The sequence below is a fragment of the Leptosomus discolor genome, chromosome 25 (assembly GCF_034619465.1).
Source record: "Leptosomus discolor isolate bLepDis1 chromosome 25, bLepDis1.hap2, whole genome shotgun sequence".
Classification (NCBI taxonomy): domain Eukaryota; kingdom Metazoa; phylum Chordata; class Aves; order Leptosomiformes; family Leptosomidae; genus Leptosomus; species Leptosomus discolor.
The window spans coordinates 4947726-5062970 of record NC_141415.1 but is presented as its reverse complement, the minus strand read 5'-3'; the positions used below and the strand labels follow the sequence as shown (position 1 = coordinate 5062970).

At 47.7% G+C, this 115245-nt stretch overlaps 6 protein-coding genes across 15 annotated transcripts; 3 read left to right on the top strand and 3 right to left on the bottom strand.

Annotated features, from left to right (window-relative positions):
* Positions 1 to 2352: 2352 nt before the first annotated feature.
* DDX42 (DEAD-box helicase 42) lies at positions 2353 to 21453 on the bottom strand. Its single transcript, XM_086477942.1, has 18 exons — positions 21427 to 21453; positions 19295 to 19531; positions 18304 to 18454; positions 17628 to 17689; positions 16581 to 16617; positions 14974 to 15123; positions 14600 to 14704; positions 13874 to 13993; positions 12605 to 12781; positions 11987 to 12115; positions 11017 to 11116; positions 10300 to 10347; positions 9646 to 9743; positions 8056 to 8332; positions 7188 to 7414; positions 5783 to 5893; positions 4879 to 4980; positions 2353 to 4232 (listed from the first exon to the last, which is right to left on the bottom strand). Exons 2-18 carry the CDS (start codon positions 19513 to 19515, stop codon positions 3483 to 3485), a joined length of 2865 nt encoding a protein of 954 aa, XP_086334068.1. The 5' UTR covers positions 19516 to 19531; positions 21427 to 21453; the 3' UTR covers positions 2353 to 3482.
* Positions 21454 to 21806: 353 nt separating this feature from the next.
* On the top strand, positions 21807 to 33040 carry CCDC47 (coiled-coil domain containing 47). Of its 3 annotated transcripts, none has more exons than XM_086477947.1 (13): positions 21807 to 21838; positions 24114 to 24379; positions 24507 to 24614; positions 26004 to 26178; positions 26491 to 26612; positions 27223 to 27288; positions 28180 to 28281; positions 29154 to 29264; positions 29844 to 29929; positions 31185 to 31243; positions 31929 to 32038; positions 32213 to 32380; positions 32656 to 33040. In XM_086477947.1, exons 2-13 carry the CDS (start codon positions 24119 to 24121, stop codon positions 32734 to 32736), a joined length of 1449 nt encoding a protein of 482 aa, XP_086334073.1. In that variant the 5' UTR covers positions 21807 to 21838; positions 24114 to 24118; the 3' UTR covers positions 32737 to 33040. The 3 variants fall into 3 exon arrangements, with proteins under 3 accessions (XP_086334073.1, XP_086334074.1, XP_086334072.1); XM_086477948.1 differs by having other exon boundaries at positions 21829 to 21880; positions 27223 to 27285; XM_086477946.1 differs by having other exon boundaries at positions 21829 to 21880.
* A 1944-nt stretch (positions 33041 to 34984) lies between these two features.
* On the top strand, positions 34985 to 45878 carry STRADA (STE20 related adaptor alpha). Of its 5 annotated transcripts, none has more exons than XM_009951119.2 (12): positions 34985 to 35092; positions 36362 to 36419; positions 37267 to 37295; positions 40846 to 40948; positions 41467 to 41588; positions 41718 to 41826; positions 41952 to 42075; positions 42841 to 43012; positions 43657 to 43761; positions 44034 to 44275; positions 44950 to 44992; positions 45681 to 45878. In XM_009951119.2, the coding sequence occupies exons 1-12, from the start codon at positions 35057 to 35059 to the stop codon at positions 45831 to 45833; spliced, it is 1296 nt and encodes a 431-aa protein (XP_009949421.2). In that variant the 5' UTR covers positions 34985 to 35056; the 3' UTR covers positions 45834 to 45878. The 5 variants fall into 5 exon arrangements, with proteins under 5 accessions (XP_009949421.2, XP_086334024.1, XP_086334027.1 ...); XM_086477898.1 differs by having other exon boundaries at positions 35024 to 35068; XM_086477901.1 differs by having other exon boundaries at positions 35024 to 35092; positions 45213 to 45723.
* A 1972-nt stretch (positions 45879 to 47850) lies between these two features.
* Positions 47851 to 54397, bottom strand: LOC104346388 (E3 ubiquitin-protein ligase RNF113A). The gene is made up of 10 exons (XM_086477949.1): positions 54298 to 54397; positions 53889 to 53965; positions 53661 to 53765; positions 52098 to 52205; positions 51705 to 51814; positions 51394 to 51500; positions 50743 to 50832; positions 49782 to 49875; positions 49026 to 49132; positions 47851 to 48516 (listed from the first exon to the last, which is right to left on the bottom strand). Exons 1-10 carry the CDS (start codon positions 54395 to 54397, stop codon positions 48431 to 48433), a joined length of 984 nt encoding a protein of 327 aa, XP_086334075.1. The 3' UTR covers positions 47851 to 48430.
* A 9323-nt stretch (positions 54398 to 63720) lies between these two features.
* LIMD2 (LIM domain containing 2) lies at positions 63721 to 72842 on the top strand. 3 transcript variants are annotated; one of them, XM_086477973.1, is made up of 6 exons: positions 63721 to 63814; positions 65896 to 66035; positions 68676 to 68720; positions 68980 to 69119; positions 70099 to 70263; positions 72812 to 72842. In XM_086477973.1, the coding sequence occupies exons 2-5, from the start codon at positions 65994 to 65996 to the stop codon at positions 70256 to 70258; spliced, it is 387 nt and encodes a 128-aa protein (XP_086334099.1). In that variant the 5' UTR covers positions 63721 to 63814; positions 65896 to 65993; the 3' UTR covers positions 70259 to 70263; positions 72812 to 72842. The 3 variants fall into 3 exon arrangements, with proteins under 3 accessions (XP_086334099.1, XP_086334098.1, XP_009946803.1); XM_086477972.1 differs by lacking the exon at positions 72812 to 72842 and adding an exon at positions 70490 to 70879; XM_009948501.2 differs by lacking the exon at positions 72812 to 72842 and having other exon boundaries at positions 70099 to 70879.
* Positions 72843 to 80488: 7646 nt separating this feature from the next.
* Positions 80489 to 110239, bottom strand: MAP3K3 (mitogen-activated protein kinase kinase kinase 3). 2 transcript variants are annotated; one of them, XM_009948500.2, is made up of 15 exons: positions 110123 to 110239; positions 106605 to 106645; positions 102463 to 102562; positions 101063 to 101176; positions 97550 to 97670; positions 93610 to 93743; positions 92845 to 92918; positions 91194 to 91261; positions 90869 to 90961; positions 89903 to 90094; positions 88109 to 88257; positions 86171 to 86302; positions 85336 to 85465; positions 83640 to 83817; positions 80489 to 81249 (listed from the first exon to the last, which is right to left on the bottom strand). In XM_009948500.2, the coding sequence occupies exons 1-15, from the start codon at positions 110216 to 110218 to the stop codon at positions 81021 to 81023; spliced, it is 1851 nt and encodes a 616-aa protein (XP_009946802.1). In that variant the 5' UTR covers positions 110219 to 110239; the 3' UTR covers positions 80489 to 81020. The 2 variants fall into 2 exon arrangements, with proteins under 2 accessions (XP_009946802.1, XP_086333968.1); XM_086477842.1 differs by having other exon boundaries at positions 92857 to 92918.
* Between the last annotated feature and the right edge of the window lie 5006 nt (positions 110240 to 115245).

Sequence of the window (115245 nt, the reverse complement as noted above, 5' to 3'; positions counted from 1 at the left end):
TCTTACCTCGACAGCCTGGAAGGTGACTTCAGCTCCAGCATGTACAAAGCCGATCCCATGATTCCGCGGTCCCAAAATCCGACTCCCCAGTTTAGCACCAATTCCTGCGTCGCACAGCCCGCGGCTGGCGGAGCGCGGTGCCCGCAGCGCTGTTCTGCGGCTCGCCCTGCCCTCGCCTGTACCCTTGTGCAGCTCCAGGTACTGTGAAGCCCGACACACACCACTCGGCCACAAACGGGGAGCAGGAGCCTCTAGGACAGGTCAGGCTCAGGGAGACAGGCTGAGCGTTACAGCCTGGGAAGGGCGCAGCGAAACGCCTGGGTCCCCCAGGCTTTACAGCGTGGGTGTCCGTAAACACGCAGGCCACTGCATGTGAGAGTCCTGTAATCTTTTTGCAGGCTAAAAAGTGAATAAAGAGACAGTCCGTACGGCTTGTTTCCATCCTTGCACTCCATTACGGACCCACTGGTGTTACGCGCAGCCCCCAGTGGCCGGAGGGCAGCAGAGAGTGCGGAGGGCGGGAAAGGCAGCTCCGTTCGCAGCCAGCCACGTCTGCTCTCGCTGTCAGGGACAAGGCAGCCCCAACTTCCCCCTGCCCGCTCTGCTGCCCGGGAAAGCTCATCACCTTGGTGGGAAAAGACATTGCTGAGGAGCTTGCAATGCCCAGCCCAGCCAGCCCAAGGGGAGGGGAGAATTACTGCATCGTTGGGAGAGGGGGTGTATGGGCCTGTTAAAATTAAACAGCGTGTGGGTGGTAGCGTGGGGAGTTTTCTTTCCTACTGGGTCTGCTGAGACACAGTCCCTCAAGGCAGCAATTCCATGGTAAGGACAGCGCCAGCGAATGTGTAAATAATTCCGGGCATTCACAGATCTTCCAGGGAAAAGCTCAAATGCAAAGGGAGTCACAAGGATTAGAGAGCAGGGGAGGGACGGCCAGCCAGGCGGCCAGGGAGGGGAAGGGCTCCAGCCTTCCTCCTCTTGAAACGGTCCAAAGATGGTGCTGAGCCAGGCGCATCCGAACCACCTCCCGCCCGAGAGAGCGGGCGCTGCACGCCGTGGAAGAGGCACAGCTGGGGGACGAGGGGCAGAGGGAGCGACTGACCCGCGGGCCCAGAGGCAGGAGCAGAGCCTGAGGATCGCGCTTTACCGGCGACCCCGAGCTCCCCACGATCGATTCGCTCAGCTGCGAGTCGGGCCCCGGCGTCTCTCGCAGGCGGCAGCGCAGCCGGCCCCGGCCAGCAGAGAGATTCTCTTGGGGGGCGGCCGGCGCGTTGCGCACACTGCGGCCTTGTTCCCCGGAGATGGAATCAACCCCTCACGCATCTAACGCGGACCTGCGAGCTGCCGTTTATAGCTCGCTGCCCGTGATCAGTATTTACTCATTCAAGTCTCAGGAGGCCCCTGGGAGCTGAGAGAGGGGTGAGGAATTTCAATAATCCCAGCGAATAGCAGAGGGATGCGTTAAAAAGAAGGGGAGAAACCCGAGCAGATGCCACGTAGGGGGCCGGTTCCCAGTGGCAGCGAGATCCAGGAAGGGAGGGAGCAGATGGCAGCTTGTGACTACAGAGCTTTTGGGTTGTCTGTTTGAAACTCAAATCTTTAACCGTGCAGAGCGATAAACCTTCAGTGGGATCAGGGGAATGCAACAGCTTCTGAACCCCTGCCCCATCTGCCCTGGGAGCATCCTTGTCTTAATACTAAATACGCAGAGCTCAAAGCAATGAGGCTTCTGCCTCGACCGCGCCGAGAGAATTCAGTTGGATGCTATTTTTAGGGAAAACCCAACAGATTAGAGGCAGTTAGCGAGGGGGCCCAAATAATCAAGTCGGTGTCTTAACTGCAACCAGCCCACACACAAGTCAGATCCCAAGACTGGCCGAGTTCCTTCTCCAATGACGGCTGGGATGAGCGACATGTCCCAGGCTGCGCCCTTCCCACCTGTAAAATGGAGAAAAATCTATTCCCCAGGAGGCTTTGAAGCTAAAAGAGGGTTTGCAAAACACTTTGGGGGGAAAGATACTGAGAAAAACCACAGGAAGGCTTTTAGCAACTACAATCCACAACTTCTGGGGAAAGAAAGGGACGCGGTGACATCTCCCGTCAGTCAAATCACCATCCACAACAGCCAATGGAAGAAGTGGAGAATAAAAAGCACGTGCCAGGTGGTTTTGTCCCAGTAATAAAACATTTACTAGAGCAAGCAGAAAGTAAATGCACAGCTGATAAAGAAAACATCACAACGTCACAAAAACCTGACAGTTTCTGATACTTCTTTCAGTAGAAACAAGACAGAGGTGGGTGCTGACATGTTTCAACAAAACGAGTTCTTCCTTACCTTTATGGCGCAAAAAAAAAAAAAAAAGTTAAAAAACGGATAATACACACGACGAGTTAAAAACGGTCAAGCAAGATTTTACTTGTTTTTAACTACACGTGTCCAATCCGGGGCGAAATCTGAGCTGTTCCACTTCAGCCATTGCTTTTCAGGTTCTCCCTTAAGGCTTCTGAGCAGCAAGTCCCTGAATTTCCGAATGAAGCCTCTTCATTTAGCTACACTTCAGGGGGGCACCAGCCTCTGATTGTTGTGGCGCATCTACATTTTTTTTTCCCTTTTTTGCTTTTAATTTGAAGAAAGCACAGCCCTCTCATAACAGAGGGCACGTAGGCACAGCAGAGAGACAAGTTTGCTATGCAGGCTTCCACCAGAACGGAGGTTATTAGGAAAGAAGAGGCTCTTTAAAAAGAAAAAAAAAATATACCTGGGCAACGGGATTGGGATTGAGGTACTGACCACAAACAAGCCAGGGAGTCCGTCCTACGCTAGGTGTGAACGTGTGGTTAGCTGGGCTGCAGAAGGATCCCTTGAACAGCTCCGTAAAAAAATAAGGGAAGAAAAACCAACTTGCTCCGTCCCACCTTCAGCAACGCAGACTGAGACACTCTCAGTTGATGGGTAAGGGGTGACGCGGAGGCCAAATTATTGGGGGACGAGGGGGTATGTGAAAAGAAGAGATTGGGGAAGAACTCACCATACTGAACAAACCGCTGAAAGGTTAATGTTTAAAGGTGGGTCCTGAGCATCTCTAGATGGACTGGCTTTTGTAAGTGTGAACGCTGGTTAAGAAAAACTACTGTATACTTCTATGGACAACAGTTTCTCAACGTTCCAAGGACATGAAACAGCTTCTTTCTTCTCAAGAAGATCTGTTTAAATCCAGCAGAGAGTCACTTGAGCACTGAATGCTTCAAAGCAGGACCCAGGGAGCTTTATCAAAATGATTTCGCTTTGACTAAGCATTGTGTGGACACGTCTTTAGAGTGAATCTGTCCGCAGATGTACCGGCCCAGACTTGCACGGGGAGTTGTCATGGTTGCCTTCTCCTCCCCCAGCTGCTCAACAACCAGTTACCAAAAACCCCAAGAAATCCTCTGGTAAAAGACAACGTTACCTGCAGAGATTCCGGGCTGCGAAACACCAGCTTTTAACTGTCCCACCGGCTCTTCTTACGTTTTGGGGGCTCTGGGACAGCAAACCCATCTGTCTTGTTGTCTCGGCTGCTGGAATCCTTCCTGTTCTCCCCATTCCTATTCTCGTTGCTCCTACCTTCGTTGCTGTTCCTGCTGTCACTGTTAGTGCGATTGCCACTGCCCACCTCAGCGAAGTGCCGGCTTTCGCCGTGGCGATGGTTGTCGCCGTGTCGGCCCTCCCCGTGGCGGTAAGCGTCACTGTGGCGACCGCCTCCTTCTCCGTGGCGTTGCACATCGTTGTAGCGACCGCCGCCCTCTCCGCGACCGCCGCCCTCTCCGCGACCGCCGCCCTCTCCGCGACCGCCGCCCTCTCCGCGGCGCGGGACCTCGTTGTGGCGACTGTTCCGGTTGTCGTATCGTTCCCTGACAACGCCGCCACCGCTGCCACCGCCGCCGGCAGCAGCGCCGCCGCCGCCGCCTTCTCGGTTGTTGGTGCTGGCATTCGTGCTGTTGAAGCCCTGTACTCCGACACTCGGGAAGGTGGGAACGCTACTCAGATTCCCCGTGCTGGTGAAGCCCGGAACACCCTTCGCCGCTGCGGTGGCTGCAATGGGGCTGTCAGGATTTGCGGCGTTTTGCTGCGCTGAACTTGTCGGGACCGAGTTCAAGCTCCCCGCGCTGGTCCAGCCGCTAGCGCCAGCAGCGGAGCTACCAGTCTTTTGGTTATTTAAGCTTGCAGCAACAAAGTGGCTCTTATACTGGGACTGCCGGAAAGAGAGAGGAAGAAAAAAAAGAGCACGTTTGCCTCTACGCTGCGCCACAAAACACGCGGTCATCACGCACGCGCAAGCCTGTCTTGAATCCTGGGGAGCCCCCAGGAAAAAGAGTTCTTCTAAAAAGTCACTTTTGGAGTGATTCCACTCCTGCTGTGCTTAGGGACGCAGAATTAGTAACGCACATCTGCTACCAGACCACAGAAACAAGGGAACTCCTGTGCTGGGGGGTTCATTTTTACAGTGAAGAGAAAGGGTTTCTCTGTTCCCCGTTTCTTTTGATTGCAACTGCGCGATTGCTGCTAAGCAACCTAAACAGGATCAAGCCTAGGAGCAGAATCCAGAAGGGAAAGAGAGAAAAGAGGCAGCAGAAAACAAAGTAAGTTTGGCAAATTAACTTTGTGCAAGCCCATTCAGTCCAGCCTGCATGCTAATTCTGCCCCGTTGGACTGCAACGCTGACTGCGTCCTCCAAGCGGCCACAACCACCAAATTCAACTTCCCTGAAATCAACAGTTTCTGCATTTTCAGGGGAGAGAAAAAAAAAAAAATTGTCTTGAATCATTAGTAGTAAAATTTTTCCATGTTATGCCCTTTCCTCTTGAGTCAGAACTTGGAGTATAAGCGATCGAACCAACCTGAAAAGCTGCTTTCATCGCCGTAAGTCGGTCTCCCATCGCCCCCGTGGACGGCTTGTAGGCCTCATAGTTGCTCATCACACTGTTGTTGTTGCCACGATCCTACGCAAAAAGACACAGGACAACCGGAGAGATTTACACAACGTGACACTTTCAATTCAACCATTCCCCAAATCTATCTTGACCCGGCACCCAGGAAACACATCTACTAAGGACAACCCACTTCGGGAGCGCCCTGAGCAGCGGAGCAGTTTGCCCCATGACCTTGAGGATGACAGAAAAGTGAAGATGAATCAAGTCTCAGTGACTCACTAGGCAACAGCATAAGAGCCTTTCCCAGCTCCTCACGGTACGAGCTGAAGCGAAACGCGGTCAAATGGGGGCTTTTCACAGAGGTCACAGCCAAGACAAAGCGCGAACAAGGCTTCAGCTGTGACTTCTGGAGAGATGCTGCGTGTGATGTGTTTCCAACACATCTGCAGTTCAACTCTGTCCCCAGGCACGCTGGCAACGGGCTGTTTCCCTAGCGTGGACACAGCTTAGGAAGTGTTCCCAACGCGGCAAAATTTCTTTGCTGCCAAGAATCAGCCTGGAAATGGCTTTTCAAGTAATTTATTAGCATTTATCTGGCACTGCCAGTCTATTTTGGGAAGAATCTTCAAACCTTCTGGATCACTCTGGTCCTAAAGAAGGCAGCTCTTGACAAGAGGATAACAGCACAGGACAGTTGCATGTGAGGTATTTCTGATACTAACTCCCAAAGATTCTGAGCTATGAAAACCTTTGAAAGCAGAGGCTATAATCCAGGCCTAAGAAGATTTTTTTTTTCAAATTAAAGAGTAGTCAGTAGTAAGTTAAAATGTCCTAAGAATCTGTAAACAACCTCCTCAGCATCTCTACTTACAGAGTTTTCTGATCCCAGACCAGGACGTTCACGGTATCCTAAGCCGCCACCACCAATATTCAGCTTCTTGCCTTTTCCTCCTTTGAAACGTGATTTCCGGAACCAGGGATTCTGTACAAAAGAAGGACAAACGCTTCTCAACACAGGGAATAAGAAGCTGCACAAATGCACGTAATGAGGCTCAGAAAAGAAGGATTTTGAGCATTTAAAAAGAAAAATATAAAGACACTGTTGGCCCTTCCACAACACAGCTGTTGCAATGGTATGGGCTGTGACAGACCACAGCACTTGGAAACTAAGCTGTAGACAGCTCAGTCATGGGGGTCTGAAGCTTTTTGCTACAAATGCTTTTTATGAAAACTGATTTTATGTCCTGAACTTTCATCCGTGCGAGCTTTGGGAGTTTGCATTCGAATAAACCCAGGGATAAATGCAATTTCTAAGGCCACCCGGGAGCTCTGCACTTGCCCATACTTGGGTGTTACTGATTTAGCCCAGTGCCCAGCTGAGGAGAAACAAGGTTCTGTCAGCAAAACTCCCTGCAACAAGCAGTGGCCAGGAGAGGGCAGCCCAACCAGACCTCCCGAAACCAGGTTTTTAGATAGTGGTTGGCTGCACCTCTTTTTATGCCCTATAGTTTCTTCAGATCTGAAGAAGCCAGTAAGCCAAGCCGTTCAGCTTCTACACGCTCCTCCCAAAGGCAGCCTGTGGAGCTCTGCCTCACAAATTCTGTCCCTTCGGAAAACGCTGCCTCCGTACCTCACAAAAACATTGACTTCTAGCAGCCAGCGTCCAAGCTGCCGGGCAATGGAGCCACAGGCAGGCTAATCCACCTCTGAATTCAGGAATTACCAAAAAGCCTTTGCTCTGTTGCAGCTACATGGGCAGCAAAAGACAAGAACTTAAAAAGCTGCTGAGCACAGTGGCGCAGGCACAACTGCTTCAGCTATCCATCATACCCGCACAGAGCAAGCTGCCAGACAGCACTGCCAAGCAGGTGTAACGATCCAGCAGCAACCCTTTCTCACAGGGAATGTCCCTGTAACTACTCTCTAATTTAGCTTTCCCCTAAGCTGCGTTTCCCAGGTGGCGGCCATAAAATCAGACTGTACTGAGACACCGGAGCTGGAGTGCGCTGCTGGCAGCAGCCAGATTACAGCCCCTCATTTCCTAGGCAGTGCCTGACCCCAAAATAGATCACATATGGTGTTCTAAAACCTTCACATCTTCAGAGATTCTTTCAAAGGCCACTAAAAACACCAGAAAGCCTACTTAAACCCAGCAGAGATTGCTGAAAGGTCACTATCAACACGTGACGGAGCCAGAAACAAGACCCTGACCTCCTGATTTTATGCTAATCCCGGAAGGAACCCTCCTCTACTTAAGGAGTTTTGCTCGTTTGTACCTGCATTGCTAGATCCAACAGCTCTTTGGAAACATGTTGATTAGCGCCTTCCAGATTCCTGACGAGATCACCAGCGAAGTTACTGTCTTTGGGGGTCAGCAGAGTGTAGGCAACTCCCTTCTCGCCCGCTCTGCCAGTACGACCGATTCTATGGGTGTGCGTGTCGATGTCCCGAGCCACATCATAATTGATGACGGTCTTAATGGAAGGAATATCTAACCCACGCGCTGTAAGAAAGGGCGACACAGCGCTAAGTGTGATGATCCTCAATTAACTCAGAGCAATCCCATTCACACCAGCGTATCGATTCAATCTGCTCCAACACATGAAAGGAGTCCCCACAAGAACACACCCCAGTTAAGCCACCCTTCGTAGGCAACTCTTAAGTGTAGCAATATCTTCTCTAACAGAAGTGTAAGTTACACCGAGCCCCAAGTTCACAGGGTTGGAGACGGAAGAGATCTCTTGCAATGACTGTTTTTCCAAGGAAGAGAGAGGGCTTTATTAAAGGACACCAAAATTCACCCTTTGTTCAGCTAAAGCTGTTCTAGAGAGGGCTTTGAGTGTGTCCATCTCCTCTTCATTTAAGCACGCATAATGTGTCAGCTCATTAATGAATAGCAACTACTTCCTGAAGAAACAGCTTAGTTTTCTTCTGTATGTTAAAAACCACCTGCCAGACTGTAATTTAAACATCATTAGAAGACTTTAAAAACAAACCCCCTTGCTAACACTGTGTACTTCTGAAAAACATCTAGAACACAGTGCCCAGCAGCTGTAGAAGCCAGCCTTGTTGCCTTCCACGTGCAGGCCCTTCTGCTGACACCCACAACTTGTATGAGCTGCTGTTTCGTAGACCGTCACGTACCTGCCACATCAGTAGCTACCAGTATCGGGATCCCCTTCTTCTTAAATTCTGAAATGACTTTATTCCTCTCACTCTGGTCCATGTCTCCATGAAGCAGCCCCAGATTATGATCCTCCTGCTTGAGGTTATTGGCCAGCTCCTCCGCATTTGCCTTCTTGGTGACAAACAGGAGAACACTCCCAGAAGACGTGAACTCCACCAGGCGTCGAGTCAGCCAGTTCCATTTGCTAGGGCCAGAGGGGAAAATCTCCACAATTTGAGTAACATCTTCATTTGCCTAAGGCGAGAAATGAGACAAGCAATAACGCAGGACAGAAAGGACAGAATGCCAAACAGATGGCAGAACAAACCAAGGAATTTAAACTAGGTGTGAGAATAAAAAGAGGAGAAGCAGAGGACCAAAACGCTCCTTTAAAAGCGGTTTCAGCTCTTGTCTAACTGCTGACCACTTCACTTTCACCGTGCAGAAAAGGCAGGGGTTAAATAAGCCACTCTCTGCCAAGCCTGAGAGAGGCAAAGCGCAGTCCTTGACACGATGCCTTCAGCGCCCTGCTGAGCTAAAGGTGGGCTCTCGCCACTTAGACGCTCCTGCAACAGACGCTGTTAACCTCTAAACCAGAGTATGCGAGAGCAGGGTCTGAGACGGAGCGGATGGAAAGGTTACTCCTACAGCGATCAGAGGAAGCACTCCTGTGAGTTGCCCTCGGAGTTGGGAAGAGGGGAGGTATGACAGGCTCCCTACACGCTCTGTATTGCAAGTAGATAAAGTGCAGTGGAGCTCACAGCACTATCTGGAAGTTTCTCTGAAAGATTTAAGTTTTACACACTTAAATATTAATTATTTCAAAGATGATGCTCTCATAATAGAGTAATGATTTAGATCAAAGCAAAGAAACCATGTGACTGAGCTAGGAAAGCTGCTTCTTTTCTTAAGTGATGTTTAGGAAAACCATTTTCCCCACAAAGAAGGGGCTTCAGGGAGCCGTTAATTTGTTGTTATAAAGGGACACCTCACATTCCTGAAGGAAAAAAAAATAAAAAAGGGCACAGAACTGGTTAAAAGAGGAATGTTCTGCAGGCATCTTGTGAAATTTCTCAACAGTTTTCACATATTACAAGCAAAGTTTCTTCACAGCGACTGTAACCTGCCCACTTCATTGACTTAGTACCAAATCCCCACTCCAATAGTTCAGCTGCTACTGTCAAGCAAGTATAGAACCAACATTCCCATGTAAACCAGCTGAAAGACAGTACAGTCCAAGTTTCCAACCCTTCATTGCAAAAGCTGTACTCTATTTATAGTTCTGAGACAAAACAAAAGCATATACCCATTGATTCAGCCTAACAAATAAAAAAAAGCAATCACTGCATTGATGTTGTTTCACTCCTCGAGGAAACCTCCCATCATGCTGAGAACATTTGTTGGCAGAGAAAAACCTCAATAAAAAAAACCAAACAACAAAACCTCACTGTTTTTTCTTAAGCACAAACTATTTACTCTTAAATATAAACGATGACTACAGCAGTCTAACTTAAATTTCAGAGAACAGCAACATTCCTCTGGGTGTCTCAGAAGGGATGTGGAATTACCTCTCCAATGTCTCCCTGCACAACTCGAATTGGGTCGATCAGAATGTCTCGGGCCAACTTCTCAATCTTCTTACGGAAAGTGGCACTGAACAACAGGGCTAAAAGAAAACCAGCGTGTGAACCCCTTGGAAAACAAACTGTCTTTCAGAACCGTGAAGACACTGCACAGATCTTGTGAACGAGACCTGTACAGCTGTACCACGTGTCACTGATCGGAAGCCACGGTCTGTTTTCCTGGTTCTAACTGAAATTATCCATCACACTATCAGATACCTCAAAGTGGAAACACATCCCACGGCACCTGAAATAAGACGTCGATAGTATGTGGCGCCGCTGTGAACTTTCTTTCACGGCAGGTTAGAACACAGGATCCCAAAGCAAACTAACATTAATTCAGCTAATCATCTTTTCTCTGAGGAAGGTCTGTGGACGGATCACGGACCAGCGCGGTTAAATGCCCACGCTTCCCGAGTGCTCCCTCCCAGCAGCCCACGCCGAGAATAACACCAGAGGGCTTCTGCACAAGTGTCACTGCGTGGCTGTGACAGGAACAGGAGACCCAAGCTCTGTTCCAGATTCCTAACAGTAGCCCCCCCGCCCCCGCCAGCCTCCTTCGACCCTCAGGAGCTGATCTGGAAACATGCTGATACTTACTCTGTCTGTCAGGACGTACGTGGCTTGCGATTGATCTGACCTGATATTCTGGAAAGGAGATGGAAAACGTTCCCATCAACATTGTACGCTCGTTATTTAGTAGAATAACTCAAAATGCAACTTCATTGCTTTACTTAACAAATAACCATAGAGTGAACGCGTGCCTCTCACTCAGTGTTTAATTCTGCTGTGACTTCCAGGTGCTCTTTGCTGCACAATGAAAGCTCCTTCACTGTACAGAGAAACTTTTGGAAGTTCCTTCAGCAAAAAACTCCATGAGCAAAGATCTGATCTGAATCCATGCATAAGCTGACAAGTGTCTCCCCACCCCTGCGCTATCACAGCACTGCCAAACCTTTGCCGTGTCCCGTAATTCCCGAACACAAATTCAAAATCATCCAGATCTGAATGACCAAACCTCTCCCAATAAAGCAGAAAGTTCTTTTAACGCCACCAGTCTGGACGCACAGAATCAAAGCACAGAAGTGACTTGCCCAAAAGTTATCCAGCAACTCTAAGATAAAAATCAGGGGTTTGGGGCTTCAACATCAACAGGACTTCACTGATCTCTTTATAGCAACAGACATTAGACCTTTAAATATAAGTTTTATCTAAAAAGTATTTGCTTAATGTATTTCCAAGTATATGAAACTGCCAGGGTTAAGCTGGGAACTGGACACCACTGCTTTCCAACAGTGAACTTTGTTCATTACATACCAAAACCCATATCGAACATTCTGTCAGCTTCATCAAACACAAGGTAAGTGACTCTTTGAAGGTTCGTAGCTTTCTTTTTCACATGATCAATCAAGCGCCCCTATTAAAAAGAAAAAAAAGCCAAGTTTTTAAAGCATATTTAAAAAGCCCCTAATATTCAACCTTTATGCACTTAACTGCTTTTTATCCTCACTTACCAAAGACTTAGAACAAAAACCATCTCAAGGCTTCAGTCTAGAAGTGTCAATATTCAAGTCATAGAAACGGATTCCTAAAACTCTCATCAACTACGCTTGACAAGCTGAATTTTAGGACTGTTTTTTAAAGCTTAACAGTGCCAAGATTCTAAAATTCCCTATTCTTCATTACAATCGAATTTTAAACGTGAACGGGCTCCTTAATCCCACAATTTTTGGCCACGGAGTTCTTCATACTTTCTTTTCTTGCCTAGTACCCCAATAAATAGCCACAATAAAACTCCCTCCAACCATCAGTTGCGCAGTTTTGCCCAAGTTCGTAACTAGTTATTGCAATGAGCAAAGCCAGTGGATGCTGGTGCTCATTTAAATCCCTCATTCAGCATCAGTACCCATTCTGGTTCAACATTTAAACCCTTCCATATTACTGCCACAGGCTCTACACTGATTCAGGAAGAGGGCACTCAAGTCCATGACATTCTGGGATTTTTCTTCATGAATTTAAGGCTCAGCAAGCAGAAGGTGGTATCACACACTACTGACACTGATTCAAGCAGATCTGGCTGGCTACTCTGTCTTCTATTGGAGGTCATACCTAATCTCTTTCAATTTCTTTCAGGAAAAGAATAATCGCAGCATGATTCCTCTCAACATCTGACGAACCCACATTTCAGCGACCAAAGATCAAATTCTGCATCACTCATGGTATTAACAGTCTGTCTCAGCTTCAGTTAAACCACAAAAAAACCTGTACTGTGCATACAGGTACTTACTGGTGTGCAGACAACTATCTCTGCTCCCTCCTGGAGGGCTTTGGCTTGCTCCCACATGCTTCCTCCTCCATACACAGCTACAGAGCGCAGATTATACGCCTTACCAAAGCGCTTACATTCAGAATGGATCTGGGAATTTCAAACAAAGCACATCACAGTTCACGTTAGATCTGAGAAAATGTGCCTACCTTGGAAATATAGTCCAGCTCCTGAAATCCACTTTTCAGCTAATAACTTAATGAAATTATTCAGAAATCCTCAGGGCTCAACACTTCAATAGTTGTGGATAATTTCCAATAATTTGAGAAACCTACTTAAGCATCCAGCCGTAATTTCACCTGCGGGCTCTGTCCTTTTACACACACAAGTTGTGGCAACACATCCACAGTATTCTTAATGCTTAGAAATAACATGGGAGCACTGTGCAAAAACTTAGTTTCACGATCTTTCAACAAGAAGAGGTGTAGGAGAGAACCGTGAGCTTGCATTGGATGCACACTGCTACCGCAGAGTAGCTTTTTCAAACAGTTACTGAGGTTCTCTGATAATTTCTACCCCGAATTTTGTCATCTTCTACAAGAACACCGTACGGCACAGGTACACTTACTACACACCCACCTGCTGGCAAAGCTCTCTGGTTGGGCAGACGATCACTGCAATGGGACCATCCCCCGGTTCAAGCTCCTTCTGATCCATGATGTGGATCAACATCGGCCAGATGAAGGCTGCTGTTTTTCCACTTCCAGTCTTCGCTATCCCAATCATATCTCTGCCACTTAGTGCAACTGGAACGCCCTAAAAATAAGGAGATTCTAAACCCATATTACGCCTACCTTAGCGTATTCTTGTCCCAGGTATTACAGGAAAACTCAGATAATTAGAGGAAAGCACGTTACAGAGGACTCACAGCAACATACACCGATGCTTACACAGTTTTACTGCCACATTCAGATCTGAATTAGTTTGTTTTAAGGGCTGGAAGCAATTACCATGTTATCACTCTTGGTGTCCTCTATGAAATCAATGTTTGGGCACAGTACAACATCCCAAGGATATATACACAGGTACACAAATGCATCTTGTCCAGCTGTAAAAACACTAAAACCCAATTCTCTGAGCCTCTTCCTTCTGTAACCATTCTGAGAGCTGAAGTCCTCAGCTCATCCCTCCTGTTGCTGTAAGGACCTCTCCACCACAGTTTTTTACAAAATAGTGTGGACTAAGGGCCAAACACATCCCTCGGACACAGCACCACACCATTTTTTTATACTTCAAGAAAAGCATCTGAAGTGGTGTGGTTATAATCACATCGCTGACAGCCCTAATTACTGATGCTAATCAGTCTACACATGCAGGAGAATCCCTCTTGCTTGCACGGCTCTGCAAGGAACGGCCAGTTAAATAGTCCAGCTCACAGGGCATTTGTTGTAACTGCTGAAAGAAATGAAGGACAAAATGCCTCGTGGCATACCTCTTCTAGTTACAAGCCACCCCAATATAAGCTGTTTAAAGGAATAAAGCTGTCAATGTACGGCTCTTTACTCAGCTACTGCTATGGTTACTTTTAATACGATTTAAAAAAAACCCAACAACACAAAAAGCCTTTCATACATTTCTGTAAGCAAGAGATGTCACTTGAATGTTCTTCAGTCTTCACCATGAGACAAATGAAGAAAAGAATATACATATATTTACAGTGGTCATTTAACAAGAAAAAAAGTGGGTAAACTTTATTTAAAAACCATCAAACCTATTTTCCTAGAAAAATACAAATTATTCTTCTCCATGACAGCTCTATACAGGAAACTAGAACTGCAGACATCCTCAGAGGGACTTGGGCCCTTTGCATGTGTTCCATGTTAGAGAAGTAACGACGCTGACACTCACCTGACACTGTATAGGGGTGGGCTGGGTGTACTCGGATTTCCTAATCTGATGCATAAGTTGCTCGTCAAACCCAAAATGAGCAAAACTACTGCCTGGCCTTGGAGGAGCAGCACCGGAGACCTTAAGAGACAGAAACATATCTTTGTTCATGACCAGTAAGAGAAAATCAGAGAGCAATCTGTACAGAAATGAAAAAAAAGGGTGTTTCTGCCTCTGAAAACAGCTTGCTTCTTTTTGAATAGAACCAAGTTTAACCAGGTTCAAATTCCAGGTGTGTTGCGTAAATAGGACTTTCAGGTATATAAAAATCTAGATAAATTATCAATCAACATAAGCTACTAAACTTCATATCTACCTCCCTGTATAACTGGTCTTCTTCCTCAAATAATTCCCTCCACAGAAAGTCACCACACTACGTGTCACAGATGGCAAAGAACTAATTCTTGCATATCATTATTTCCAATTTCAGTTCCTAGCTCTGGAGCTCTTTAGTCCCAGTGCAACCATGCAACTGGCGATTTTCGGTGCCCTCTCTGACAAATCCAGAGAAGACTTTCAAGAACTGCTAAGGAAAATCAAGCTCCCTTAAATCAAAGTCACTGAAGGCATCTGGGAGGCTTAGTATTCAAAAGCTGGCGTTTCCTGTAAAAAATCTTCATTAAAACTACTAAGTCAAAAAAAAGGGAGTAAAAAGGTCCCAGGAGGACAGTTTTGTGACCAGCTTACCCGGAGATTTAGCTTATGACGTAACTCCACCACTTGCTGCGGGGTGAGACTGGTGATCTCCTCATGCTCATCATAGAAATTCTTCTCAAACGGTGGATACTCAATCTGCAAGGGTAATTACTCAGTTAGCCCCGGACTCAAGATTCTCTCCCCACACACTTAGTTTTGGAAGGAAACGGTGCTTTTCCTCAAAAGTTCTTCAGGGTCTGCAAGAACATTCATTTAACATGAAGCCGTTCCAAGGATCTTTAGTACGACTTACGCAGCACAGCACCGAAGTGTCACAGGGACAGCAGCATCTCTCCATCTGCTGCTTAGCTCCTGCCTTCCAGAAAGCCTCAGGCAGAACAGAACGGAACAAACTTCCTTCCTACCTCTGAATGGTCAATGGGTGGAAGAGGATCAATGATTTTTTTGGACGGTGCAATTGGATTCCCATCGCTGTCATACTCCAGGTTATCCTCTTCCTCTTCTTGGACCACACCGGCAGTGGGGTTTTCGGCCATGTAGCGAAAATAAGCTTCCTGCAGCAAAACATATCAGTAAAATCACATACAATAGGATGCAAAAATATGACCATGTTTGTTTAAATGACGTGTGTGCTAGAGGCTGTTTGCTTTCACACCCACCATTGAGGAAAAAAAAAACCACATTCACTAGAACTGATTCTTCTAATAAATGCCAACAGTTATGTCCAGAAGAAGGACAACAAGTACAAACGAAGAAAACAACTATAGCGTCAGACCACAAAATGCTTTCAAGAAACAAACTTCTCTCACATGTCTGCTTCACAACTCCTTCTAACAAGACTTGCTATGCTTTAGCAATAGAAAAATCTACTCTCATTTCGACACAAACAAAGCACAAACACTGCAGGTTTTTAAACAGAGAACACAACATTACTAAGCATATGATGTTTACGGTTTTTTAACACACTATGCCAAAGATAGTTTCTCCACTTCCCTTAACTAGATTCTAAGAAATTAAAATATATCTGGTTTTCACTGAGTCAACAGCAAACGGGAAAGAACTGCTTCAGAACAGTCCTTCCACACAAGCCCAGGTTAGATGTCACTGCCACCACTGTCACATGCCACCCTTGCAGCTCACAAGGATGTATGTGTCTCACGGAATCTCACTGGCACACCAAGACATTCTCATGGAGGAAACATCAGTCTCACTTGATTTTCCAGCAAGTATTTAAGATTGGATTTTTAAAGCAAGGTTCAATTACAAACAGAGGTATGTACGCATCTGGCTGTTCCATTTGCACAGCCAGTCGCATGGACACGCAGACGCTGCACTGGAACAACAGCTGACTCCCAGTAAGTCACCTTTGCTCACACTGCAGCACAGCTACACTCACCAAACTGGAAGCAAAGGCCTAGAGGCCAGACAACCCTTCCTGCTCTGCATTACTGTGTGTAACACAATAGTTATTAATGACAAATTAGTAGTAAGGAACATTCTCAAATGAAGTCTTTCCTCTTTGTTTATTATTTCTGTTACAGTGACGCTTATAATCCTCAATCAGAACTGGAGCTCCTCTGAAAATAACGCGCAAAAAGCCTATTTTTGCACTTAACAGATATGAAATTTCACTGCAAACAGCCTCCACAGTTTAACAGCCTCTCACTGGTGCTCCGTGTCAGATGGTTCTGCTAGTTTCAAATTTGATGAGACCCTCAGATACTGAAAAATCTGTACAGGAAGTTGAAGTTCAAATTGACTGAAAAAAAGTCTTCTTAAATGGAGTAAAAAAGAACGAAATTGTCTCCTAATATTCTTCTTTTTTTTTTAAGCGCAACACCTAGAAGGGTAGAGACAGCAGGGTAACCACTAGAGCTTCCTGCTGAATTGTCCGGATACTGCGCGTGAAACTGGAGTTCTGTTTGTACCTAGTAGTCACGTATTTGGGGAGGGAAGGTAAAAAACCAAATCAAAACAAAAAAGAAGATAGAAAGACTGCATAGGAACTCACTTGGTCATCTTCCTCTTCAATGTCATCTCGAATACCCCTGGAAAAACAAGCGGAGAAAAAAAACTTCCCTGCAAGTGTTCCACATACTCAGCTCCATACTTTCATTTGATTAGTGCTGAGCTCCATATTCCGTGGAAGGCACAACACTAACAACTCAGTAACATTCATAATCCCAACCCATGGAGTTTCCGTATTTGGTGCCAACCACAACAGTGGCCCTGCAAAGACTTCTTTTTACTTCTATTAACGAGACCGAAAGATTGGGACTCCGTCTTCCCAGTAGAAGCCTCAAAGATCATCCTGGTCTAAGCTCTCGATGCTACAGAAGTCCCACAACTGAAGAGGAATATGAGCCAGGAAGTGCAACTCCAGTTCAGAACTTCCCCAGGTGGTGGTTTGGATCCGGTGTTCTGTTTCGGGACCGTGTATAATCTGATCAACCCCATGCAATGCAAGTTCTACCAATGTATCTGACATTTATCTCAAGAACTGACAGCATAATTATTGTCTTTAGGCAAAAGATAGATAAGCCACAAAAAGGTAAACTGGTTTTAAACTCCAAATTTAGCATCCCAATTGCCACATGCTACCTAACAGATCAGCTTTACAGGGAATGTCTTAAAACGTAGTTCAAGTCTGGAAGAATCTCCAGATCTACAGCACTGAATTCTTTTGCTCACACAAATGCAATTTTAAACCCATCCTCCCCACTGCAAGGATGTGGAAAGAAGAAAAACTATTCAGGCTGATCTGGAAGGTGGTGGTAGCACAACGTGCTGCCCCAGTTTCCACCACCTAGAAAGGCGTGAGGCAGCTCTCAGTGCTGTTAAGTTTTACCGTAGGATGCCACCACGGATTCCTCCCTCCTACTATTCCATTTTTATTGCGCAGAACTTTACCCATGGGGGATACCACGCACTGATAACGCTGTTTACTGGGTATGGACTGGCTTGTCTACAGAACCGTCATCATCAACAAAACACACTGGAATTCTCTCAGCACCATACAAGACACAGGCAGGCATGGGAATTATAAAAGAGAACTTACTTAACATTCTTTTTTTCTTTGTCTTTATCTTCAAGTCTCTTCATGTCTCGAGCAGCTTGATCCTAACAGGTCATAAAATTATGACACGTTAAAAAACCCAAGGTGACAAAACAGGGAAGGGAAAAATCTTCCTACATAACTAGACCATCGTGCCACAGAGACAACACTTTTTGGACTAAACTTTCTTTTGTTCCATATCCTGTGACGCTAAATAACTTCTCCTACTAATACCTTTGAAATTTATATACCGTAACTTTGCGGCAATGCTGTTAAAAAATATATTCTCTGCATTCCTCCTGAAAACGCTGTGATAGAATCGAGCTAATAACAGAACTGTAGCTAAGGAACAGCTCATGACAAATATAAGTCATTTCAATTCAGGTAGTGTAAAATGCACAAAACCTTAATTGCATATTCAGAGACACACAAAGCTCTTTGTTGTACTGCCTTGACGTGCTCAAAACAGCTAAACAGTTAAGTCACTGTAAATCATATCTGCCCTCTCCCCACCTAATCCACCTCTGAGTTCTAATTAACACAGCATCTGACATAAAAACCAAAAGCTAAGTGACATTCTGAATACAGCTGTCAAAGTCATGAGTGGCATTTGCTGCTCGCGACTGGAGGGAAGTACAGCCACATAAATGGCTAAAACATTTCACAAGCCGGGTCTTGCCTCCACTTCAGCCATGAATGCCTCCAGAGGATCATCATCGCTGTCAGAGTCTGCTGATTTGGAATGAAACTGCTGGCGAGTGGGGGAATTCTCTGCGGGAATGTACGGCAATTCGACATTGCTGGAATCTTCCTCTTCATCCTCAAAGTACCTGAAAAGAAAGAAACAACGCCCAGTCAGCACACAGTCTACAGCACCACGCTGTCTTTCATGGTTTCTGAGTCAGGTCAAGTTTCCCACACAGAGACAGGTAACAAAAGGCTGTAGGTACACAGGAAAAGATGTCGAGATTTCTTTCTTTCTTTCCAATCACTCGCGCTGTAAGCTGAAAGCGGCGGTAGGGCAAATCGATGTTACAAAACTGATGTTCTTGAGTGGCTCTCCCAGGCTGGTGAGCACAGGACACTTTTCTGCTCTCCCTTCTAGTCAACGCATTTACACAGCTAATAGAAAAGTTAGTAACGAAACGCGGAGTTGAATGCTTCCCTGTGCAAAAGACACCCAAATTTATCCTGCTTGGCTCCGATTCTGAAGCACCTCAGGCAAAGTCTTGTTCAGACCACAGCATGAACAAGACTGAGCTGACTGAGGCTCAGCTGAGAGCTGTTCTCAGGGAGGGGAAAGCTAGAGGAGGAGAGCTCTCCATGGGCTGCCGGTGCATCTCACGCTCCTTTATAAAGGCAAGGATGTATTGCCACTCTCATTTCACAGACAACGGGCTGACACACAGAGAAAGGGTAAATAATTGCTCCAGGGTGACATCAAGCAAGGACGGGAGTACCTGCAGGTGAGCAGCTCAGTTCTTCTTGATGCTACTGCTGTAAGGCCCGGGGGGTTGTTACACCAGAACGCAGCATTAGGGTATTTACACTTGAGCAGGCTTTTCTAAATACCTAAACCTCATCAATGTCACAGATACTTTCCCTGACCTTGGAAACTGTAAACCATGAAAATCTAGAGCCAGATAAACACAAGAAATAACCCTACTTACGCATTCTCTTCATCAAAATTTGCTCGCTTTGACCCAATTTTGTAGAAAGAAGGCAGCTGAGGAGGTCCGGATTTCGCAAATGCAGCAGAAGAACCGGCTGTTCCAAAAGCACTATGAGACTGTTGAGAGAGCTTAGGCTCCTCTTTTTTCCCAGGTGTTATGGCAAATCCACCAAAACCAAAGCCTCTCTTAGTACCAGGTCCACCTTTATTCCAATTCATGATGTCCTCAATATATCTGTTAAAATCACAAAGGACAAATTAATGCTATTTCTGCTTTAGGTAGTTATATGTAATTGTCACAATTTTTCTTCTAAGTGGATTACTTCAGTCACGATAAAGAGACTCGTGCAAATGTGACTGACAAGAGCTTGACCTGTTTCCCAAAAAGGATTTGGGCTTTGTTCTTTTCTTGTAAGAACTACAACAATGAACATACCCACAATTCGAAAAAAGAATAAAACAAAGAGTTTGCCTTCCAAAACAGATCGTGACCGCCACCAACGACTTAAGCGCATTCAAGATGCCGCCTGTCTTGTCTGTTTTGCAATCGAAGACAAACAAACCCAAAGCCAGAACTTTGAACATCAGGAGGAACAAAAGATGAAAAGCCAACTCAGTACATATTTTGCATGTCCATACAGTCGATGGTGGCTCTGTAAATACCACACTGCTGCGATCCAGGCGTCTCTAGAAAAGCAGGCCCAAAGCAGCACACCGCTCTGTTGTGAGACAAGGCACACTTCTGCCAAAAGTCAACTCCTCCTTCTCAGGAAAGCATCTTTAGTCACGTATATGCTCTCCAACTTACATCTTTCAAACCGCATTTTAAATGCTCCACACAGCATGCCTGCCCAGAACTTGGTTTTCTAAGTCGGACGAAGAGAAGGCTGAACTGATACACTAAGACTTACACTTCCCATTCCAAGTAATTTTAGTGTTTCATCTGCATGGTCAAGTAAATCATACCCTTAAGGCAGCCAAACACAGTACGACACGCACTGCTTTCAAGTGCATTATAATTAGACGGCCCAAAGTGTTATTAAACAAATCCTCACGTTCTGTGAGAATCCTCCAATAAGATCAGAATTCACTGGCAAGAGAAACAACTTCAAAATAATCTGAGAGTGAATTCTACTACTGCTCCCCATGCAAAATATTTACCAGCTTGGAACTTGCTCAGTAAATCCCAAGTCTACACCAGAGCTCACTAGGAGACTTTGGGGAAACCTCTGCTGCTCAGGTCACCATGGCTGACTCCAGTGTCCTGTTCTCCCACCTCCACTGACACACCTTGCAGCTTCACACCGGCAGATGAGATCAAAATGTACAACAAATGGATGTGAAAGGTGGAACTTTGTTCTTCTGCTGCTGACAGCCCAGTGGGCCACCTTTTAAGTTATAGCATCTAATTTTAAGGATTCTTTCTCGCTGTACTTACCTACTTTTTTTCCCCTCCCGTCACCACAGAAAATAAAAATAATTATTCTTTTACTCTGTCATACAGCTGCAAAGGTACGAAACTTGGTCTGTTTGCCCACGGAGCCCACTAATAGAGGAAGAGGGTTCCTACAGGACAGCGAGGAACCGCAGAGTGGGACCGCAGGCGAACTGCCGAGGCTGCGCTTCCCTGCAAGCGCCGTTCCGAGGGAGGAAACGCGAAGGCACGGACCCGTTCTAGGATTCCCCGGACCCGAGGGAAACGCAGCGGTATGCTTCAACTACTCCCGCTTCTGACGGTTGCCGAAGAGAGGAAGGACCCCCCCTCCCCCGCCCGCCGAGATCGCCCTTCCCCGGGCGCAGCAGGGAAAGGAGACAGGGGGCCCGGTGCCGCGGAGAGCCCCCCGCCCCAGGGCAGGCGGAGCGGAGGCAGCCGCAGCTCGCCCTCAGGCGCCGCGCTCTGCCGGCACACCGGGCCCTGCGCGGGGGCGGTGGCGGGGCCCCCTCACAGCCCTTCCCGCCCGCGGGGCCCCGGCACGGGGGCGGGCCCTTTGTGCGGGCCAGGCCGAGGCTGCCCCAGCCCGCACTAGGCCGCGGTCCCGCCAGCTCCCGCCCGCGGGGGGCGCCGCTGGCCACCGGGGGAGGAGCCGCTGCGCCGTCCCGCCCCGCCTGGCCCCGCGGCCCCTCACTCACCCCTCGGGCACCGCAGCCGCCGGCCGCCGCTTCCCCGGTTACCGGGGCGGGGGGGGGGGGTGTGTGTGTCTGTGGAGACGCGACGTAACTACGCACCAATGTGCGTACGTACGTGACGTGCTGAGGTCAGCGCGACACGCGGAGCATGCGCGCTGGCAGCGGGTGAAGCCGCGGGAGGAGGGCCGGTGGAAACGGGCAAGGCGTGGACGCCCCGGGACGCCCCCGCCAGCAGCCCCGGGGCCGCGCAGGGGGTGCCGGGGCCCGGCCGCTCCCTCAGCGGCGAGGCTGGGCGTTCTCCCGCCCGCCCGTGTACGCATACACACTCCCCTAGCGCGCAGTGCGCATGCCCCCCGCTACGCAAAGCACGCAGGCTGCGCCGCTTGCGGCCGCGGTGGCGGGCGCTGAACGGAAGGTGAGGGCTGGGCCTAAGCGGCGGCGTCGCCGCGTGACTCAGGTAACGCGGCCCCGGGCCGGGTCCCGCAGCCCCGCTCCCGCCTCCCTGGGGGCGGCCGGCCCTGCCTCCCCCCCTCCCCGTTTCCGCTGCTCGTTACCGGCCGCCTTCGGCCCCGCAGTGCCCCCGAGGGCACCGGGCGTGCGGGGCCTGTGCTGTGCCCCGCGTGGGCAAGAGGCGCTGGCAGCGGGGCCGGAGGCCCTCAGCACCCCTCGGGGGGTGAGAGCGGGTCGGGGGTGCGGGGCAGGGCTGTGGTGGGTCGGGGGTGCAGGGCAGGAGAGGGGGTTCCCGCGCCCCGAGGCGGCGGGGAGCTAATTTTAGCCTCGTAACCTTGACTGGTGTCCCTGGAAGGAGCTGGGAGCGGAGGCGTGTGCCTGCAGCCGGGGGCGGGGGTGGTCCGCGGCACGGCGGGACGCCGAGCAGCACCTGCGGTGGGTGTCACGGCGGGCGCCGGGCGCCTCTCCCTTCCCTCTCGCTTCTGCGGAGGTCGGGGCGTGAAACCGGCTCCGCTTGCGAGGCAAAGTCGGTGGCGTGTGGCTGGTGGAGGCCGGCCAAAGGACAGGCTGCTGCGCGGAGCTGTTCGTGCTTGGAACCCGCTCCAGCGTGCGAGAGGGGCGGCTGAGCCGGGAGCGTGTACCAGTGCTCGCCCGTCCCTCGTTCAGCTCTCTGGAATCGGCTGCAGAAGTTGATTTTTGCCTAAAGCTTCAGGGAGTTGTAGGGTCTTTCGAAACTGGCTATGCTCAAATAGTCCCGGAATTCTTACTGCTGGGGTTTGGTTGAGCAGGTGGCTCCTTTGTCCTGGTGTTTGTAACCCCTGAGTGCAAATGCTGTCGTGCGTAAGTAGAGTTTTGGTTTTCTGTGTAAAGTCACATAAAGCTGTGACGTACCCAAACACTGTGCTCCATTCCTGGGCTCTGCCTTGTTGTATTTCCCATGTGGATTAACGTTCTCATGAACATGTTCTGTTCAGGGTTTTGCCAGAATGAGAAGCCTTTTGTCAAAGGCGTTTATTTGAGCCACCCTTGTCGTTCGTGGCAGTGGGTTCCCTGCATGTGGTGCTCAGAGGACTGCTGGCCTAATTTAGAAACAAATCGTTTCTAGTTCAAGTTTTTAAGAGAACGATCTCATTAACATGCAAGTTCCCACTCAGATCTTGTTGCGAGAGGGAGTAGAATGAGTCTGGCTGCCAAGCCTGATGCAGCTGATCCTCCGTGGCTGCGTATGAAGTGCGGGAGTGGGGTCACTGCTGCCTGTTCGGGCTCAGTGTTTGGACCTTGGCGATGGTCCCCACAGGCTGAGGGGAGACTGAGACTGTTTTGAGGTCAAGCAGAAAAGGCGTAGGAAGCTGAGGGCAAAAAAAAGGTGACTGACAAACTCTCTGCAGGTTTCTGGCAGATCTGGGGAGAGAGCTCTGGTTTCATAAGCCCCAGTTTACTCTTGTTTTGGGGACCTCGGCAATATTCGTCCTCATCCTGCCTTCTTTTGGTGTAAGCTCTGCCAAAAAAAAAAAAGAAAGTCTCTGTCTCTAAACAGCAATAGTGCTGGGATGCTGTGGGACCTGACTCTGAGCAGGCAGCCAGGAAATCAAAGATGAGCAGCTCGAGGCTAGCAGAGGCGATCGGAGCGTTGCTGTTGAAAGTAAATGACTGAAGCGCATCTTAAGCTTTAGTGCTGTTGTTACAGGTTCGTTGATCCGGCTGTGCCTATCTGCTAATTAATAACAACGGTAGGCAGAGCGGGTGGTCTTGGAAATGAGGTGGTCTTGGAAATGAGGTGGTCTTGGAAATGAGGTGGTCTTGGAAATGAGGTGGTCTTGGAAATGAGGTGGTCTTGGAAATGAGGTGGTCTTGGAAATGAGGTGGTCTTGGAAATGAGGTGGTCTTGGAAATGAGGTGGCCACGCTGAGTGGCTGGGAGACTCAGTTTGGTAGCGGAGCGTCTCTGGTTCCAGAACTTGCTCGTCTGAACAGCTTGGCCAGATGTGAACTTGCTGCTGCCTCAGCTGCTCCTGCTGCAAGCGAGAGTCTAGAACTTCACCTTCAAAGTTATTTTTGCTTGTAAGGGTATTCACTTTCTCGATACAGAAGATGGCAACATCAGGCAGGGGTTTATTTCCCTCTCTGCTCTGACCCTGATCGTGTTTTTAAATTGTTCGTGGAAGCTGGAGGCGTTGCTGAGGTGTGGTGTAATGGAACTGATGAGGACTTTTTGCAATGTTTGATTATTTTTTTTTCCAGTGGAAATGAAGAATTTATGTATTTTTATTGCTGTCCTGTTCATCCCATGGAGTTTTTCTTTGGCAAAGTACGATGAATTTGAGGATGGAGATGACATTATGGAATATGATGATAATGACTTTGCTGAATTCGAAGATGTTAATGAAGATGCAGTCACAGAGTCTCCTCAGAGGATCATCACTACAGAAGATGATGAAGAAGAAGCCACTGTAGAGCTTGAAGGTCAGGATGAGAATCAGGAAGACTTTGATGATGCAGATGCGCAGGTAGTGCCTCATCTCCTTCCTCTGTGTTTCTAATAGTATCTCTAACACCTTCTTTCTCACCTTATCTTTTTTGGATTTTGCTTACCGGGCTTTGGATTTTCATGCTATTTGTGATTTTGTCCTTTAGGAAGGTGATACCGAGAGTGAACCGTATGATGACGAGGAGTTTGAAGGCTACGAAGAGAAACCAGATGCATCTCATAGCAAAAATAAAGACCCCATAACAATAGTTAATGTAGGTATAAATGTTGATCTGCTTTCTATTTGGTGTTTCATCACTCACTTTTAAGGCAGTCTGTCCATAATGGCACTGCTGTACAAATGTACATGAAAGAACCTGTCCTAAAGACTTTGCTATCTGAATTAACAAGAGACAGTGCAGAAATGGAAAGTGTGGAGCCCAGAAATACCTGGAATAATGCAGCAGGATAGCAGCAGAATATGATCCAGGTGTGCCAGCTCCCAATTCCGTGCTCTTCTGCCTTGGTTTATGCAACTTTAAATAGCAGCTCTTGAAGTAAAACTTCCAGGGCAGGTGCCTTTGGTCTGTTGATCTCTGTTTTAAGCTGCTAGAACTCCCATCCTTGGATCAGTGCTGTATTCTGTATTCAAACTGAGAACTGTAATTGGAATCTAGATCAGGAAATTCTTCATTAAAACAGACCTTTTGAATCATAGCTTTGGCCGAAGCATTTTGTGACTTGGCTGCTTTTGGCCGTGTGACTGTGGAGAAGTGGTGGAGCTAGAGTGATGACCTCTGTTTAACCCAGAGAAAACTGTAGGTCCCAGAACATCTGGGTGCTTTGTCGGCACCTGAAGAAGAGGTTGTGATGAGGATATGTTTACAATAAACCGTGTGGTTTTAGCTTGCCTGTGGCTAGAGTTTCAGATTAGAAATTGATTCCTCTGATGGTTTTTGAAGGCAGTGTCTGTGCACCCTGCATCACCTTCTTGTTGCCTTCAAAGAGAGTCTTTTACAGAATGATCAGGTGCTTGAGGCCTATGTTTTTATCACCTCTAAGATCTCTCTTTAAGTATTATCAGCTGACCTTGGTAGTGGAAATAAAGGTTTGGGTATCTTTATGACTGAAGAGGGATACAGTGATAGCAGAACAGCTAATTAATCTCTGAAGATGGCAAGGTCAGGCAGGCTTCCCTGCTCCCCACCCCGCCCCCGCATCTGTGGCTCTTGGTGGCATCCTGAAAATGCTTCTGGACGTGGGGCGTTACCTTAGATTTCAGCAGAAGTTACGTGACGATCAGATAATGCTGCGACGGGCAGGGCATCAAGCTGAAATAATCAGCGGGTTGAAATGCTGGGCTGTTGACTGCTCTGAGGGATACAGAGTGAGCACAGGCTCACTTGGAAGAGAGCAGTACTTTGTTTGTATTAGCCGGGTTTTTTGGGAATGCCGTTATCAGTTGTTTCCTGTATGGTTCCCGTGTCCCAGTAGAGCCAAACGCATTATGTAGGCTTAGCTCTGTCCCTCGCCTTTGTGAAGCTCATTGCTGCATTTGGGATGAAGCTTCTCCACCGCTCCGCGTTTCCCAGATTGTTTGTGTATATGGAATCTGCTCCATCAATATGTAAAAAAAAAACCCAGTCTCCATTCGCTTCCCACAGGTCCCTGCTCACCTTCAAAACAGCTGGGAGAGTTATTACATGGAGATCCTGATGGTAACAGGTCTTCTTGCTTACATCATGAATTACATCATTGGGAAGAACAAAAACAACCGGCTGGCTCATGCATGGTTCAATACTCACAGGGAGCTGCTAGAAAGTAACTTTGCTCTTGTTGGTGAGTTTCATAATGACTAGGATCTGGTTTTACTTTGAATAAAGCTGGGTTTAGACCAGCATGTAGGCTATAACCAATGTTTCCCGTGCGGATACATGCCAGCCCTGCTGACAGCTGTGTGTGTAGGCAAAGTGTGCGCCAGTCTTCCAGTGCTGAAATGAGATTATGGTGGTGGTGTATAAATTATTCAGAAATATCACGGTGATACTGAAGTCATCCAGCAACAACTGAGCTCTAAGCCCACTGATGAACTTTGGTGTTTCAGTGGTGGAGTTTCAGGTGGCAGTTCTCTTTCACTGTTGTTCTCTTCAGGGGATGATGGCACTAATAAAGAAGCTACAAGCACTGGGAAGCTAAATCAAGAAAATGAACACATATATAACTTGTGGTGCTCTGGAAGGGTGTGCTGTGAAGGAATGCTCATCCAGCTAAAGGTAAGGATGAGGGAGTTTGTAGTACTGTTTAGCTATCACCAGTTTTCAGGTTCCAGAGGCTTTTCTGCTCCAGTGTGAGCAACAAGTTGTCCCAGCTTGATGCTTTTGCTCACATTTGGATACAGGGTTCTGAATATGCACCCTGTGAAGGGAAAAGAGGGCTGGTTAGATTAAAAGATCCGGACCGGCCTCTATACTGCCCACCAAAGTAGGTAGGAGTGAGCGCTCACAGAAGGGGTATAGAAAGCAGAAGGAGGTAACTGTAAGCTGAAAAGCTCAGCTGCCATTTAGAGGGACTTAAGCGTGCTGGAGGGATGGACCGACAGGAATTCCAAGGAAGTACAACAAAGACAGATACTAAGGCCTGTACCTGGGATGGAACAGCCCCACACGTTGGTTCAGCTCCTAACTTGAGGGAACAAGGCCCTGAGAAACTCATCTAATGCAGGAAGTAGGCCTGCTTTTGGGCAGTATCGGGGACTTCCAAAGGGCCCTTCAAAGCTAAATTATTCTATGAAAAACATCTACTTATAACTGTCCTGTGTTTCCTTGAGCCCCTCTGCTGCACCCTAGGCGTTCAGCTGTCGTCTTTACAAACTTGTGTTTTCAGTTTCTCAAGAGACAAGACCTACTGAACGTTCTTGCGCGCATGATGAGGCCAGCTTCTGACCAAGTGGTATGTATCGGTCCTTTCGGTCAGCTGTGACAAACGGTCGTGTTCCTTCGGTTCTGCTCTGCTGCTTTTGATTGGTCTTGGGGCACACAAGTGAACTGCTGGTGTCTTTCTGTAGTATCCCGTATCTCCCAGTTCGGTAGCTGTCGAAACAATTGGAAAGAATCATTCATATTTCTTTTCTGCCAGTGAAGTGCAAACTGCTGATGACTGGAAATTGTTTTATCTATGGGTTTTATTGTTTGAGTGGTTTTGTGAACAGTCTGTCGTGCTTCAAGACCTCATCTTGATAAAAAGTGGTTTTACAATCTGAAATACTTCATGATTGTTCTTTTGTCTGTTCAGTCTGCCTGGACAGAGCCGCTTAATGCGTAGGCTGGCCTGGCTGTTATATACTGTGACGTTACTTTTTGCCTTGCCCCTTGTTCTTGGAGATGAGGGTAAACTCTAGCTGCGTAAATGCCAAGAGAGGTTACATTTGGAAGAAGAGTGGCTGTGTGCACTGTGAATACTCCTTCCATGTATCTGTAATATCTATTAAAAATATTTAATTTATATGTGGGCAGTTGCTCATAAGCAACGGATATCTGCACTGCAAATGAGTGACAACCGCTGTTCTAGTCACTGTCATCACACTGTAGCATTATACCTGAATACTGAGTTGAGTCCTCAATACAATTGAAAAGCTACCTTCCCTTAAGGCACACCGAGAAGCTTTAAATCAACAACCGTTATCTCAGCTGTGTGTGGCCTTGCTTGGTCTTTGTTCTGAGGAGTCACAGTGTCAGACAAACACTGAAGCCACAGAAGACAGAGGTCTCTATTTGGCCTGTAGTCTGAAGGCAGAGTACGTCGTATAAATCTGGTCGGAGCTAATAACGTTCTGTCCCACAGCAAATAAAAGTAACAATGAATGATGAGGACATGGACACCTATGTGTTTGCCGTTGGAACGAGAAAAGCGCTGGTGCGACTTCAGAAGGAGATGCAGGACCTGGTATGTATGTTCACCTTGGGAATACTAACGTGATCAGTTACAGGGTGTAAGAACCTCTGATCTGTAGATTGCTGCTTTTCTTGGGAACAGGTGAAAACTTTTGATGGACCTGTTGGAATTAAGTGTGGGGAAAAGATGTTTTCATCTAATAGGTGAAAGTCTAATGCCATCAAACACTGGAGTTGTAGCCAGCTGCCGCTGTCAGAACTGTGGGAAAAGAGGCAGCTTACATCTCCCTTTTGGTGTACAGTTCATCTAGGAGGAGGCTGAAGTATATTGTCAGGATAGACATGAGTGTCACTTCACCTTATTTAAGTTGCATGAATTACTTTTTCAAGGATCGAAAAGTACACTTAATTAACGATATGTGATGTGGCAAGTTTGGGTCCAAGTCATCTGCTTTTACGTGATCTGAAATTAAAACGTTCTGTATGTTCAAGCCCTGAAGCTTGCGGAGAATCCAGTGATAACAAGCTGTGGTTTGCAAATCTTTTCTCTCATGACTTGCCTTGAGTAACAGCACTGAAGTGTGGTTGATAGGATGCCCGTTGGTTTTGTTGTTACCAAACAGTGTAAGCAAAATGCCTTCATCTGCTTTGAGCATTCCAGCATGGATGTATGAGAATTGTTTTATCTTTTTTCTTAAAGTACCGACTATTGAAGGGAAATACTAACTTAAAGACCATTGATACCACATGCTTACTTTATGCTTGAAATGTCCCCAGCCAGACTGAGTGACTGAGGTAGTGTGATTTTTATTCTTTCTTTTCAGGTACTTTTAGGGGTCCCACTATGCTGGAACAGTTCAGTCTGGTAAGATATTTAAAGGCTTGTGGTTTTTGATTTCTTTCCTCTTGTTCTCTTTGAAACAGAGTGAGTTCTGCAGTGATAAACCTAAGTCTGGTGCAAAATACGGGCTTCCAGATTCGCTGGCTATCTTGTCGGAGATGGGGGAGGTCACAGAGGGAATGATGGACGCTAAGGTAATCTAGAATGACTTAGTAGAAATCTTCCTGGGTAACCCTGGCACTTAGAGCCTATGCAAAAAAGTTCTAATCTTTATCTCCTGTAAACATCGGAACAGGAGAGCCAAATAGCCCTAGTGAGATCTAGAGAAATCAAGACCCTGGGGAAGCTTAAGGGCTGGAAGAAGCCTGGAATTCACACATTTTTATTCCTTTTACATAGCAACAGTTAGTCTAACGTGAACTGCAGACTTAAAACTGCCTTCCAAAGCCTGGAAGTTAGCTTCAACCGCCAGGTTGAAGGAGGGTGTTGATGGCGGGTCTGCAGGTCCTCAAAGTTCACATGTTACCAAATGAGTTGCAAAATCCCAAATGAGAGTTACGTATCTAATTATCTGAGTTGCTCATGTTAATTCCATGCGTTGAGGCCCCTTCTAGCAAAAGCTAAAAAAAAATTGTCAGTTTGAATTTCAGTGTTGTGGCAAGCTGAGCACAGCGATTTTGAGTGATACCCGGACACTTTGGCAACCGCAGACGGAGTGGGTAGGCTGCAGAGGGATTGGTGCTGGGAAAAACTAACCCCAGTTTCTCTTTTAGATGATACATTTCCTCACGCACTATGCTGACAAGATTGAGTCCGTCCAATTCTCGGACCAGTTCTCCGGTCCAAAACTTATGCAAGAGTACGTATAAAGCCAGATCTCTCCTCCCAGTAGCTATTGTAAGACTAAGCAAAATAGAGGCTGACAAACTTGTTTGCAGTGTGAAGCCTGCTGGAATGCACACAAAGAGAAATTGGGAGCAAAGGTGAAACAGGTGAATAAATACACTCCCAATGCTTCCAAATGCTGCATTAGTTTAGAAGATCAAGGTGCTGTATTGCCTTAATATTTATTTTTGTGTGCTGGTTACGTTGTAGTTTGGGCAGCTACAAATTTCAGGTAATGCCTGGCAGCTCCAGTGCCCACAGAAAACAGCTGAGTAATCCCAGTAAGGGTACGTGGCATGTCAGAGTTTAAGGGCCAAGAAGTAACGCTGCGGGAGAGCTACTCAACACATTAACTCAGCTGCTAATTGCATGCATTGAGAACTAGTGCAGTGTAAAAATAAAACCCCATCAAGGCTGCGTGCCCTCCCCTGGCTGACATGGCGAAACATTCTGCTGGTGGATCCATCGTGTGCGTCCTCTTGTGCAGGTTGATTCTCAGCTGTGCTTCAGAAATACACAGATGCAGCATCTCTTGTTTCTCGAAGCCTCCTAGTCTTGAGGTGCTCTTAGCTGCTGCTTCAGGATTGCCGAGGGGTGGGTGATCCATCTTACCTGAATTACCACCTAGGTTGTGGCAAGGGTGTGCTACGCTCGCAGGCATAGATGTAAATGATCCATATCAGAACTTGAAACTGTCCTCCAAAAATAGGAACGTGCTTTGATTTAACTGTAAGACAGCAGAACTGAAATTGCTAGGCTTTGGAGGATCTGTGAAACGTAGGTCTGACTTTCTTATGTTAGAATACTGTGGGTGAGTGAAGAATACTTGTGCAGTGAAGACTTGAATTCTTTAGAAAAAAGCTGTTTGTGTTTTTTTTTTTCCTAACATACTTACAGAAGATCTGTAGTAGTGTAAACAACAGTACTATAAACAAACTGAATGCCATTAAAAATACCCAGGCTGCCTTAGGGCTCAGATGACCTCTGACGATCAGATTGGATGGTGCTGTTAGTGTGTTTTTTACATGAATGCCTTTTCACTGCATGCTTTTGAGTAAAACACTGCAGGAATATGAGTATTTGGAAACTTAAATTTGGGTTACAGCCAAAATTGAGTAGTTTGCAAGTGTCTCTTGGTTCTCGATGAGGTTTCCCCTCACAATGTTAGGTATTTTGTATGCCCATATTTTTCTTCACTCATTCCAGTGATTTTTTTTCTTTCCTACCAGGGAGGGTCAGCTTACAAAACTGCCCGAAACTAAAAAGACACTTTTGTTTACATTTAACGGTAAGAAAGCTGCTGTGCGTGTCTGTCTGTGCATCTGGGGGAGTGCTGTGCTTTATTTGTGCAAGTCACGTGCTCAAGTTCTGCCATCTATGGAAGACAATATATGACAGATGACTTCAGCATGTGTAAGAGGATCATTGTTGGATTAAACAGTGAACAGAAGGCAGTAATGTATTGTCATGGTAATAGGATACTCAATCTTGCTATTACAGGTCTTAGCTCATACTCTACTGGTGGTGGTATTGGGTCACCACTGGAAGATGGCTGGGTTTTAAGCCACACGCCTTGCAGTCTGAGCTTGCACAGAATTACTTGGGTAACCCTGGTTGGAAATAAAACCAGCCTGTTGGGACCCTTTTCTAGAAAAGGCCCGTGGTTTTCTGCAAAATTCAAGGCGGTAGCTCCACGTGAAGCTAACGTCAGAGCCCGAGTTCAACCCTTGTTTGTATTCCCTACTAGTAAAGCTAAGAGGGCTTGTGTGGTGGACATGTGCCTGTCACTGTGTGAGGAATCTAAATGTGCTCTCCAAAGCTAAACACCTCTTTTAGTTAGTTATGTCCTTCCTAAAGAGGAGGATAAGAACCGCTTTCTTTCACTAATGGCGTGAGCAATAAGGAAAGAGCGTTATAGCAAGTTGAAGAATCCTGCCAACCTCTCTGAATTAACGAGAAACTCTTTATTTCAGTGCCTGGGTCAGGCAACACTTCCCCAAAGGACATGGAGTCTTTGCTGCCTCTGATGAGCATGGTTATCTATTCCATTGACAAAGCAAAGAAGTTCCGTCTGAACAGAGAAGTAAGTTGTGTGTATTTTTCTGTCTTCTGAATATCGTATGAAACTGCAGCCATTACTACTGGATCCTTAATCTTATGACTGGGAGCTGTATATTTCTAACATAACTACCAGAGATGCTGCATCCTGCTCGTGGGGAAATCCGTGTTAACTGTATGTGCTTTTCTCTGTGAAAAGGGCAAACAAAAAGCTGACAAGAACCGGGCTCGCGTGGAAGAGAACTTCCTTAAACTGACTCACGTGCAAAGACAGGAGGCTGCGCAGTCCCGTCGAGAAGAGAAAAAACGGGCAGAGAAAGAGCGAATCATGAACGAAGAGGATCCTGAAAAACAGCGTCGGCTGGAGGTGAGGTGGATTTTCAGATTGTTACAAGCTACCGGCAGATTTCTCCAGGGCTGCCTGTAGGTGTACCAGCAGTGGCCAACTTTGACTTCTGTTTGCCGGAAGGCAGACGACTTCTGCTTTCTGAAACGTGTGAAGGCTCCCAGTGAGGAGCCAGCTCACGTGGTTAGAGAGGTGAACCCAAGGAGGTCACCTTTTTTTGGCCCTTCTGAACTGATCACCTTGCTCTTTGGAGAGATCCCCGGTGCTCATTCAGCTCTCTGTGTCCTTGCCTACAGGAAGCCGCTTTGCGGCGTGAGCAAAAGAAACTGGAGAAGAAGCAGATGAAGATGAAGCAAATCAAAGTGAAAGCCATGTGACTCCATTGTGAAAGTGTCTCAGTGCCACCTGCAGAATTTTTAATTCACAGGGTACAAAGGCCTACTTAAGTCCATAATCCTACGCTTCTTTGAACACTAGTAGCCATTAAGAGAAATGTCCCTTGCATTGGTGTTACTTATTTAAGTATTACAGCAACATGCAGGTGTATGTAGAGAGCTTTGTCTCAGCAGTTTTATTCCAGGTGGTATAAATTTTTGCTACTTGTCCATTTAAAAAAAATTTTGCAATATTCTTGAATGCTCTTTGTCATTTGTTCTTTAAAAACAGAAGATTGTAAACCTGTCCACGTGTGCTGGTAACATATTCCTGCTTTGGTTTTAAACTTTGGTTTTGGTTACTGGGAGGGAAGGGGGGGGGGGAAACTTAAGGGGAGGAAAACTGCACAATGAACATTTACTGTGCATTTATTTGCATCAAGCTTGTAAAGGCACAAAACTTAGAGCCTTCCATACACAGTATGGATTCTTCAGGGATTTAAGCCCAGTAGAATAGAAGTGATTTTTATTTTCTTTTCTTTTTTACAAACAAGGGACTGAAACAGTATTAGGTCACCTGTGGGCATGATTGGCATATGTGTAAAACATATAGATGGGTTAGACATGAAGAATGGAACACACGAACAGTTTCCTACTTGTGGTTTTGAATGCTGCAAGCTTCATACAATGTGACTCAGTCTGTAATGTTGGCGTGGTGTTTCTTCAGGAGTGAGCGCATGGTGAGTAGCAGCTTCAACGAGCTTTCCTTGAGTATTTCTAACTGTACAAGTTTGCCTCAAAAACTTTCCTCCTGATCTCAGCAGCTGCTGCCTAGTTCACCTCAGCCAGAAGGTAGATTCAGTGAAGTATCTGCAATTGCCAATTTCCCCAAGCAAGGAAAAACATTTCAGAGGCCATGTATCCTCTTCCTCTGGTAAATGATCACTTCAGGTTTCTGAATATAAATGGGGAGAATGAAGTGAATGCCCCTGTGCAAGCACTTCGCTAACTGAGAGAGCTCTGCATTTTATAAATGCTTCCTGTCTTGAAGGAATTTTATTGTTGCTTGTAACAGACTTTTAACAGTTCTGTGGGGAAAAATGTCTTGCATTTTCTTGTTCAATACTTTGTGCAAACTTGGTTCTGAGGCAATAAGAATGAGCTGCTGTTGAAACAGCAATTGCTTAAACTTCTTGTTCCAGCATGGGATACTTCACACTGATTTAAATGCAAATGTCTGTAACCTGATACATGCAAATATATTAATTTTGTAATGGTTGGTAAAATTATTTAAAACAAAAACTAATGTAGATTATGTGAAATTTTAGCACTATTTAGCTTTAAAGATTAATACGGTATTGTTTCAGAGTTCTTTGAAAGGAAATACTAGTTTGTGCTCTTTTGAGTCAGCGGACAGCTTTCCTGAAGTCCCATACATTTGTGGGCCATGGCAGCTAATTTTGTAATATGAACATTCAAATGAACAATCTAATTAAGAGTAAAATATAATTGAAACACTCCACCTGCCTACTTTACTTGGCTGGACTCTGTGTTCCTTTTATCTAGTAGAACCTCGAAGCCCCGTTTGTCCAGGGCAGGTTTCAGTGGTGGTTTTAGACACGCGGGAGCTGGTGCTGTCTCGGCTGCCCTGGGGTGGAAGTGACTCGTTCCACGCGGGAGCTGCTCCCCGTGAGGGCGGTGGGTGCTGGGGGAGGGCCCGGGCCCGGGGCAGGCACCCTCCCCTCGTGCAGGCCGCGGCGGGTGGAGGTGGAGGTTTGCCCCCTGCCTTTAAGGCCGGGGCCGTGCAGGCGCTTCCGCGGCACCGAGGGCGGGCAGGGTGCGTTCCCCGGTGCCCGAGGAGCGGCCGGGCCGCGCCGCGGGGGCGAACCCTCCGCCGCTTTCCGAGGTAGCCAACATGGCGCCGGCTGCTTCCCGCCCTTGCTGCGCGCTGCAGCCTCGGCGGCAACGTCACGCGCGCGCCGCGACCTTCGCATCACGTGGTGGCGTGCTGGCGTCACACGCGCAGCGTCTCTTGCCGGTAAGCGGCGGCCGCAGCCGAAGGAGCGGGTGAGGGGCCCGGCGGGCGGGCGGGGGGTCGCTGCCCTGCGGGGCCCCCGCGGGCCTTGGGCGGCCTTTGCCGTCCGGTTGCGCTCCGGTAGGGCCCTCCCGGCCCGGGGCTGCCGGGCCCCGGCGTGGGCGAGGGCGGGTGGGAGCAGCGCGGCGCTGGGTTGCCGGGGCGAGGCGTGAGGGGGTGACCCGCTCTTGTGCCCGCAGGGTGCGGGCCCTTTCACGAGCTGCGTGTGGTAACGCAAACGCGGATTCCATGTCTTTTCTTGTAAGTAAACCCGAACGGATTAGGGTGAGTGTTGAACGCCTTCCAGCTTCCCTCCGCCGTCGGTAGCGCCTGGCTTGTGCAGAGGAGCTGCGGCGGGGCGGCCGCCCGGGAAGCACCCGGGAGTCCCGTTAAACCGCGCTCCTGCTGGGGCAGGGGGTCGCTGGGCGAGTGGGGGCCAGAGGAGAATCACCGCGCTGGAGCGTTCGTTGCCTGCGCCCCCCGTGTCTCCCTCGTGTGCGGTGCGAGGGGTCGGTAATGGGTGTCGCAATTAAAAAGCGCGGTGATGCGGCTTGGTTCTTCCCTGCCTTGCTTTAAGGAGGGGCTGCCTCACCTGCCTCGCACCGCCGGCAGTTTCTGCTTGTGTGTTTTTTCCTAAACTTCACTTGGAAAGCTAAGCACAACAGCTTTGTTTGATTCTGCGTTTTTATGTGAGGCAGTTTCACGCAAGAAAAAACACTTTTAATGCCTTAAAATGGTGGTGTTGTGTACGAGTTTTTAGTCGTCATCACCTAGAGACTCGTGGGTGCTTTCTAGGGCTGGCTTCCCCTGCACTAAACAGCATAAGCTGTTTTTTCAGTTATTTTACCAAGAGAAATTCTAACATGGGAGTGTTTGTCATTGTTAATGTAATGCTAACTTCGTGATAACACTCTGTGAGCCTCAAATTTTGCATATTTTATTGTGTGTTCCGTGTGTGCGTGTATGTATTTTTGATTCACAGAGGTGAACAGAGTGGTAGAAACGCATTTCTCTGCACAACCTAATGCTTGCTCTGAATTTTAAGCATGAATTCTGGAAGAGAATGCCGGGTTTAAAACATTTATGTTCTAATTTTGCATTCAGTCAGTAGAAACATAGCCAAAATATTTAGGTTCTTTAAGACATCACCTCATTGTAAATAGTTGAAGCTTTTTTCACCCGATATACCCAAACAGACAACTTTTATTTGCCTGTAGAAGGGAGTAGTAGCATGCTTCTTATTTTTGCTGTATGTGCATGTATAAAGGCTCTAAATGATCTAAAACTATGTTAACTTTATTGCAAGTGCATGGTGGTCAGGAACAGCAGCAGCACCCGTGTGGTTACTGGGTGCGTGCCATCGTAGCGGGACAAGAAAGGAATATCCCTTGTCCAAAGTAAGGATGTAACTGGTGTTGCAGCTCTTCGGTTTAAGACCACAGTAGAAACCTCAAAGTGTTATGATTCTTTTCTGGTTTTTGGGGGGGAGGGGGAAAGAAACTTGTCTCTCGATGGAGTAACTAGTTATCGGGGGGATTATTTTTTTTCTTTCAGCGGTGGGTGTCTGAAAAGTTCATTGTTGAGGGCTTAAGAGAGTTCGAACTGTTTGGAGGTAAGTTTTCCTCTCATTAGATGACACTGTTAGAAATGTTTTATTTTAGTCCCAAGGTCTGTTAATTTGGTTGCAAATAGGTATCTTAACAGTAAAAAAGAGGGATAAACCTGGATGTAGCACCAGGTCTGGTGACTGAAGCTGGCTGCCATAGCAAGTTAATATGGACGTGTCCAAGGTCTAGCAAGTCATTTGGAAATCAATTTCCTGTTGATGGCAGCGCTATTTTCAGACCCTGCGTTCTGTATTTCTTAGCATAACCACTTTTTTTCCTATACAAAAGATAGATTTGGGGTTCGGGAAAGTTAATTATCATTTTCTAAATAAAAATGGATTTTGAAACTGATGACAGCTCCTAGTGTGTCTGCCGGAGAGCTGGTTGGTTTCTGTTCTGCTTTGGGCAAAACGAACGGAATTGCCCCCTAGGATGCAGAATTCCTGATCGGTGGCCTGGGAAGGATGTCTAGGTCTTGAGCTTCCAGGTGGAGTGGAAGAATTTTCACTGCTTTAAATAAACTTTAGATAGTTTCTTCTGCATTTAAGCAAAGTAGAGATGTCATTTTAGAATGTGTTTAGAGGTATAATAATAAAAAATTGTCACCTTACAGTTATGTTGAATATACGAACAGTAGCACTATTTGAAGCTCTCTAATTCCCGTGCTTGTACTACAGTTTGGTTATTTTTAGTGCTGCCACCTTATGTGTAAATGTCTTTCTCTGAAAAAAATACTGTGTGTATTTGGTATCAAAAAGTATCATGCAGGGTTATTTACTCAGTTTTCCAACTATATTTTTAATGGGTATCTGTTGAACACAACATGGTGAACAATTAATTTCTTTACTCCAGAGCAGCCTCCGGGTGACTCTCGGAGAAAAGTAAGTGACTTTTGCAGGCTGTGGTGCTGTGGTTCATTGCATGGAGATTGTTCCTTGTGGAAGTTTGATTTTTTCTTTTTATCTTAGTTATATATTTCATCTCTATAGTTAGCTCTACAAGTGTGGAAACAGGTTTCACCCTGGAGTGGAGATTTTGGTGTGTGGTTTTCAAACGATATGTGACAAGTCAAAACTTTAAGCTCTTGGATTTGTATGTGTGTCATCATCGCTCCTCCCCCCAGCCCCCCAAGAGTCTCTCTTCTGAGATGATTTAGATCTGATTCTTCAGAGATGCTAATCTCATATGGGACTTCTGAAAACTAAGCCCAGAAAATGGTGTGTTGGCCATCAAAACCAGTGTTCCCTTCTGAACATGTTGATTCTGATTCCCTTGCTCTCCCCTGTAGAGCAGCCACAGCAGAGGCTCCAACAGCAAAACCAAACATTGGGTAATTTTCAGTTTGAGGTGACTTTACCTCCTGTTGCCTGGTTGTCTTCAGAGCCAGTTCCCTGCATGCTTGGAGAGCTTTGCCTCTTACAACCAAAAATCACCAGCTAACGTGGAACGGGTCCATTCACAACCGTGCAGCCAAAATGTGGCAGTTGAAAACTTCACCCTGATGCTTTTTGTTCTGCAGGCCCTGATTGCCCGCTCTGGTTCGTAACGAGCAGTGCTCAGAGCACAACACAACTTACCATAGAATATATTTGTCTAAATTATTTCCCACCTACCTCCATCATAGTGAAACATTTCTGTGTGCAGGTGTTGCTCTGGTTTAAGCTAATTACAAACACAAATTAAGGGTGATTTAATTATAACTGTGTCAGTTCAAGCTGCTTCTAATTGATTTTTGTGCCAGTGTCTGTAATTTACTGGCACAAAGCTGAAAATACGATTTGTATGTGGAATGTTTTGTATAAAGTCAAGTAAATTCACACCTTTTCTTAAATTGCTGAGCGTTAGGCATATGCTGGAGTGGAAGCGAATTGAGATTAGCATCTGGTTTGTTTTTCTTCAAGTGTTCGCTTGGGGTTTGGGCACTTTGGCAGTGGTATTGCTGACTCGCATTTTGATTTTTTTTACATCTAAATAAAAGCTTTCTTTTTCCAGCAGGGCTATAGAAAAAGGTAAATAATTTGGAGAGAAGGATGGGAGGAAAATTTTTTGTTGCTCATGTTGAAAGTGAGGGAGGGAATGAGGAGGTGGAGAGGAAGGCAGCAGAAAATAAATGATAGTCCTCTTCTGAACTCAGATCGACGGCATTTGGCAAATGCAGATCCTTGCTAGCATCGCATAACTGGTTTCCATGTGGCATTTATAACAGTATTCAAAGATTAATTTCCTTAAATCGATCTCAGATTAAAACCAGATCAATAAGCCGGAAAGCAAGCTCTTAATGAATGTCATGCCATAAAGCCAGTCATACGTGACTTCATTTTGCAGCTGCTTTTGCTTTTGACCATACACCAAAAGTTGTCCTGTGTGAAACCACTGAGGAGCTTTCTCGCAGTATTTCATAAATGACATTTCAGTTTAACTTTTTTTTTTTTTTTTTAAAAACTCTTGTATGATGTTGATAAATTTCTGGTCGAGCTCCTTTTGCATTAACTCTCAGTTATTGGTCACTGCTAACATGAAGAGAGGTGAGTGAAGACCTCTGAAGACTTAAAAAGGGAATTTACAGTATTTTTCCATTACTGTTTAAACAGCCTACACCATTAATAAGATTAACTTTTATTTTTTTGCATCTGTTTTGTTGGCTTATGCTATATCTGGAGTGGACTTTAATAAAGCAAACCACTTACACATTGCTCAGTGTCTCACCAGCTGTCATTGCTCCATAACGCTGCTTATCAGAGCCTCCTGCTTTCATTTCCGTGGCGGTGCCTTTCTGCTTCAGAGGTTTCCATCTGCCTGTGCGTCTCTCCTGGCAGTCTTGCTGTTGACAGGACTGTGTGAAATTGCTGGAAGAAGTAACGAACGATACAAATGAGATCAGAATTGACAGGCATCTTTAACAGAAGTTCGAAATCGTGAATGGAAAGTTGCTGCCTGTTCTCAGCCAAGCAACAGCACTGGGTAGTGTTAGGGCTAGGAAAAAAGGATTTGGGACTGCTGAGGACTCGGGAGTTAGCTATGCTGAAACAGGATGGAGTTGCTGTGCTAGAGTGGTTTGAGCTGAAATTACAGCACTGTTCACAAATCTTTTCCCTTAACTGAAAAATACACCTGTTCTAAAGGCAGGCAGAGAGAGGCAAGATGTGTGCTGTTCCAGGTCAGGTGAGAAGGTGGAACTTGGGAAGCCTGGCTCTTGGCTTACTCCTAAAGTGCACTTAGGGACACAAAGGTAGTTTATGGCAGGTTCATGTCTGTGCCCATCGCACTGCATTTACCCTGGACTGAGCGTAGAACAGCAAGTTCCTTGTTTTTCAGCTCTCGCTGTGTTGTTTCCATCTTTCAGTGATGGGGAAAAAAAAAGAGTATTTGCTGTCGCTCCAGGAAAACACACAAGCCCTTTCGGCTTCGTGTACCATGAGAAAAGGTCTGGTAAAGGGCATTTGGAGTTGATGAAAAATGAGGTGGAAGAAATGGGCTGGAGTTCTAAATGTCAAGAGGAGTTAATGTGCTGGAAATTTGAGAGAACTAAATCTGATCTTAGACACCACATAAATTTGGATCCCCGTTAGGATGCTCTCCTTGTGACTTTGGAAATTCGAGGGAGAGGGAAGGTATAGTGGAACTTGCAAGTACACTGAAGTTTATCTTCTGCAAACTCCTGCTTGGAAAGACTTCTGTGTATGTAGATGAAGCAGATAGTGTTACGTCAGATGTGGTGAAGAAAAGCTGACAGGCTTGGGAGTTCTGCTTCCCCGTGTGGTGTGGGGTCTTTTTTTTTTTTTTTTTTTTCCTTCTTTTTTTGTAAGCACTAACGCTTTGCAGTTAAGTTTTTGCTTTCATTTGGAGCTTTTCTTTTCATGTGTGTCTGATCTTCCTATCTGGGGCTAAGTTGGTTCATCACTTCTACCATTCAGCGAAGCAGCTTCAGCTGCACTGGCCTGATCCCAGATGAGCAGCCGAGGAGCAGAAGCCCCAGCATTAGGCAGGAATGCTGCTGCCACGGCGCAGAGAAGTGCTGGGAACGAGCTTCCCTTGGGTGGCCTTTGCTCAGGCGACAGGATGGAGGCATAGATGTTTGTAATGAATGGGAGAAAGGTAGTTACTATAAAGCAGTGCTTAAGCTGTCCTGGGAAAGTAATTGGCTTTATCCAAATATTCCTAAAGAAATTCTTGCTTGGAGTAATTAAGAACCTACCTGTTACGGTTACATGTTTTGAAACACAGATGTCTGGATCTTCTGAAATGAGGCATCTCCTGGATTTCAATTGATAAATAACTATTTAAAATTATTTTAACAGCAATTAAATTCTCTTCTATATTCAGCACTGTCTTACTATTTTGAGGTGTATCATAATATAAGGAACGTGATTTTTTCCAGCATGTGATCTTTAGTTCTTTTGACCTGACTTGATTTTTTTTTTTTTCCCCCAGACAAATGAGGCGAGCTCCGAGTCGATAGCTTCTTCCCCTAAAAGGGACACCATGAGCAACTTCCTACCAGACAGCAGCTGTTATGAGTTGCTCACTATCATAGGTAATACTACGAGTGGGCTGGAGGATCAGAAGTCTGCTTTGCAAAGAAAGTAACTTCTGCAAATACGTTGGCCTTTTCATGATTGCTTATTTTTGGCATCAGATGCCTGTCCTATTTGATTTTAAAATCACTTTAATAGAAAACAAGATGCCACTCCTAAAGGCTTTCAACTGAAGGAGGCACGTGGTGGTTAATGACACTGAGTGTGAAGCACAAAGTCATCGGAAGGCGCCTGAAACCTGTCCCTGTCCTTGGTGGGCCTGTGGCCTAATAGTTTTATTTCTACTTGAGTTCTGAAATTGAAAGATGGGGTAATATTACTGCCTAGGAGGATTTCTGTCGATGAGATGCGTGCCAAGGAAGGTGATATCTGATGGAACGGTTACTCTTTTTCACAAGGCCAAAAATAGTTTCAGTAAATGAGCGTAAAGATTATTTAAGGGTCAGGGACTGGAGGAGTTCTGCAGAAGCGTGTGGTTCCAGCAGTGTTGCTGAAGCTTTAATGCCTTTTCTTTCAGGCAGAGGCTTTGAAGACTTGATGGTTGTGAACCTGGCCAGGTATAAACCCACAGAAGAGTACGTCACAGTCAGAAGAGTGAACTTGGAGGCCTGCACAAATGAAATGGTCACGTTCTTGCAGGTAACACGAATCCACTAATACCATAGTGCAAGTTTAGGAGAGGACAGACTGCAAGAGCAGTGCTTGTCAAGACTGTATTCCTATTTCTGCATTTACTAAATTGAATCAAAATATCTTTTTTTATTTTAGGGGGAACTTCATGTTTCCAAGCTCTTCAACCACCCTAACATCGTGCCATACAAAGCAACTTTTGTAGCTGACAATGAGCTGTGGGTGGTGACATCTTTCATGGCCTATGGTAGGTGGAGTGGGAACACCTTTGTCTGACCATCATATTCTGTGAAATGAAATTTTCAAGGCGAAACATCCTTGGTTTGTTTTTTTTTTTTCTGACTGATTAAGAGGTGTTTTGTTTCATTTTAGGTTCTGCAAAAGATTTAATCTGTACCCATTTTATGGATGGGATGAGCGAACTGGCTATTGCGTATATCCTCCAAGGCGTGTTGAAAGCGCTTGACTACATCCACCACATGGGCTACGTACATAGGTATTAAAAAAAGGCGATCCGTTTTCCTTCTGTTGAAGTTCTCAGAAACACTGCACGTCGTTAGAGCAGCGTGGATCGTTGGAGAGATGCAGAATGCATTATCAAGTTCTGTATTGCTTTGCTGTTAGAGCAAGTCAGATAGTACTCATGGTCTCCAAACTGGGACTGATGGGGGTGTGGGGGAGAGCAGGATTTGCCCTGGTACTGTTGAAGGTCCATAACCTTTAGTGCTACATATCTCCTTGCCACAGAAACATTCTTTGGGAACCTGCAAAGTGGGTGAATAGAGTCCTGTTCATGTCTGTAGAAGTGGTTTTGCACAGCATTCGGGATGGTCGTGGGGGGTCTCAGCCTCCCGGTAGGAGGCTGATCGAGCATTGTGCTTTACGTTGAGTGTCCAGTGAAGCAGGTTTTTACCCTGTCCATAGGTGCTCACTAAGGATGAATTTCTGTGTAGTACTACAGCTTCTCTTTCTAAATCACTCTCTCCTCCCTTTAGCATATTTTTCCTCTTTTCTGATACAGCCCTCTGTTGCGAGAGTAAATTTCAGATGTTGAAAAGTTCTGGGTGATTGGTGGGTACGGCCTTTATTGCGTGTAATGTAACAGAAATCCAGCGTACCTACCTATGCCTGCCTGAAATCCTTTGCAGTGCCCTCCTGCACTAAGCCTTCCTGGGAAGGCTGTAAGGAAAAGAACTCCTTTGAGGCCAGAGAACCTGACTGTTTTTACCTTTTTTTTTTTTTTTTTTTTTTTTCCCTCCAGGAGTGTTAAAGCCAGCCATATCCTGATCTCTGTAGACGGGAAGGTGTACCTCTCTGGCCTGCGAAGTAACCTGAGCATGATCAACCATGGGCAGCGACTCAAAGTTGTTCATGACTTTCCCAAATACAGCATCAAAGTCCTGCCGTGGCTCAGTCCTGAAGTCTTGCAGCAGGTGTGTTTGAATACCTGCTAGTTTTTAGTGACACATGGTATCTCTGTGTCATTTCCTCAGTTCCTGTGGCATGTTTGGGGCGTGTAGGGGGACACACATGACAAAAGCCACAGGGTTGCTTTTTCTTGTGATGAGCTCTATCCTTTCTTTCTATCTTTTTTACTTTAAAACCAGTGACCCCTAGCAAGGGGAATCCTGTATTCCTGTCAAAAGGGGCAACTGCTGAGAAGCCCATGTTGCACCATTGTCTTCTTTCCCTCCAGAGGAAGGTGCACAAATGGAAGGAAAAGGAGGGGGAGAGGCTAGAGGAAACAGATTTGTGGTGGGAGAAGGGTAGAATTTGATCTGATCTATTTGGCTGGTTTTCTTGTGGGTATCTCTACAGATTCTCCCATTAGCAAAGTGTTGTGTTAGCCGCTGGTTACCCTAGGGTAGATGCCATCCCTACTAGCTAGCTGATTTCAGTTAAGTGTTGCCCTTAACTGTGTTTTAACAAAAAAAAACCCCACCACAATAAATCAGCCTATATGTGGGTTGTATTCTTTCTGCTCTAATCGTTCGGGTTTGCTCTTCTGCATATCAAATTGCCCATGCTCCGTAACATGCAAGTCCACAAGGCTAATTTTTGTTTTCCTTTTCTCTAGAATCTCCAGGGTTACGATGCAAAATCTGACATTTACAGCGTAGGGATAACAGCCTGCGAGCTGGCGAACGGACACGTACCATTTAAAGACATGCCTTCTACTCAGGTAAGGTTTAAAAGCTGTTCCTTTCTCAGCCTCCATCGTGGCACGTGGAACTGCTTTGCTGCACTGAGGTGTGAAGACAGAATGGTGCCTTGTGTACCTGAGCTCCCTCCTCATGGCTGCTTTTTCCATAGAACTGCAGTGCTTCTGTATCGAACCTCTGGTGTCAGAATGGTGATGTCCACGCTCTGAGGACATGAGAAACCCACTGAGAAATCTTAACTGTCTAGTCTTTGTGTGTGTGTGTGACGTTGCTTATGCCCCTTCTCTTTCAGATGCTCTTGGAAAAGCTGAATGGAACTGTTCCCTGCCTGCTAGACACCACCACAATTCCTGCTGATGAGCTGACGATGAAAACCTCCCGTTCAAGTGCTAACTACGGGATGAGCGAGAGCATGGCTGTTAGCAACGTGAGAGCGGCCAACGGAGAGCCAGCCCTGCACCCTTATCTTCGGACCTTCTCCACCTACTTCCATAACTTTGTAGAGCAGTGCCTCCAGCGGAACCCCAATTTCAGGTAAAGCCAGATGAAGGCTGCTCTTCACAGGCCTGCACTACTCTAGGGCTGATTAAACCATGACAGCCAGCAGAGGTTGTTGGAGGTTTTCTTTCCAAAGGCAGAGTGGAGTGAGGATCTGCTCCATCCAGTGAGAAGAGCAGTCCAAGTAGGTAAAACAGGAGCAGTGTTAATGCTTTGAATGCTTTCTGTAAGAGAGCCTGAAGAATTACTTTGCAGCTGCCTTTGGGGGTAGAGCAGTGCTACATGTCAGGAGAATAAACGGAACAACTTGAATTTCTGCTCCCTGTGAGACTGTGTTTACCCAGTGTCCACCACTGCAAATGTATGCTGTTCAGCCAGCAGAGAATAACATTGAGAAGTGATCAAGAACTGTATTCTCCTCTGTAGTGAGTGTGTAAGGTCATCTTGAGCCATCTTCTCTAGCGTACCACGCTGCTCAGAAACTCTCCTTTGGCCAAATGGTGGGGTGTGCAAGTAGGTAGCTTGCACAGGCTGAACTGCTTGCTTAAAACATCATGTGAACATACCCAGTGCTGCTGGTTACAAACGGGAGATCTCCTGCAGCTGAGACATCAGATGCAGGAAGGACTCTGGTCCGTCCTTTCTTCCACTGACTTTAAACACTGATGTGTTTTCTTGTGTGCTTACTTTATTCTAACTCCCTTCTACAGGCCAAGCGCCGGCACTCTGCTTAATCATCCCTTTTTCAAGCAGGTAAGGAGCTCATTTAATCTGCGAAGAACAGTGGCTTTGCTGTAGTTGTTGTCTTGCTGTGCCACAGAACCCGAGGGTGGGAATGCCGAGTCGCTGAATCTTCTGTGATCTGAAGGGATTGAGTTAGTTGGTGACTAATTGTAGCGCAGCTTGGTGATCCTCACGTTGTCTTTGGAGGTGGATGGGCTGTTCTCAAAGCATCCCTTCCTTCTCTAAACAGAGGATCTAGATCTGCCTGTCCTGTATGCCAGAAGTTTTTCACCCCCAGAGTACTGAGTACCGGGGCAAGGCGGTCCTGACCTGGTCCTGACTGAGACCACACTGAGGTGACCTGTGCGTTGCTGACAGCTGCGTGGCAGGCTGGTGAGCTCCAGCCCTGGCACGGGAAGAGGCAGAGGCTCTCCTGCCCCTGAAATGATTTGTCTGGCTTGCCCCGAGCTGAGGGTTAGGGTGGTGCTTCACTGAGGGGAGTGTCAGGACCGTAGCACCCACGTGCTGCTGAAAAGGCTGCGTGCAGAGCGCCGTCTCGTTGCAGGATGCAGCACGAAAGCCCTGCGCCTCTCGGTGCAGGTGGGAGGATAATACTGTGGTGTTGCTTTCTGCCTATAACCACCCGTTGTTCTGCTCCTCTGTGATTGACAGCCCTGGGGAAGCATTTCAGCAGCCAAATTCTCTCCTTTCTGTGCAGATCAAGCGCCGCGCTTCAGAAGCACTCCCTGAACTTCTGCGCCCCGTCACCCCAATCACTAATTTTGAAGGAACACGGCCGCAGGATCCCAGTGGCATTTTTGGGCTGGTGTCAAACCTGGAGCAGCTGGATGTGGATGACTGGGAGTTCTAGACAAACAGGGACAATACCTGGTTCTGGAGGAGCTTTCTGGACATTGTAATTTATTGGTCCTGTTCATAAAAGGTGATGAATGTTACGCATAGAAGAGTTTACAGGTCCTTGGGAAGGAACTTCAACTGCCTGTTTACTTAAAGTAGCCTGGAAACAAATGGACAGACCTGAGCTGGAAAAGGATCAAGCCCAAGGGACTGTGGACTATTCCAGGTGCTGCAGTGCCCAGCGCCCCAGCTTGTGCAGCTGAGCACTGGTAGATCACTCGAGTGGGTTGAGCAAGTCTGTTCAGTCTCTATTTATGTTTTTTCTAAAAATCACTGGCTTCCTCATATCTATCACAGTTGAAGGCTGCATGTCCCTACCCTCTCTGGTTCTTTCTCTTCTAAGGGTGCCTTAGAGTTAAGGGGAGGCAGGCAGCTTAGTTTTGGGCATTCTCTTGGAGCTAGTCAGGTTACTGTTACAGCGCTGTCACAGGGTAAGTTTTGATGGTGGGGGAAAAAGGGATTATGTTCTTAAATTTAGTCACTGCTTTATGATGGAAAATGGGAGATTTAAGACAACCCGATTCCATTCCAGGCACACTCGCTGCATCGGGCATTCCTCAGCAGCACTGGATTCTCATCTTCCAGCTCTGGAGAGAGCTTTTGAAGAGACTCCTTTCACTTGATGCTGAGCACTCTGAACCCAGGTCAGGGCATTCCAGCCTCCTCCCATGGCTGCCGGGATCACCAAAGCCAGGGTGTACGCCTGCGCCATGCACCAGCTTTTTTATCCCCCACAGCCCATCCAGTTGAGCCTCCCGTTAGCTGGGTGGTTTCACAGCATGTCACACTCACACCAGCGTGTTCTCAGTGACTTACCCTGGCACAGAGGAAAAGTAAGGTGACTTTCATGCTCAATCCTCTTGCTCCTGACTCCTCTATGAACACCATGTACAGAACTGATGGTAAGCCTTCCCTTGCCATTGCTGTTCTGCCTTCCCTGACTGAGTGACAGGCAAAAGCTTGCTTCTCCCATAGTTTCCCGTGATTCCTGGCTGTGTGACTCTGCCCTGCTGCCGTGGCAGCTCTCCCCAGTTCCGTGGCATTTGTTTTTTGGAGGTGTATTTAAGGCTTTTAGTTTGACCCCTTCCAAGGACTGTGGGTGCTGGACATCTTTCTACACTTTAATGAAGCACTGAGAATCCAGTCCCGTCGGTGTGGTTGATGGGAGTAGTGGTGCTGGCAAGAGGTCCTTGTGTTTATAAACTGTACTTGAACCCAGATAAAGTTTGTTACTCTAGTTTTTTGCCAAAACAAATAAAATATTTCTGAAGTTGTTTTAAGTCTGCTGCAGGATGACGGAGTGGATGACAAGTGATGACACAGGCTGGCTGGGCATGCTTGCTCTCGTTCCCGACTCAAAAGGCTGCTGCTCGCACCCGAGCTGGCAGGGGCTGGAGCCATTAGGGCATCCCCCGATGGAGGCAGTTGCTGTTGAACAGCTCCCCACAGCAGCTTGCAGCGCTGTTTGGTGCTACTGCCTTCGTGTTTCAAAAACCTTTCTTTTGACTAAAGCAAGAAACTGCCAACAACTGCTCTTGCTCTTTTCTGAAAGTTTCAGTAGAACGCAATTGTTCTCCCAGAGCCAGGGGTGTTTGTTTGCAAGGGCAGGCTACAACAGCCAGGACAGGCCCACTGCTGCTTCCTCTCTAGGATCAGGTTTGGCTCCTGATTTAATTTTATTGTAATAAGCAGATCTTAATTTCCCAGCTTGTTGTGAAGCCTGCAGCTTGTGAAAAATCCTTATCCCTCTCTCACAAGCCTGGAGAGGGACTGAATGGCTGGCAGTTAAGAGCAAGCAGCAGCACAATACCACTCCCGGCACTCACTGGGACTGAGTCACTGACCCGCTGCAGCTGTTGCCTTTGGAGGAGGTGGGTTTCCTCACAGAAGAGGGATCATTCAATAGGTGTTGCTCACTGCAGTTCTAAACCTCTCTTGAATTCTAGGAACCACGAGGGAGGCAAAAAACGCACAAGTGAATATGCAGAGCTGTAATAAATCAGAGATAACTGCAGCACTCCAGCCTGCTTTCCCCTGAGTTAGCATGTTTAGGGTGAAGGGTGACCTTAACACCAGCTAATTATCCCATCCCTTTCCATGCTTTCAGCTCGCTACATGCTCGAAGTTAATTCAGTCCATGATCTTTGAGTTTTATGCTTACACAGCAGCAGGAAGCAAGCAGGATCAGTGCAAAGTTAGGAATGGAACAGCAGCACCTTGGTCAAAAAAAAAAACAGCTTAGGAGGTATCACCACAGCCAAAACCTCGTTGCCCAGGTGTGCTGCTGCCTCAGAGGCAGCTGTTGGGCTCCTGCTGGCAGCAGACAGCTCTGCTCAGCCACAGCTCTCGAGTCTGACCTTACCTGTTCTGCCTTGTGCCTTCCCAGGGCAGCAAACAAGGAGCCTGGCACAGTCAGGACACTTTTAGTAGCTGCTGGAGGGATACACAAGCACTGGCTACAGCTGCTGGCCCCAAGGCAACTGCTGCGAGCTTTTTTTTTTTCCCCCCCATGAAAGCTTTATTCAGCTAGATACAAAACAGGGTGCTCTGCTATTGCGGATCCTCTCCCTGGTCTGAATGCTGCTGCTCTTCCTCCTCTTCCTCCCCTTTGTGTTTTTCCAATTTTGCCATGAGCTCTGAAAAACAGCAAGAGGCAGGATGAGCCTGCGGGTGCAGGGGCTGTCCCACACCACAGCCAGGTGCCCGCTCCTCTACACACCCACCTCCACAAGAACCAGGGCAGCTCCCAAACAAATCCCTTGCCTACACAGCGGCTCAGCCAGGAGCCACCGTTTGCTGAGTCCAGGGCATCAGATGTCACAGCCCCAGAGCCCACCGGCGCGTCACCGACCTGCCAACGAGAGCATCAGACAAGCTGCTGCCCCCGTGCCGTGGCGCAGCCCCGCCACCCTCACCAGGGGTCACGCTCCCCGAGTTCCCCAGCTGGGCAAGCCCAAACGCTCATTTTGCACCTACGGAGCCACCCAGGCCATGATTTAGCATCTCCTGGCACTGAAGGATGCTCTGCCAGTAGCTGAGCTCTAGCTTGGGGCCAGGCCCAACACCAGAAGATCCTTCAGGAACTGCTGCCTTTGCTGCTCCAGAGGCTCCCCCTGAAGCCCGCTCTCCCACCGCTGCCCGGTACCTTTTGCAGGGTTGAAGACTCCGTTGGTTTGCTTGTCACAGACGTAGCAGCGCTGGGACTTGCGATAGTGTTGGAGGGCACAGCTCTCGCAGAAGTAGTGCCTACACCTGTACGGAGACACAGATGCCACCGCAAGTCACCAGATGCAATCACTGTGTCCAGGAGTTAGAAGTTACTGACTCCTGGTCTCCAAGGGATGCAAAAGCGAGCTGCATGCAGTTTCCCCTGCATCACTGTCCTCAGGGAAGGTGTTTCAGCATTGCTTCACTGATGGGGAGTGGTGGCACAGAGCCAGGTACCCAGCAAGACAGCCAGCAGCGTGGGAGAAGGCTGGCATTGTGTGATGTCCACGCTGCCCCGCCGCCTACTCCTCATCCTTGCCAAGCCTTTGGCTTCCCCACCCCTCTGCTCATGCAAGGCAGTGTGCCGTCCGGTGTCCAGGAGGAATGAAGGCATGAAAACAAAATCTCAAGGTTAAGGGGAAAGATGATGTAATCTGTGGACATCAAAAAGGTGCTTGGACGACAAAGGCTAGAGATCTCTTCCAAGGAGATGCTCCAGAGGCGGTTATGAGGCTCCCTGGTAATCAGAGGATTTCCCCACCCACCAGAAAGCCACAGCAGACAATAAGCAGGTTCCACCCCCCCAGCCTGTGGGCAGTGTTTGCATTTGCCTCGACAGCGAATGGCTAGTGAACGGCTAGTGAACTGGATCGACAGCAGACACTTGGCTCCTCGTGCCAAAACAGCCACTTACTTGGTGACCACGGGGTTCTTGAAGGAACTTCTGCAGATGAAGCATTTGAAAGGCATATCCTCCTCATCACTGCTCACTTCATAGTTTTCCTCATCTGCAGAAAAGAAAATTAACCAGACTGGAGCAAGAGCAGAGGCAGCCAGAGCAGCCCCTGTGTGGGGCATGAGATATTAAATATGAAGAGAGCACAGCAGGTGGGATTAAATCTCCGCTGGAAACAATAGAGCTCTGGCATCTGGGTGTTGCTGATGTCAGTAACACGTGTGGGACTGAGATATAATTACGTCTAATGAGCCAGCGTGCTTGTTGCTCATCTCACAAGAGCAAATTCTCTTCTAACCTCGCCCACTCACTGCTATAACGAGACACATCCTCCAGCCCCCTCCTATTTCTTTGATTTTCTTCCAAACCAGCTGCCACCGAACTCTTTGGCGCCAACTGAACACAGAACATCCTCTTCCCCCAGCTGCACAGCGGTTCACGAGCAACACTCACGAGCCTTGGGCCACAGCGACAGACACTGTGAGTGAGAAGTAATGAGGTGAGGCAGCAGGCAGGTATCCCACCTCCCGGGCACCTGAGGGGCAGGAGATGGTCACACCTCCCCAGCTCCACACAGCCCACTGCTGGGACCCTTTTAGAGAGCCAGAGGAAATAATTCTCTCTGGTGGCAGTTAGTCGATATCTGAAAGCAGCCAATTTGCTCAGCACTGTCCGTGGGTACTGGCCCTAAGGTTACCCTGCAGCAGGGCGTTCCCTGGCTTTGGAATCACGAATCCTTTCTGTCTGATATTAATTCAACCCACGGCCCACGCGGTTTGAGGCAGCAAAGGCCCCCTTTCACTCTTAGTGATCCAACATCCCGAAGTCACGTTCACCTTAGGGTGTGACAAAGGTAGGACCCGGTAGCCGCATCCACCGTTAGCTTAGGGAGAAGGACAGCGAAGGGGTGGTGCCGTACCATTGACTCCGTACCGGCCTTCATCCAGCTCCCGTTCGATCTGCCAGCCGTGTTTGTAGTCCGAGCGGTCATGGAGGAATTTGCAGCTGTCTGAGCAGCACAGAGAGAAGAGGAATTAACAGCTAGGCTGTGCGGGGTCGGGGGTTAACAGGACACCTCAGTCAGGGGCAGCTGGAGCTTTGCCCAGCAGAGGGTGAAACCCGATTGCTTCCCCGCCTGCCTGCGCCCCAGGGCAGTGCCAGGCTCCTGGAGCAGGCACAGGAGCCCTCTCAGGGTTGACAGGCCATGAGGATCGTGCTCTGTGGGCCACAGCGACAGTTCCAGCGTTTACACTCATGGGAAGTGGGATAAGGAACGGGAAATCCCATCCCTCACATGGCCTCAGCAGCCACACGTGGGAGTGTGGGTCACTGGAACAGCCCAGGGGTCCCTCCCAGGGCTCACAACCACTGATCAGAGGCCACCAGCTTTCAGAAGGGCCGACACAAATGACGAGAACGACACATAAAACACCTTTGCAAGAGCATCACACACCAGCTCTGCAAACAAGCGCCTGTAAACCAGTAAGCGCACATCTCGGTGCCACAAACACCAGATCCCAAGCTGGACTGGATCCCTTGGCCGGTCTGGCCCAAGGTGAGATCCACTCACCTCCAAAGCCGCAGAACCCGGTTTCTTTGTAGTCCTTGCAGATGTCGGGCTGGTAGTCCCAGCGCACCGTGGCCCGCAAGTGCTCCGGAGCACGGATGGGTCCTTTTCTGAAAGGGTGGGAGAAGGCTCAGGCCGGCTGCGCAGCTGCAGTGGAGAAGGCCCCTGGGGGCCTGGTCAGAACCAGACACCGGACTCGTTAGACAGAAAGAAGCTGGCAGTAACAGCAAAGTTCAAGCCCCAGACAGGTGCTTTTGGGGATGGTGCCTGAGCTCCTCTGTGGTCCCAGTCCCCCAAGGCTCATCCCAACCCACCTGACCATTCCTGAAGAGGCATTTCCCATCGACGTGTCCTTGGGCTTCACGTACTTCTGGTAGTTGTTAATACCACGGTAAATTTTATCATCTTCCTTTCCTCTTAGCTCCTAGGAAAACAAAAAGAAAGGTGAATAAGGATGAGGAAAGCTTCAGGACACAGATTAGCTTTCACCACTCTGACACCAGTCTCCCTTCCCAGCCCTGCCTTCCTTAATACCAAGACTCCAATAAAGGCTGAAAATTCCCCTATTTGCAAGGGTCACACATTCGGCTTCTCAAATTTCCAGAGAGAAGCAGACTCAAATTCTTCTTGGTGTGCAGAAGGGGATGAGTAAAGCACAGGTACTCCTGCTGTAGAGCACTAACTCTTACAGAGCAAGGCTGACCCACCTCCTGGATCTTCTGGCTGCGCTCAAAGATGGCCTGGGCATCTTTCTCCTTCTCCGTGTCCAGTTCATACACTGCTGTGGCTCCCATGTCTTCGGGGCCAACAGGTTTCTGAAAAGCAAGAAGAACTTGTGACAACAGTGAAGAGAAAACCTGTACAAGACAAGAGAGCTCCCTGGCTACCTGAAGGATTCATCACAGAGTAAGAACTGGACGTGGCCTGCTTTACAGTTTCTACAGCCCTTTAGCACCTGCAAGGGAAAATCCCCCATGGGCCAGATCCAGCCCCGTGCTTGCAGAGGCTGGAGTGCTAACTACCCGTTGCTCCCACGTTTTAGCCCGCAGAGTCAGGAAATACTTGTCCTTTCTTTATTCCTTCACACTCAGCCTCAGCTTAGCTGGAAGCTGAACTCAGGTCTCCCATGTCCAACACTTCAGTCATGAGACCATCCAACCCACACGCAGGATGTTACCTCTGAACTCCTAACCCAGCTGTGGGTGGCTTACATCCAGCTTTAATACAGTGATCTGGTTTAGATTTCTCTTTAATGGACTGAACAGATACCTATTCCTAGGTTTTATCACATCTCCAGGAACAGCTGCAGGGAAACGGAAGACTAATTACAGCCAGCCTCAATTAAAACCAAATCCAGCTTCAGTGCCAAAAGCTTCTGGAGCCCCAAAGCTGTCATCTCCTCCAGTTCCCTCCCCATGCCCCTACAGCAAGGAGGGCTAACAACACACTGCCCCCCTTAGCAGCAGTGAATAATTACAGCACGAGGTTATAGTCATATTAATCTCTACGTGATAAGGAGACCTCGGTCTGATCCTGCAGCTTTGCCTGGGGACAGCTGGGCATTATCTCCACTTTACACAGAGGCACAATAAGGAAATCGGTCTGAAGAGGAACATGTGATGATACCTGGTTTTAATCCCACTTATATTCTGCCCAGGATCACACTAATGGGCAAAACTTCACTGGATCAAGAGGAAAGTTAAGAGAAAAATCTCCTGGGAAGAGCAATTTGAGCTGTGCCCAGACCTTCACAGCTGATTTCTCCTCACTCCAGATGTTAACAGGACACCCCGCCCACCAACCCCGAGAAAACAATGACCTCTCTCTGTAGCTCCTACTCCACCACTTGTCACAAGAATAAAGACGGGAACACCTCCTAGGTCATCTTGAATTCTTTGTGAAGGAAGATGGGTCTAAAACTGAGAACATGAAGCCAACGGCAGGACAAACCTGATTCAAATGCTCCCTCTCCTGAAAATTTTGTGCGATGTTGGGCAAGTCCAGTGCGATCTTGGGGCTTTAATTCCCACCTCTAAGAGGAAACGGCCAACCTCACTGGCCTCCTGAGGAGGCAGGGGGTATCGGGAGAATAAACCCAGCACAAGGTGCTTGTCTATTAAGAGGAAAGGGACAGGGAGGTGCATCTATAGATAAAAAAGAAGGAATGGCTGATCCCACATTCACAGAAGCAAATTCTCTCTATCAAGTGTGGGGTCTGCCAGTCCCACCTGACCTCACACCCCAGAACCACATTCCTGCCCAGTCCTTACCGCCGACCTTGTCGATTTGTAAGTGACTCCGATCTCCTTTGACGGATCCTCATCATCACTGCTGCTCGGTGCGTACGCCGTCCTCTCCTTCGTGCATCGCCTGGTCTGAGGGGCAAGAAGGCAACAGGGGTGAAGGACGGAAGGCTCCAACCCTGTGTCTGGCCTGAGCTTGGCAGGCCACTGCAGTGGCACCTCGGGTGGAGCAATGCCCTGCTGTGGCTCCCTCACCTTCTGGATCATGGGGTTGGGGGTCTCCCGCCGCCGCTCCTTCCGCACCACCGTGCTGCCCTCCTCACCGCTGCTCTCTGAGGGGTAAAGCCCAGGGGTCAGGGTGCGCCGGGGGCCAGGACCTCGGCCCAAGTGCAGGCTCGGCTGGCGGCCTCCCCCCTCTGCGGGCTGGGGACGCCCGCGGGAAGGGGCGGGAGGCCGGCGGAACCCCCGAGGGCGGTGGCACGGCGGGGGAGGAGCCCTTCACCCCCTCCACCGCACGGACACCGGTAGGGCTGGGGAGGGCAGCGAGGCCCCTCCGTGTAGGGGCAGCGCTCCGGGGTGGCACCGGGCCCTCCTTCGCCTCCTCAGGGTATCACAACGGCCCGGCTCCCAGCGCCCTACCCGCGAAGGCCCCGCCAACCCTCACCCTGCTCCTGGTCGCTGCTGGGCCGCTTGCGCCGACCCCTGCCCGCCGCCAGGCCCCGCTTCTTGAAAACGAAGCTGCAAACCGAGCCCTCGTCCGCCATCTTGCGCCGCCGACCACCGCGCCCGCCGCTAGAGCGGCGCCGGAGGCGGCCCCCGCGCAGCGCAGCGCCCCCTGCGGGCGGGGAGGACTGGGCGGCGCGAGCGGAGGGGCGGGGCCTCGGGGAGAGCGGCGCCCCCGGGGGAGGGCGCCCCCTGCCGGCGCGGGGGAGGCCGAGGTGGGCCGGGGGCGGGGGGGGGGGGGTCCCCGGCTGCTGCAGCCCCTCGGGGCACCCCTGGGCCGCTCCCTTCTGCGCTCCCTGTGGCCCCCGAAGCCCCGGGCTCGGCCCCTTCGGCAACCCGGCTCCTGCCCCCGGCCTCCGAGCCCGGCGGCGGGGCGGGTGTGGTGACGGGGGGGAGGGCCGCGGCCCGCCCCGTGTCCCCATCATCCCCGGTGCCCCTCCAGCTCCTCCGGGCCTGGCGGGCTGCTGGGGGGGGGGGGCGTGTGTGTGTCCTTCCACGTCGCCATAGCAACGGGAAAAGGAGCCGAGCCCCAGCATCCCCCCCCACACACACCCGGGCCCACCCTGGGGTGGGCGCTGGCCGGCGGACCCCAGCCCCTGCACAGGCTGCGGGGCCCCGGCATCGCCCGCAGCCCTGTCTGCGGGGCGTGAGGGTGTGCCCGGGGGCGTGAGCACGTGCGTGCGTGCCCGTGTGCGTGCACACGCCTGCGTGCGCGCACGTGCGCGCCCAGGTGTGTGGGCAGGGGCGTGCGCGGGTACCTGTGCGTGCACGCGCGTGAGAGCGCGCGAGCATGCTAGCGCCACGCGTGTGCTTTTGGGTGTGTGCGCACGCGGGCGCGCACGCGGGGTATGGGCGCGCGCGCGCGTGTGCATGTGGGCGTGCACGCGTGTGCCTGCGCGCGTACGAGGAGGGGGGGCTGCGGCGTTTCTCGCAGCAGGCAGAGCGGCTGCAGGAGGGACCCTGGTGCCAGGGGAGCCCCCACGGGGACGTGGGCTCAGGCCCCAGCTCTGCATCCCCCTCGGGCGAGTTGGGCCCCCAGCCCTCTCCTCCTCCAGACCCCGGCCCCGCGGGGCGATGCCGTGGGGAAGGGAGGCCAACGAAGCCTGAAGATGGGACCCGTTTGCCCGTGTGTTCATGCCCGGAGCCCAGGGCAGCACGTGGGTGCTGTGCTCTCAGTGGGGCTCGTTCCCTGCAGGCTTCCCGCATGCCTGCCCTCATTTCGGGGCAGCGTGGCGATGCCTTGGATGCTCTTCTGCTCTTCCCCATGCCCAGATGGACAGTGGCTTTTGCAGCCCTGCCAGTCTCCTGCTGTGTGGTACGTATGACCATCCCTGCCACTGCGTCTGGATCTGCTCAGCAACAGCTAATTTTACTATCGAGTCAAATTCCACTTTTATTTGCTCTCAGTGGCAAAGAGCCTTTTCATCACAGATGATATTTGGGCAATGCAGAGTGACAGGGGTGATAAATCACATCACCACTGTCTCCCTGTCCAGTAAACACCGCCATAAATTCCTTAATCATATTTTTTGTATGGGGAATTACAGACGAACTCTGCACACAAAGATCACCTGCCTCTGCTGCTGGGCTCGGGCACCAAGCTCAGACTCGGGGCCATTTCCAGCTGGCGTTTGGCTCCTTCCAGCAACACCACGCTGTGTTGAGGAGCCCAAACAAGAATATTGTTCCTGCGTCATCATTATCCAAGCTCTTCCCACCACTCCATCACCTATTTTGCCTCCATTTATCCCCACTGGAGGGGTTTGGGAGGTTAAGGCAAAGTCCTCAGAGCCACCAGTTCGCTCTGCCTTTCTCACAGCTCACGGCCATCCCGGCTTCCTTGTCTGGTCTCAAACCACCTCCAAGTTCCCTTCAGGGTTTAACAATATTTAACCTATTCCTAACATTTTGCCCTGTTCCTGGGGAAATCCCACCCCTCCAAACTCCAGCCACCCAGTCCCAAACCCCAGGGGTGGCGTGGGGGAAGCTGCCTTTATCATCCAGGCGGCGACGTTGCTCGCCCCGTGAAGGCTTGCCCTGGCAGATCCACCGACCGCCTTACACAGCACCGCTCCCACACACGGTTCATCAGCTCTCCGTGGAGTAAAATCTGGATTTCTGACAGCGTCACGGCTCGGGTTTGCCCCCCTGGGGGGTGAGGAGCTGGGGGCATTGGGATCCCTGCCGCTGCCTGACAAGATCCTTCCTCTGCAGAGAGTTCGCTGAGGTTGGGAGGGGTGAGCTTGGCTTTTGCAGACCCTGGAGGGACAGATCCTCCAGGATGCTTGCAGGAAACCTTACACGAGTGGGTTAGTGCCATGTGAGGAGAGCCCGAGGCCATGTCCAAAGTCTTGAGCGAAGCCCATCTGCACACGCAGAACCTGGGGGGAGAGGCTGGGCAAAAGCTAATTACACCGGGGAGGGGGAATTTCCCCCATGCTGCCGGCGGGGAGGAAAGCGAAGGCAAAGTTCTCGGGCTTGGCAGTGACGGCAGCGGGGTTGAGGAGGCTGTGGGGGTCCGGGGACAGCTGGGGAGAGGGAGCTCGGGAAGAGAGGGGCTGGGGAAGGTTTGGGGTTAGAGGTTGGCTTCACACAAAGGAGCAAGCGGCTGGAAGACGGTACGACGCGGAGAGCCAATCACCGCGGCAGCCCGGCGATAAAAGGGCTCGCGAGGCGGCCGTGGGAGCTCGCAGGAAACGCTCCCGCTCCCACAGCCCCGGCCTCTGCAGCGGGGAGAAAGGGAGCGAGAACACCCTGCCATCAGGGACGGCTGGACGGACCCACCGCCGGACAGAGCCACCCTCCCCGGGGTGAAACCCTCCCGTTCGGCATCGCCGTGAGGAGCCCAGGCATATGGTGAGCCTTCGCTCGTGGAGAACAACGGGGCTGCGAGGTGGCGGGCGGCTCGGAGGGAGACAATGATGGTCCCCGAGGTGCGGGGAGCGAGGGGGTTCATCCACCCTGGGGATTGCCGCCGATCGCGGCTCTGCTCAGGGGTGGGAGAGAGCTGGGGGAGAAAGCAAGACCGAGTGGTGGGGAGGGAGAGAGAGGCAGGCGCCCAGGGAGAAAGGGATGGAGAGGAGGGAGGAATGCAAAGACAGGGAGAGCCCGGGGAAGCAGCACCGCTGGCCAGGAGCCACCCAGCAGATGGGGGGTTCATCCCCCGCTGCACAGCCCCCCAGGAGGAGGTCCCACCCAGATGCACCGAGAACTTTTTTGCTTTGGGAGGAGGCTTGAGCGCGGAAAGCAGAGTTGGGCTGGGGGGGAAACACAAGGGGGTCTGTTCTCGGCCCTGGGTGGCCTCGCCGGGGTCAGGCGGGGGCAAAGGGGACACTGTCTGAGCTCCAGGAGCCTGGAGGGGAGTGATGCTGCTGAAGGGGGGGGGCGAGCACCCCGTGCCCTGCGTGAGCTGGGGGGGGGGGGGGGGGGGGGGGGCTGGGGCTTGCACCCAGCGTATCATGGGGACAAGAGCGAGCGGAGGCCTGCGTTTGCTGGATGGGCTGCAGCGGGCATCCTGGGGTGCAGTGTTTTGGGGCTCACGCTCCTCGTTTGGGCTGTAATTCCCTCTTTGTTGTGTGCTGCAGTACATGCCCGAGGGGGGGCTGGACAGATCCATTTTATTAAGCTGATCAGAAAGAGCAGAGATGGAAGAAAACCTGTTAGATCCCAACTCCTTTATCCCCCTTCGTTAATGCCTGCTGCTTCTCAATGGTGTGTCTCCTACCGCCTCACCCAGCCTGGCTTTAAACCTTTCCAGCCACAGGTCTTTCATCGCTTCCCTGGGGAGGCTGTTGCACGACTGTGAGATTTAATAACAACACAAATACCCTGAGCTCTGACACAACCCTTAACAGCCAGGGATCTCCCAGGGCTTCACAAAGGAGAGCAGCTCTGTTTTCATCGGGGGTGGGGGGGTGGAGGGTGGGCGAGGGAAGAGAAAAAATGAAATTATTTGTCCACTGTCACCCAAAAATCTGCAGCAGAGCTGGGAATCAAGCCCAGGTCTCCCAAGTCCCAGTTCAGTGCTCTAACTACCACGTTTTGAGCCAGTCTGATCTGTCTAATCCCCTTGGATCGCTTGAGACCAGCTAAGCTACCTTGCAGGTCAATTTTTGATCAATTTTCTGCCGATTTTTGTTCATGGGGTACTCATCAGTTTGGAAAGAACATGATAATTCAGCAGCCTGGATCATGCCTCGGAAACCGGGCTTTGTCCACCGAAGACATCGTGTGAGGGCTCTTGCAGGGAAGACATCTGGCGCCCCAGCTGAGCTGTTGTGTATTTAAGGCCAGGAGTAGCAGCATTATCAACGTAAATTACAAAATAATTGCAGGGCAACCAATCAAGCCTAGGCCGACACGGCTCCAGCGTTAACGTCTCTTTTAAATGGGAGCCCTGCAAGAGGCAAATTCCCAGCTGAGAAGTGCAGGTCTGTCAGAACCGGCCTCTTGGGCTTTGCAAAGTGACTGGATGCATCTTCTTTTTCACACAGCTCAAAACTTGGTTCCTGACCTTTTTTGGTCAACAAAAATCCCACGAGACTTCTCATTAGAGAAGGGAGTTCCTCTTCTGGTTTCCTTCAGCAAGTCAGTCCTGTAAGCCTACAACTACCCCCTGCGGTCCCACATGGCGGTGGAGTTTTTCTTTCCCCTTTCGTGCATCCTCAGCTTTTGCAGGGTTGTTGTCCATTGTCAGGCAGCTGCCATGTTCCCCCAGAGGTGTCTGCCTTTCATTTTCCAGTTTAAGTCATTTTTATCTGCCATCTGGGGGTGTTGCAGAGCTTACCTAGCTGTTAGCAAAAGCTCTGCGATGGAAAACATTAAATCTGGGTGAAGGGATTATCGCAATCAATATTAAGCACACTTTAGACATATTTCTCACTCCTCTGGTGCGCCCATAACCCTCTCCATATGGCCAGACACAAGGAGCCTCAGCAACCTCTGATGTGCCTCTCCAGGGCTTGCTTTTCCCACCACACCCGTTGCTCCACAGAAATCCCATCGCCTTGCAAAGCACCAGATCCTATACTGGGCTGTATAGCACCTTTGTCCTAAAAGGGAGGATGGAGGTGACGGCTGAAAATAGACAGGGCAGCTCAGAGAGAACGATCTTTTGAGATTTAACCTATGAATATGATTTTGGTGGCTTTTTTTTTTTTTTTTTTTTACACAATCTGCATTTGGACAGCAAACACAGGAGGACACAGCAGCTCTCGCTGGGCTGCTGCAGAGGCAGGGATCACGGAAAGTGGTTGTGCTGTGTTTTGGGGAACAAGACCTGCTCTTGCTGCATCTGCAGATGGCGAAACAGCAGAAGCTCTCAGGAGGAGCTCTCAGAGCTCAAGAGGTGGGCTAACCCACACAGAAAATGCCAGTCCGAAATCTGGGATTTTACAGGTGATACTCCACGAGAGGAATAACATTCACAGGTTATGTTTGGGGAAAGAGGGAATTACAGGCAATTACAGGTCCATTGACTGGACTACAATAAAAGGTGAGTTTCTAGAATAGGTTTTGGAAGAGTAATCAAAGACATGGCGTTGGGAAGCAGAATAAAATGCAGTGTGGTTTTAACACAGATCATGTCAAGCTGGCTCAGTATCTTCCTTGGACATGATAACTGACTTCTGAAACAACAGGACGTCATCAATCTGGATTTAAGGAAAGCACTTGATACGGTGCCCCAAGGAAATTATTGTTTTAGGTGGAGACAGGAAAGAGGATAGAGAAGAGGCAGCAAAATGGAAGGAGAACACTTGGATCCTTCCCCAAGGAGAGATCTAGGGACTGAACTTGTTAACAGGCCCTTTAGAAGTCAGGAGATCTGCCTGTGGTGAGAAAAAACAGGTCAGCAAACATGAAGATGAGACCGGAGCCCCAGAAATGGCTAAAGCAGAGTTGTGCCAGAGCAGGCACTTGGGGAGCTGCAACACAAAGCTGCTGCAGTCTGGAGGGACCTCAGCAAGTGGAAGGCTCTGAAGAAGAAAGAGCATCTAGGATTTCTGGCAGATGGAGAGCCCATCAGGCCAGATGTTTTCGGGGGTGCCAGAGAAGTATTCGTACCAGAATACAAAGGTCTGAGATCGCCTTCAGTGCGGTGCGTTCAGACCAGCTCACCTACTTGCAGTGGGCCACCAAGGCGGCTGTAGGAAACGAGAACCCACCTTTTGAGAATAGATTAAAAGGAATTGGCTTCTCCTGCTAAAAAAGACTGATAAGGAATGTGATTACTCTTTACAAATCCCTCTGAGAGGCAAATATTATGGTGGGAGAAGAACTAATGCCAATATAATGGTAAATGGATATACATTTATGTAGGAAACCAGAGGGCGAGGTTTCCAGGTGGAGCACGGTTTATGGAAGAGGCTATGGAAAAACCGAGAAGGGGAGGGAAGAAGTATGAACTGCTATTTGCCTGTTGTGGTTGTTTGCACTAGGTTTAAGTTGCACTCGATTAGTACCATGCTACAGAGCTTCCGAGTGAAGCATTTAGCATAATGTCCAACCTGAACCTCCCAACCTGCAGTATTTGGCCATTGCTGCTTGCTCCATCATCTGGCACTACTGAGAAGGATTTGTTTCTGCCTGGAAAAGAGGCTCTTCTCATCCTCCCAGCAGGTTTTCTGCTGTATTTGTCTGCTCTATCTGAGCTACTAGCACGACAGGAGATCCCAGGGAGCAGAGACTCCCTTCAGACCACAAGTTTTAAGGGATGCCATTAAACATGGCCACAGTCCCAGGAATGGGCTGCTCCGTGCTTCAGTTTCTGCTTCTGGAAAACGGATGAACCCCAGCAGCATCCTCCTGCCCCGTCTGCCCCCTCACTGACTCCCCTTGGCCCTGGCCCTTCAGGGGAGGCAAGCCAAGGCAGGGATGAAGGTGGGAGAGCAGAGCCGGTGGGCAGGGGCTTCCCTCGGGCTCCCTCCTCGCTGGTGCGGGTCCTCCATTGTTGCCCTGACAAAGGCAGCCCTGTTCCTCCCCACAACTATTCCTTGTCAGCATCCTCGGCTGCAGATTTCCTGCCCACTGGCAGCCTTTCAAGAGGCAGCCCAGGCGCACAACGTGGATCGAAAGCGGATTAGTGGGCCAGGCTGGTGGAAGGTAGCTCCGTGCTGGGGGGGTGCAGGCAGGGACAGGTCCGTGTGGTGGGGCTGCTCTCCAGTAACCTCAGGAACAGGGCAGCGGTGTCCGCAGAAGTGGCTCAGCTGCTTCTCCCTGGAGTCCTCTGCTCTGCACCAAGCCAGCAGGGACCTGCCCTGGGTCCCAAACACTGGTGAGGTCAAGTGGTTGGCTCAAAGGCACACAAGGAGCCAAGATCTGAAGCTGAATTAAGGTCTTCCATGGCTAAAGCTGATGCCATGACCATTGGGCTCACCCCATTCCCCCTCCCCCCCCCCAGCCCCCCAAAACTGCATCTCACTGTCTCTCTGCATGCTTGAGAAGCTGAAGCAGGACTGGGAACGCTGTGCCCTCTTCCCTGGCGGTGCTGTGCCCGGTTCTGGCTCTGGCCCGTTTGACGCCGACTCTGCACCACGCTTTGTTTCGCCATGTGGATTGGCCGTGAGGCCCCAAGGCTGCAGAAACAGGGGACAGCCGGGCAGTGAGCTGGGTGATTCCCAGGCTCAGGAGACGGGCTCTTCCAGCTCCTCTTCACCTCCTCCCCACGCAGTCCTGCTGAGAGAGACCACGGGCTGAGCTGGCCATGGAGCTGCAGGGTCGGCGGCTGGCCCGCGTGTGTAGGCTGCACTAATCTTGCACGGGATCTTGGGGACATCAGTCCCCACAGCAATCTGCTTAGCTCACGATTTCCTCGGGGAGAGGCTTGACAGCCTTTCCGAGGTGTTGAGCCCCTGCCCGTGCCTCGCCGTGCTGCCGGGGATACTCCGCGTCCTCCCAGGATGGAGGAGGAAGGGGCCCAGATCCCCCCCCACGCCACGCTTTGCCTTTGGGAAAGCCTTTTGCAATGGTACAGTGATCCCAGCAGTAAACATACACTTCACAGGGCTGCTAATGGGAACCATATGGCAGAAAGGGGCCTCTCGCCCTCCGCAGTCACGCTCCTTTCCTGTGCCGGAAACCCATCGGCTTTTGGAGAGGCCATTCGGCAGCGCCGGGCTGGGGCCCGCTGGGAACAGGCTGGCGCAGCAGCGAGGGCAGCCCGGACGGCCCCGCTGGTGAAGGGAAGGGGTGAAACGCTCCCTACACCCGCCCTGGCTGTGGGAAATACGATGCTTCGGAGACAGGTTGCCAGCAGGGAGATTGGGGAATTCCCTTGAGGGGCCACCCCAGATGCTTCCCTCTCCCTACATCTGCCACCAGGGTCAGGCAGGAAGGTGAGAGGGGACTGGAGAGGCTGCTAGGCAGAAGCGCTGTGACCAAGCAGCTTCTGGGATGAAAGTTGCCTTCCTCACCCCAAACTGCTCCCTGTTTGGTGCTAAAAGACAGAGCGGTAGCACCTCTCTAGCTGCTCGCACACGGCAGCAGGCACATGGCCCCTGTGGATGCCAGACAAGCTCCAACCCCAAGGTCCTGAGTCGACTACCGGCTTGCTGAGATCACGAAAAGAAAACCCTGGAGCAGGACCAGCAGCTGCTGGTGGTGACCTGGGCAGGTAGAGCTGGCAGCTCAGGCCCCAAGTGCATCCCGCTGGCTGTGGTGCCACGTCTCTGGAGCACACCGCAATGCCATGCTGTGGCCACCACTGCTGCCATCAGAAGCTGCTCCATCTCCCTGGGTAGATGTCACAAGCCCAGATCCCTTGGAGAATCCCTTTTGTCCACACCAGCCATCAGATGGAAGAATAGAGGCTGTAAGGGAAAGTGGTTCTCACCTTGTCCTTGGCCAAATACTTGAAATTGCTGGCTGCATGGCCAGGAGAGGACAGTCCTCAGTCCTGCTCTTCCTGGGCTGCACAGATGGCTAAGTGCCTTAGGGAACAGAGGTTTGGAGAAGTCAGATCTAGCAGTTATGGTGCCAGCCTACATTGTGGAGACTTGGACTCGGCTTTCTGGCTTTGTCACAGATGCCCTCTGCGCTCCTCAGAACACCAGCGAGCCCCCACCCGTGCGCTGGAGGGTTGCCCTAGCAATCGTGAAGGCTTCAGAGCATCAATGTGGCAGCACGTCCTTCAGCAAAGCCTGTGCCACTGGGGGTCCCTCCACTCATGGAGGCTTGTGTTGACTGCCTTGGGCTCAAATCCCATCCTTGTGCTTCCTTGGAAGAGCGAGGACAGCAGCTGAGAGCCTCCTAGAAACCCTCCTGCGGTTTCTAACTTGTTCTGTTTCTCTTATCGCTTCAGCACACCCTTCCCCTTTGAGATTTCTACTCTTGCCTCCTGTCCTCCGGCAGGAAGGATGTTTAGCAACTTCTGCTCACATGCCTGTAGGGCAGCTACAACCGAGGGGACGTCTCGTTTGAAACGAAGGTTGGGAGAGCGCGGGCACGGGGCTGCGAGCAGGGTATGTGCACGGAGGGGCAGAGGGATGTTAAGGGGAAGGAGAACTGGAGGATGGGGCTGGATGGAGAACATCAAGCCATGGGGTAGGATTAGTGGGATGGCAAGGAAGGGAATAGGGTTTGGGGGCAAGAGAAGCAAAGGAACAACTAGTAGGTGGAAGGAGCCAGGGAGGAAGGGCAAGAGGGGGATGATGGAGAGACTGGGGAAACTGAGGGAAAGAAGGTGTCTGGGGTAGGGGAGGAAGATGAGCTGTGAGGGAAGAGGAAGAGAAGCTGGGGGTGGAGATGTGTTTGTGGCAAAGACAGGGGAGAAGGTGAAAGGCAGGTGAAAAGGGGGAGGGTTGTGCATCCACATTAGAAGCGTGCATGGGGTAGGGACTCTGGGTTTTCTGGGTTCCTCAGATTCCCCTCGGGGTCCGCTGGGCTGTGCGCCCCGTACAGACCCCGGAGGCATGAGAGGGAAGGTCCTGTCACAGGGGCAGAGAGGGGTTGTGGGCTTGGGCTGTGAGCTGCTGCCGCCAGGGCTGCTCCTCGGCCAGCTCTGCCCCGACCCCAGCACACGCCGGGTACGGCAGCAGCCGCCTGTGTTCTACCATCTGCCCCGCGAGCAGGAAATAACAAGCAAACCGCAGAGGAGACGGGAAATGATTTAGGTAAAATAGGAGCCGTATTCTCAGACGAGGCGGTGAGATGTTTGCGACGAGGGCCGTCCAGCCCTCTGGGGCTGCGAGGGGGAGCCCAGCTCACCTGCCACTGCTCAGGACCTGGAGCAAAGGTCTCTCAACTCTGAAAGTGGCCACTAATTTTGGGTGCTTTGCTGGGCACAACTCAAGCTTAGTGTCAGCTGCTGGGTGTTGGGACTTTTTAGGCAGCCAAAGAGCCCCTCAAATCCAGGGCATGTTTGCAAATGTCACCGTGAGACTGGCATTGCAGAGATATCCTCTGCCCCAAGCCTTCCACCTGGGCACATCTTCTGCTCTGGGGCTTTCTCAGGGTCCACCCTAGCCCTGGGGCAGCAGAAGAGTTTTTTGGGGGATATATGAGGACAAGAGGTTTCAGTAGGAAAGGAAAGCAGCCCCAGACAGGAGGGGGCGAGGGAGTTTGCTGCCCAGCACATCCCCACCGTCACAGAGCTGCACAGCCACCCCTTCACCCGCCTGTTCCTTGCTCTGCTCCTCCCTCAGCATCATTTGCTCAACGTCACAGCTCTGTCTTGCATATGCAAAACAGGGCTCATCAAGCCTGATCTTTTATGGGTATTTTGAAGATAAGGTGCAACGGGGAAACCCCCCCGAGGATCTGTCATTGCCTTTTCAGCTAATTTTTACCAAAAGGGGTGATTTGCAATGCTGCTGGTTTTTTTCTGTGCTGCATTTATGTCCAAGATCTGTCAAACTCATCCTCCTGGGCACTCTGCACATCACACAGAGGCCACAGCTTACAGGTCTCAGCCTAAAGGCAACGTGGGCTCCCCAGAAAAGACAAAATCCCCATCACTTACTCCACTGAGCTGTGATCCGCTCCGTTCAGCAAGGCTTTTCTGGGCTAAAATTAGACTAAAATCACAGTCCTTGCTCCAGCAACACCAGTCCTTTCGTGGCTACATCAGTGAAACACTGGGCGCTGGTTTTGCTGCCTCGGCAGGACAGTGGCTCTGGCTGGGAGCAGCAGTCCTACTGCTGACAGCTTAGCCATTGCCTGGCAATTGCCTTCCATGTGTGGGTTTGGAGCAGAAGCCGTCACTTCACCTTCTGCTCATGTTTCCAGCAGCCCTCTCCCAGCCCAGCCCAGCATCTTTGTTGAGGACTAGAGTTACTAAGCTCTAGCTCGGTGCCCCGGCTCACCTGCCAGCTTCCTAAAAGTGAGCGGTATTCCAGACTTGCCTCTCCTGTCTGCCAGTCCAGTCTCATTTGCCTAAATCTCTTGGAGCCTTCAAGAAATCCCTAGACCAAAGAGGCTGCACTGAGCCCACGGAGCAAGCTTGGAGCGTGCCACTGTCACGCACCAGCTCCTGCAGAGCGGTGCAGCTGCCGGGTTTGGGGTGATGAAACCAGCCACGCTCCCGCTGACATTTCCTTTCCAGGTGTTGCAAGAAGAGGTCTGTCTTAGACACCTCCCCAGGGAACATCGGCCCACAGCCTTCAAGCTCAGGATTAAACAGACAGAGGAGGGGAAGGAACCATGTTCCAGGCCACAGGACCCGCCAGCCCACCCCCAACTCATGTACGTAGCATCCCTCACGGTTTGTATGGGAATTTCAAACAGGGTGTTGGATCTCTGGGATGGAGGGTTGTGTACAGAAGCTGTATTCCAGACTTGACATTTTAGAGTGATCAAAGGCACGCTCACTGCTGCTCAGACAACAGAACTGGGGACAGGAATGTTCCAGCAGAAGGTGCTGTTTGCTGAGCACATTGCAACGCCAGCGTCCAGGCTCTGGTCCGTACAGAGCTGCTCACCCTGCTCTCCTCTCCGGTTGCCGTCTGTTTGTTTGTGTTTCCATGGCTTTCTGTGATCACAATTGAGATCATGCGAGCTGCCTAGGATGGGAGTGATTGGAGATGGAAAAACATAAAGGCTTAAGAACATCTCCTGCTGGGACAGGATATGGCCCTTCCCCGAGGGATGATATATCAGATATGAAATAGATAGTGTGCCTGATCGGAGCCAGAAGGCTGCCGAGAAGTGACGAGCAACGGTGGATTGCCTGTAGCCTTGGGAACGGATGCATTCCAGCTCCGAAGAGGCAGCGTTTTCCTTAGTGCTGGTCAGCCGAGCCTGGAAACAGTCTATTAAACCCTAACCCCAGGAGAGCACCTGCGGTTGTTTTACCAGGGCCAAGGGATGCAACCGGTTTTACACGGCCCGAGTCTCCTCGCTGCCCATGTCCCTCTGTTGACTTTGGCTTACTCTTCCAGCCTTGTGGGAGTGGGAGGAAAATCACGTCCCTGACCTCAGTCAATGAGAGCAGCTGGGAAACGTCTGAAGAGGCAGCTCAGCGAAGTGAGAGTTTCCTGTGCGTCCCTTAGACAAACTGTTTCCAAAAATACAAAGGAGAAACGAGGGGGAAGGACGAAGCAGGAGGAACGGGGATGGAAGATCAGCCTCGGGGCAGAGAGAAGGGGCAGCAGTGGCCAAGCAGAGCCAAACCAGCAGCAAGAGGAAGGACGAGGAGGCAGCGGGGTGACGTTCTGGTCATACTGTCCCAGCCTTGGGAACAGGCAGCGCAGAGGGTGAGCCAGTCTGCTGTAAAGCGGCCCTGGCTGGTCCACCTTGCTAAAGGTGCGTTTACCCCTTTGGCCCTGTTGGAAGGAAGAAAGGAGCATTTTCATCAGTGCAAAGGCAGCCTGAAGCACTTGCAGGTGGCTGACTGGGACCCAGTGGGTGCCTGCGCACCCTGCGGAGGCTGCAGGACAGTGGGGCAAGCGAGAGGGAGGTGATTTGGGAGGAGAGGAATTGTTGCAGCTGCAGATGGGAGAGCACGCAGAGACCCTGCTCCAAGGTCCCCGGGGGCAGCGGTACGAGCATCTCGGAGTTTGGATCCCTCTGCCCTGTTGCTCCTCCCGCAGCTGCAGGATCCGAGCAGCACCCGCCCCCACCAAGCTGCCGCATTGACGGAGCGTGTCTCCAGCTCGCCCCGCTGCCCCTCCTGCCCTCCCCACGCACACGCCCCGAGCCCGCAGGGACTCGGAGGCTTTTCGATCTCGCCCACGGCGCGCAGGCGTTTCCTGTGCAGCGCCGCAGCGTGACGGGCGATAACGGGGCTGGCGGAGGAACTCAGCAACAAAACATCCGCTGAGGGGGAACCAGCCCAACGCGTCCATGAGAGCGAGGGGCACCCCCAGTCATGCCCTGGGGGAACAAGCAGCCTACCACCCTCCGATGGCAGGCAGAGACCCACGCTGGCAGCATTGCTAGAGCCCTGTGCACCTCCAGCAAGGGTTAGTTCTCTCTCCAAGCCTGTGGGGTAAATGGAGGCCAGAAGGAGCACGAGCAGCACCTCACACCAAAGCAGAGCTGCTGTTAGTAAGTGCATAAGCCAGCAGTGACGATGATCCGGGGAGTTTTGCCAGGGGCTTGTGCTGCAGCAGCTCTGCAAAGCCCTTTCCCCCTCTCTGCCTGCCACGGGCCCACACGGTCCCCACGGTGGGTGGAAGCAGGGCTCCTCTGCTTTGCTGTTGTTGCTCCCGAGAGGCTAGTGCCAGCCCTCTCTGGTCTGAGGCACGCATGGTGGTGGCACTGGGTAGCCAAGGACAGTAATCGATGCCTGCAGACGGTGAGAGCTGCCCATCAGTGGCTGCTGGGAGCAAGGGAGGGCTGTCACCCTGGGGTCGTGCTCTGCAACGCCTGCGCTGTGACATCTCCTGGATCTGTGCTTGGGTGCTACCACCACAAAAGAGGTCAGCTATACCTTGGCCAAAGAAGAAACAAAGCCATGACACGCTCCTACATCGGAGACAGGGGCCTCTGAGCAGAGCTGGATGAGAGCTGGCTGCTCTGCCCCCACGGCCCCGGGCGAGTCCCACAGCCTCCTAGTGCCCAATTCCTTCTCTGCAATATGTACACGGTTTTTCCTCTTTTTCTATTTCCCTCTCTTCCTTCTCCTCTCTTTGGGAAAAGCACCACAGTGCAGGAAGTATCTGGCACACGAGGACCTGACAGAGGTCGTGGCCTCTGGGCAAGTGAGTTCAGAGATGGTCACCACGTGCCCGAGACAGCCAGGCAGAGGCTGCTGGTGTGTCCCAAGGTCCTGCAGCTCAGCTGCCTGTACCGATCCTCTGCTGCTCCTCCTTAAGCACAACTCAGTGCCAGGCTTGTCAGTGCAGGCTCTCATTTCAATTTCTCTTCTCCTTCCCTTCCTAGGAGGCAAAGAACAACTCAGGAGGCAGCACGGTGCAGCGCTCCAAGGTATCCGCAGTTTTACCACATCCTACTGATTCACAGTGAGGGGGGAAGGACCGAAAGCCTAAAGCCCAAGCACCAATCCAGCCCAGCATCACTGGAGCGCTACAGGGAGGGCGAGGGGAGATGGGGTTGCTTCATGCTAGCCAAATGCTCCAGCAAATGGCAGCAAGGATGTTAGGGAAGAGGGCTGTGGTAGGAGCCAGGCACAGGATATCCCAGACCCCTTCCTCATCGTCTTTCCCTTTGGTCTCTCCTTGCCCAGTCCTTCAGCCTGAAGGCTCAAGTGAAGGAGATGTGCACTGCCTGCCAGAAAACCGTCTATCCCATGGAGCGACTGGTGGCGGATAAATTCGTCTTCCACAACGCCTGCTTCTGCTGCAAGCACTGCCACACCAAGCTCAGGTGAGCTGGGCTGGGAGGCTGCCGTGGTGCTTGCTGCTCGTAGAATTGTTTAGGTTGGAAAAGATCTTTAAGATCATTGAATCCAACCGTTAACCCAGCACTGCCAAGTCCACCACTAGACCATGTCCCCAAGCACCACGTCTACGTGTCTCTTAAATACCTCCAGAGATGGCGACTCCACCACTTCCCTGGGCAGCCTGTTCCAATGCTTGACAACCCTTTTGGTAAAGAAATTTTTCCTAACGTCCAAGCTAAAGCTCCTCTGGAGCAACTTGAGGCCATTCCCTCTTGTCCTATTACTTGTTATTTGGGAGAAGAGACTGACCCCCACCTGGCTACAACCTCCTTTCAGGTAGTTGTAAAGAGCAGCCCTCAGCCCCCTCTTCTCTAGGCTAAACAACCCCAGTTCCCTCAGCCACCCCTTGTAAGACTTGTGCTCTAGGCCCTTGACCAGCTTCGTTGCCCTTCTCTGGATGGCAAGGGGGATGGGTGTCACCGTGGCTCTGCCCAGCCTGGGTGGGGGAGGCCTTTCCAAGTAGTGCACCCACCCACCCCTCACAGCCCCTCCTCTCATTGGGTAGCAAAAGACCCCCAGCCCACCCATCGCAGCAAAAAAAGGGCTTCTCTGCCCCCCTGGTCCCAAGTCTCAGCTAAACCCCACCCGGTATGGAAGAAGAATTTTTTCCCCTCAAGAACAGCCACGAGGTAACATGGAGCTGAGCCAGAGCTTCCTCCTAGATGACACAGAGCCAAGGCTGAGCTGCCCTGCAGAAGCCCCCTCTTTACAGACCTTTAATGCTGCTCACAGCAGCCCCTAACACCCTGAGCTGGCTGGAGCGAGCAGCCAGCCCTTCCTAAGGGTCCCCTCCTGCGTGTTCCCTCCTCCTTCCTCCTGTCCCTGTGCCCCTGAGCCTCACCCGCTGCCCCCCAACCTGCAGCAGAGTCCCTGTGCCGAGCTAACCCTGCCCTCCTTCCCCAGCCTGGGCAGCTACGCGGCGCTCCACGGGGAGTTCTACTGCAAGCCCCACTTCCAGCAGCTCTTCAAGAGTAAAGGCAACTACGACGAGGGCTTTGGGCGCAAGCAGCACAAGGAGCTGTGGGTGCACAAGGAGGTGGAGAGCGGGACCAAGTCGGCGTGAACAGGGTCAGCCCACCCTTCCCTGGAGCCCAGCAGAGACGGCACGGAGCAGTGCTGAGCCGGGGGCTAACTGAGCTGATGTAAAGCAAAGGGGACCCAAGAGCCTGTGGGTGGGAAGGGAAGGGAGGCAGCCCAGCCCTTTGGAGGATGCTTAGAGGGGTCCTACAGGCCCCAAGGACAGGGCAGAGGTGACTGGGGTAGAGCCCCCAGACCTGAAGCCCTCTCTCTGCAGGCCGCTCTCCCTGAGGAGATCAGACCAGAAACACTTGCCTCCATGGGAACTCCAGCCCTGTTCATGCATTTCAGGCCTGCCACCGTGGAAAAGGAGATGAGCTGGGGGCTTAACCTGGCCTCTACGTCACAGCAGAGCTCCCAGCTCCTGCCACACCAATCCTGCCTTGCTGGGGCTCTGAATAAGGAGGGTCCTTGGTTTACATCAGCTCAGTTCAGCTGGGATTGTTCAGCCTTAAGGATGCTGCCCTGCGACTGTTTAACAGTGTCTGTCTTTTTTATATTTGCCTTTGATTGGTACGTTCTGCGCTGGAGCCTGGCACGGCAGCTTCACGCGTGACACTGCGCCATGCGCTCTTTTATTTTTGTAATACAAGGTTTCTGAGCCTTCCCTGACTTGTCCTGTGTTCCCAGGGGTCCGGGGAGGTGGGAGTAGCAGTCAGGTTTGCCTCTTAGCGCGGAAAAAGCCTCTGTCCATGCAGGATTAAGAAAGTACTCCTGGATACCTGTGTGTAATGTTATGACTGAGGCAGATGGGTCCTTTGGGGGCTGGACCCAGGATTTCAAATTGCACGCCAGCAGTAGAACTCCGTGAGCTACACACCCCGGCTGTAACCCCACGCCAGCTTCCACGTGGAGCCCAGACCACCCTCGAAGGGGATTCACCGTCCTGTGAATTAGATCCCCCTCTCTGCCCTGCATACATTTCGTGGCTTACACGCTTCCCCCTCCATATCACTAAACACCATGCCCTGCCTCCGCGAGCAGGTGCTGCCCCAATTCACTCCGCAGCCGTGCAAGGGGCAGGATGGGCATCAGGGCTGGGCTGACCGGTGCCGTGCAAGGTCTGGTTTGGGTCAAGCCCATCTGCTGAGCTGTGATGTTTGGATAGCACAGTCTGTACAAATTAATGACCCCAACAAGACCTGCCAGGCTGGAGAGCCTAATGCAGTGAAACCAGGGAAGGCAGGTGAGTCTGGTTTTAATTATTATTTACCTCCTTCCTCCACACATGACTTGGAAGACTAGCTTGAAAGAGTAAGCATTCAGGAGCCCCCCATCTTTCAAATGCTTCAGGAATTAGGCTTTTCAGAGCCCACACAGCACAGAAACTAGCAGAGCCCACACAGCAGAGCAACAGCCTTTGGTATCAACAGCAAGAGCCCCTGTTCCATCACTGACTGATAACATCAGCTCCCGCTGAGCATGTCCTGTCTGGGAGAATCCAGGCACAGCCATGAAAAGAGCAGCTAAGGATTGAAAAGGGAAAAAGAAGGGTATGGGTAGCCCACAGGAGTCCCAGGAGGACCAGACAGTACCTATAGAGATATGTTCTTAACCCAGGTCACGGTGGTACTTCTCCCTCAATAAAAAGTCCTCCTGGGGCTCTGGGTGTGCACCACCAGCCAGGCAGCATCTCCCCCGCTCTCCTTCGCTGGCAAATGCTGGCTGCAGTCACACCTTGGCTCAGGGAAGATAGGTGTTGGATGACCCCAGGAGCCTGGTGTCCCTCCTGTCGGCCGAGTTCTTCCTCCTCTTTAGCAGAGGGCTTTTTCAAGGGCAGGTCCGTCAGCTCTTCTGGGTGAGGAGCGCCGGGGATGTACGCTGCCAGCACAGCAGGGACTGCACACAGGCAGAGACCCAGCCTTCACAGAGCCTCCAAGCGAAGCTGAAGCTGAAGCTCCAAGCGCTGTAACCATCCCCATCATGCAGGTGCTGCCGACTCCTCCTCACACCAACGTGCGGGCGGCAGAGCGACACCACAACAAAAGCCGCTTCCTGAGCAGCCTGCAGCGTTCAGGGGCATAAACCAGGCACCGAGCGGGCCCTGCTCTGCGGCGAGGGTCTTGTGATGCTGTTCGGGTTGCGGCCCCTTCCTTCCTAAGGGCGGCTTGGAAAATGAAAGCAGACGACTCGGTTTCGCTTCCTGATTCTTGCCGGCCTTGCTTCCCGTTCCCTCACCTTGGCAGGCTGCTGCTCTCTTCTACACAGCGGGGTGATCAGATACAAAGCCTTTTTAACTATGCCAGATGAGTTTGGGGCAGGGGAGGGCGGAAAAACCCCCCAGCTTTTAAATGTTGGGCTTTCAGTTAAAAAGAGAACATTAAGCAAGAACAATGATGCTCCATTTCTCTCCTTCCCTTCCAAAAATTTAAATTTGGGATTTTGTCTAAAGACAGTAGCACTCACCTTTCTCTACCCATCCCCTTCTCACATGGGCACAGCGAACTCTCGTTGATGTAGCAGAAACACAGGGAGCACCTGCAAGCACAAGAGGTGTGAGATCTCCAGCCTGCTACATGATCGTTTTCTGATTTTTTAGGGCAGGAACCAACAACCAGGCTATATATTACTGAAACAGGCTGCAGCAACCTGACCCGAGCACCACAGGGCAGGGCAGCAAATCTGATGAGCACCAGATTCACATGGGGGACAGAGACGTGCGATACAGCTGCGTTTCACAGAACGGCTGCTGCACATAATGCAGCGAACGGCAAACTCCTGCTTCCCTGATTAACACGCCAGGCCCTGCACACAGGGAAACCCCAACGGTAACACACATGGGAAGATGTTTTAAATGTTTTCTGCTTATCTTATCTGCCTGATGCATTTCAAAGGTGCTGCGCTGCACTAATCACAGTGCAGGCTTTCCCAGGGCATACCAGAAGAAGCAGCACTACAGAAGCCCCAGCGTCTCTGTAAGATACATTAAAAAACCAAAACAAACAAATACCCAAAACATTCTCTTTGTCCCTAATGTTTAGTTAAAATCCAGCTGATTTTATGCTAAGATCTAGTCTCACTCTGCTGGGACTGGAAACCTCCTTTCTGAATCACCCACACCCTGAGCAGATCTTTTGGGAAACACATGCAAAAACCCTGTTTCTGAGCAGACACTGTGACTTCTTGCTGCAACACCTTCACTTCCAATCTCCATCTTTAGGCTCAAGGGCTGTCTTTTCTCCTTCCATGTGCCAGAAGCCTCTCCTGACCAGCAGCCTAAACCAGCAATCTGTATGCATGGAGTTAGCAGGATTCAGGATGTTCAGATGCCACAGTTGGGGGTAAGATTTAACGACGTAAATACCCGTGAAGAGAAGTACCACCACAGGTTCCCAAGCATATACAGCCACCAATCATTATTACTGCTTTTTATTTGAAATTTCTGAGTGGCCAGAAGCCATCCACCAACTTGGTGTGGTGGTGGGGAAGCATCCTGCGCTCCCCCTGGTGAGGCTGAGCAGCACTGCAGAGCGGCACCGCACAGCGGCACCCCGCGCCAGCCTGGGACAAAGATGGTTCAGAGCGATACCGAGACAGAAACCGTCCAGACAGCTGGGTTTGGCGTCATGCCTGCAAGCGAAGCAAGAGCGAGGGAGACACACGCTGCCTGCACCCTGCTTGAAGGTGCCGCACAGAGCTTGCACTCTGTTGAGACGAACTACTTCAAGTTCCTTTCAAGCCATGACCTGGTCCCTGTTGGCGCTTCTTGCTGCTGCTCCAGCACAGCGAAAGCAGTGCAGCAGCTCCACAGGAAGACAACCCCAGCAGAGGAGCCAGAGAAGCAGCAAAAGTTGCAGCCAAAGCAGAGCATGCCGCAGCTCTCTCGGGCTCCAAGGTGATGCAGCGAGAGCTCAAGAACAGCGGCTGTAACAGCAGCACAAGGGCTGTTCCAGGGTGTCTTGGTGGCTGCTGCGACACTTAAACCGGCCCTTGATCTGAAGCACAGAAAATGGCACACTGCCCCCTGCTCTTCCTCTCTTCCAGATCTGGTCCTGCCACTGAAGAAATAACACAACTGATGAGCAATAAATAACCTTTATTTGTACGACACACCCCACAACTTTCTTTTGCTTTTCCAGACAAGCACTGGGCTTCTGTTACCAACTCGCCTTTTAGCTCAAGAAAGGACATTTTCCAGAGCCTAAAAATTCAAGCCAACAGATTCACATAATAAAAACTGTTTTGGGAAAAAAAAAAAAAAAAAAAATCAGTAAGAATCCATATACATCCATACCATCCGGGTGTCCAGTTTTGGAGTCGATATAGAGCACTTGGCAGAGATCAATCCCAGAACAAGTGACATGACAGCTACCCATGCCAGCATTTCCTGGATATAATGCAATACACCCACACCCAAGCAGTATTAAATCCAGAATTGTTCCTAGTTTAGACTTTACTACCCTAATAGAGCGCCACAGCGGGGAGGACAGCCAACCTTTGCTTCAGAACTGGGTTTAGAGAGGAAACACACCTTAAGTCACCTTCCCCTCAGCCACACTACGCGTACAAGACCAATAGCAAAGTGAAAGAGGCAGAAGAGGTTTTCAGCTGCATTTCTTTTGTGTGTTGGTCAGTGTTGTTTCGTGGCTGATCATTTCTATGTTCAACCCAAGACATTTCCATCTCCCACCCCCTGCTCAACCACCACCTACGGGCGGGCAAGGTGAAGATTCAAGTACGGATCACACACACTACAGAATTACTGTAGAGCTACCTAGTTTTGAGAGGGGTGAGTAGGAGAGGAGTCCAGGAGAAAACATGTCATCATCCAAGCCAAAGATGTGAATCTCATGTCCATAAAGCAAATGTTACCACTGAACACACCGAGTGGACAGGAGAATGAAGCACTGGCTTTGGGAAGGACCTCCTCAAAGAAAGGTAACAGAGTTTCTAAGTTTCTCCTTCACCAAAGGCAGGGTTTTCAGGTTCTAACACACACAAGGAGGGTGTCAGGAAGCAGCGGGAGGTGGTTATTTCTGGTCCCACAAGACATTTTTGTTCTGAGACAACTTCACTGCCTGGCTCTCATCTGCTCTGGAACAGCACACAAGCGCCACGCATGTACTTGTTCCATGTGCAGGGGTTTCTATTGCATCAGATTGTTAACCCGTTTATTCTTATTTGTTTATATTTCACATTAACAAATATTTCAGTATTTAAGTGACATAGCAACCAGCTATACCATGGCCTGGGAAAAGGCGATGGGAGGGAAGGTTGTGGTTAGGGAGGCCAGCATCTCAAGGGACCCTGGTGGCATTCAAACCACTGCTCAAGTGACTGTGACACCGAAGACTTGGAGCTGCATAAAGAGAGCGCGCAGCGCCAGCAAAAAACGAGCATTTCAGCAAGTAGTGTAGATGAATTTTATAGGAGCACTATTTCTGTCCTTTCCTAAGATAGTACGCTGGAAAAAAAAATAAAGGCTGAAAACATTTGGCAATGTGGTTACCCATTCCCTTGCCCTACTCTGGGACAGCAAAGCTTATCCTGTCCCAAATCCCCAGTATGGTCAATGCAAGACTACCCAGTTTCCTCCATTTCTGCTGGGAGGCTGCAGGTCTGGACAGGACCTCATGGTATCTCACACTTGAAGTCCAGAGGCCGTACTTATCCAAATTTTTTCTTTCGAAAATGACAACACGTTCAAAGGAGAAACAATTCAGGATCCTTTACTGTTTCCAGGTATTTAGAATAAATGTATTTTCAAGGAGCCTGAGCTTCCCAAGTTAGAGCTGGAGTTCTCCACTTAGCAAGCTACTCTGGGGTATTCCCTAGAGTTCCCAGCTGAAGCAAAACACACCAGGGAATCGGACACTACCATACCAACCATCTCCTCCTGGTCTGGTTACCAGCTGCCTTTTCCCCACCCGATGACGACCTACCCTGTCAAGCACTGATGAATCAAGAACATTTACAGACCAAGACCTGGAGTAAAGAACTCACCGCCACAGCAAAATCCAAATGCAAACCTCAGCTCCTGCTCTCCATCAGCACCATCTCCACACGAAGAGCCAATAAACCAGCCCAGCCACTCTCCTGCAAGGTGAAATGAAGATGTTGCTATTTTTACACACTAACAAGAGGGATGGAGCCATTTGGCCTCTCTCTTTGAAGAGCGAGAATGGATGAATGTCACCTTCCTCAGAGGCAGCCTTGTGGAGGACACACGCTTACCTGATCCAAAAAGCAACGCTTCACAAATAGGACACTTCTCCATCTGTCCCAAAGAATAAATTCCTGAAAGGAAAAATTTCCTCCTTCAGGTAAGGTCCTTGGTTAGAAGGAAAACTAGTTACTTGTCTTTACTCATCTGGAGGAACCACTCACACAGGAAGTAAGAGACACTGTATTGCAAACAACCACCAAAAAGGCTTTCATATAAATGATAATTTTATTGTAAATAAAACGATACATTGGCCTGGCTTTGCACTGCAAGCCCCCGGTCGGTATATATAGACTACTGGTTCAAGGTCTTCTGCACAATCCAGGTTAAAGCAATTTCTCCCCGCTCTGCACAGTTTATGTCAGACAGGTATTGACAGATAATAAAGACATTTTCTCATTCTGAACTGCCCCCCAGGCACATTTACCTTTTCTAACTGGGAAATTCAGAGCTGCTCAGCGAGCTCTGCTCCTAAACAAGGCCGGAGTTTAATGACCTGAAGCCCAAACACCATTAAACCACACAGGACACCTATTTTTTTTCTGAAAATTCAAGACAGACCGAATACTCCCAGCTCCAAGGGCAGGTACCAAGGTGACAGCCACAGGACTGTACGCATTCAGATATATAAACCCTTTCCATGCAGCAGCTATTAACCTAAGCACCAGTCACTGGGACCTCATTCAGCCTCCCTGTACAGCGCTAAGCATCCGGCCTCTGCCCACCAGAGAACGCGTGTACAGCAGGGATGTGGGTGTTTACTGAGGTTCCACAAGTTATCCTGGCTCTCTGAGCACTCGGAAACAACGAGTCACCTGAGCAGGTAACAATTTCCCTCTTGGTCAATTTGTTTCGATAATTAATGGCAATGAGAACTGTTGGAGCATCTTCAAGTCCTTTGGAATACTACTCCAAAAATATGAAGGGGAAAAAAAAAAAAAAAAATCCAAATTGCTGCAACCTCCCGCCACTAGAATAGGAAAAGATCAGATTTACTGGAGAACAAGCAAATAACCTGGAATGCACAGAATCGTCACACCGAGACCAAAATGCCAACAGTTTGTTTCCTAACAAGCTCAGGGACAGCCATTCCCCCAAGTTCCTCTCGGATGGGAACCTCAGACATTTTCCTGCTCAGTTTCAACTGTTTCAAGATAATGGGACTCCTGTAAGATATTTTTCCTCAAACAGAATATTCTCCATTTCTGAAGCACATTCCATCAAGGATCCCAATGCTCAATATTCACTATATATCCCTCCCTGGAAGAAGCAGCAGAAAACACAACACGACATTTGGAATGGACACAATCGCTTACTGTTAGCCTGGCACTCCTCCTCCACTCTCCCCTAAATGAGTTTGTTCCCAGTTTTTTTCCAGTACTGCCAGGATAAAGAGGCCAGATGTAATTCAATTTAGAGCCATAATTACATTTATGTCCACTTGAAACTTTTGTGGTCTCAGGGCTGTGTTAAGAGACTGTAGTAGGTCAGCCCCAAGCTTATTCACCATAGCAGTGGACTCAGGAATCCAGATCTTCATTTTCCACAATCAAGAAGGCTGTGAGGAAACAAAGAACGCATTTTGGCTTGGCTCTACTCGTTATAAACCATCAGCAAATTCTCTGCAAAACCAGCTGCTTTTTTTCCTTTTTAAATTCATAAAGGCGTCAAATTTATTTCCCATCCTCCCCCCTACCCCGTAACAGTCGAGTCGATATATATAAAAATCACCAAATATGATCTTTTACGATATAAATAAAAAAAAAAAAGTATGAGGCATCACCGTTTACATGATGTAAAAAGAGCTAAAAAAGAGCGATATAAACTACATTCATAAAAGTGCATCTCCAAACATACAAGTAATGCTTTGGCTTGTTCCTGTGCCGAACGGGTGGCATTGGGTCAGGTACTGGAATACAAGAAGTCCAAGCTGGCACCCCATGTTCTCTGTCACTGTACAATTGCTATTTACTTTCATTAATTAATACAGACTGGAATACAAGTGTATACACAGAGTAGGCACATTTCAGCATAGGTGGTGGGAAGGACCAGAAGCTCTGGTGGGGACAGGACGGAGCCCATCAGTCCATGATGCTCTTTGCTCTGCTCTGGAACAGCCTTCCATGATGCATATGAGGTAAAAGCCACAACAGATCCTGAGGATTTAGTTGCTGTGAAACATTAAAAGTGACACCATTTCCTCATGCCCTATTCTCCCAAAACCCAACGCGTGGGATAGCAAGGAAAGACCACGGAAGGAGGTCTCAATTTGGTGAGGACAAGCCAAGGGTAGAGAGAAACCTATGCAGACAGGATCGCTGCACCCTTCATTGCTGCTGTACACCTGCAGAGTAAAGCGTGATGAATGAAAGATTCCAATCTTTGGTATATTTAGGTGCTAGTTGCAAGGCTTGAAGAGTGCCCCACAGGAGTGCTGACCACCCTACTTCTGTCATCAAGACTACAGGAATGATTTCACGTTCCTCTGCAGCACATGCAGCCACTCACACCACAAAAGGGTGTAACACGCGCCCTAAAACAGAGCAGAAGGTCATGCCCTCGCTTCCCTTCAGTGCAAGTGACAGTGAAGGCCAAAAATCAGGCCACGTGTCTTGCCAATTTGGAGTCAAGTTCCAGGTTTGGAAAAGATTAATAGAAGTGCTCTCACTAGAATTAAATAAATTACGGAACAAGGGCTTTCATAAAAGATATCCCCCTAAGTGCCTGCAACCTAAACAGTGCATCCTTGTAGCAGTGCAGGAGAGCCTGAAAGTGAAACCAACCCTAGCTTTCTTTCACTGATTACACATTGCTCCGAGTTTGGCACAGAATAAACACTTCAGATTGTTAAAACCTTTTAGGACTTTTGGTTGGTTGGGGTTTTTTTAGGGTTCTTTTTTTTTCCTCAGTACTTATGGTGTGTTCAAGGAGCTTGGCTTCGTTTAAAACTTGCCTTATCCTGCTATCAGTATTCACTTAAAAACTGTTAGTTTTACTGCATTAGGAAAGCAATTTTCAAGTTTTTAAGGGGGAGAAGACTGGAGGTATGTGGAGCCTTAAGATGGTTTCTAATACAAGAGCAGAACACCTTTAGCATTGCTCTATATTTTAACTAATAATACATTTGCTTTTCTTAGTTTCATTTCACACAGATAACTTATCATTACTCCATGAATCCCTTAAAAACCGGTGGTCTTTTACGAGCGAAATGAAGACCATTTGTGCCCAAATCAACATACAATATTTGGGGCCATCAGGAACTCAGTTCTCAGAGATGTGGTACCTTTCAAAATCACTTGGATACGTTGTGCTGGTACCTGCATGGGGATCTCCAGTTAATTTTAGAAAGACACTAGCATTACAAATGTTCTCTCTGGTTCGCTGTTTGTGACTTAACTCGTACAAAAGCTTATTTAAATAGGGCTGTAACATTTTATGGAAATCTTAAAGGAACACTTGCAAACACACACTGTAAAACAAAACATACACACTGAAGGGTTGAGCTTGATTCTAACTTACTGTGCACAAGTAAAACTAGTGTCCAGCTAATTCTCCCTGTGAAAAACCCTCAATTTTCCATTAAGCCAGGTCCTCAAAGAAACACCTAAGCTTTTCCTGAAGTAAATTCCTGGGCACCAGATGAACTATCTTTGGTTTAAGGGATGGTAAGAAGTTACCAGCCAAAAAAGATAGGTGCAACAGAAAGCTGTTCCGCAGAACTCCCTTCCACAAGGGTTTGGTTTAGACCCAGCAGTCCCAGGGAGATGAAGCAGGAGCACAGATTTGTCAGCTACGAGAACACGAACTAACCGACACCGTCTTAATGCTAGGACAGATCAAGCCTTGGAAATCAAGCTCTGGGTTTTCTAACGTCAGTGGGAGAGCCCTTACCTCAGGCCCTGGAGTGATTGCATTCTGCTGAAACTTTTCTGATTATCCTGACATTTAGCTAGAAAGACCTCCCCCACCCCCACCCCAAAATCCATGGTTTCATTATAAAATAACACTATTCACATACTTTTGAATCAATATTTTCTGAACACCTTCAGATGCTGAATACTTAAGAAGAAAAATATATAATTATATAGCGAGCGCATGCTCAATGACACATGGCTTTTTGCTGGATTCATGTACTGTAGATGCCTCTAAAGCCCTAGCAGTCTGGAAAACAGTGACCCACACGTAGAGAGCTGGTCTGGATGGCTGTTGCACGTTTCTGGTCTGAAGAGTGTAGCTCTTCCAGTTCCCACTTTGGTTCAGATTTCTTCTATGTTCAACCAGTGAGACACTACTTATATTCCCATTCTTGGGCTTGCAGAAAACATGCAGCCAGCTGCAATTTCACATCAAGGTAACTAGGGCAAAAATGCAGCTCTGTTTGGACAGCTGTCGGTAGAATAAACATTAGTCCAGCAAACAAAGGTATCAGGCACAAGAGCAGACCCTAGGTTCCTTGGCATAGTTTCCCCAAAGGACTAGGACAGCTGAGTTGGCATTTCAAAGATGCAGCACCACAACGGGCAGTTGCAACTAGTCCAGACGGGGCACCGAAAGCCCAGCAGGAGGTGCTAGCAAGGGAGGTAATTCAGTACTGAAGCTGTGCAAACTGATGTCTGAGCAGCTCTTCAGCAGAGGGTCTGTGCCTGGCTTCCACAAAGATCTGCTTTAGAAAGTCCCGGCAATGTTCCGATATGTGGGAGGGGAGCTGGGGGTTGGTTGGTTGGGTGGCGATTTTGAAAATGGCTGCCATGGCTTCATACTCTGCCCAGGGTGGTTTCTCTGTCAGCATTTCCACAACTGTACAACCGAGGCTCCTGGAAAAGCAGACGGGGGGGGGGGGGGGGAAGAAAAAAAAAGTGAGAATTGACTCACATCATAATGCCCCGTGTTCAGAAAGAACTTCCAAGCAGCATCAAGGTACAGCTCTGCTCTGAGAACAGCTATAAAACGGCTTTGTGCTCAGCAAACCCCACGGGTGCACAGATTCCGAGCCAGACCTGCCAACGTCACTGCTTTTACTACTGTCAGGCGAGCAGTCAAGTGCTGAGACAGGGCGGCTGGTTTCCACGGTGGTTCTCACCGCGCCGAGCCCTGGGAAAGGCCCTCTGTCCCGCTCGCCTGCGCTCACAGCCTGCGTTTGCCTGAACAACAGGGGACAAGAGGCGCACACGAGATGTCCCTCAAGGCGCCGTTTGACCTCAGTGGGATTTCGGGTGCTGCTGCTACTCTCGTATCTCAAAGGCACTTGCTGAGTTGCGAGGTAGGAAACAGCTTTTAACCCAGGTTCGGCGAAGGAGAGCAGGTTGACCCCACAAAGCCATTTCGGCAAAACCCCTTTTCAGCGCACAGCCTCAGACGCCCATGTGGGGAAAAAACCCTTTAATACCTCCACAAGAAACCACGTGTCGTGGACAGTCGACAGATAATTAAAAGCCTTAACAGATCCAAACTGAGAAGGCAGCAAGTTAAAACACCAGTAGGGCAGATGCACCATTACGTTAAGGCAAAACTCCCAGTAAAGTTAATGGGGCTCTGCAGGCTACTTCAAGGCAAGAACGTGATTATGGGGATGGACCTGGCTGAGCCACCTTTCTGAAGCAATCCTCACACCAACACAGGGAAGATGGGTTTCTGCAGTACTGCAGTGACTGGGTTTTGTTGCAGAAGGATTAATTGCTTCCTCCAGGCCACAGATTAAGCAAAGGCAGTTAGTGAACGTCTAATATCCAGTCCTGTGTTTTGATCACATCGTTCCATTAAAAAGGCAAAACTGCCTCTTCTACCTTTAAACTGGACCCTCTTTTGAAGTGAAAAGAAAAGAAAAGACATTTTCAGAGGCAGACTTGCATCAACTGCCAAGACAAGGAAGGAAAGGAATTAAATCCAGCGAATATGCAAGAAATGACTGCTTGACAAGGTTTAAAATCCAACGTGAAAATTTTACACTGGTTTCCAGCCATTTAAGACTTACTAGAAGAGAGTACAGAAAATGCAAACCATGTGTGCTGAAGTGCTGGGGGTTTGCTCAAGAGCAAGCAGGGATGTATTATTGTTTAGACTGATTTATACCGTTTAAGCAGATCCGGTTTCTTTAAGATATTCAGCAAACAGCAGGAATGTTTTTCATGTCAAGTCACTCCAGCAATAACAAATAGCTCACATATTCTGCTATTTAGGAAAAAGAAAATTGGAGAGGGGCCTGCAGCAGTGGCGCAAAGCCAGGTGGCTAGATTTGTTACGTCTTTGAGCCTCTCGGCCATACGCATCCACCCTGGGACTAACGCTGCACTGGAAAATTCTGACCCCCCCCTAAATAATGATCTGGATTGTAGGAACTGGAGCCCAGCCGACAGCAGCGTCTCTTTGATGAGAATGGACCGATGTCAGCACCAAGAGGAAATCCACAACTGCAAAAACCCAGGGGGAAGGGCACGTGCTCCATTCTCTCCCCAAGCATCCCAACTGGGAGAGTCTGCAGAACTTAACTCTTTGCATACGAGACACATTTCAGTTGCGTTTCCACTCACTGCTTGTACAGGAAATAGCATAGGCCTTGCTTTACTGTGCAGAGACAAACATACCTTTTGTCACTGTCATTTAGTTGAGTTTTACAATCTCACCTTTTGAAGGCCTCCAAAACTAACATTTTGACACAGGACCATTTTGCTCGCTCCTTTTGATAGAGGCTGTTTCTTGGCTATGCCAATAATAGCATGGCTAAAGTTTCCATTCATGCATACTTCAGATCACCTCTGATCTGACCTGTATCTTTTGTGTTATTCCAGGTTTGGGTATCTTTCCTTTAAAGCTCAAATTCTATTCATTTCCAGTGTGCTATAAGCATACCTCTCATTTTATAACCAAATGAATGGACTCTCCCTAAACAACCTTCAGTCTCTCTTACAAGGGAGATAAGAAGGATGGAAACCTCGTGCCAGTCAGAAAACAGAAAATCAGCTATCAGTTCGAGGGAGGAACGAGCAGAAATTGTTCCTGAAAAACTAAACGAGCAGTTGCGTGTCGACAACGCAAAGCACAGCCTGCAGCAGGTCATGTCTTCGGTTCAAATCAACTCCTTCAGTTCACCTTAAAACTTCTAATCCAGGCAAAATGTGACTCTGGATATACGGATGACAATGTACATGTCTTATTGCACTCCGGAAAAGCTGTAAATTGGTCTATGGACAGAAAGTTAGAGCCTTACCACACGTCCGCTTTTCTTCCATAGCCTTCTCCGCTGATCACCTCCGGGCTCATCCAATATGGTGTGCCAGTGACAGAGCGGATGCCTGTTCCAGACATACAGATTGTCTGCAGCCGTTTGCTGGCCCCAAAGTCCCCAAGCTTCACATTCCCAGCAGAGTCACGGAGAATATTGGCTCCTGGACAAAAAACCAAAGAATGGAGACAGCTGTTTTCCTGCAATCCAGCTGTTGGATCCGCAGCCTACAGAGCTGATATCCAACCCAGAAATACCCATGCTCATGGTACGGCTTTTCCCCGTTAAGCCTCAGGTGACCTGCTAAATATCATTTCTTGAATTCAGGCTGTAGACAAGCCAATTGCTCATGGCTGCAAATGGGAAAAACACAAGGAAGTGAAGGGGGAAGGGACATGAGAGCTGACTCAGCGCCGTCATTGTTACACCGCCTGTAAACAGCTCAGCCTATGCAAGGCCCCCAGGCCAATGGCTTGGACAGTACATAGCTGTGTAGAAAAGGATTTTATTGGGATGCTGCTTTGCTGAGTACAACCATTGCTTTCTGGTCAGCTGGGTAACAGATGTAGCTAACTAAACCACTTTGAACTCCCCCAATAAACAAGTCAATCTCCACTTTACTTGGTCAGAGGTCCTGAACATGAAGCACCAGGGGAAAAAGCAAGCTTTAGAGCTCAACTTGTATGTGGACACAAACTAAGGCTTAGACACCAAAACCAATTCTTCCTCCAAAGCCACAATAAGATCAAGAACCCTGTGTTACCGTTACCTGGTACGTGCCTATGTGAAATCCTTCTGCCCTCAAATAAAATGCACTGGTGCTGGGAGATAGCTTTATCACTTCACTTCCCCACTGGAAGGGCTGAATTCAGAATAACAAGTCTGTCCATCCAGCATCCTGGAGGCAAGTTAACAGTTTGACTTAGACGGGTGCAAACTAGTGAACAACCCACCAGGTAGGAAATCATTTGGTAAAGAGCACCACGTGAGCACTGTACAAGGTGTTATTCAAGAATCAGCAGCTCCTTTCCCTTTGCCAGCCTAGAGGGGATACAATGAAGATTTATAGGCAGGAACAAGAGGGTATTTTTCCTGCAGCGAGCAACCCTCCTGGTCCCTCTAGAGCATAGAAAAATTTGTGTGGTGTGTGCCACATCTGTTGACATTAACTCTTAAGGAGACTGACTGACTCCACAGGGTTATATTGGGAAGAGGAAGATGAAGGACTTATCACAGAGGCTCTAAAGGAAGACTGGAGGTTTCTTACACAGAGGAGGCAGGACAGTCACAAGAGTCTGAGGTCAGCAGGATTGTCAAGAGCAGGTATGGAGCTCTTAGGGCAATCGGCATGCCTTCCACCTGAGAAACGGTACTTGGGCCAAGCAGAGAGGAAATCAGAAGGGAATCCACAGGGAAACGAGCATGCCTTAGGGAGGCAGCGAAAGTCAGGTTGCAACAGCCTCATTTTGCTGAGGTGTGAGAGAAAGGTGAGGAGTTACAGAGGGGTGTTCCTACACAGCCTTCCCTAAGGCCTGCAGAGGGACAGAAGACCAAAAAGGGATAACTAAGCAGAGCAATGTTCAGAAGCCCCAGCCAGAATACTGAATTCTTAACACTTGGTTTCCTTTTTTCAGAGTTCCTTTAGGACGTGGTATATACAGAAATCACCAGCTGATCTCACCCTTTATGTCCCTGTGCACAATCATGTTGCTGTGAAGGTACGAGACTCCCTCGAGAATCTGACGCGTGTATTTCCGGGTTACATTTTCCGTGAGAGCACCATACGCCTTCAGCTGGTCTTTCACTGACCCCTGCACCGAAAGCAAACAGAAGGGATTGGCAAAGAAACGACAAACCACAAATCTTGCAGTCTCCACTCAATTCCCACGAGCTGCGACTGTGTTATGCACCCAACCAGCGCAGTAATGAATTCTGGCCTCTTCTAAAGCCTTTTTGTGAGGCTCTCAGAGCATCTTGCCCTAAGAAGCCCCTTTTAAGAAAAGCAGGGACACGCTTTACAGCAAAAATAGCTTAAGGAGGTTCTGTCTGCTTCCTCCATCCTTGAGCTGTGCTGGTACAACTGTTTGTGAAGACAAGCAATAAAAGAGTTCAGCAGACTGGTTCGGGTCAAAAGTCTCCCTTTTCGCAGCGTCAGTTTTAGTGTAATTTGCTGTTCTGTGTAACTCTGCTAATTCAGTTAGCCTGATTTACAAGTTGGCCCAAGTCCTTTGAAGTTCTTTGATAGAACAAATTTAAACTGAAGAAAAGAACTGGCTCCAGTGACTAGCGGAGAAAATTTTTTCTCTTCAGCGTCTTGTACTTGAAATAAAACAAGAAGCGATTTGGGCATAAATAAAAAGAAAGCGGTGGCGTTATAACCCCGTGTGAGAAAGGGGAGCGCCTAGCAGGGCATAAGGTGGATTACATAGGGTGATCACAGCAACTAATGAACCAACCAACAAAACCACCCATCTCACTTCAAGATCTGTGACTGTGCTGCTGCTATCAGCTCTTACCCCTGGCATGTACTCCATGAAGATGGTCAAGGTCTTCTCTGCTCGATCCCGTAAGCAGCCATAATACTGAACGATTCGTTCATGCTGGAGATTCTTCAGCAGCTGAATTTCACACTCCAGGGCACTCACTTCCTATGGATGTTGAAGGAGAAAATAAGGTTCCAGCCCCAGGAAATATTCCATCCTAATAAATCTGTCCATGTCACTGGCAGGATGAGACCACTACTACACTGAAGAAGTCTTGGCATTGGTTCACCTACTTCTTGGAAAAGGCAAACATTACCAATACTTCACGTTAATCCTCTGTGTATAATAAGCAGGTAAGCATTGGTGCAGAAGCTTTGGTAGTCAGAACACAGGCAGTCTCATATATGGATTTAATACCAGGAAAATTTTGTTTCTTGTCTTGATTTTTGTCAGCTGCATGGCTTTAGCCAAGTTGGCTGAAAGCATTCTTCACACCCAACACAGGTATAACCTCCTTCTCTCCACTAAGCTGAGGGCAGTGTTAAATTCAATTATGAAGAAGTTCTGAATATACAGCTACAGAATCACCAGGAATCTTTCTGTAGGAACCTCAACCCATTAGATAGCAAGACTACAGATGCTAAAGAAGTTCCTAACTTCTTTTGTCACCCAGTCCTGTTCAGATTCACACTGATTTTACTTGAATCAACCTTAGAAACAGCTTCCTCTGTTATTTACTTCAAAGAATCTGCAGCTATGCACATGAAACTGATTCTCTGCTTTATTCCTGCCACAGACAACAGGGTATCATAGTGCAAAGGCAAAAGCACTATCCAACAACCTCAGACTGAATCAGAGACATTTGTTGCCCAGGAAAAGTATCAGGTTCTTGCTGAATTCAGGGAATGAACAGGCCGAACATCAAAGGTACAAGAGCATGAGGATTTATGGAAAAAGGAATGATGGTTTCCCCAAAATTAGTCCCACTTAACTCTCTCCATGCCTGCCCCTGGAAAGGGCCAGGTTCACTTCTCTCACTTTGCGAGAGGATGCAGCTCTTCAAGAGCAAGGACCTGGCTGCTGCAGAGATGCACGGAACCAGAGGAAGTTGCTTTATCGGGCCAACTGATAGTTTAAGGTTTGGAGTTTTCAGTGCCTTCAAAATACATTCCAGCCTGTTCTTCCTTGGCTCAGAATTATGGTCTGATTTACAACAGAGATATGGTATAACTTAGAACTTACCAAGTTAGGACTTGTCTTGGCACCAACATCCCATACAAAATCAGAATAATTAAATCTTTGTGGATCAGTTATTCCAGCTCAAAGTGAATTTGTCCAATATCAGGAACTGGTACGTTGTTAAAACACTAGCAAAGAACCTAACAGCTATTCCAGCTGCACCCACTCTGCAGGGAGTCGTGGGCTAACCCATAATTTCAAGGTGCCCCTTCCCTTCTCCACTATTTCCAATGTGTTGTCACATCACTGTTCTTGATTAATTCACACACCACAGTTTGTTTTGAGGACAGGAAGAATTCAGAAGCAGAAACTGGTAATTAAACCACTTGATACAGGACCTACCATGTAAGCCCAGAAAGTGAGTTTTGCAAGTGCACGCAGCTTTTTTGTTTAAAAAAGAAAAAAGTTCTACTCTTTCTGGGTTTAGTTTCATTCACATCCATGTCTAACCAGGAACACAGGGCAGTCTAGTATTCCTCAAGTAACTTGGCAACGAACCAAAAAGCTGAGAAGGGAGAGCCAAAAATGAAGGCAGAAAATGGATTTTAGTTTCAGGCTGAAGTTAATAATATGGAAAAGTAATTTTTAAATTATTCTTATTCCTCTCCACATGACTTGAAACCCTAGTACAAACTAAATAAGATACTAGCTTTCGAGGACAGACAGATACAGGCACTTTACAGGATCTTGAAGTCTGCATAATGGATTTTTAGAAGCTGCAGTAAGAATTACCTTGCTTGTTTCAGGACTCTCTGGGTCAAACTGGACCTGCTTAGCCGCAAGCTCTCTGCCCGTGTCCACATCATAGCACAAATACACGCGACCAAAGGCACCCTGGCCCAGCAGTTTTCCTCGTCGCCAGTTTATTGGAGCGCTTGGAGCTAAAAAAAGAACAGTAACAATTTCTCTTTTCGTTATACTGTTTAAAGACAATGGTGATCTTTTCAGAGATCAATCCCCATCATACTGGGATTCAAACAGGTATTTTGCAGTTGAAGACACAGACATGAGGCACTCTCCCAGTACATGGGAGTTAGCGGCAGAGCTCTGAACAGAATCCAACCATTCAGACTCTCGGGACCTGCTGACCAGTGTCCCATTAAAATGAAACCGTGAAACATTTTACAAAGATATGCTACAGACAAGTTATTCAATGAGGCTGATGAAATTTCATTCCACTAGCAGAGTGGATTCTACAACATCACGACCTTAAGAGATGGGGCAGCAATTAAGCACCATCTTCCAACCCTTGATCTGTAGTTACTACCTGCATCAGATGAAGAAGAGCTGGATCAGCCTTGAATTTAAATCAATCCCATCCAGCTGGGAACGACTGTTAAAACTTCTGGGATAACTTGAAGGACATTAATTTTATTGGTTAGTTTGGGGTTCCTTCTCCTGTGGGAAGGATTTCACTGCAAGGCTATCTGTACAGCAGAAAAATTAAAAGCCATAATTGCCTACTAGAAACTGGTAAGGTAGGGGCCATAAAGTGAGCACAGCGTAGGGATCTTCTTTACCTGCTGAACAATCAGACTCTCATAAAAATACACAAGAACCAGCTAAAGCAGCCACTTCCAATACCCCAGCAGGAGGTTACGTCAGCAGGGAATTATGAGCTCTCATTGTTCTACTGCACTGGCCAGCACACTGCAGAAGCAGCAGTCTCCTGACCCAGAGATTAACACCTGAGCCCAGTTTTCCAGACTGCACTTAATACCAAAGCATATTACTCAAAGATCAGTGCTTTAGCTCTAATTTTGAAAACGATGCTACCAGACTCAGGCACTGTAATGCATCTAATTGTGCTGCATCTAACAAGAAACTCTAAAAACAAAGACAGGAACCAGCCATCTGGACACACAGAAGAGCTGAGAGATCGGCTTTGCCACGTCTAATTTAATCAGATTTACTGCCAGTCGGTGTTTTAGTGTGTTGCTTACTCTAGTGCATTAATGTCTTCATTTTGATCCTTAAATTACTGCATGGGATATCTGAAGTTCATCAGTAACGATTTATGTTCCATTAATTTTTTTGATAACATAAAGTTCCCCAAAAATCAATGCAGGAATGCTATTAATACAGAAGTAAATCTTTCTACTAGGAACAAGTGAAATAAATACAGCCCTTAACTAGTAAAATAACTGTAATCCACAAGCCTGACTACAAACATTAATGTATCGAGAAAGTAGACAAGTGTGTCTGACTGCTTTAAGAACCCTGCAGATCATCTAGATCCAATCAGCTTGCAGGTTTTTTTCCTTCTTAGCTGAATTTCCAATGCTTTCTAAAGGAAAGGCCAGCTCCCAGTGCAAGACTAGATATTCTTAGAAGAAAAAGAGGACCCGTCTTATAGGTGAGACAGACTGGTCTCAAAACACAGCCGTGTAATTACGTGGGTTTGAATGGCTTGTTAAAAAAATCAAGCTATGGTAATACACAGGGTCTGGAGTTCACCTCTAAAAGCCCTTCTTGCCCGTAACCCCAGGAGGCCTTTCCCCAGTTACCATCAGGGTGACTGCTTACATTTAGTGGGAATGTTCCTCTCCTGCACACCAAGGGCGTTCTCGCTGTCGGCACTCCGCAGGCGACCCCGGGGGTCCAGGTACTGCAACGCCAGGCCCAGGTTTTCTCCGTTGGTGCTTAAGGAACGACTTGAAGGGACCAAGGTGAAAAGATTCCCTTGGTGCCGCCGTATCCGGGGAAACGTCCTCCGGCCTGGAGAAAAAAGTAAAAATTGTAAATAACATGCTTACAAGTGGAAGGCAATGACTGGAGGTTGAATAACAAAGAGAAAGGAGAGAAAAGACATGTTCTGGCCTGTTCCCATGGAGTAGAATCTACTGCCAAACAGACAAGATGCAAAAATATAACAGTTCAGGGCTGATGCTGCTTGAGTTCAGTACAGCTTTGGATCACTCCTGAAGCAGAAGGGCGAGAACAATTTGTAACGCCCTCGGTGCAGTTGTGCAAGATCTAAACTTGCCTCCCAAAGCAAAAATCTGGTTCACAGGCTACCCCTCAAGCTCCGGCGCTTGTTAACAACTACACAGACGGAATGACTTTCTAGATAACGTGCCTGGACTTGCAAATAAAAACCATACCAAGGATTATGACAACTTGTACCTCTTATGAAATTTGCATAAAGCCTTCTGACGAGCAGAGGTCAGCAAAGCAAGTCTGCATTGCGAATTCACAATGCATAATGAATCCCTGAGGTAGGAACCAAGGCTAATAATAACTCTGTCCACCTCTCAACCCTAGCAGTCACTGATCAGCCTAGATATCCCCAGGAAGGAGAAAGTAAACAAAGAATAACAAACAGCCATCGTGGATTGCCATGAAAATGTAGCATCACGCACAGCAGCGTTCACTCCAGCACTAACTGCAAGGACCAGAGCTCTTCACCTAGGAGTTACACTCGCCCCTGGAAGGGGCCACGGCCTCACCTTCTTTTTCAAGCCTGGAACTGAAGGTCTGAAAACGACTCACCATCGCTGTAGTCTTTGTGCTGCATGGAGACGTTGTAGCGCCTAGGGTATGTCCCACCTTTCCCTGCTTTGTCGTAGATCTGATTCTCGCGGTCTGGAAGGAGATGCAAAGACGCAAGTGAGGCTCCTTCAAAAAGTATACCTTCTAATGACAGAATTTTCCTGTAACAGCAGGTTCTTTAGGAAGAGGTAATTAATAACTTCATAGCTTTTCAGACAACATATCCCCAGTTCTTCTATTATACAAACCCAGCAGGCACGGAGGGTAGCCAGCAAACAGCAGAAAACGTCTGATCAAATAATCGTTACACTGGACGCTGACGTACCTGAGAACTCCTGTCTATTATCAGGAAAGCTTTGTGCCCTTGACATCCGTGACTTCCGAAAAGAAGGACTATTAAAGAAAGAAGGCAAGAGTAAGATTTGCTGTCTGCTAGAGTGGAACCTACAGGGACTTTAAATACAAGCTAATATATTTGTGCATTGGTAACGATGACTCAAATCTGTATCCCTGCAATAATGTCATGCTACATCTGCAAAGCTAAAGCTACCAGGCTAGGCCCCAGCTAACCAGACTATATCCCAATGTGGGCAGTCACCCTTTCTGTTCAGTTTGTGCCACTTATTCAGTGGTTCTCCAGCTTGTGGTGTAAGTCCCGGTGCTTCCTTCAGACATGTTAGTGGAAGGCTAAAACCAAGGCCAAGAGGAAGAGCAGAACAGGGTTCCGCTTGCAGCACACTGCTCACAGGCAGTAAGGAATGGGGACTACTGCCCTCAGCGAGTTACCATGAGGGGTAAGAGTTCCCCTCATGAAAACTTCTGTGCACTTTCCTCTCTACCAGCAGCAGATGAGCCTAAACACAAACATTGCTTACAACCCTTGCATTTCTCCCCAGTAAGGAGCACTCCTCAAGCAAGCCCAAGTATGGCCCCTTGTTTGGCAGAAAGTCTTTAACATCTCTCAAGGGATTACACAAACTCAATCTGTGCCAAAGCCCTGTTATTCACACTTTTTTTTTGTTAACCAGTGTAAATGGAGTAAGTCTGATACAGCTGTCAGGCTCCCAAACGAGATTCCTTTCCTACTACACAAAGAACAACAGCTGCCCCAGATGATGCCCACTCCTATACCGAATAACCAGGAAGGCTTCTTTTTCCCCCCTCCTCCACTTAAGGCATGGAAAGGGGACAGAAGGACAGGCAACACATTAGCAACGGCCCCCCTCCAATAAACGAACGCGTGCATCCACATAGGTTAACTGTAAGTGCTTCCTTGTGACTCCATACACTGGAGGAAGTGAATGGCTACAAAACCAAACCGAAGTGTACAAAAGCATACACTACCTACAGGAATCAGCTTGGAGGAATCTCAAAAACACACTAAAGCCCAACATTACAGGTGTCGGGAAACCACAGTGGCTATTCAAGTTAATTGGACCTACGGTGCCCACCAACACCTCAAGCAACAGCAACAGGAAAGAAAGGGAAGAAAAAAATCTAGAGCATCAGACTAGGACAAACTCTTCATCAAAGGAAGAGCCCCCCCTATTTACCTTTGGAATTAATATTGTATCTTGCAGGACATAGGAATCTAGTGCAATGATATATTTCTGTAACCTTAGAATAGATTTGGTTTCTTTTAAACGAACAAGTAGAGCCTTGTCTAAAGAGATTTAAATACCCTGCAGCCAGATGTTCTCGGAGTCTAGGCTCCACACAGACGGCACGCTTGAGAACTTTGTATTTATAACACAGAGCTACTGAAGCACCAGTTTGTTGGTGTACGGTTCTGTCAGAAAATAAAACAACCTTAAAACATAGTTAATTCTCCTTAAGAAAAACATTGGGATATAGGTAGGAAATAAGTTCCTATTTCTCTCCAAGAAAATTTATGAAATGGAAACCAGACTTTTGCCTAAGTTCAACTGGTATTTCAATCTGAGCACGTAAATTCCTACCAGCTTGTACATTTGTACCTGTCTGCTGACCTGTCCAAGGACTGACAGCTTCCTGACACCGAGTTTTCAGCACTGCTTAAAGGGTCCAGCATCTGCAACACAGAAGTCATCACATGGCAACATCAGTTCAGTCTAATGCCTAAAAGAGGCTGTGCAAAAGAATCAGAGTCCACTACTGCTTGCCCGGAGGACACGCAGGTAAAGAGGGGAGTCTAAAGCTATTTAGAACGTAAGTTTTTCCTTTATCTCCCACAGAAATTGTTAAGAACGTATCAAATCTGAGACATTGCTTTAGGTGTTGAAGGACTTTGCTGTGAAAAATTAAAGTTTAAGTCAGCCTTGTGCTGCGTTTTGATTGCAACTGACTTCAGGAACAGTCTCTGCTGGCGCCGCTGCATTGCTGTCTCTACCTGCAAGTGGCCCTTTGGCCTTACTTCCCACTTTTCTGAATGCAGAGCGCAGTTTCAAATGCAAGAGGGTCACACAAACCTGGCAATGGGAAATCTGCGCATGCACGCGTAACATGCACCAAAACCACTCCTTCAGAGGTGGAGAGACAATGCCCAATATGCACGGCAGCTGCTTCTGGCAGTCCAGCAAAGGCTTTAAACTTACACATGTACAAACAAGTTTGAAGCACAGTTTGAATGAACAAAACAGTACTAGCAGGTGCTAATGCAACTACAGCTAGTGAATATTCTGGAGTGAAAAAGAGGGCCTAGAGAGCAGCAAAGAGTTCTTAACAGCTGGACTTACATTTTTCACCCTAACGCTCATACTTACACACTGTTCATTGGTTTCTGGGATGAATTCGCCTTCACTATTGATGCTGGTGTAGGAACCCTGCCGAGCAATGCGTTGTTGCCTCTCCGGAACGTACCCAGGAGGTGGTGAACTTCGGCCTGTGTTCTGGGAACCTGGGCCAAAAAGAAGGACACTTTTGATATTTCGGTTTACTGAAATGAGATGGCATGTGCAGGTACACAAAAATCCAAATATTCACCTCTGATGCCTCTATGATCACAGCAACTCTGGAGTGAACCTTAAAGCCTGGACAGAAATGGAACCAGGAGGTGCCATGTCAAAGAGCAAATCATTAGATGAGCACCCATATTGTCATTTTAGATAGTATAAGATTATTGGTGAAGCTCCTGACAGAGCGGTCACCTCTTTCTAACCTCTTCTGCCCAACCTTCTGAGCGTAATTTCAGTATCTCAGGGAAAGCAGAGGACTCCAGGAATCCCTGGCTTTTGGGAGTGAACTTCACTTCACTACTAATCCCCACTAAAAAAAACCACTTGTCAGGGCAACCAATCTGTCTTGAGTTTGCCTCGACTAGTATTATTCACTTAAGGGACAGCACTATTCCTGCTAGTCATCATCAGCTGAACTAATTATACTTGACTCTGAGCCATTTCAATACTGCACGTTGTATGAGAGCACTGTTACCTTTGCAAATAACCCCAAATTTTCTGTTTTACTGCATGAAACTGTATGACTAGTTTGGGCGAAAAAACATGGAGGCCAATTCTGCAATTTCTATTAATTAGATGAGAGAGCTAGATGGACAGAGAGTAGGTTTAGGGGCCAAAGGATGAGAAAAACATTTTACTCATCTGTTAACGGCATCACCTAAAGAGTTTCTGTTGTGCTACCTACTGAGAGAAACTTCACCCTTCGGATTTATTATTTTCCTTGCCGATCTGAAAGATGACGATACTTTAGAAACAGGAAGATACAAAATCCTTTTTTGCAGTGACCTATCCACCTGCTCCCACCAAGTCACACTGCGAGCTCCAAGAAACGCCGTGGTCCAGCCAATCTACTCAAGGTCACCCATGAAGTCAGAGGCAGCCTTTTAAGATCAGCTCTCAAGCTGTGCTCTTTACGATGCTGTCTTTAATTAACTGTGTGTACTCAGGTGCTATGGAAGATGGGTAAAGATCAGCAAACAGTCTCCCAAGGAAAATATTTGCTACAGAAGTTATTGTAGTAAAGAGTGAAGAGAAACACTGGCAGAAGCTAACTGAAAGCCAGCGCACACACCTTTCAGAGGGCTGCAGAAGGAAAAAAAATACCCAACGTTGGCGTGGCTTAGTGTGGGTGGGGGGCTGAACGACCTGCAAACAAAAAAATAAACCCATTGCTTAGAGCTACCACCTGATTTTCCAAGTAGCTCTGCGGGGCTCACGTGACATTACGAGCCAACTGGCGTGGAGATAAACAAGAGAGCGTGCTTTGGGGCTGCACTGAGTCACGGGAGCACACTTTCACTCTTTCCGACACAATGCCATGGCTGGCCGGAGGGAGCCCAAGTCCTGCTGGCATCGGCCCAGCCGCTATTGTGGAAAGGCCACCATCACTGGGCAGGAAAAGGAAGTCAGCACTAAATCAATGTATATCAAAGGAAGTGAGTGGAAAAAACACAAGTGCTGCCAGAATGCTTAGCAACTTTTTTTTTTTTTTTTTTAAATAGAAGTTATCTTTACTTCCAAACCTCGGAATTGGTGACAGCAGGCTTGAGGCTCACCCACTTCAGAAGCCAGGAACTAGACAGCTAGATCTCCTGCATGCAAACAGCTTTTGTTGAACGCTGCTTTCGACTTTCATTGCATGACGCGGTACGAACGGGAAAGTCTCTCTGCCTGAAACGCTAGGAAACGGGTACGTTCCTTTTCCAAAGATAGGAAAAGAGAAGGAAGACAAAATTGATTCAAGACTGAACTATTGCCAAATTACCATCACACCTCTGACAGACCTGGAACCCTTCTGGACCTCTTAATAATGTAACAGTCCGGTACTTTGACATGTTCAGACAATAACCGCAATGCTTTCTTGACTGATGAATGTCAGGCTAATCGGAAAGCATCCATAAGTCGGGATAAGAGGAAAGAGTCTGTCCAACTGGGATACAGAAGAGGCCCCTTATTACTATACAGTTTACCCACGACAGACACTTGGTACAGTCTGTTAGCTTTGGCATCATTATTTGGATACCTTAGAATGCCAATAAAGGAGAAAGATTTTTTTAATTTTTTAAAAAATATAATATTTTTGTCATTGAATTTGTCTGTGAAAAAAGAAACGTGGTGTTCAGCTGTGCATGGATACTGCTGCCACCTTCATAGGTCCAAGGAATGTTGCTCTTTTTATGCGTATTAACTTCAAACTAGAAAGGACGGAAAAACTCTTTTTGTCCCAGTTTCAGTCACGTACTTCACAAGCTTTCAGCACGTCTTTGTTTGTTTGCTACTTCATAAAAGCACACTGTACAAAAGGGGATCAGCAGGCTCTAGACAGGATACAAGCAGGTTTGCTGGACAAGTCTAGTACTGAGAACCACTGGTCTAGTTCTCAAGTCCTTCTCCGCTGAGTTTACTCTCCCAATCACCTTCGGTCAGAACAGCGCGGATCTGACTCTGGCTTAGACTCCCCAGTATGGAGACCGTCTGCTCTAGTTTAATGAGATTTATTACTTGACGCTAAGGTTGCATTGCAAATACTGATCTAAAATCCTGTAATGGTTATGCTTCAAGTTTACACAGTTAATGAAACCAAAACACTCCTCTTCCACAGAGGGAGCTGGTTTAGAACTTGGAAACAAAACAACTCTTGACATTCACAGCTCCTGGTACTGCCCTCGTGATTTGCAGCACTTGTCATCTGAAGCATTAGGTCTGAGAAGCCCTAAAATAGCTGTTGGAACAAACACAGCCATCCTCTGCTTCTCTTTCCAGCAAAATTTAGCTTTTCTCACTTCTAAAACAAAGGTCATTTATACAGAACAGCATCTTAGGCTCTAGCCCTCATACCGCAGATCCCTATTATGGCTCACCTTCTTCCTGCTCTTTTCACTGCTCACCGAGTTTCACACCAAGGAGACACATTCTAAACCACAGACTTTTTTTTCTGGACCTGTAAGCCTTTGACGTAGTTTCAGATGTTTCAGTTTTTCATATAAAAAGTTAATAGCTTTGAGGATCCTTCAATCACAGATTTGAACAGTACTGCATAGTTATAGAGGTGGTTGTAACACACAAATTGGGGTGACAGACACATCTGCCAGAGATAGAAGTCATAAAAATTACAGGACCTTACACGGAACTTTTCACTAAACATGAATTCACGAAGCTAAGAGAAACACAAAGGAAATGAGACAAAGATAGATATTACTCTGACTTTTCTCATTATCTTTTGTGCAGCTGTGCCAGTCGCCTATGATAGTAGCGTTGTGCTGTACTCATCTGGTAATTACAAGAGTGAAAGGTTAGGAGACTCAGCGTGGAGGGCACTGGTTGGATATGCAGAGGCAATTCCTGTGCTACTAGTAAAATGCTTGATTACAGGAGTGAGGACAGATTCCAAAGCTCAACATTAAGGAAAAAAAAAAAAAAAAAAAAAAATCAAATCTAGGTCTCATGAACTGAAATTGCCAATCTAAATAAAAAGCTTAATGGACTCACATAAGCTTTCCAAATTTCTAACCTCAATGAATCTGGCTTTAGGACATCCCCTTTAGCAGCTACTCAGCTGTTCAACAGCTTAGTAAGGAACTTTGAAACATTCTATTGTAAACATACTAAGAGCTTTTGAAAATGAACTGCCTTGTCCTAGAATGACCTTTCAATTTCTCATGGCTTTCATAAACTATACCATAAACACCAGTGCCCAAAAGATACATTTCACAAAACAAAGACAAACAGAAGTGGCAAAAATACTCACTGACAGACAGATGCCTACTTCTGGGTTCTGGCTGCTGATAGGGTGTGCTCACATCCCCCACAGATTGGGAAGTTTTAATCCTGACTTGTTTGGGCAGTCCAGAATGGGGTGAAGAACTGGTCTGTTGGGTAAAATAAAAGAAGTAAAATAAAATGAGACTGAGGAGCTCCAGCAGTCTGGCCACAGTTTCAAAAATATCATTATGTTTAGTAGCAAGAAGGTAGCTGAGTTCTAGAGCCTGAAATTTTATTAACTTCACAGAACACAAACAATAAAGGCAGCAAAAGAGCAAGCTTTTATGGCACAAACCAGGAGTCGAACAACTAGAGCATGCTACTTTCCAGCCTCAAACTGAATGCAGGATTTACAAGTCTCAATGTTTGTCTTCAACTAGCAGCTACCTATGAAACCAGGAAGATGGGGCTCATATCACTCACTGAGACCAGAACACGGAATAACCTACAATTTCCATCAGCCACCTTGGCCAGCAGAGATAAGTTATGAATCTTGCACTCTTTCAGAAGCAGAGAGCAACCTGACTCCCCACAGTCTTTAAAAAGTAAACTGACAATTCAAACCATCTAGGTGAAAATAAATTCCAGAGAGTTTAAGAGCACAAAGAGTTTGTAGGCACCAAGATGAATGCTGCCTGTGATGCTTTTATTAATCCTTCCCTGCACTTACACAGACGTAATCTAATTAAAGATCACTTTTCCAGTGTCCTCATCTCATTCAAAGCAGGAAGAGGAATGAAAGGAGACATGTCAAAGGATTTCTCTCCAATTTGCTGAGAAAGATAGAAGGGGAAACTCCAGCACGGTTTGTAGGAAGAAGAACTGCAGGACGGTTTTGCAATTTAGGGCAGTTGGATGCTGCCCAGAACTGTTGCCCTCCTTGTGCAGCAGTTATGCACAGCTCTGCCACGAGAAACTGCAAGGCCACTTCAGACTGCAGAGGGTGCTCACCTGGAAACAGTTCGACTGCAGCTTCGGGCAGCTAACGCCTCTGTGCTCTCTCCATGGACGAGACAGGGAACATGGGCTCTTACAGAGGACTGAACAGGACACCAACTATGTGAGGATGGTGCACTAAGGTCTGAACATACGAAATACTGTGAATTGCCAACCTCCAAGCAAATGTGATCCTACGCACATCACAGCAGGCGCTCAGCACCAGTGGACACTTTCAGTTTTAATCTCCTTGTCCCAAAGTACCCAGCTTTACAAGAGGATACAATAATCCCTTCCTCTTGTGTGTTAGAGAATTCAAGTAATATTAACTTATTTTATTGAGATGAACAGAACCAAAGATACCCCAAGGAACTTCATTCGGACTTCTGAAAATTGTCTGAGTAGGACCAGCAAACAAGGGGTGAGGCCACACAATCAGAAAAGTAAAGTATAGAAGAGTTGCTCAGTTAATAAGCACTTACCCTTGCACAGAGTAAGGAGGGAGCCTGATTTAAATTACATAGACTTTACCATGAACAGAGTCATGGGAGCTGAATCTATGAGGACAGTCTGGCTTTAGTACTCTAGGTGTTCAACTTAACCAGTTCTTCCCATTAGTTCCTAAACAGAAAGGATGGACTGACAACACAAGTGAGTCGCTTGATAAAAGCAAGCACAAATGAGCCACAGAAAGAGGCACAAGAAAATTAATATAAACGCTATTCACAAACACAGGCTCTCAGTACTAGTCACAGAGCTACTGCTGTAAAGTTAATTTGTTTTATATACATATTTGTGCCAAAGTCACAGCATTACCTTTCCATCCCCAGAAAAAGAAAAGAGCACAACCAAAACAAAATCTGCATCCTGTACTTCAGGAAAAATAACGCTTCCCGCTCCCTCAGTGGGATGAGATCATGCAGCCAAGAAACCTCCTTCAGACTTGTGGGCTTTTGCTTTATCACATGTAGGGCTCTCCTGTCAGGCAACTCAGAGCTGAAGAGGAAGTCGGAGGAGAGGGGGGAAACAGTGGCACTTACTGAAGACTTCGCTGTTTGTTTCTGCTTTGATCAAAAGAGGAAAAAACAGCTAATAAAAGGACAACACTACAGTATTGGCTACTGGCTGGTGGAGGGATGAGATTTAATAAGTGTTTATTGCAGGTGGCTTACGTAAAGTTTAGATAGCATCATTTAACATCTGGTGTGCAGTCTGAAGACACTGAAACTAGCAGAGGGCTGTAAAAGAGGATTGTTCTACTGTGTTACACCAAAAGTTGAGGCCACCTTTTACAGACTGTTTCCTGACAACACAGAACAAAGTCTGACTACGCTAGGTCAGACCAAAGGCCTTCTTGCCAAGTATTGTCTTTAGAACTGCCAGTAACAAATGCTTAGGGAAAGGGCACAGGACAAGGAACAGCATCATCCCCTCCTACACCTTTCCAGCTTTTGGCATCCAGTCATTTGGGAAAGGGCTCCTAAAGGTCTTTGTATGTCTATAAAAATGGGTTATCAAATCCAAAAAAAGTGAGAAGTACATTTAAGTTCTCCTGACTGTTCCAAGAATTACAGGAGTGATTGTTTCAAGAGTTTGAGCTCGCAGCCTGCAGAACTTGAATAGGGATGAACATTCAAGATCAACAAGCTATTACCAACAGAGCTTTCAAGACAGAGCAGCTTTTCGTGTCACACTCTTGAAGAGAATTTGGTAATTCGCAAATAAAATATCTAAGCTATCGAGGCCTTTGGCTTGAGAAGCTGTATGACCTCAACTCCGGGGGGTGGGAAAAAAAAAAAAAAAAAAAAAAAAAAAGACATTGGTTGAGTGAACAAAGTTCTCCAGTCACAGATCAGGAATAAGGGAAACTTTTGACTCTCTTTGCCCTCTTCAGCTTACAGTTCAATTCACTGTCCAAAACGGGCAGCTTTGGGAGCTTGACTTAAAGACTTACTTCTCATGTTATGATCTTTTCTGCTGAAAAGTGCAAACTACATTGACACTGATGCCAGTCACCTGTAGTATAGGAAAGTGAACGAACAATCAAATTCATCTTAGGTGCAAATACACCATTATTAGCTAAGAGCAACTTAGTTTCTATAGAGTAAGGCTGGATTCAATGCATTAGGCTACAGAACTGAAAAATCATTGGGAGCTGTCCTTGTGCTTCTCAGCCAGGAAAAAAGTGCCAATAGCTCGTCTTCAAGGACAACCTGTGCTTTCTTAAAGGCAAGATAATTATATAAAAAAAATTCTCTGCAAACCAAACTCATTGTTTTCTGAATACAGTCATTGGGTACTTGATATAAAACGGCCTTCATATGGCAGCTTAAAAAGCTGCAGTGTTTTAGTCCCTGAACAGCTGCTGAAGACAGGAAAAAAAATAAAGAAAAAAAAGACATACCTACAGCTAAGCCAAAGCAAAGAGGATAAACATAGCATTTGTGTCTGTGAAGAGTGATTTCACTAATCCCTGTTACTCTCAGATAAGGCTACCATCATGTTTCAGAGACTTAAGGGTAAAAACCTTCATTTTGTTGCAGTCACAGAAGTTGTTACCTACATGGTTTCTGTCCTGAGACAGCAATAATATTCTAAGGCTTTTCACATTAGAGCTTCGGTCTAAGAGATCTACTGCTTTATCCAGGTCATCTTGGTTTTTCAGAGGAATAGATAGCTGCAAAATAAAGAACAGGAAAAAAATAATTAGAAAAGACAGAAAAAAATAAGTCTACTTCCATATTTAATTTAAATAAATATTAGAAAAAGAGAAAAAAAAAATCAGAATATAAGATAGGATTCTGATTGCTCAGTTACTCCACAAATCTCATTACAATACTGTCTTACTGTCCTTTTTAACAATGTTTTCCTCCTACGCCACCAGAGATGCAAATTTCTCTAAGGCACCATCCACAAAAACGTTAATTGCTACCTGAATTTGTTGTTTGCAAAGAACAAGTCAGAGACAGGCCCCTGACTCCCTGATGAGAACACTGTCTCAGAATACTTATGAATCCAGACATAACGATCAAGTGAAAATTTGGTTTCAGACAGAGACTTAGAAGACTTTGAAAGAGGGAATCAGAGAAGAATTTAAAACCTGCTAGTAAGACCCCATGAAATTATGCTCAGACACCATCTATTCCAACAGCCCAGTCGCATCTTGAAACGTGAACGTTACCAACTCTGAAGAACCCCTTTCATTTTCGTCCGACTCCTACTGGTGCGTGGGCTTTTGCATCTCTCTCATTCGGGATACAGCCCAGAAGGGTGGGAGGGCAACACCGCAACAAAAAAAACCCCAAGGCGAAGCCAGGGAGTCCAGAGTGCGAAAGCCAACAAATCACTTTCAGATTATTAACGCGCATTACTCAGTTCCTCAGAGACAAATGCTACTCCCCACATCACTTTCTTTTACCAATGGCAGCCCACAGCCCCCTGCAGCATCTTGTACCAGAGAGCCTCCCCTGTTCTCTGACTCCCCTTGTTCACCTAACAGCTGGGCAACAGGCAGCAAGCGCTGCAGCCAGCGGGAGGGAAACAGGCTGGACAGCCACTGCTGGTCAGCAGCCCAACAACACGAACAACACTGACTCTGCCATCCGACAGCTGGAGAAATTCTCCAGGACTACCTGCAGTCCTCAGACTGTAGATATTGGCCTGCAACAGTTGCCTTCAACAGTCGAAATACTTCAAATACCTTTTTGTAATTCCCCAAGAGAGCCTCTCAAACAATACCAGTACAAGGAAGCAAGATGCTGATGTTCGTACAACACACACATCAGCATGATGTTTTGTCAGCATCAGCATGTTTTCCTCTGGAGCAGAATGATTCAACTATGGTTTGTATTAGAGGGAAGAACTGAAAATTAAATTTGAGGGTACAGTATTTGGCATGGGAAAAGGAGGTGCCATCCAGAGAGAGTTTCACATGTTCTGAGCAGTGATAACAACGCTCTGTACCTCATTGTTCATGTAGTGGAGGTCCAGTGGCTGGCCAAAGGCTGTTTTCACTTTCTGTTGCACGTCTTCATAGCGCACGGGACGGACAAATGGGATAATTCTGGAATGAAAGAGAATCACTGACTGAATTCAGAGATACACTTGATAATGCAAACAAATGAGATGGTTGAACTACTAAAAACACATTTGAATGTTTTCCTTTCATCCTCAAGCAGGTAGTGAACCTTTCCAATTTGAACTGGTATTAATTATTTCAGCAAGGAATTCTTGATCTCTGGCCCATTTCCAAATGGTTTGTCAAAATGCAACATTCAACTGAAGATTTCAAATAGAACGCCTTTGTCCCTGGATAGGAAAGTATCCTTTACCAAATAAATGTCTTTCACATAACAGGATACAAGTCTCCTATGCACTTTGGCTTAAAGAATACTGCCTCAGGCACAAAACACAAACACATTCAGTGAGAGTTGAATTAAAAACTGCAGAAGGCCCAAAGAACAAAAAAGTATTTGGTTTAAGTACTCCAGTATCTGAACTCAAAACTCACTCCCTAAAAAATTCCAAAATGTGTTTCCACAGCACAAGCACTCCCACAGCAAAGTTAGTCCTGAACTCCTAAGGGAAACCATCCGCAGGAGGACACAAAGGAATCTGAAATCAATCCTCTTTCCCAAAGGTGGTCTGGCTCCACGTTAGCCCTCTGCATGCTCAAGTCAAACATCTCCAAACATCTGAATCACAGCCTCACTGCACTGTCTCTGCAGTTTTCCTACAGATCCTGTGCAATGCAGCAGGGGCTTTTTCTGAAGAGTTGAAGTCAAATCTAACTAACTGTGCAACCGTTCCTCACTCATGGCTTGTTTTATTTAAAAAAAAAAAAAATCTGGGGTGTTTTTTTTTTAATTACAGAGGCCAAATAGATCAAAACTTAAATACTCCTTCAGCTGTAATAGCAGTGGCATAGCTGACTTGCAATAATTCAGAATATTCATGTAAGACAGATCAGTCTCATACTCTCACGCTTCCTCCCTCACGAGTATTTTCCCTATGTAATGCATCTCTGGGCACCTTCACTGACTGACTGACACACAAAACGTGCACAGATGTACATTATTCTGATCACCTTCCCTCAGCCCAGACCTTGTGACACACTAAACCCCCAGTTCGAGCACTCAGCCGTTTCCTTGCCGGCTGAATGGCAGGAGTTTTAGACTCACATACACAAACTGCCTCAAGAAATCCAAAATGGCAACAGGCACCGCCGTCCCAGGGGAGCCCCGCAGAATCCTGAGGCACATGCATGCTTTTCAGAAAACGACAGTATACGTTTCTTTGTTTTTATTACTGTTTTGCCTACTTGTAACAGAAATTCTAATGTTTTAGGCAAAGTAGTAACATGAAGTTCCAGCAAAGCATCTAAAACTGTTTATTTTGCTGGAACATTCTTCTGTAGGAAGTTGCCAAGTACTCAGAAAGTCGCTACCTTGACAGCCACGGAAAAGGACGATTTTCACCCTCTTCAGAAGAATTGGCAAGTAAAAGATCCCGGGTCAAGAACTGGAGGATTCAAACGTGAACTGCAGTTTGCAACCCACTATTCTAGCAAACCAAGGATGCCTACTGCTCAGAAACCTACTTTTCATCTCTCTGCTGCACCAGGCCCAGATGGTTGGCTGTTCCTGCCTTCGGGCTCCTACAACCAGACTTCTCGCCATCTGCTTCCACGGGCCACGAGACCACGCCGCTTCTCCACTACCAGCAAGTTAAACAAACAGCTCTGGGACACAGCTGACAGCCACCATCCTTCTGCAAGCTATCAGACCACTTCGATAGCTGCTCACCCCGCTGCTGCAACCTGGAACAACTCTGCTTTGGCATAGCTGAAATACTGCCACAAAAAGCTCCATTATTAGCACCACTTAACAATTTTGCCATCAGGCAGAAACAGGAAAACCTGAATGGACCACAGAAACTCAAGACTTATCTTTCTGACAGGGACAACTCTCTGAGCTCAGCGAAACCCTGAATCACCTCTGGGGAAGCTTGCATGAGTTCGTGCTGAGCCCACGCTTTGGACAGAAGGCTTAGTTTCCAACACGTCCATCCAGCCTGCTTTGCCAGCACTCAGTATCCTTTCATGATACGCAGCTTTTTGTTTTAAATAGCTCTAGTATTAGTTGGCTTCCTCAGCCCCTTCCCAGGAAGGGTTCATCTTGCTACCAGACCTACAACATTCAACTATGTAGAAATAATTGTCCTTGTTAAAAAGCAGCCCACAATAACATTTTCTACATATTACTAAGAAACCCATCCATGAAATTACAGTACTCTGGCACTGTACAAATGTAATTTAGCTCTCAGTTGAGCTGAAGTCCCTTATAAAGGCTTCCATTCTACACTCGATGCATTAAAAAGCAGAGCTGTTCTCAGGTGCCACAAATTCTATTAGTTTAAAAACTGTGCACTCTTCTAACCTAAAATCATGGACTGCAGGGTTTAAGGAGCCCATTCCTGCCTAACCACCTTAAATATTTGTGGTTAGATCTGGCAGCTCCTCTGAAACCAAGCACACACACTTACATTCTCGGTGCAAGCTCGCTGTCTGTAACTGCATACCACTTTGGGAATGGGGAATTCAGGCGAGTGTAACTGCATAATTAGACTAACACACAATCCACCTTTTCATTTTAATGTTACTTCAGAAAAAAACCCTTTCTTCTCCCCTGAGCTCTGTGCCATCTTAAATGCACTCAGGCAGAGGACCTGCAAGATGATAGGACTGTGGTGACAAGATTTTGCTTCTGAGTTACCTTGTCCTAATGTGGTATCAGAAGATGTTGTGACATGTCACACAGTGGCTCTGTTGTAGTCCACACAACGCCTTTGACACAGTAAAGGGCAAAGAAGATGTGGCTGACGAAGGTGCTGGTAGATCCCAGCTATGATTACTTTAAAAATTTCTCCTTGAGTACCAAAAGTCAGGGTGTTTCTTTGTGACAGTATTCACTATGTAGGACTTTGGTGAATGAAACCATTCCATTTTTGATTAAGACTTCACAAATTATTTTCTACTGCCTGCTTTACCAACAAAGAATGACGCTGCTTTTATTTTTAACAAAAATCCCTAAATTTGACAAAGGAGAATACTTGAGGAGGAGCTTCAGCAGCTCAGCCAGTAACCTTTGCCAGTAACAGGCTGTTAGGATCATTATGTACAACTTGCACGGCTGTACTATCAACATTAAATTTGCATTTTATCCTGAAATCGTGAACTACTTCATGTTGAAAGTGCTGTCTGGGATGGGAGAAACTAAAGGATTCCCATAGGATGTGTGTGAAGAGCGGCCTATAAATTCATGCTTAAAATCCAACTAATTTCTTCAAAATAAAGGAAACCGAAACCTAGCGTGAAGATCCTTTTTTCCCCTCAGAGCAAAAGCAGCCTCAAAGAGGCTGTAAACAAGCTTGGAGCCTTCGTGTATGTTCACAGAGCCGCTGAACAGCCACAACAGCCTCCAGAGTTCCTCTAAATTAGATGGCAAATACAGGGCTTTTTGAGATCTACTTTGAAACGTCTAGGCAATTTCATCCATTGCAAACAATACTGTAAACACTGAAAATGTTAATTTAGTTAATTCTGGTTTTTTGTAAAAGGAAGTCTCTCAGAACCAAGTATCAGAGGAAATAACAAGGGAGCTTTTACACCAACGAAAAAATCTTCACATGCTGTATCTGTTGCTCAGTCACAGCAGGACAGTGATAGTGATAGGTCATCAGGAAGTGAGAAACTAGAAAAGAATGACACTAATTTGATCAGTTTCATTTGGTTTTAGTTAAATTAAACAAAAAGGGAACATATCTGAAATAAGACTATCAGGCTGAATTAATTTCAAGCTGGACAGCTTTTTTAATATTACTGCAATTCACTTGCATATAGATATTATGGAAATAAATCAAAGGAAAGTGTTGTAGGACACGCTGATTTTTAAAAATAACCAAGTGGTGCATGACCTGTTTGCTGTTGCCTGTGTGTTTTTCATTCAGGAAAAAGGAAAGCGAAGCCAACAACATATTTAACCTAAAGTACTGGTGACTAAATTATTCCACTAAGCAAAGAATCAAAGTACTGAAGACAGCCTTACCGTCTTTCCCCATTATGTTCAAACTTTATCCTTACATCGTTCTGCAGAAGAAAGAACAAAAGGTTAGTTCACCATGCCACGGGCATACCCAACAGCACACAAATGGATCACACATGATTTTAAGGCCCAAACACAAAGCAGGTCAATTTGTGATTGCAGCTGGCATCGACTCAAAAGGCTAACCAGAACACGAGCCCAGTAACTTTCTCCACAGAAGCTGAAGCAGACTGTGGACAACAAGCAGCTGACCTGTGAACACAGCACCACGAGGAACGGAGAAATTGCTGAAGGAGAAAGAGAAGGAAAGGGGTAAAAACTGAGTTGGAATTTTTATTAACTGTCACTTAAACAGAGGCCACTGAAATATACTTTCAGGAAAATTAATCCATCTTTAACACTGCATGGCAAAAATCTGAAATTGAGTCCAACTGCATATTCACCTGAACTGAAGCTAATTTTCTTTACACTTTCTCAAAGCAAGCATGTTTGCTTCCACGGCAAAAAAAAAAAAGAGAGAGATACAGGCAACATGCTACATTCTTTATTCTTAAGACCCAGACTAAACCTCTGCTTTTGCAAAAATGCATCCCCTGAAACTCCAAACTACGAAGTTACAAACAAGTTAACTATGTGTCGCCTTTTAAAGTGCCAAGGGGTCATCACCCGTATCTGGCAGATGGTTAAAAGCACCGACCGCGCAACCTGCGCATTTCGCTGTAAACTCAGAAGATGCTATGTGGCACGGAAGAGTCAACATGCTGAACCTTCAACTCTGGAGATCAAAGTTCAAATCCCAATTTAGGTCACAAAGATAAAAATAAAAGGGAAAAAATCTGCTCTGATAAGACTCCATAATTTCTGCTGCACAATTTATGTGATTGGAATAGATTAAGCCATCTGTGAAAGCCTTAGACAATAGGCAATCATACATCTAGGAACTTCAAAAAAAATGTGGCCAGGAAATGCTCTTTAGCTAGAGGAAGTATCTGGCAGGCCCAGTGGTCAAGAATGCAGTTCAAAGGGACCCACGCAATCACTGCGAGTACACAGAATTCCTGCAGCAATACTGTAGGTACAGAACTGCTCCTGACAAATGAGCTTCCCAATCAACGCAACAATCGTCTGCAGGTGGGGAATTTACACATAACTTTCCCAAAGACATCGTCTCAGATGTGGGAAGAGAGCGAGCTTGCTCTCGAATGACACCAAAATCCATTTTACTTGAACAGTAAAGGAAAAATGCAACAAACAGCATAGGAATAATAAACTGGAAAAGATGTCCACCAGCCAACTACTGATGAAACAGTTGTTTCTTAGACACAACGGATGGAAATGCGATTCCTTTATACCAGGATTTTCAGGGAAGGAAGGCTCTGGATTTTTTTTTTTTAATGGTATACTATTCTAAGTAGCCCAGCCTAAGGGAAGTAAGAAAGACTGTTTGGATGAACTTAATTTTTCAGATCAGATTTGCAACCTCAAGATGTGGTTTAGGTCATGAAAAAGCTAAGTGACAAAGCTCTCATTAGTTAAAATCAGACAAGACAAAGATCTCCAGGGCTCTACGGAAACCTTCCTTAAACTTGCTGGTCCCTAAGCAAACTACACTACCTTTCTCAACTTCACCACACGCTTTCAAACCTGTAATTTGTAACCTCCTGGTGACTTTTCCAAAAGGATCAAACACTGGCCATTTGTGGCTATTTTCCAAAGATCTAAGAAAAGGTATACAAAGTGATCTTACTGTTTAAACTTCAGAGAGAACCTAGAGGAGTTAAGCATCTGCTGCTTCTAGTTTCCTTCGAAAGCAGTGAACCCACTGCCTGTATAAACTGCTTTTTAAAGAAACTCACATAAACTGTCTTAAGAGATGAGTAAGAAACCAAATCCAAGTGCAGTACCTTAGCGTTCCAGTTCTGTGATATCATAAATAATGATTACAGATTTTGATTTAAGACATCTCTGAATTTACGTTTCAAAGTGATTTGGAAAGGATTTTGTACTACTCCATCTACAGATTTGTCCAGCACATTCGACGAAATCCCAGATCCCAGCTGAACAAGTAGATTATGAGCAGACAAACCATAAGGAGGAGACAGACATGAACTTTAAAGCCTGCTCCAAAAAGCTTAAGCCTGTAATATGGATGTAACTGGAAAGAGTTATTTTACTGATAGAGGCAACTTCTGTTAACTGCAGTCTAACTGCAAGTAACTCAAACGAATTTTTTAACATAGTAATGGACAAAGAATTCTTGACTGAAATTGTTGCTTTTGCATAGAGGTATTTCATTCAAATGATGTGCAGCACACACTGACAGAGCGATATTATTCTGCCCTTCCTTTCTAGCAGAAAGCCAAGGCAATAGTTTTCTCTATGAAAAGTCTCTGGCAATATAAAGCGAACCTAGAGATGTTTTAAAGTATTGATCCTGGCACTTACTACCTTCGGAAAAGTATTTCTTTCAGAAAACAGACTTCACATCCCCAGACATGACTCAGGGTTAGTTTCATCCCCCTCTTCACACGACGTGTGACTGGATAACTCCAGACAATCCCCTCCCGTTAAGGACGCTGCCTCTGTTCGGACACCTGTAAACAGCTGTTTCCTTTTTCACTGAAGCAAAGTTATTACAGTTTCACTAAAGCCAGTCCTTTCAGACAATCCCCCTCACTGTTCTTGGATCAACCTCAGTCTGACTACCTTTTATCAGGATCTTCATTCTGTTTTCACGTGCAGCCTGGTGATAAGACCAGTTCATTCTCCGACAGATTGCTTTGTGCAGCTTTAAACTCCAGTGGCTTTCTTTTGCATCAGAAATGGAAATACTTGTTTCCTTTTCATCATTGTGCTTCTCAGCTCCCTGTTTCCTTTTGAATTTAAGTTTTATTTCCACTACAATGAAAAGTGCATCATACTGCTACATCATGACAGAGTCAGCAAGGAAAAGCTTTCCTGGCCTCCCACACCTGCTTAAATGAATTCTATAAAGGTCACTGCACACAACTTTAAAACATGCTCCTAATTTATAACTGCTAATATTGAAAAGGAAGTCAGTTTTCTTACCGGAATTTTTTTTTCTTCCACTGCAGAGGCACACTGGTTTGTTATTGCAGGGCTGCCCAAGAGGGGGGGACTGCTGGCATTGTGTTTTTTCTTTAAAAATAATAAAGTCATTTAAAAAAACAGCAACACGATCGTGAAACCAGAAAAACCACTTAGTAAACATCTTAGCTGATCTACACAGACCAAATGCCATCAAAAACAAGCACGGGGGGGGAAGGCAGAATACTGAGAGGTTGCAAATTATCAGAACTGCAGCCTCCCTAGTCCATAAACGTAGTAAATAAAAAAGCTGCCATGTTGGCAACCCAGCCTGAGCCAGACCAGGGAGCAGCAAATCCACCTGCGGTGCCGCAGCAGTCGGCAGCACAGGGCAGACCAGACCCACTGTCAACCTGCTCTGCCCCTTCTGCCTCCGGGTAAGGATTTCAAGTAGTCACTAAATGGCCTATTACCTGCTTGTTGGAGTGAGCGGTGTCTTTATTCTTCATGGTATCATACCCAGTCAGTCTGTGACGTCGGCTCATCTGGAGTGCTACCAGGTCCTTCATGATGGATTTCAAGGCCTCTTGTTCGTCTGTGATGCACAAGAATTTTAGTAGTTAAGTCGCCGGGGTGAGCATCAACCATAACACCTCTGCACTTGTTTTCTGCTGGCTCATAGAAAGACAATCGTTTTTAAGATCTTTGCAAATATAATGTAATTTCTTTTAGTCATAAAAAGCCCAAACTCAACCTACTATCATGAAGTACTAAACAGATGGATAAATTTTAAGCCACTCATCCAATGTTACAGAAGGATCTGGCCACAGGAAGGTTCAGAATAAAATCCCCAGCCCCTGGTTCTGTTCATATCGCTTCACTACAAACAGTACAGATTTGCTAGATCATCATAGGTCATTTAGGAAGGGCAAACTGGTGTGCCTCTGCCAAGGAAAACCCAGTAAGGATCTGTTCTTTCCAATTTCATATCCTGTTAACTCAGAATTCTTGCTTGCAAACCACGGCCAGTAGAAAGAAAAATGAAAATCTGGACAAAGAGTCATCTTACAATATCTCTGAATTCAAATCCAATTGCACTGATTTCCCCAACACATTCCTCTCTTCCCCCACAACAAGCTAACGGAACAAAGTTCAAACCATTTCATGAGACTTTGAGATCCACTACTGAGCAGATTTGAATCGCACAGCGTTCAGAACACTGTTTGCTGGCAGAGTGTAACGCAGCAGGTTCAATTCAAGGCTTCTTACAAATGGAGGAAAACAAAAAACACACATTGAAATATTTCTTACACGCACTACTGTACTGAAAATTACTTTCTGACGCTAAGATTCCTGACGTAACCAATCTAAAGTGTTCTTCCATTGCTTGCTGGTTTTGAGGAGAGAAGTGATATTTAGCAAAACTTTCTATGAAGCCTAGAGAAAAACAGACAAAAAAGGAGAGAAATCCATAGCAGCCGGGCTGTGATGGACGCTAGCATAAAGTAAGAAAGTGTCCAAAAGCTACTGAAAATAATCTTTCGCTTTTGCAAGCATACAAACCTAATGCCTCGATACTGCAAAAGGTAGAAGAAGTTGGCACGTGAAGTTTGGTTCAAAAGGGGGCTGGGCCAGCCGCTGCGCTCCCAGGCGCTGCGTCACCAACCCAACAAAGAGGCACCAGATGCCACCGCTCAGAGGACCTTCTGTTGGCACGCTCATGCCTACCGGGTTGCTGGGCTGTTGTCTCACATACCAAGACTCAAGAGTTTCTCGGGATAAAGCTGTTGCTTCTTTGGCAAATATTATGTCCAGTTAAATCGTTCCTGATATGAGGCCTAATTTAGGCATGAAATTTGAACCAGAGATTAGATCACTCTGAACATGCCCAGAATTTTCTAAAAACGCCTGGCTGGACTTGAGCACCAGTCTGGACGTAGGTTTGTTTGGGGTTTTTTTTGTTCATTTGTGGGGTTTGTTGTTTTTTGTTTTGTTGACAACTGGATCTTTTGGAAGCAACGTGAACCAGTAAATGCCCAGACAAAGCCATCACATCCCTACTTGTATGACAGTGTCAGGTGCGCAGTGCTTGACACGCTGGAGTCCTCCTGTTCTCCCAAAGTCCTTAAGCTCACCAGTTCGACGTGCTTAAATTGAAAAGAGCATTTCTGAGGCTGATCTGTAAATAACCAAACCTTGATTTTAAAAATCCAGCATAGCTACATATTTGTTTCTGACTCATGACACTGCTTTGGATGGGTAACAGCTCACATTTGAAGTGTTGTCCTGGGAACAGTTGCTGTACATTAAATGACGGACTGTCTCGCATCTGTATTTCTCTGTAAAGGGGACTCATTGGGACCGTTTGGTTCTTCAATTTCATGTTATGCATTTGTTCATGAATGTTTCTCAATTAAGATTATTTTTTATGCAGATGACCAGGTTCATAATTAATCAATGTCTGAATAACAAACTAGCTTTTTGCAATACTTAAAGATGACAGACATAGGACACATACAGCTTCTAAAGCACGCGGGGAGTGAACGCTACCAAAATTTAGAAGCAAAAAGGAGGAAAAATATACCTATTTGTAAGTGGGCAACATCCAAAAAAGCCCCAGTCAGGACAAAAGTCGCACTAACGTTATCTTTGGTACAACCAATAGTTTCTGCCCAGGTCTGCTCGAGCTTTCTGAGCACACTGAGCGCTAGAGCTGAGGTACTTCCACCACAGACTTCACTATGCACTGCCAGAAAAACAGAAACATCAAGCCTCAGGCAAACGATAGAGGGGAATGGAAAGAAGTCTCCCAATGCATTTGTAGAAGGTGTTAATTAGAGTAAACCTCTTAAAAAAGGAAAGCAGAGCAGACCAAATAAAGTTACTTAAAACTAAAATCCAAACCCACCAAATCTCTGCTGTCCAAGACAAGCCAAATGAGACAATAACTACATTGTGGTAGCGGAGAAGGGAGAGTACTCCTTGAAATTCCAACTGCATGCAAAAGAACCGAGGGGTATAAGTAACACAACCAAAGCAAGAGGTTGCTTTTTTGAAAAGTGCATCAGCCAAAGGAAATAACTGCTAGGATCCATCTCAGCACTAACCCCTTGTGGGAGGAAAATGTGAAAAAACAGTTGTGAACGAAATCAGTGTTCCAGGCAGGTAACAGCACAACTTTTTTCTTCTAATGATTTCCAACTTTACATTCGAACATTTAACCTCTTACCTTACTGGAGTGTCTCCATTTTATTGTTATTCTTTAATCTTGTTTGATATTAAATATAGCCTTTGAGTCACCTGGCAGACAAAGACTACAACTTTGCACAACAAAATATTACAAAGTACAGACTGGCATATCCCTGGAGCACCTACCACCCAAAACATGCTGCTGGGATACAAGTTTTCCACTACAGTGCAGTTTGGGTTTGGCCAGATACCAGGAGGATGAAGAAGAGCTTTGTCTTGGCAGAGTTCCTTTGGGCAAGAAGCAAAACAGCTATGAAAGCAGTTTATAACTAAACACTCGTGCCAAGAAATCAAGTCAATCACAGAATACGTGTACGAATAAGAATTCACATCTGACAGTATGGCTTGAGAACAAGGACCAGTGGTGACGATGCCATTGTCGGCTACAGGCGGGCTACCCCAGAGCCCAGGCTGTGCGTGAAGTCAGCTGGTTCACAGCGCCTCGCTCGTATGAGGCAGCGGGCAAAGAGGACAGGCAGCACCAACAAAGGCTGTACCTCGGCTACACAGGGAATTTATTTATTAGCTACGGCAACTTGCGAATTTACAACACGCCAAGACATTGAACTCTTCAGGGCAGCATCGGGCAAGGATCTAAACCCCAGTGAGTGCACCACGGGGTCTGCATCTCGCTCACTGTAAACTCAGCCTCCTCTGTAGACAAGCGCTGATGCTGAAACCTTACTTGCATCCACGCAAACAGGAACATTTCGTGTTCTGTCAAAGGCTGACGGAACAGCTTCAGGTGAATTTCAATCTGCGGTGATTATACATTTTTAATAGTCTTACACTGAGCTATTGGCTCCCTAGGACCAAAATACACATTCTGTAATTCATCCCCATGCTGGGGAGGTAGGAAATGATACAGTGTTTATCTTTCTAAAACATAAAATAAACGTCAAACATTGATCTGAGCTTGTGTAGGGAAAAAATGCTTCCACTTAGGCCAGCAGTGCGAAGGATTTAATGTTGGGAATCGTGAATACTTCTTTATTTCCACCAAAATATAGCATTTCCACAGACTGACTTTAAAGAAGCACATGCAGCAGCATCGCATTAATCACACAATGCAAAAGTTACTACAAATGAAAACTAAGCAATTTTTGAAGCGCACTGAGAGACCCTGTTTTGCTAGGTCTCCAGTAGGTCTGGGAAACACAGTTCTGCTTTGTGCGGGAAAGATGTTGTCCAGGAAATGCTTTTCATGTTTTAAAAACTACACTCAAGGATTTTTATAACATCGATAAAAGTGAACTGCTACTTGCAGAGAAAGCTATTCCCTTGCATAAAGCATTTATTTCAAGTCATACGTGGTTTATTATAGAGGTCTGAGCAAGTCAGTACATTTGCTGTGGCAGAAATGGAAACAGTTTTGAAAAAACTCATGAAGTTCAAACAGCAAAAGCATCTGCACACTGGTAAAAACAGGAAGTCTGTAAACCCCTATAAACCAGGATGCTCTTTTATATACCGTGATAATAGAAGACATGATGCCACATTTGATTAAAAAAGGTGCACAAATAAGCACGGGTGTGTTATCTACCACCGAACAGCACAGCTGATTGTTTGCGCAAGTGATCGGCAGATCCAGAGGCAACGAGTAACTTTCACAAGCGAGGCAGGCAAACTGAGTCTATCGTAAAGCTCTGAAAAAAGGTTTTGAAAAAGTTTAATTTTGAGTCCTTCACAACACGCCGTCAAATGACACCCTAGGTATTCGGTGACAGCCTCAGTGGGAAAAAAAAATGCTGTTCTGCGCAAGTTTTAGGAAATGGCAAGCGACCTGGTTAGCAGACTTAAAGAAAAATCAGAGCTTCTCTACGAACCTGACCCTTGTGGTATATATTTGGGTACCTCTTCTCACTCACAAATTGAAGAATAAAAGGTTGGGATTTAAGCTGGTCCTAACCCGTAGGCTCAGCCCTGCTCCCCTCCCCCCGAGAGCACTGGGGGTGTCACTGCAGCTAGAGCCGGGAGCTCCGAGCTCGGCCATGGGTGCGTGTGAGCCAAGGGAAGGAAGTGACACAGGCAGGAAAAAAAGAGCAGATCGAGGGAAAGACTCCACTGCAGCTGGGCCTGCAGCGCGCGTTTCGTCTGGGCCTGCCGCACACCCCCCAGCCCAAACACCGCTCTCCCCTCCGTGCCCCACGTACATACGTACGTCTTGGTATCAGAAGCAAGTGTCCATGTTTTAAATGCTGCCAAGGAGCTCTCTGTAGGGAAACACCCCTCAGTCACAGCCCCTTCTGAAAAGGGCCAGAGAACCATCCCCGCTGAGCTTCAGCTGCGCCAACGGAGTCACGACAAGCTGCGATACCGAGCTCTGACTGTGTGAACCTCCCCATGG

Excerpts from the sequence above, each read along its gene's own strand:
- DDX42 (XM_086477942.1), bottom strand. The coding sequence starts at position 19,515 with ATGAATTGGAATAAAGGTGGACCTGGTACTAAGAGAGGCTTTGGTTTT. Across the intron at positions 17,690-18,303 it reads CATTCATGGCTGAAGTGGAG|GATCAAGCTGCTCGAGACAT; the intron begins GCAAGACCCGGC and ends ATGACCTGTTAG. Across the intron at positions 10,348-11,016 it reads AATGTTCGATATGGGTTTTG|AATATCAGGTCAGATCAATC; the intron begins GTATGTAATGAA and ends TCTCCTTTCCAG.
- CCDC47 (XM_086477947.1), top strand. The coding sequence starts at position 24,119 with ATGAAGAATTTATGTATTTTTATTGCTGTCCTGTTCATCCCATGGAGT. Across the intron at positions 24,380-24,506 it reads TTGATGATGCAGATGCGCAG|GAAGGTGATACCGAGAGTGA; the intron begins GTAGTGCCTCAT and ends TTTGTCCTTTAG. Across the intron at positions 28,282-29,153 it reads AGAAGGAGATGCAGGACCTG|AGTGAGTTCTGCAGTGATAA; the intron begins GTATGTATGTTC and ends TCTTTGAAACAG.
- STRADA (XM_009951119.2), top strand. The coding sequence starts at position 35,057 with ATGTCTTTTCTTGTAAGTAAACCCGAACGGATTAGG. Across the intron at positions 42,076-42,840 it reads CACATGGGCTACGTACATAG|GAGTGTTAAAGCCAGCCATA; the intron begins GTATTAAAAAAA and ends TTTTCCCTCCAG. Across the intron at positions 44,993-45,680 it reads ATCATCCCTTTTTCAAGCAG|ATCAAGCGCCGCGCTTCAGA; the intron begins GTAAGGAGCTCA and ends CTTTCTGTGCAG.
- LOC104346388 (XM_086477949.1), bottom strand. The coding sequence starts at position 54,397 with ATGGCGGACGAGGGCTCGGTTTGCAGCTTCGTTTTCAAGAAGCGGGGC. Across the intron at positions 53,766-53,888 it reads CCAACCCCATGATCCAGAAG|ACCAGGCGATGCACGAAGGA; the intron begins GTGAGGGAGCCA and ends CTTGCCCCTCAG. Across the intron at positions 48,517-49,025 it reads AGTCTTCAACCCTGCAAAAG|AGCTCATGGCAAAATTGGAA; the intron begins GTACCGGGCAGC and ends GCTGTTTTTCAG.
- LIMD2 (XM_086477973.1), top strand. The coding sequence starts at position 65,994 with ATGTTCCAGGCCACAGGACCCGCCAGCCCACCCCCAACTCAT. Across the intron at positions 66,036-68,675 it reads CCAGCCCACCCCCAACTCAT|GAGGCAAAGAACAACTCAGG; the intron begins GTACGTAGCATC and ends TTCCCTTCCTAG. Across the intron at positions 68,721-68,979 it reads GCACGGTGCAGCGCTCCAAG|TCCTTCAGCCTGAAGGCTCA; the intron begins GTATCCGCAGTT and ends CTCCTTGCCCAG.
- MAP3K3 (XM_009948500.2), bottom strand. The coding sequence starts at position 110,218 with ATGAAGGACCTGGTAGCACTCCAGATGAGCCGACGTCACAGACTGACT. Across the intron at positions 106,646-110,122 it reads CCGCTCACTCCAACAAGCAG|AACGATGTAAGGATAAAGTT; the intron begins GTAATAGGCCAT and ends TTTCTTCTGCAG. Across the intron at positions 90,962-91,193 it reads TAATAGACAGGAGTTCTCAG|ACCGCGAGAATCAGATCTAC; the intron begins GTACGTCAGCGT and ends ATCTCCTTCCAG.